Raw genomic sequence first — 109,251 nt, forward strand, 5'->3', positions numbered from 1 at the left:
GATAAACACAGACGGTCTGTACATTATCTGGAAATATTGAAGGATGTGGTAAGGACGACCGACAAGGCCCCTTTTAAATAAAATCAAAATATACTAATAGTCTCTCCTTACGTTCATAAAATTGACCAAGTCTGGAACTAACAAGACCCTGAACAGCTTCTACCCCAAGCCTTAAGACTTCTAAACAAGACGGCTAAATTGCTAATCAAGTGGCTACACAATACTACCTGCATTGACCCTTTCTTAAACTAACTCTCTTGCACTGACTCTACGCACACACACCGGACTCTACCCATACGCTCACACATACTTACACTGACACCCCAACACACACATACACACACACTACATACGCCCACACAATTATAACATGCACACACATGCATAATGACGCCACACATACTCACAAACACACATACACACACACACACTTTCACCACATACGCTGCTAACACTGTCTATTATCTAACCGGTTGCCTAGTCACTTTACCCCTACATTAGCTATATGTAGAGTACATATAGTAGCTACGTCAACTACTTCATACCCCTGCACATTGACTCGGTACTGGTACTCTCTGTATATAACCATGTTATTTCTCCTCCCTATATATAGCCATAATATTTTTTGTCATTATTTTGATTAATTATTCACTGTGTATTTATACCTTGGGTCACCATTAAACATTTTTCTTTAAATGTGTATCTTTAACTCTGCATTGTTGGAAAGGGACTCGTAAGTAAGCATTTCACTGTTAGCCTACAACTGTTCTCTATGACGCATGTGACAAATCAAATTTGACCAGATTTTATTATGAAAATGTTACATGTGTCGGGAAGCTGTGGGACAAAAGGATTATGAGGAACAATTATACCCGTGTGCTGGTTTTTACATTTTTACTCCTCCTTGGATGTATCAGGATTTGATAAAGTTACTAGAACAGATCGTACATCATATACAGTGCATTTGGAAAGCGTTCAGACCCCTTGACATTTTCCACATTTTGTTACGTTACAGCCTTATTCTAAAATAGATAAAATAAAAAATGTTCGTCATCAATCTCCACACAACACCCCATAATGACAAAGCAAAAACAGGTTTTTAGATTTTTTTTGCAAATGTATGAAAACTGAAAACAGATACTCTTTGCTATGAGGCTCGAAATTGAGCTCAGGTGCATCCTGTTTTCACTGATCATCTTTGAGATGTTTCCACAAACATAGTCCCATAGTCCCATAGTTGACAGTGCATGTCACAGCAAAAACCAAGCCATGAGGTCGAAGGAATTGTCCGTAAAGCTCCGAGACAGGATTGTATAGTGGCACAGATTTGGGGAAGGGTACCAAAACATTTCTGTAGCATTGAAGGTCCCCAAAAACACAGTGGCCTCCATCATTCTTAAATGAATTAAGTTAGGAACCACCAAGACTCTTCCTAAAGCTGGCCACCTGGCCAAACTGAGCAATCGGGGGTGAAGGGCCTTGGGAGGTGACGATGCTCACTCTGACAGAGCTCCAGAGTTCCTCTGTGGAGATGGGAGAACCTTCAAGAACGACAACCATCTCTGCAGTTCTCCACCAATCAGGCCTTTATAGTAGAGTTTCCAGACGGAACCTACTCCTCAGTAAAAGGCGCATAACAGTCTGCTTGGAGTTTGCCAAAAGGCACCTAAGGGACAAAATTATCTGGTCCGATGAAACAAAGATTGAACTCTTTGGACTGAATTCCAAGCGTCACATCTGGAGGAAACTCTTTCACCATCCCTAAGGTGAAGGTTGCGAGAAAGATGGCGCCGGAGAGGATGGCTGCCGTTTTATTGGCTCAACCAATCATGCTATTTTGTTTGTTTTTTCGCATTGTTTGTAACTTATTTTGTACATATGTTGCTGCTACCGTCTCTTATGACCGAAAATAACTTCTGGACATCAGAACAGCGATTGCTCACCTCAAATTGGACAAATAATTTTTCTTTACTGAGTTGGACGGGATATAGTCCAAACACCCAAACAGGCCCTCATCATTCGCTGGAGAAAGAAACTGAGATTTTGCGGAAAGAGATCAGGCGAAGAGTGGCTAATCTGCCTTTGCCATTTGTACTGTTAGCTAACGTTCAATTGCTGGAAAATAAATGGGACGTACTGAAAGCACGTATAACATACAGCTGGCAGGTTATACACCCTATCGGTAGGATGGAACAGCAGCCTCTTGTAAGACACGGGGTGGGGGCCAATGTATATTTGTAAACAACAGCTGGTGCACAAAAGCTAAGGAAGTCTCAAGGTTTTGCTCGCCTGAAGTAGAGTATCTCATGATAATCTGTAGATCACATTGTCTACCTAGAGAGTTTTCATCTGTATTTTTCGGAGCTGTCTACATACCACCACAGACCGATGCTGGCACTAAAACTGTACTCAATGAGCTGTATACCGGCATAATAAAACAGGAAACTGCTCATTCAGAGATGGCGCTCCTAGTGGCTGGGGACTTTAATGCAGGGAAACTTAAATCAGTTCTACCTCATTTCTATCAGCATATTAAATGTGCAACCAAAGGGAACAAAACAATCTCGGCCACCTTTACTCCACACACAGAGATAAGTACAAAGCTCTCCCTAGCTCTCCATTTGGCAAATCTGACCATAATTCTATCCTCCTGATTCCTGCTTACAAGCAAAAATTAAAGCAGGAAGCACCAGTGACTCGGTCTATAAAAAAGTGGTCAGATGAAGCAGATGCTAAACTACAGGACTGTTTTGTTGGCACAGACTGGAATATGTTCCGGGATTCTTCCGATGGTATTGAGGAGTACACCACATCAGTCCCTGGCTTCATCAATAAGTGCATCGATGACGTCATCCCCACAGTGACTATACGTGCATACCTCAACCAGAAGCCATGGATTACAGGCAATATTCATACTGAGTGAAAGGGTAGAGCTGACGCTTTCAAGGAGCAGGATTCTAACCCGGAAGCTTATAAGTAATCTCGCTATGCCCTCTTACGAACCATCAAACAGGCAAAGCGTCAATACAGGAATAAGATCAAATCGTACTACACCGGCTCCGACGCTCATCGGATGTGGCAGGGCTTGAAAACTATTACAGACTACAAAGGAATTCAAAGCCGAGAGCTGCCCAATGACACGAGCCAACCAGACGAGCTAAATACATTTTTGCTAAATAACTTCTATGCTCACTTTGAGGCAAGCAACACTGAAACATGCATGAGAGCATCAGCTGTTCCGGACGAATGTGTGATCACACTCTCCGCAGCCGATGTGAGTAAGACCTTTAAACAGGTCAATATTCACAAGACTGCAGGGCCAGACTGATTACCAGGACGTGTTCTCCAAGCACGTGCTGGCCAACTGGCAAGTGTCTTCATTGACATTTTCAATCTCTCCCTGTCTGAGTCTGTAATACCAACATGTTTCAAGCAGACCACCATAGTCCCTGTGTCCAAGAACACTAAGGTAACCTGCCAAATTGACTACCGACCCGTAGCACTCACGTCTGTAGCCATGAAATGCTTTGAAAGGCTGGTCATGGCTCACATTAACATCATTATCCCAAAAACCCGAGGCCCACTCCAATTTCCATACCACCCCAACAGATCCACAGATGATGCAATCTCTATTGCACTCCACACTGCCCTTTCACACCTGGACAAAAGGAACACCTATGTGAGAATGCTTTTCATTGATTACATCTCAGTGTTCAACACCATAGTGCCCTCAAAGCTCATCACTAAGCGAAGGACCCTGGGACTAAACACCTCCCTCTGCAACTGGATCATGGACTTCCTGACGGGCCGCCCTCAGGTGGTAAGGGTAGGTAACAACACATCCGCCGCACTGATCCTCAACACGGGGACCCCTCAGGGGTGCATGCTCAGTCCCCTCCTGTACTCCTTGTTCACTCATGACTGCACGGCCAGGCCAGACTCCAACACTATCATTAAGTTTGCTGATGACACAACAGTGGTAGGCCTGATCACCGACAGCGATGAGACAGCCTATAGGGAGGAGGTCAGAGACCTGACCGTGTGGTGCAAGGACAACAACCTCTCCCTCAACATGATCAAGACAAAGGAGATGATTGTGGACTACAGGAAAAGGAAGACGCCACTATTCTCATTGATGGGGCTGTAGTGGAGCAGGTTGAGAGCTTCAAGTTCCTTGGCGTCCACATCACCAACAAACTAACATGGTTCAAGCACACCAAGACCATCATGAGGAGGGCACGACAAAACCTATTCCCCCTCAGGAGACTGAAAAGATTTGGCATGGGTCCTCAGATCCTCAAAATGTTTTACAGCGGCACCATCGAGAGCATCCTGATGAGTTACGTCACAGCCTGGTATGGTAACTGCTCGGCCTCCGACCGCAAGGCACTACAGAGGATGGTGCGTACGGCCCAGTACATCACTGGGGCCAAGCTGCCTGCCATCCAGGACCTCTATAACAGGCGGTGTCAGAGGAAGGCCCTAAAAATGTTTAAAGACTCCAGCCACCCTAGTCATAGACTGTTCTCTCTGCTACCGCACGGCAAGAGGTACCGGAGTGCCAAGTCTAGGTCCAAGAGACTTCTAAACAGCTTCTACCCGCTAAGTCATAAGACTCCTGAACATCTAATCAAATGAATACCCAGACTATTTGCATTGCCACCACCTCTTCTACGCTGCTGCTGCTCTCTGTTATTATCTATGCATAGTCACTTTAATAACTCTACCTACATGTACATATTACCTCAATTACTTCGACACCGGTGCCGCTGCACATTGACTCTGTACCAGTACCCCCTGTATATAGCCTCCACATTGACTCTGTACCGGTACCCCCTGTATATAGCCTCCACATTGACTCTGTACCGGTACCCCCTGTATATAGCCTCCACATTGACTCTGTACCGGTACCCCCTGTATATAGCCTCCACATTGACTCTGTACCGGTACCCCCTGTATATAGCCTCCACATTGACTCTGTACCGGTACCCCCTGTATATAGCCTCCACATTGACTCTGTACCGGTACCCCTGTATATAGCCTCCACATTGACTCTGTACCGGTACCCCCTGTATATAGCCTCCACATTGACTCTGTACCGGTACCCCCTGTATATAGCCTCCACATTGACTCTGTACCGGTACCCCCTGTATATAGCCTCCACATTGACTCTGTACCGGTACCCCCTGTATAAAGCCTCCACATTGACTCTGTACTGGTACCCCCTGTATATAGCCTCCACATTGACTCTGTACCGGTACCCCCTGTATATAGCCTCCACATTGACTCTGTACCTGTACCCCCTGTATATAGCCTCCACATTGACTCTGTACCGGTACCTCCTGTATATAGCCTCCACATTGACTCTGTACCGGTACACCCTGTATAAAGCCCCGCTATTGTTATTTACTGCTGCTCTTTAATTATGTGTTATTCTTCTCTCTTACATTTTTTAGGTATTATATTAAAACTGCATTGTTGGTTAAGGGCTTGAAAGTAAGCTTTTCACTGTATGGTCTACACCTGTTGTATTCGGCCCATGTGACAAATAAAATTTGATTTGATTTGAATTGAAGCATGGTGGCGGTTGCATCATGCTGTGGGGATGTTTTTCAGCGACAGGGACTGGGAGACTAGTCATGATCAAGGGAAAGATGAACGGAGGAAAGTACAGAGAGATCCTTGATGAAAACCTGCTCTAGAGCGCTCAGGACCTCAGACTGAGGCGAAGGTTCACCTTCCAACAGGACAACAACCCTAAGCACACAGCCAAGACAATGCCAAGAGTGGCTTCGGGACAAGTCTCTGAATGTCCTTGAGTGGCCCACCCAGAGCCTGGACTTGAACCGAACATCTCTATGAATAGCTGTGCAGCAACGCTCCCCATCCAACCTGATAGAGCTTGAGAGGATCTGCAGAGAAGAATGGGAGAAACTCCCCAAATATAAGTGTGCCAAGCTTGTAGCATCATACCCAAGAAGACTTGAGGCTGTAATAGTTGCCAAAAGAGCTTTAACAAAGTACAGAGTAAACGGTCTGAATACTTATTTAACTGTGATATTATTTTTTTACATTTTTTTATCACATTCACAAAATTTCTAAAAATCTATTTTGCTTTGTCATTGTGTTATTGTGTGTAGATTGATACCTTTTAGAATAAGGCTGTACCGTAACAAAATGTGGAAAAAGTCAAGGGGTCTGAATACTTTCCGAATGCACTGTATAATCAGTGTGTATCTGATTGGATGTTGAAGAGAAATAAAAAGATGAATTTGAGGCTGAAAGAACTGACGTCAAAGAGTATTACATTAACTAAAGAGTCCAGACTTAAAACAATTGGCAGCCTATTCAGAGGGGATGTGCTCAGGGTTCCCATACACAGTCTAATCATTTCAGTTTCTATCCTTCTGCATCAGACGAGGTTAATGAATTGTTAGTGACCTATAGCTCTTCTCCAGAGGGATGCTTTGAGTTAAGGTAATTTAGTTATTTTGAGCACAATTATGCTGTGTTCATGACATCTCATAAATTCATAAATACGAGCATATGTGAAAAATCCACTTAACCCCCTCCATCTTGTAATTACTAGTGGGAAACTTGTCTATCATCCCTGTGCGCCGACTTCTCCCACATTGTGAACTCCGACATCACATACTAAGGATATTAACTTGATAACAGCATTTTCAGCAGAAAATATGTTACATGTTACATACAAAATACAAAATACAAATATACAAAGAAAAAATACAAAAATAGCATTCATAAAAACCAATCTATTCCTATGGTTTTTCAACACTATACTGTAACTTATTTACGAGCATTGCACTGTTCTTTTCGTTAATGGCTGATGCAACTTGTTCGCCATTAGCCAATCGACGTTCTCAACGAGTTCACATTCTCTGACTTCTCACGTTAAACTTGGTTACAGATCATTTAGCTAGGCCTAGGATCCCTAGACTTAGCGTAAGCAGCAATATCATTAGGCTAGCTAGATGGTTTCGTAATATATGAAGGCTCATCCAAGATGCTCCGGATTGATACAATGTATATGTTTTTAGTTTTATATGTACAATTAAACACAAAAACGACATTTTAACTGTCATAGTTAGTGTTGACAATACCCCCAAAAAAACAGGATATTCCAAATTTGACCTATGAACATCAATAGCTGTAGCAAGTGTAATAAGCTGAGTTTGCTGTAAAACTTTGGTGCACATTTCTAAATTAGAAATTTCAATACGTGCCAAGTTGGATGTAGAAATTCCTTTATTCAGATGTTTTAATTACACAACCAAAAAGTAATGCTTAAGGCCTTTACTTTGTGCAGTTTTCAGAGACTGAATAGCTCAACTGATGGCAACCGACTCACACATGGTACAGGATGACTTTTAATTCCCATTCAAAGCAAAGTAAAAAATAAATACATATATTTATGACTCATTGACAGTCAATGCTATTGTCACAAAATGAAAATGTGCATCAGAGTTGTATCTTTCTTTAGAATTTGTTGGGCTGTTTCTAGCCTAAAGCACAAATGTCTCAATTCGTTCGGGGCATGGACTCTACGTGTCAAAAGTGTTCCACAGGGATGGTTGCCCATGTTGACTCCAATGCTTCCCACAGTTGTGTCAAGTTGGCTGGATGTCCTTTGGGTGGTGGACAATTCTTGATACACATGCACATTCTTGAAACTGTTGAGTGTGAAAATCCCAACAGCGTTGCAGTTCTTGACACAAACCAGTGAACCTGGCTCCTAGTATCATACCCCGTTCAAAAGCATTTCCATTTTTTGTCAAGCCTATTTGCCCTCTGAATGACAGACGTACACAATCCATGTCTCTACTGTCTCAAGGCCTAAAAATCCTTCTTTAACCTGTCTCCTCCCCTTCAACTACACTTATTGGAGTGGCTTTAACAAGTGACATCAATAAGGGATCATAGCTTTCACCTGGATTTACCTGATCTATGTCATGGAAAGAGCAGGTGTTCTTAATATTTTGGATACTCAATGTACAATAGATATACAATCAACATACGCTGGTTGACTTGAGTGAGGATGTATGTGATACCATTTCTATAAATAATATTTTTCTCCTTCAACAAATATTAAGTAGCTGAATTAGCATTTGACATACAGTATTAGAACTAGCGATACCCAGTAGATTCAGAAAGTAAACAGCATAATGGATCAGTTTCGGTAACTACTAAGAGTGTTCAAGCACTCAACCACTCCTCTGTTTTGGTGCCAAGGCTACCACGTTGGGAACAGTGTGAAGTGAACCCATGCACATGCAGATACTGCGTGTGAAGTATTGCATCTCACTCATCTCAATATCTGAGGTGCTGTTTGTGGCAACGTCATTCCGCTGAGTCTACCTTTAACATGTGCAATTGTAGCTGTCTATCATTTTGAATATAGCAGTCCAAACTAAAAGATTGTTTTTAATCATATCAACACCACATTTCTTAAATATTCAAATGGATGTTGACAACTCTGTTGGATTTCTTCGATGTCTGTTCAGTGGTTCTCTATAGTAGAATGCTAATTTTCGAGGCCTATTGACGTTAAAGAAAATTGCTGAATAGATCGGAGAGCCGCTTGATAAGCCTATAGAGCAGGGTTCCCCTACTGATGGCCCACAGGTGATTTTATTTGACCCACCCCAAAAAAAGTTTTTTATTGTAGGACATATGACTGTAAAAACACCAGCAAATCATCTTCAGGTGATTTTAATTTTGGAAATCTATTCCAAAGTATTCCCACGCATAATAGAGAGAAACACTATATATGCAAAAGTAGTGGAATCGGCTATTTCAGCCACACCCGTTGCTGAAAGGTGTATAAAATTGAGCACACAGCCATGCAATCTCCATAGACAAACATTGGCAATAGAATGGGACTTACTGAAGAGCTGTGACTTTCAATGTGGCACCGTCATAGGATGCTACCTTTTCAAGAAGTCAGTTCTTCAAATGTCTTCCCTGTTAGAGCTGCCTAGTCAACTGTACATGCTGTTATTGTGAATTGGAAACGTCTAGGAGCAACAACGGCTCAGTCGCGGAGTGGTAGGCCACACAAGCTCACAGAGCAGGACCACAGAGTGCTGAGGCGCGTAACGCGTAAAAATCTGTCCTCGATTGCAACACTCACTACCGAGTTCCAAGCTGCCTCTGGAAGCAACGTCAGATCATGAACTGTTAGTTGGGACCTTCATGAAATCTGTTTCAATGGCCGAGCAACAGCACACAAGCATAAGATCACTATGCGCAATGCCAAGCGTCGGCTGGAGTGGTGTAAATCTCGCTGCCATGGGACTCAGGAGAAGTGGAAACGTGTTCTCTGGAGTGATGAATCATGCTTCATCATCTGGTCGTCCAACAGACAAATCTCGATTTGGCAGATGCCAGGAAAATACTACCTGCCCCAATGCATAGTGCCAACTGTAAAGTTTGGTGGAACAGGAACAATGGTCTGGGGCTGTTTTTCATGGTTTGGGCTAAGTCCCTTAGTTCCAGTGAAGGGAAATCTTAACGCTACAGCATACAATGACATTCTGTGCTTCCAACTTTGTGGCAACAGTTTGGGGAAATGTCACACCCTGATCTGTTTCACCTGTCTTTGTGATTGTCTCCACCACCCTCCAAGTGTCGCCCATCTTCCTCATTATCCCCTGTGTATTTATACCTGTGTTCTCTGTTTGTCCGTTGCCAGTTCGTCTTGTTTGTTCAAGTCAACCAATGTTTTTGCTTTTCCCCAGTCTCTCTTTTCTCGTTCTCCTGGTTTTTGACCCTTGCCTGTCCTGACCCTGTACCCGCCCACCTGACCACTCTGCCTGCCCGACCCTGAGCCTGCCTGCCGTCCTGTACCTTTGCCCCCCCTCTGGATTTCCGACCTCTGCCTGACCTGACCCTGCCTGCCATCCTGTACCTTTGCTCCTGTTGCTGTAATAAACATTGTTACTTTGACATGGTCTGCATCTGGGCCTTACCTTGATACCTGATAGGGAAGGCCCTTTCCTGTTTCAGCATGACAATTCCCCCGTGCACAAGGCGAGGTCCATACAGAAAGGGTTAGTGAGGTCGGGCCCAAAATCAGTGCCCGACCTCACTAATGCCCTTGTGGCTGAATGGAAGCAGGTCTCCACAGCAATGTTCCAACATCTAGTGGAAAGCCTTCCCAGAAGAGTGGAGGCTGATATAGCTGCAAAGGGGGGACCAACTCCAAATTAATGCCCATGATCTTGGAATGAGATGTTCGCCGAGCAGGTGTCCACATACTTTTGGTCATGTGGTGTAGATGTAATAGCATACAAATGTAAGCAAGGTTTTAAATTATTATATTTTTGTCAAATATTATATCTGTTTGTGCTTCTTGCAGTGAATTTGCAGTCTACAAACTATTTGTTATAATTTTTGGCACCCCGACCATCCACTCAAGAAAAAAAAATGGCCAGTGGCTGAATCTAGTTGATGATCCCTGCTTTAGAGATTGAAATTCTCTGTGGATGTGCGCAGTTTCATTCGGGAAAAAATACAAGAGGAAAAAGTCTATTTAACATGCATGGTGTAATCAGAACCAAATATAGTAGCAACTATGGTCGCCACTGTAATTAACTTGATCTAGGCTTCTTGCCTGGAGAAATGTGTCCACTGTTATGTAATTAAAACTTTAATTAACTATAATTTAGTTAATTGTATGTAGTGCATAGTATTGACAACTCTGAAGTTGAAATGGGTAGAGATGCTGACAAGTAGAATAACATATACAATTTGTCAAAACGAGAAATGTTTCAATTAGTTATGTTCTGAGTCAGTACAAAGAAATCACAGGGACACACAGGTACAACACCAACACGGCATAGATGTACTTGCATTATGTATAATAAAATGTTTATTCGCATGTATTAAAAAGGTCAGTAATCAAACAAACTTTTTGAAAAGATGACAAAATGTTTTATTCAATGTTGGAACAAACTAATTTATCCCAAAATACAAGTCAGAATGATTAAGTAATTATATCAATCACTTCAAAAAGGATTCTCCTTCATCCCAGTGGAGCATGTAGTTTCACAATCTCCAGAAAAATGGTGCATTCCATAAATGTTTATACAATAGCAAAAGCAGTTGAATTTATTGCATGCGGTCACACATCATGATCAGAAGCCCTCTTTGTCAATACTACAGGGAATGACTCTCTGTAACACTTTATTTGAAAGGTCCGTAATAAACCATTAATAAGGCATTTATAAACTATTTATAATGTGATTACAAACAGTACTCACCATTTATTAATCATTACTCCCACATTCATAAATGGTAGCAAATATCCTGTGTTGTGCGCTTATTATTTTACCAGGTACTGCTGGAATGTCTACCAATGGAAGGCCCATCTTTTTGTGAGAAATTACACTGGTCACTCAAAACATTTATAAGGTATATGTAAAGCTTAAATAGCACTCACTTTAGATTAGAGGCTGCAAAAAGACTTAATAACTAATGATTAGTAAAAGGTTTATAAATGTGGGAGTAATGATTACTAAGTGGTTAACACACTTCATAAATGCCTTATAAATGGTTTATTACGGACACTTAAAATAAAGTGTTGCCTTAATCTCTACCCCGTTCTGTTTTGTCATCCATTTATGTTACAAACAATTAAATGTGTGTCTCAAAGGCTTCCATCTTTACCTTGGTAAGGTTGAAAGAGGTCGCACCACCTTGCCAGGATCCATCTTTTGCAGGGTTAGCTTTCGGCTCCTCAGATTCAGTAATCAGCAGTGAGGAGATTGAGATGTTGTCTTCCTCTTCTGTTGTTGAGTTATTCTCACTGTTCTTCTCTGTGTTCAAGGCCAGGTTGCCAGAGCTTATGCTGCCATCTGCCCCCATCTTTCCCAAAAGTGTGTTATCAAGCTACAGACAAAAAAATCTGATGTTACTGTTGAAAAAGAGATGTCAGTGTCTGTGCCAATGAGAAAATAATTATGAGCTGTGAATTCAGTTACTCTGCACAACTACTGACAATGTTATAATTGATTAGTAACATTCTCGTTACAGTTTAAGTCTGCAGTTGAATGTGTTCCGAATTTTTATCCTCACAACCAGCATCTTAGGACACTGCAATGTGTGGTGGTATTTACTGTCACAGACCTACGGTAATTGACAATCTTAGTCATTGATTGTACAGAGCACCAATTCACCTGTTCTCACAGACACAAATCCATTCCAAATGGAAAAGCATTCACAGAAAATAAACAAGGACTTCCAGAATTGCAGTTTTGTTAGCAAAATGTTGTTTAGACGTTATATAACCATTTCCTCTATTAACTCCAATCTGGGGGTGAGAGCTACTGAAACACTTGTTACAGAGGACTGAAAAATACTTCTGTATTTTTTAAACTTCATGTTTTGAACTTGACGTGTCAATGTATGGTCCATATGGGCATTTCATTCATTCTTATAAGATTGACATGATATACATATTTGATGTTGTAAAATATTTTTGGGAGCCCTCTTGGCTTGAGTGCTATTTTCAAAACTACTGGCTAAAAAGTATGCCCCCGTTCCCTCCCTGTCCCGCCCCCGTTTCCTTCCCTCCCTGTCCCGCCCCCGTTCCCTCCCTGTCCCCCCCCCGTTCCCTCCCTGTCCCGCCCCCGTTCCCTCCCTGTCCCGCCCCCGTTCCCTCCCTGTCCCGCCCCCCTCCCTCCCTGTCCCGGCCCCCTGGAAGGCTCTTTCCCCAGAGCTAAACAGCCGGATCACGTTCTGCGCATGTGTTTACTTAAACTTAACTTTATGCACAGCTTAACTTTATTGCATAGCTGCTGATCACCCTCCCCTCACTTTACGTTTCTCACTTTATCCAACGTGAATGATAATTCTTCACATTTTGCCGGTGATACATCCATTCAGCATCTGCATGCCAACCGTTTAACCTCAATCAGTTTCATTGGAATATGCATTAAGATCTTCTTGAATTATGTACAGGGTCGTTTTGTGAGCAAATTCAGAGCCAAGCGTTCCCGTGACGTGTAGGTGGTAGGCTATGAGCCAGAGTTTGACTAAAACAACATGCCTGTCAATTGAAGTGATCAGTCTGCCGCACATAGGTTACAATGTTTGTGGGCCGTAAATTTGATTTTATTAAAGGTAAACAGAGAAAGGTTGCTTATAGTTACAACAGTTTGTACAACAGACAAAGACATCCGGTCATGTGCAGGGGGAGCATGGGTGTACTGGGACAAGAATTCATTTTATCCACACAAACCCACAGCACTGTGCGTGCCACCAACTCACTGTGACCAAATCATGGTTTCATGACCAAATGTTACGTTTTAAGTGAAGTGACAATGTAGAATGAGCTCTTTCTACATTCATAGGCAACCTTTCCGTTTTTTAAGATCCATGATCTTGGCTGTCTACCTGATGACAGTCAGAGCAGGTCTCTTTACTGATGCCACGTTTTACTTTGAATTTGAGCATGCATGACCTCAGCTCAGCCTATCAGAAAACTGGGGCGGCCCATCTTTGTACGGGGGCTGGCCATTGCCTACTGATCAGCCAAAAGATTTCCTGAAAACCGCTGTCGTGGCAGATTCAGAATTCTTTAGGTAACATTTATAAATAAGATGTTTTATTAATTTTCATAAGCATGCTTATGTGGAGAAAGTTACTTGGGCCCAGAGAGGGGAGGGGTCGGGTTAGTCTTATCTGTGAATGTGTCTGTAAACTATTCCTAAACCATGTGAGGGGATGGTGTGATTAATGGGGAACCAGTTAGGTTGGCTCCACAATGTCTGTGTGCCAGTCACGTCTCTCTGTAAGCTTGTCCAGGAGGGGGTGTATTTGATATATGCCATTGGATGCGGTAATGTTTTTGGTTCTAAGTGGTACCAAGAACGAGGTAAGAACTTAGTTTAGGAGACCAAACTGAACGATAATTTATAGTCAATGCTGTCTGGCTATGTGTGTCTTTGCTATAAAGGATCTCAGTTGCCAATATGTAAGCACTCTCAGAGAATTCATTCATGACACTGAATTGATCTGAGAGTCAAACAGGGTTGTGATGAAGCTCATATAATTAAAGATGGACTTTATGATAACTCTGACTTGTGTGTGGTTTGCTCTCTCCTGATTTGGTAATACAGGAAATTTCCACGACACCGCCCAAGGTGGTGAAGTTAGGCAACATCACCTCCTCGACACTGATCCTCAATATGGGGACTACATTAGGGTGCGTGCTCAGTCCGTTCCTCTACTCCCTGTATACCACGTCTGCATGGTATACACTGACGACACGACAGTAGTAGGCCTGATTACCAACAACGACGAGACAGACTCCAGGGAGGAGGTAGGCACTCTGACGGTGTGGTGCCAAGTAAACAACCTCTCCCTCAATGTCAGCAAAACAAAAAAGCTGATTATGGACTTCAGGAGGAGCACCAGGCAGAGCACGCCCCATCTCAATCAATGGGATCGCCGTGGAGACGGTCAAAAAGTTCAAGTTCCTCTGCGTACACATCTCCGAGGAGCTGAAATGGTGAAACCAAATTGTCATCATGGTGAAGAATGTATGAGAGCAACTCTTTAACCTCAGGAGGCTATTGAAATTGGGCCTGTCCCCGAGGGCCCTCACAGTGTTCTACAGGAGCACCAGTGAGAGCATACTGTCGGACTGCATCACAGCCTGGTACAGCAACTCCAGGCTGTACCAGACACTACAGAGGGTGGTACTCTCAGCTGAACGCACCATTGGGTGCACACTGCCCGCCGTACAGGACACCTAAAACACCAGGTGTCGCAGGAAGGCCAATAAGATCATCAAGGACCTCAGCTACCTGAGCCATGGCCTGTTCTCCCCACTTCAATCACACAGGAGCATCATGGCTAAAACTAACAGACTGGCCAATAGCTTCTACCCCCAGAAACATCAGGCTGCTGAATAGTGAGAACAGGAAAGAGGGAGCAGCAACTACCTACATTTTTCTGCATCAAATAGAGAATCCCTTACATGTACAGAACGTTTGGTTGTTTAGCTATGGGGAAGAGATGTCCAGAGAATTCGGCCAAGCAGCCACTCCGTAAAAGTAAACAAAAACATCTGTAATGCATCTTTAAGTGAGGGAAGAAGCACTTCCAACTTTCATGATGCTATATCCTAGAAACAGTAGGTGACAACTTCAGGAAGCAAACATCAGATGAAAAAAGGAAGTAATGGCAATGCAAAGTCAATGGGGAAAAGGCTGAAGGCCGTTTGTTAAAGTATTAAATAAGGTGTCTGCTAAGTGTCTGGTCAAGTCTGTCTCTGTGAAATAGTCTATTAATTGAATTGCAAGAAAAGTAACCCAAACATCCTTGGTCCTGAGCATACAGCTGGAGAAAGGAGCAATTACTGGACAAAGCACTGACATTAGCAATGCCATTGAATTAGTATAATGCTTTCAATATATTCAGTAGTGCATTATAAATACAAGGCTATTATGTCATAATAATACAAACCATTCAAAAAATGTCAGACTCCCCACTATGATTGCAGAATGGGTTATTTAATACAGCGTCTCAACATAGTCTCACTAGATATTATATGTTACCTTTTTGGACATCAGCGCCTCATTCTCATGGATTGTCACAAACGGGTGAGTAGACTTTCAGTTTGGGCATCCAGAGTAGAACCACGGACCAAGAACAGAACAACAAGATAAAGAAGAAATAATGAATAAGGGGTTCATTCAAATTGAATCTCGAAATATTCAAACACAGTACTCTCTTCATTGTTACCCAACAGAAATAATTAGAATGGTTACAAAGGAAAAAGTAACAAGGTACTCTCAAATATGAAATACATGCTCCATGAGTATGTTGGAAACACCTGTCTGTGACCTATAAATTGGATCCATACCCTTGTTTGCAGCTTGAGTCATACTTGTATTGTCACTGCTGATGTTTCTGCCTTGGGGTGACTAGGACAGTGGACACTACGCAAACTAGAACACCACTACGAATTGGTGAATTCTTAAGAGCACAAATACCCTTCAAGAGACGTTCGCTGAATCAAAACATTGGCCTCCAGTTGACTATTCTGTTTACCTGTGCCTGTACTTAGAGTGGATAATTACCTTAAGAATAGTTAATGTACCTGCAGATTGACTGTAACGGTTTAGTGCTCACTAGTGTAATGAATACGTCGCTATTTTGCCGCATGATGTATAAAACAAGATTTATTCAATAAATTAAAACAAAGGCATGCCACAAATAACAATGAACACAACCCATGGCAAAAAGGATCTCAGTGTGACTGGTCTATAATAAAGACCAAATATATTACCAGACCCAGTGGGAAAAATGTGGAAAACAATACTTGAATTGATATCAAATATGAAAAACCGACTCTTTGTATTTGCATCACTCTGCCTGCTGCTTGATCCAAAGAGACTCACAAATTGTAATTTGTGACAAATGGGAAAACTGTGTGTGTGTGCCATGGAATACTCAAACCCAACTAAACAAAGGGGAGAAAAAATTGTAATGAACGTCAAAACCACAAGTGACTACCTTGAAATGTCAAATCAGAGTGTCATGCCCTGACCTGAGAGAGACTTTTTATGTCTCTATTTTGGTTTAGTCAGGGTGTGATTTGGGTGGGCATTCTATGTTCTGCATTCTATGTTCTTTATTTCTATGTTTTGGCCAGGTATGGTTCTCAATCAGGGACAGCTGTCTACCATTGTCTCTGATTGGGAATCATACTTAGGCAGCCTTTTCCCCTTTGTTATTTGTGGGAAGTTGACTTTGTTAGGGGCAGTATAGCCTGTGTAAGCTTCACGGTTGTTTCTTCATTTCTTGTTTTGTTGGCGTCATTTTATAAATAAAGAAAATGTACGCTCACCACGCTGCCCTTTGGTCCACTAATTCCAGCCATGAAGACGGTCGTGCCACAGAGGAGAGACTTTTGTGACAGCACCCTCTCAATGTCTATATACAGTACATTCAGAAAGTATTCAGACCCCTTAACTTTTTCTAAATGTTGTTACATTACAGCCAATCTACCCACAATACCCCATAATGACAAAGTGAAAACAGGTTTTTATTCAAAATAAAAAACAGAAATACTTTATTTACATAAGAATTCAGACCCTTTGCTATGAGACTCAACATTGAGCTCAGGTGCATCCTGTTTCCATTGATCATCCTTCAGATGTTTCTACAACTATATTGGAGTCCACCTGTGGTAAATTCAATTGATTGGACATGATTTGGAAAGGCATACACCTGTCTATATAAGGTCCCACAGTTGACAGTGCATGTCAGAGCAAAAACCAAGCCATGAGGTCGAAATAATTGTCTGTAGAGTTACAAGACAGGATTGTGTCAGGCACAGATCTGGGGAAGGGTAACAAAACATTTCTGCAACATTGAAGGTCCCCAAGAACACAGTGGCCTCCATCATTCTTAAATGGAAGAAGTTTGGAACGACCAAGACTCGTTATAGAGCTGTTCTCCAGGCCAAACTGAGCAACTGGGGGAGAAGGGCCATGGTGAGGAAGGTGACCAAGAACCCGATGGTCACTCTGACAGAGCTCAAGACTTCATCTGTGGAGATGGGAGAACTTTCCAGAAAGACAACCATCTCTGCAGCACTCCACCAATTAGGCCTTTATGGTAGTGGCCAGACGGAAGACAATCCTAAGTAAAAGGCACACGACAGCCCGCTTTGAGTTGGTCAAAAGGCACCTAAAGTCTCTCAGATGATGAAAAACAAGATTATCTGGTCTGATGGAACCTGAATGCCTGAATGCCAAGATTCACGTCTGGAGGAAACCTGGCACCATCCCTACAGTGAAGCATGGTGGTGGCAGCATCATGCTGTGGGACTGGGAGACTAGTCAGGATCGAGGTAAAGATGAATGGAGCAAAGTACAGAGAGATCCTTTATGAAAACCTGCTCCAGAGCGCTCAGGTCCTCAGACTGGGGACGAAGGTTCACCTTCCAACAGCACAACGACCCTAAGATCACAGCCAAGACAATGCCGGAGTGGCTTCAGAACAATTCTCTTAATGTCCTTGAGTGGCCCAGCCAGAGCTCGGATTTGAACCTGGTCTAACATCTCTGAAGTGACCTGAAAATAGCAGTGCAGCAAAGCACCCCATCCAACCTAACAGAGCTAGAGAGGATCTGAAGAGAATATTAGGCTTTTAGATTTGTGTGTATTAGGTAGTTGTTGGGGAACTGTTAGATTACTTGTCAGATGCTACTCCACTGTCGGGAACCAGAAGCACAAGCATTTCGCTAGACTTGCATTAACATCTGCTGACCATGTGTATGTGACATATACAATAAGATTTGATTTGAAGCATGTGAGAAACTCCCCAATTACAGGTGTACCAAGCTTGTAGCGTCATACCCAAGAAGCCTGTGCTTCAACAAAGTACTGAGTAAAGGGTCTCAAAACTTATGTAAATGTTTCAGTTTTTTTTTTTTTGCTTTGTCATTATTGGTTATTTTGTGTAGATTGATAACAATTTAATAAATTTTAGAATAAGGCTGTAACCTAACAAAATGTGGAAAAGGTCAAGGGGTCTGAATACTTTCCGAAGGGACTGTATATAAACTCCATACTACGTTTCATGTTTTGTGTTAGACTGCATTCTCTGAAATGATCCAGTCTGTTTAGACTTTGTTTGCAGTTGGCATTTCTTGATGTCTTCTACAGTGTTGCTTTGTGTCTGAGCCTCCCAGATTGAAAACAATGTTTATTGTGTCAGTCATTGACATTTCAAAACCATCCCTGATGTTTTCATAGAGACAAAATATACTTGTAAGTGCTCACTGTCATGACATCTCCCTCTGATATTGTGATTGTTTTCTCACTGTCTGGAGGCTGAAAAGATTTGGCATGTGTCCCCAGATCCTCAAAAGGTTTTACTGCACCATCGAGAGTATCCTGACGGGTTACGTCACAGCCTGGTATGGCAACTGCTCGGCTTCCAACCGCAAGGCACTACAGAGGGTAGTTTGTACAGCCCAGTACATCACTGGGGCCAAGCTTCCTGCCATCCAGGGCCTCTATGTCACAGAAAGGCCCTAAAAATTGTCAAAGACTCCAGCCACCCTAGTCATAGAATGTTCTCTTTGCTACCGCATGGCAAGCGGTACCGGAGCGCCAAGTCTAGGTCCAAGAGGCTTCAAAACAGATTCTACCCCTAAGCCATAAGACTCCTGAACAGCTAATCAAATGGCTACACAGGTGGCTATTTGCATTGCCCCCAGACTATTTGCATTGCCCCCCCCACCCCCCACGCTGCCCTTACTCTCTGTTATTATCTATGCATAGCCACTTTAATAACTCTACCTACTTGTACATAATTACCTTAATTACCTCGACACCAGTGCCCCCCGCACATTGATGCATTGACACTGAACTAGTACACCCTGTATATAGCCCCACTATTGTTATTTACTGCTGCTCTTTAATTATTTGTTATTCTTCTGGCTAACTTTTTAATGGATTTTCTTAAAACTGCATTGTTGGTTAAGGGCTTGTAAGTAAGCATTTCACTGTAAGGTCTACTACACCTGTTGTAATAACATTTGATTTGATTTGATTATGTGGGTTTTCATGCTGACTTTGATACCACATTACTCAGATCGAAACAAATATCTGCATCAGACATTTTAGTCAGCGTTATAAAATAGTTGGTTCTATTAGTTTTAACACGATCATTTTAGATATACATGGCAGGAAGACCTAGTTGTACTTGTGACATCCTATATATATTCACAGCTCATAAATAAGAAATTAAATAATTACTCTTAATTGCTAATAACTATAAAGTATGGTCCTTCCTGCATTTATACACTCTAACCTTGTGTTCTGACTTCCATCTTGTTGCTACGCTACCATTTAATGTGAAAAAAAAGTGTAAAATAAGACCATGTTATATGTTAACCTTAACTACGTGTTGAGTGTTTGAAAGCTTTTAGTGCGTTGAATTAGATGGAGATGGGATGGGAGAAGAGATTGGACACACTGGGGATTAGAAATTGAATGTGAGAGAGTGGCTCTGACAGAAGGTCTCAAGGTAACAACAGTGGGTACTGAACATTGGGGGATCAAAATGAAGGAATGCAAAGTTATTAAGATGGACTGATGCAGACTCTGGTTACTCTATTAGGTCTGGTAAACAGCTGACAAGTGTTCCAAAACATTCTTCATGTATGTGCCAAAATGACTGAAGAAGAGATGATGTATACATTTGGTTATGTCATACCAGTAGTTGGTTTCCTTTATATTGCTCAGTTGGCAATCATTCATAGTCAACCGGAAGTATACCGCCCAAACATATACATGTGGTTGCCCCCATGCGTATGCATGAAGGAAAGCCGTGAGGCGAGTGTAAAATTGCTTTTGCCTAGCTACTGCACCCACTTAAGGTCCGGTTTCTGAAGCAATCATCTGTAATTATGGCACTGCCCCTGTTTCAAGTGGTTTGTCTGCCAGCTGCCTACGATTGAGTACATTACAGATGTAAGATCTTAATTTGAGCCAGTCCGCTACAGCAGGAAAATAATCCTGCAGCAATAGGAAATATGAATTGGTATGTGGATTATAGCTAATTGTTAAAAAGGGTAGGGGTTGATACCTTTTCCGTTAGGGAAAATCAAGTCTGCAATTTTAAAATGGAAATTACAAACTTTAGAAGCCTTTTTAATGCTGGACTGCACTACAAGTTTTGATTTCTTAGCAAAAAAATCTAATTAAGATCCTACATCTGTAGGTGCGGTTTTCCCAATGACAGAGATGGATAGCGTTCGGTCCCTATCTCCGTCCACTCACTTCTCCGGTGATAAATCTCTATCCTAATCGTTTGATTTTTTCCCTCTTATAACTTTTATACAAGCTATTTAATAGACTGACACCAACCAAGTTGTCCTGATGACTGAATGAAAAGCTCTCCATTACAAGAGGATGGTTTGACTGGATATGGTTTGATTTAAAGCTGGATAAAGCTCAAAGGTTGTACCATAATGATGCCTGTTGTGCTGTGAATACCTGCTGTGTTGGGAGTTGAGCCAAGAAAGTTTGAGATTCTATAATTTCCCCAAGCAGATACCTATCGTCTCACAGCAGATCTACAGTGTCACCCAATGGGAGTGCTATACATAATTAGACATGAAACAGAACGTTTCCTGACTTTGTTGTCAGTAAGTCTTGACTGGATTAAAGGTTGTGAATAAAGGACATTAATCCATCCATCTTTGATTGGCATTATATATATATATATATATATATATATATATATATATATATATATATATATATATATATAATATAATATAATTAATATATATAAATAATTAATATATATATATATATATATATATATATATATATATATATATATATATATATATATATATATATATATATATATATATATATATATATATATATATATATATATATTATATATATATATATATATATCACACAACGTGTGGGTCTAATCCTGAATGCATCCTAGCCGGTGTCAATTACACAGGTTACCACCGGCTAAATCCATGACATTAAAATGCCTATTTACTCTGTTCCGTCTGACTGCGCAATCCAATATCTCATTAGCCCAGCCAGGCAATTTATGAACTTGATCTCCATTATAAAAAGCATCTAGACATTACGTCACAGTTCTTGTAGACTAACATTAAGTTTACAACAGCGGAGATTTATATAAAGATTACTGTCTGTCTCTCCGACATTTTCCACATTTTTTCAATATTCAAATTCGATCTCCAGCTGTCCCATAGTATGAACGTGTCGGAAGTCGGGATGAGACAGACAGGTAGGCAGCTTTTCTTCATCATTTTTATGTATATTTACAAAGAACTATCGATAGAAAACAAGTCAAATGAAACAAAGCGCAGCTAGTTTTCCAGCTTCAGTTTTGAAGTGATTTTGTTAGCGGTGTTGTTGGCTAGCTCTTGAACAACAGTGTCCTGATGAGAGAGGACATTTCCTATGCCAGGTGAAATCTGCATCATTAGCTCATTGTTATGGATGTATACAAATAAATGTCACTAGAAAACAAATTAAACCAATGCAGCTACTTCGTTTTTATTCTGGCTGCACTGTTTGATGTGACTGTAAGTTAGCCATAGTTGGCTGGCTAGCTAGCAAGCAAGAGATAAGAATGTTGCCAGCCAATATGGCAATGGAACATTTTGAACAAACGACTGGGTCGTGTCAATAGATACAGAACAAAAAGACTGAACGACTGGGTCGCGTCTTTAACAATCTAACCGATAGAACAAACATCCAGCCGGCTTGGGTAGCAACCCTAGATTTGTGTTGGGGCGATATCTTGTGGAAGGATGAAATAGTATGAATAAATTCATCAAAATAAAGCTTTTAATGAAAATATGTAAATCATTATTTGAATATTTTGGTAACCCATTGTATAAAGGTGATAATGCTCTCGAAGCCGGTGTTTGGACCTTGAAGCCGGTGTTTGGACTTTGTCTCGGGCCTAACAACCTCCGTGCCAATATCCTCCAAACACCGGCTTCTCTGGCATTATCACTTACAGTAAATATCAGTCATATCAGTTTATATTCAAAACGCTACATCCCTACATTGTTAAAATCAATTTGCGAGGGCCTCCCGAGTGGCGCAGTGGTCTAAGGCCCTGCATTGCAGTGCCTGAGGTGTCACTACAGACCCGGGTTTTATCCCAGGCTGTGTCACAACTGGCCGTGAATGGGAGACCCATGAGGTGGCGCACAATTGGCCCAGCGTTGTCTGGGTTAGGTGAGGGTTTGGCAAGCCGGGATTTCCTTGTCCCATCGCGCTCTAGCGACTCCTGTGGCGGGCCAGGGGCATGCGCTTACACTATCGCCAGGTGTTCAGTGGTTCCTCTTACACATTGGTGAGGCTGGCTTCTGGGTTAAGCGGGCATTGTGTCAAGAAGCAGTGCAGCTTGGCTGGGTTGTGTTTCGGGGGAAACCCCCTTAGACAAGCACACATACAATCATATACAGTTGAAGTCGGAAGTTTACATTTACTTAGGTTGGAGTCATTAAAACTTGTTTTTCAAACACTCCACAAATTTCTTGTTAACAAACTATAGTTTTGGCAAGTAGGTTAGGACATCTACTTTGTGCATGAGTCATTTTTCCAACAATTGCTTACAGACAGATTATTTCACTTATTACAATTCCAGTGGGTCAGAAGTTTACATACACTAAGTTGACTGTGCCTTTAAAGAGCTTGGAAAATTCCAGAAAATTATGTCATGGCTTTAGAAGCTTCTGATAGGCTAATTGACATCATTTGAGTCAATTGGAGGTGTACCTGTGGATGTATTTCAAGGCCTACCTTCAAACTCAGTGCCTCCTCAGAAAATAAATTGTAGACCTCCACAAGTCTGGTTCATCCTTGGGTGCAATTTCCAAATGCCTGAAGGTACCACATTCATCTGTAAAATCCATAGTACGCAGTATAAACACCATGGGACCACTCAGCCATTATACCGCTCAGGAAGGAGACGTGTTCTGTCTCCTAGAGATGAATGTACTTTGGTCCGAAAAGTGCAGATCAATCCCAGAACAACAGCAAAGGACCTTGTGAAGATGCTGGGGGAAACAGCTACTAAAGTATCTATACCCACAGTGAAACAAGTCCAATATCAACATAACCTGAAAGGCCGCTCAGCAAGGAAGAAGCCACTGCTCCAAAACCGCTATTAAAAAAAGCCAGACTGCAGTTTGCAACTGCACATGGGGACAACGATTGTACTTTTTGGAGAAATGTCCTCCGGTCTGATGAAACAAAAATAGAACTGTTTGGCCATAATGACCATCGTTATGTTTGGAGGAGAAAGGGGGATGCTTGCAAGCCGAAGAACACCATCCCAACCGTGAAGAATGGGGGTGGCAGCATCATGTTGTGGGGGTGCTTTGCTGCAGGAGGCACTGGTGCACTTCACAAAATAGATTGCATCATGAGGACGGAAAATTATGTGGACATCAGTCAGGAAGTTAAAGCTTGGTCACAAATGTGTCTTCCAAATGGACAATGACCCCAAGCATACTTCCAAAATTGTGGCAAAATGGCTTATGGACAACAAAGTCAAGGTTTTGGAGTGGCCATCACAAAGCCCTGACCTCAATCCTATAGAAAATTTGTGGGCAAAACTGAAAAGGTGTGTGCGAGCAAGGAGGCCTACAAACCTGACTCAGTTACACCAGCTCTGTCAGGAGGAATGGGCCAAAATTCATCCAACTTATTGTGGGAAGTGTGTGGGAGGCTACCCGAAACGTTTGACCCAAGTTAAGCAATTTAAAGGCAATGCTACCAAATACTAATTGAGTGTATGTTAACTTCTGACCCACTGGGAATGTGATGAAAGAAATAAAAGCTAAGACATTCTCTCCACTATTATTCTGACATTTCACATTCTTAAAATAAAGTGGTGATCCTAACTGACCTAAGACATGGAATTTTTATTTGGATTAAGTGTCAGGAATTGTGAAAACTGAGTTCAAATGTATTTAGCTAAGGTGTATGTAAACTTCAGACTTCAACTGTACATTGCTGCTACTCTGTTTACCACACGATATATACTGTTGCCTAGTCACCTTAGCCCTATACATATCTATCACTTTAACTCCAGTATCTCTATACATTATAAATATGGAGTTGGAAATGACCCTTTATATAGCTTCTTACTTTCTCGTGTTCTTCTTATTTCTTAATTTAATTTATTGTATGTTTTTGTTCTACCTTGTGTTATTTTTAGTGCTACATTGATATTGATTACTGCACTGTTGGGTTTAGAGCTTGCAAGAAAGGCATTTCACTGTACTTGTGTACGTGACATTAAAACTTGAAAGGTAGACCATCTGCTAAATGACTAAAATGTCAAATGTAAATGTTTTACATACAGATCTCATATTGATGCATTACATATTTTGTGTGACAATTTTTTAAAATGTTGATGTATCATTTGTACAGTTCTTTATTTATTTTGTTACATTTGACTGTGTAAAACCTAGCAGCGCTATTTATCCCTCTGAGAGTAAGGTGGATATATGGCGTTTTGCAACAAAAAAAATGATTACCCCCTCATCAATCTACACACAATAACCCATAATGACAAAGGAAAAACAGTTTTTTATAAATGTTTGCTATTTTATTAATAATAAACAACTGAAATATCACATTTGCTTAAGTATTCAGACCCTTTACTCAGTACTTTGTTGAAGTGCCTTTGGCAGTGATTACAGCCTCGAGTCTTCTTGGGTATGACGCTACAAGCTTGGCACACCTGTATTTGGGGAGTTTCTCCCATTCTTCTCTGCAGATCCTTTCAAGCGCTGTCAGGTTGGATGGGGAGCGTTGCTACACACCTATTTTGAGGTCTCTCCAGAGATATTCAATCGGGTTAAAACCCGGGCTCTGGCTGGGCCACTCAACGACATTCGGAGACTTGTCCGGAAACCACTCGTGCATTATCTTGGCTGTGTGCTTAGGGTCATTGTCCTGTTGGCACTGTATAGTGTTTTGGAAATAAACTCTTCATATGTACTTGATAGGAACATAAAAAGTTTGTCAGTAGGAGCTTACATAATGTGACATTGTATTGGAGAATCACCCACAAACTCACTTTTCTTTTGAGTCAAATTAAAGTACCAGTCAAAGATTTGGACACACCTACTCATTCAAGGGTATTTCATTATTTTTACTATTTTCTACAGGTGTATCTCACTGGTCATCCCCAAAGCCAACACCTCCTTTGGCCGCCTTTCCTACCTGTTCTCTGCTGCCAATGACTGGAACAAATTGCAAAAATCTCTGAAGCTGGAGACTTATATTTCCCTCACTAACTTTAAACATCAGCTATCTGGGCAGCTAACCGATCGCTGCAACAGTACATAGCCCATCTGTAAATAGCCCACCCAATCTACCTACCTCATCCCCATATTATTTTTATTTACTTTTCTGCTCTTTTGCACACCAGTATTTCTACTTGCACATCACCATCTGCTCATCTATCACTCCAGTGTTAATCTGCTAAATTGTAATTACTTCGCTACTATGGCCTATTTATTGCCTTACCTCCTCACGCCATTTGCACACACCGTACTGTATATAGACATTTTTTTTCTATTGTGTTATTGACTGTATGTTTGTTTATTCCATGTGTAACTCTGTGTTGTTGTTTGTGTTGCACTGCTTTTGAATGAACCCTTGAATGAGTAGGCGTGTCCAAACTTTTGTTTCCAGTAACTTTTTTGTTATCCCAAACGGACGTGGCAGTTTCAGTATTAAGGATTCCTACTTTAACATATCGCCTAAAATTGTCTTAAATGATCTCTCCCATCTTTCCCAAAATCATGTTTAAGAGCAAAGGGGAAATCATTTCAGGTCAACAAGGTCAAGATTGAAGTGACTGCAGTGCCTTTCACTCATGGCAAATGTAGCCAATCTACCTTCATGTTCTTGGAAAACTGACAGACCTATATCTACAAACTATGGTTTTACAAAACATCTCTAAACCTAATGAATATAATTCAAATGCTCTTGAATTTAACTAATCCTAGTTCCATTTGACTAAACAGCAAATACAATAACCTCTGCATCTTTGTTATTGCCACGGCGCAAGCTCTCTCGATTCAACAAAACGACTCATTACCAAGCCCTTGATTGGAGTCAGTGTGCTGGAGGCTGGGGTGGGGTTGTGCGCCCCTCAGAGTCCCCGGGACAAGGACTAAGAGGCAATGATATGGGCCAGATGTGTTGGAGCTGCTAATAAAGATCAGTAGTGCTGTTGTATGACCAATCATTACTATTATTGTTACAAAGTATTGCTATTGTTTATGTCTTTGTTTTTCTCAATGTTTTTTTTTTGGTCTACTTTTATTTTTTATTTTCTGATGTCTTGGTATGATGCCTTTGTGGGGAGGGAGGGATGGAGTGGGGGGTGGGAGGGAGGGATGGAAGGGGTGGGTTGGAGGAAGGGAGGGAGGGAGGGACGGAAGCGGTGGGGTGGGCGGGGTTTTAAAGGACTGGGTGTGTTGTACTGTTTCAATGTCTCTGTTCCCATGTCTGAAAATCTACAAATAAAAAAAAGAAGACAAAAAGGAAAGCCTCTGAAGTAAACAGAGACTTATGCAGAAGTTCTACACTATAAACCCACTTTCCCATTTTTGTATGTCAAGTATGCTATTTGGCAACAGTTATGTCTAAGTGCTGGTTAATATGCATACTCTGAATGAATCAGGCAATCCCATAAGATAAACGTAGTTGTTTTCAACACATATGTGTTCTGAGGTAACCTAATACCAAGGTATTGTGGGTTAAACTATGCCTACCTTGTTCTGGTCATTGACAGTCAACTCGTCCAGATATTGTTTGAAGGGGTTTGGATGAAACGCTTCATCATAATTTTCCTCTGGCAATCTTGGGATAATATTGGCAGGTCGAATTACGCCAGGCTTGGTCTGTAAGGTTTGAAAATATGTCTCGATTAATTTGATTTAGTAGATAACGAAAACATAAGATCACAGTAAATATACACTTAATAAAGAAATAGCAAAGCATATGTGATGGCCATTCATTAGCATAACATAGTTTAAACAGGTTTGACATATTTGCAATAGAATAACTACCTTATAGGTGTCTGCCAGTTTTCTCTCAACAGGCCGTTGTAGGTTGAAGGTTGCCTGTAAAAAATTAAATATCAGCACATACTGTATATAATGTTGATGTATTTTGGATTTTTCCTACAAACTTTTTCCTAGGATCTTAATTTGACCCAGTTTGCTACAGCAGAAAAATTATCCTGTAAGAACAGGTGAATTATAATTTTGATTATAATTAAATTTACATTTTAATGTGGGTTAATACATTTTTCGTAAAGGGAAAATAAAGTCTACAATTTCAAAGTGGAAATAAACTTCAGAAGCCATAAAACCTTAAATACACAACAAGCTTTACATTTCCTGTTATCCTGCAACAGGATGATCAAATTAAGATCCCACATACAGTATGTAATCATCCAAGTGTCAACTTGCTGCACAAAGAACTAGTCTTCCTTTGATTAGAAAGAGTCTTTCTTTGGCTTCGATGACAATGGACTCTACTGAAGACAAAATCTTGAAAAGAATGATGTGTCTCTTGATGTCAAATTCGTAAAGTTCAGTGAATATAAATGCAACTTCATGAAACATTCATGACTGGTTTTGTTTTGAATCCTGTCTAATCATGCAGTCTCGTTCCCCAGACAAAGCTGTCATGTTGTTTGTATGCTGAGATACTTCAGTAAGTTGTTGTATTAATCTAAATATTTCCAGATATAGTTTATGAACTATAACAGATTACATTTCCAGCTTGATATCGGAAGACCCATTGAGACTTAGAGGGGTAGAACATCCCCACCGTAATGATATCATGAAAGCCAAAGTCCGCCACAAGTTTTCACTCAGAAAATCCCCTTTTCAAACATACCCACTACTCTAAGAAACAAAATGTTGATGTTCCCTATGCAATGTAACCTGCTTTCATATACAGGGTATCTCTAAATCTCATGAGGACAATCTTTTTCAGGATATTCTATTCATTTATTTTCTTACAAACACATATGAGAAATGAAAACAACACAACAAAGAACACCTCATGGATTGATCAAATAGCACATAGTGTAGTCATTTAATTACAGACACAAAGTTACAGTCATGAAAGTTATTGTGCTTTCCAATGTAGACATCAGATTAATCTTTTTGTAGAGCCTGAAAATGTTTTTTTTCCTTTAGGGAGCAAGTTTGTAGTTCCAGATGCACAAAAACAAGCATTCTCATTTATTTTGGAATGTAATCTTGCTTAGGGGACAAAACAAACATACATATGTATACTCACATATTTCGTTTCACGTCCCAATGACCTTGGCAATGAGGTGTATCGCTACATGTGGGAGAAAGCAAACAGACAAACGCAAATAATGAGAACTTTATGAGAAGACTATTCCTGGTAAAGTCAGTTTATCTACTTGCTGGGCTGTTTGTGGTGGTGATTGTATAAGTAGACTGTTATGATCCTGAATGTCACCTTTATACATCTGGACTGTCTTTTCAATCCACTTTGTGTAACACATTGTGTAGCCCTATGGAAGGGGATATTACCAACATAATTATCAGCCAGTTAGAGGATCATCTCATTTCATATGATCAGTATCTGACCACACGCACACACACAAGCACACACGCACGCACGCACGCACACACGAATGCACACACGAATGCACACACACACACTCCAACATACAAAGACAGTTGGAATAATGGATGTAGAAAGGGATATTATGCTACTGTACCTGTATGCATTGTAATGAGATTACTGTACCTGTATGCATTGTAATGAGATTACTGTACCTGTATGCATTGTAATGAGATTATTTGAGTTTTCACTGAGATTTATAGACATGCATAGTGATACAATGTTTTCCGTTGTGCGTTAGATTGCCAATAAGAATGGATCACATTATTGCTATAAATTATGAGAAACTGAACAAAGTCTGACATAAGAGACGAGCCACCTGCGAGACATTTAAACAGACCGCTCATGTAAGAGGGGTAAAGAAATCATTTTGGATAACACATCCACTGAATAGTAAATATGCAATAGCGCAATCAGGGCGTATACACTTTTAAAACCAAGAGAACCACTAGCAGTTTTTTTTACCAGCGTCAGTACGGTGTTTAAATGAAAAGGTGCAGTATGTTTATCTTGTATATATTATACCTTGTAAGCATTTGTATCAGATGTGTGAATGTTGTTTGTATGTTTACTATATATATATATATATCTTTATCTTGTTTTATTTATTTTACCTTTATTTAACAAGGCAAGTCAGTTAAGAACAAATTCTTATTTTCAATGACGGCCTAGGAACAGTGGATTAACTGCCTGCTCAGGGGCAGAACAACAGATGTGTACCTTGTCAGCTTGGGGGTTTGAACTTGCAACCTTCCGGTTACTAGTCCAACGCTCTAACCACTAGGCTACCCTGCCGCCCGTTATCCAACTTGCCACAACTGAAGTTCCTTCTTGGGGGAAAAAAGTGTTCTATTCTATTCTACATATTGCTGTGAGTGCTTCTTACATTGGAAGTTTTTCTTGGTAAGCCCTTCTCCTGATTTTTGACATTGCTATTGAGCTGCCCTCCTTTCATTTGTTTGCTGAAGCACGAAGGCCCACCTGAACAGCTTCTTACATACCTTTGGTGCACATTTGTCCATTGATTCCCTGGAGTATGCGAGAGCGGGAGATGCTTGGCGCTGAAAGATGCCAAAAGTAATCATAAAAGAGAACACTTCATTTGATCTCTTCTACTTTGGCTCAAGTGAGTGCAGGTCAATACAAAACTCACCATTGGAATGGGGTCCTCTAACACTTCGTCTATGACAGCGTACAGATCTTCTGACTGCTTTCGCAACTGTGCAGGGGAACACATCTGTAGAGAGGATCAGCAGTTAAATAGACATTCTTGCAGCATATAGGCAAGGCTATAGTAGCTGTAATATTCTTAACAAGACCTTTATCATCAAGCTAACAGTCCTGCAATATATGGTTTTAAAATAGAAATTTGCACTTTACTTTTGAACGGACTAAATTGGTTTCCGAACACTTCAGAGAAAGTATTGGACTTTTTTACAGTACAGATGCTCAGCTGCCTCAACGTCAAGAACATCTACATGGAAACGTGTAAAGAAAAGTTGTGGCAAACAAGCATTTACAGAATATATTTACAAAATAATTGATGCTACAAGGTCACAGTGTCTTAGGAATCAGAGGCCACACTGTTCTGCACTATACTCCACTGTACTGTACCTCTGCATGTGTGTCCTCTTTCTTACGTCTGTCCACTGAATCTCCTTCTTTGTGCACTTGATCATCAATTGCCTGTGAAAGCATTATAAATTGAGATGGAAACATCAATGGACACAACGTACAGTACAGTACGTACAGGTGTAGGATCTTAATTTGATCACGCTTTTGTGTGAGAATTTTCCTGATCCGCACATACTGTATGAAATTCTTTCTTTGTAGTATATGTTCTCTTCCTTTCTCATGTGATCTACACAGAACGAATAGAACAACTTTCAAGGTTTTACAAACTTTTTTCTTTCTTTCAATGGAGCATGTTTTAATGTATTTTCTATTGAATCAACATTTGTAAAGCGATTGAGGCTGTCAGGCATTTTGTAAATGTTCCTGTCATCCACTTCTATCCTCAGTCTGAAGCATGTCAACCCTGTCACAGGCACAATCAAAAGTAATTCATTTTCTGTAGTAACAATATAAACTCATTCCAATTCTGTTGACTAAATGAGAACTGTAGTGACTCATTCCAATAAGCATGTTATTATTATAGCATGTTATTCCTCCATTTGACTGAATAAACCACCTAATTTCAGTCACTAAAAAGACTTACATTTTTCATTCCTCAACTTGTTGCCCCAAAATCAGACTGCACTGTTGAACTTAAAGGGGCAGTTACTACTACTATACATATTTGGACTTATAAATGAATGATATTTACCCATTGATTCTTCAAGAATTTAACTTATAAATGCCTCATGAGCTTAGTTCAACTGTCGTACCCCATCAGAACCCAAAATATTAGCTTGTTTAACTCCATTGTTTGTAAACAAAGTAAATGTAAACAAACGCTATATAGCCTCAAAACATGATTGAAACTGTAATTTTTACATCATAGATGGTTAGTCCTTGCATCCCTAACTCTGTCTATAATTTTGAATGGTTACATTTTCTCCAGTCCTATCTGTCAGCTTTTTAACAAAACAGGGGTGGGAAAAACAGTTTATTGTTTCTACTGCCGATTGATCCAGGTCAGGTGTGTCTGTATCAACCATAATTTGGCAGCTGTTTAACTGTAATGTTCCTGGCTGATTGTCAATTAACATTGAGATAGGGATATTGGGTTTTCAACAGAAATATCAGCAGACTGTGCTTACCTGCTGGTCCAACAGAACGATGTTTGTGGGAATTGCAGCGAGGGCTTTATAGCTTAACTTGATCTTGTGTGGCTAGAGTTGAGAGGGATGGGCGGAGGGATATGAAAAATACAAAACAAATCTTATTTATAGTGCTATTCCCAGGCTGGGCTTTGCTAGAAATGTTCAAAATGATTCCATTTCTCAATGTAACAACACAATTCTGTTTAGACATAATGCATTTGAACCCTACAACATTTTAATGAAAAAAAAACTTTCACTAACTGTCTCTGAAAAGCAAATATGACAGTTGGGAACCAAGGACAATATAGTTACTGTTAGAGGTTGTAAGATCATTTTTAGCCGAGCGGCAACTTGCCAGATACGCAATCATTCTTACAGTACTCAATGTCGGTCACAGGACATTAATAGTTTCCTTTGTCCTTGTTTACTTGACTCATGCAGGTGGTGAGCGATTGGACTGCATGCCAGCATGCAGAGTAGCTACCTTTCTTTTTGTATCAATGGAGTCTGACATCTCCCTCCATAGGCATGGAGAGGGCGTAGAGCGCAGGGAGAGAGAGGGAGACGGAGTAAGGTCGCGGGTCGGGGGCGCCGGAGAAGGGGAGAGGGTGAAACGGTCGGGTGTAGAGGGGGGAGTGGGGGGCTTAGGGGATGGACATCCTGGGGGTGTGTAGAGGGTGGGAGTGAGGTGGAAAGCTCTGTGAGCTGGGGAGACACCGAGTTGAAGCATCGAGTGTGGAGGTGTTTTCAGGCCGTTCTGTAATGGGGTTGGTGATATTGTATCTGTGTACCTCTGTGCAGAGGAAACTATGCCACTGGGTGAGTGGGATGAGGCAGAAAGATGGCCCTCTGGGGCACAGCAGGAGAGAGAGAGAGGTTTAGGAGACCTGGAAAGACATGAGTAGGGCAGTGGACTCCAAACTTGGGGCCTTGCGGTCCCTCGTGTGTTAAGGGTCCCCATAGAAATCCCCCGATTGTTCGAGGTTCCCATGGAGGAAACTTCAGGTGTAGACGTATCGAGGGCCTTAAAGGTCTCCTGGTTATTAGCAGGTGCAGAAGACAGAAAGGTGAGCTTTGATTGTAGGTGAGAATTCAGAGCTTGTACAAAGTTCTTGCTAACTGGTTTAGGTTCAGCAGACAGTGTGTCAAGTGTTGAGTTTGAAGAGGTGTTTACTGGTCTGGGAGACAGTGAGTCGAGTGTTGAGTTTGATGAGGAGTTTACTATTCCGGGAGGCGATGAGCTGAGCTTTGAGAAGGATGAGTAAAGAGGTTGACATGCAGAGGTCCCCTGGTTGTGAGCTGGATTAGGAGACAGACATTTAAGTCTTGAGTGTGACGAATACAGGGGTTGATTTGAATCTTGGGGCACAGAAGCCCCCTGGTTCTTAACTGGTTTCGGCTCAGGCGACAGTGAGTTAAGTCTTGAGTTAACTGAGTTGTCGAGTGGCTCAGGAAACAGACGTCTGAATCGTGAGTGTGATGAGTACAGAGGTGGACTTGGAACTTTGGTGTGGTCTACTGGTTTGGGGAGGTTCTGAGGGAACGCTTGAGACAACGGTGGGACTGGTGATGCCACAAGGCTTCGATAAGAGGGGGAGGTGACCCTCTCAGAGATAATTCCATTGTTTGATTTCAGTTTTTCTGAGTGTCTTAATGGTGGGCTGTGAGGGCCAACCATTCTCCATGAGGTGGAAAGCTCCTTAGACTCTATGGACAGGGGTGCATTGACAGATCTAAGGGACTCTAACACACATCCATCCCTGTGATGGTAACTCTGAGCTGGGCTGTGTATGGAGGCTGAGGACTGGGCCCTGGATGAGAATACCTCCAGAGGAATAGAGGCCACACTGGAGGCTGCAGAGCAGGCGTTACAGGAAGTCCCATGGTGAATGGGCCAGCAGGGGGAGTAGGGTCTCTGTAGAGTCAGAGTAGGGGACAGGACTGGCAGGCGGCCCTTTCGGAGGATAGCTGTTAGCAGGGAGAGTCGCGTGGGAGGGGGCCTGTGGCGGGAACGGGGGGACAGGGGACAGGGGGACGAGGAGGGACTTGCACAATAAGTTGGTGAGAGGCAGGTTGGCGGCATGTGGACTAAACTGGAGCCAGGTTCTAGGGAGTGCCTCTTGACTCGCACAACAGAGGGGGTGAACATGCCAGATCTCACTGAGGAGCACGGGGACACCGCGCAAGACGTCTCAGGGGACATTTGCAGTGCTGACCAGCTCCTGTCTTTGTCCCAACTCTCAGAGAGGATGGACTCCTGACTCTGACTCTTGGAAGAAGCAGGAAACAGGTCTGTGGAGTTAGCGGGGCTTAGTCTCTCATCTGAGTCAGACTCTCTATTTAAAAAGAGATCCAAGCTGACCTCAGCACCCACAGGGGTGTTGTGCCACTGCTGCTGAGAAATGCCCTGGTGTTTGTTAACAGCTGTTTCCATAGTAGCGGGCCCGGATACAAAATGGTGGACTGTATTTTCTGGCTGGGTATTTATAGGGGGAGGGGTCTGGGGTGGGGTTGTGTGATCAGGAGGAGATATCAACTGAGAAGGAAAAAAACATGGGATAGGGGTGAAAAGGTTCTATGAATATTAATTAACACATTGTTGACTAATGATAACTGAAGACGACTGTCAATGAGGTAGATTTATTTGATTTGATTTGATTTCAAATTCTGAATTATTGAACCATGATAGATAAACATTTTGCCATTCATTTGCAAAGTAATTAAAGCAGTCTCAGGCAAATATAATTTAGAAAAGGGTAAACAAAACTGGATTTTTACATAATCACTAATACATTGCATATCTGAGACCCAACTTCAAATCAGGATTGTAACCATAGCTTCATATAACCAATTTGTTTGTCTTTTGGTATACTATGTGAAAATGGAATCTCAGAAGGCATGTTCTCTCATTTAAAAGGTACAAGCAAAGGTCACAACAATTGGAACAGTATAGATTATGGCAAGTAGGGTTGGAACCAAAAATTCTGATCTGCCATTTTTGTGTCATTTTTATTACTATGTATAGATTTAATCTCAGAAGCTACAGTACGTAATTAAAATGGTCACATATGGAAGGCAGTCAAGCTGTTAGCCTTAGCAAAACATTGTTATTATCAAATATTTTTGCCCAACTTCCATTAGTTACTATGTCTTGGCCTCAAGCAGAGAAGGTGCGACATATGGACCATGAACACAAAGCTTTAAGATTCACTTTGTGATTAATGTTGTTGTTGGTTCTGCTGTAAATGCCAGTATCACATTGAGGTAGTAAGAGTAGAACATAAGCACTTACCCGAGTATATGTCTCCTGTTGGACCATGTCCCCTGCTCCACGTTTTTCACAGTCACTGATATAGATCACCTCCGCCTTGAAAAGCCCTCCGTCCGACATGGTGTGTTCAGTCGCCTTCTGCTTGGGAACTCCTAAATTCTGACAGAGGATCAGGAAACGTTGATGAGCCACTTAGATGAGTTACTGTAACCTGAGCAATCCTGAAGTGAACCTCGGCAAGTCCCTGTGTATAACTTCCAGCTCCTAAGCGAGAGCGGGATGTGTAATTATGTCTCTCTCCTGGGTTTCCTTTTACCAGAACACATGTCCCACATGAACTGTACACATGCACTACCACATGCCTCACTGGTTGAGTAAGAGCTTAACTGATACTATTTGTTCTTCATAATTATAGTAAGTCATTTCTCTAGGGGAGAAGGGACACCCGTCCTGGATGACTGACTGACGACAGAATTACACAGTATGTTCTCCATACAGTCACAATTCATTTAGAAATCTTTCGTCACTGTCTAAATAAAATGAAACATTCATAAATGTTAGTGTTTTCTTTCAGAGATTCACTAGATTCACTAGATGTTAACTAGATGTGTGATACACTGCATTTAAAATTGAACTATTATGTGGAGAAAACATACTGTATTCTGTCTTTCTTTCAATTGTACTCAAAATGGATGTTCAAAAAGGTAATGCTGGACTTCTACAGTAAGAGAAGCTCTTTTAACAACAGTTGTTGCATAATCCAAACCATTTGGCATACGGTATGATTGACTAGATTGAGACTGATCCATGATAACAAGAACCTTTTTATCCACAATGCCAGTTCATTCTATAAGGCTTAGAAGCTTCGATAAATTCTAATTGAATTGATGAAATACGGTGTAAGACCACTCTTATGACATTTGGAATGTCTGTATGGGTTTGACTTTTTCATACATTTGCTACAATATCTCTTTCAAGAATGTACTCTCAAGTCCCCTTTAGTTTCAGTCTGCTTATCCTGATTATTCTTTGTAGCATTCATTCGTCTTGGCTGAATTGAACATTGTGTATGTGAAAATGGCTTGTATAATATATCTCATTCATTCCATGCGAGCATATAACCTATACCAATGTAAGTTCATAATTGAACATCTGAATGGGAAATGAGGGAACATGAGTAATACTGTCAAATTAATATGTAATATCTCTAAAATCGTATATATTTTAAAATCAGCTGTCTATAAAGGGACTACAGTTATCAAAACTACAGGATATTGCTTAGTAAAGCTGCATTTGAATAGAACAATGTCACAGCAGTTTTCAATGGCAAGTTTAACTCTGAACAGCATTAAGTACCAACAATATTAAGTACTGGAAATGGTTATTGCTAGTAAGCAGTATAGATGTTATTATTGGTCCTAATCATGCTAGGTATAGAGAGAATATTAAGGAGAACATAGCAAAGAACATTGAGATAAGTATCAACTCACATTTACATCTCTCAGCTTTATATCAAATTGAATTGTATTTGTCACATGCGATGAATACAACAGGTAGACCTTACCGTGAAATGCTTACTTACAAACCCTTAACAAACAATGCAGTTCAAGAAATAGTTAAGAAAAAATTTACTAAATAAACTAAAGTAAAACATTTAATAAAAAGTAACACAATAAAATAATAATAACAAGGCTATATACAGGGGGTACCGGTAGCGAGTCAATGTGCGGGGGTACAGGTTAGTCAACGTAATTTGTACAGGTAGGTGTGAAGTAACTATGCATAGATAATAAACAGCAGAGTAGCAGCCGTGGGGGAGGGGGGGTCAATGTAAATAGTCCGGGTGTCCATTTGATTAATTGTTCAGCAGTCATATAGCTTGGGGGTAGAAGCTGATAAGGAGCCTTTGGGACCTAGACTTGTATCCTGATCTATCCTGATTTGTAGTATATATTGTATACTACTTAATGTTTGCTCACAGAGTGCACCTGCAGTTTATATTCACCTATGAAATAACCTCCTTGTGACATCTGCTGGTTTTCTGAACAACAGACTCTTAGATATCCATGTGCATAACTCAGACCTTCATATTCATCACAAAAGGCAACCTAAGATTGACTTTAAATAAATAACTTGCAGATTTGGTTTCTCCTGTGTTCTGTATGTTACCATGGTAAAGAAAAAAGGCCTGGAGTTTTTGAACTCTTCACATTTGTATCTATGGTAACCTATTGAGCCAGTCCCTCTAGATATTATTCACAACCACACCTCATGTACTACAAGCCTGATGCAATTCTGTCCATGTGATAATGCAGTATTTTTCTACACGACATAGCCAACAGACTTGCTTCATGGTTGCCTTAACTAAATGGATTCGCTAACTGAGTGCTTGAATTGAAGTGCATTGAAAATCCCATGGGCGTGGTGTGAAAGATTCGCTCAATGAAAAACTGATTCCCATATCAACAGTGACTACTTGACAACTGATGTTATATAAACATTGTCATTTCATAATCAGGTGCATTGAAAACCAACAAAAGCTACAGCCAAAGTTTGAGACTGTGGAAATGGAAGCAAACATGGATTGGTCAAACATATTTTCAATTTCTTTCTCATTTGATGAGCGTATGACATTTGAAATAGCTGTCAATGAAGAGACATCATCTCATCCTGTTCAGTTGGTGCATTATTAACAATGTTTTGACAGGAATATTATCTGAATGCATGTATTTATGCATACACTGTAAAAAAAAATACAATAAAAAATAATTTTATTCAACATACAATTGTAAGGCAACCAGTTGAAAATGCACAATCCTGATGCAGCTGGTTCCCTTACAATTTTATGTTGAATCAACATATTTTTTCTTTTACAGTGTAAGAATTGAGACCACACAAAAGTGGCTGATTGAAGTTGGTGCCAAGTACCTTATTTGGTTTGCCTGTGAGTAGTCCTGTTTTCACAGCCTCTGTGAGTGTGATTTTAATTGGCAATGTCTTCAGCACCGGCACAAACGTATAAAAAAGAAGCTTGGGATGACACTTCTTCTTCTGAGACCTGTAAATAAGATGGTTACACATCATCTCATGTCTGTGATCTTCACATTAAAAAACTATTCAAATCAAATGATCTGAGTTTGTAATTAAACTCCATTGCTGAAGCACTGTCGCACGCTAGTGATACACATATTGTGAATATTTCTACCTATAAAGTGTGTATTTCTACCATTTAAAAGGATGTTGAAAGAGAGTAAAGAAGCCCTGAGATGTGGTTTACCTTCTGCTTGCTTTAGTTATTCTGGTCAGAGTTGCATGAAATAAGTCCAAAGCTGCTCAAGAGAATAATGCAGTGTTTTTCCAAATTCGTTTTGGGATGTAGTACTCAAAATGGAATGTGTCAGAACAGAAGCTCAATTCAGACTACATTAATATGTACACGTAGGAGGGAGAAATGAGTCCGTCCCTGTTCACATTTGAAGAGCTCACAGTTAATGATTGTTGGCTGACTGAGCAAGAGACAAAGAATACAGGCAGACAAGTGCATTTTTTCTCCTCCTCCATTTGGAAAGAAAACATGTTTTGTATTATCAATATTATCTTACTACTTGAAATAAATGAATATACGTTCTGTATATACTACTGAAATAAATGAATATACGTTCTGTATATACTACTGAAAGAAATTAAGATACATTCTGTGGGTCTCCCTATTAATATTCCAATGTATATGTTAATTTACTTAAACCTTAACTCCACAAAAGTTTACACAATGACGAGGAAGTATGTGACAGGTTAGCATTTTTCATCATTAACCTTGTTTCATGAATTTTTACAATAATAGCCCATTTTGACTTTTCAGCTGGCCCATCTAATGGAAATCGCTCAGTTCTGCCTCATCAACCTGCTCGTATATGTAGACTACAGTATTCATTACAACAACCAAGACTATGAGTGTTCAATATTGAAGCGTCGTGCTTAAATTGGATCATACTTTGTACATAGGATTTAAAAGTCCTGAGGAAATTAACATAAAGTAAATGTTTAGAATCCCTTACTACCAGTTTAGAGAGATGGATCATGCCGGTAAAAATAAATGGCACTGCAATCAACGGTCGTTTCTTTAGCTAGCAGAGTGATGCCATGCCACTAACTTGCTTATTGGGAGTGTCATAATGTTGGTTAAACCAGAACTAAAGGCTTGCGTAATTGATCAACTGCTTGATTAAGTTCTGGGTCCATACGTGTTAAGAGAAGAGATGAATAGATGCTAGAACAAGGAGCGGAACCGGAATGAGTTGTGGAACCTCACTCTTTGCAAGATCCCGGGACGAATTTCCCCTCCCCTTCTGAAATTCGAAAGATGTTAACACCTGCGAAACCGTGATTTGTCCAAATAACAAAAAAAAACACAGTGATGAAAAACCCAAACACCGGAACTACTGCTGCTCGTTGGTCCATGCGTCTCATTCCTTCCCGACATATTCTACTGTACCAGTTATGTTTAGGTAGATCTGTCCACCAGAGAGTAGGAGTGCCATATAGTGACACTTAAAGGCAAATGTCAACATTTTTCTACTTCATATTCAAAATCTCCTGCACAACACCCAACATCAACATATGTGAAAATGGCGCATTTCTGTTTTGTAGTAAAAAGATGAACGTTTCAAATGACATCATCGGTGTGCATCATGTGATTTAAACCAATTATGAGTAGGCATTGCCTACGAATTGGTTGATGAAACACTTCTCTTCTATCTTTTTTACTACAAAACATAGAAACGCGCAATTTGCAATGTTGATGTTGGAGTGGTGCTGGAGATGATGAATATGAAATTGAAAAATGGATAAAAGTCCCTTTAATTGCAGCCTGGTTGCAATTAGTAATTTTTCAGAATCGACACAACTTTGTATTTTACTATGCTATATATAACTGCTGACAAAATACGTTTTTGCAAACTTGCAGTTAACTGCATGAGGTATGTCTTGGGATCACTGGAGTGTTCTCTTGTTGAGCCAACAGCTGAACTGACAGTCACTGTAAATGTAGGCAGGCAGCTCAGGTCTTGTCCTCGATTTAATGTCGCTAGACAGAAATAGCCTTGTTTATTTCATGCTCTCGTAACTTCTCCATTGCGAAGTGATGCTGGGTTTATCATGAGACCAGAGCTAACTTGAGAGAAAAGACTTCAACAAAGATTGTCACTAGTTACCACAGCCACAAAGTCATAAACACTTACAATTTATCTTCTTAAAATGTGATTTTAAACCTAACCATAACCACACTGCTAACGTTATTCATAACCCTAACATTAAATTAAGACTGAAAAGCACATTTTTTTTCCTTCAGAATTTTAAAGATATTATAGCCAACATTTACTTTGTGGCTATGGTAACTAGTGGAAACCCCACAAACACTGAATTTATTTTTTAATTTAATTTTAATTTATCCGTTATTTTACTAGGTAAGTTGACTGAGAACACGTTCTCATTTGCAGCAACGACCTGGGGAATAGTTACAGGGGAGAGGAGGGGGATGAATGAGCCAATTGTAAACTGGGGATTATTAGGTGACCGTGATGGTTTGAGGATCAAATTGGGAATTTAGCCAGGACACTGGGGTTAACACCCCTACTCTTACAATAAGAGCCATGGGATCTTTAATGACCTCAGATAGTCAGGACACCCGTTTAACATCCCATCCGAGAGACAGCACCCTACACAGGGCAGTGTCCCCAATCACTGCCCTGGGGCATTGGGATATTTTTTAGACCAGTGGAAAGAGTGCCTCCTACTGGCCCTCCAACACCACTTCCAGCAGCATCTGGTCTCCCATCCAAGGACTGACCAGGACCAACCCTGCTTAGCTTCAGAAGCAAGCCAGCAGTGGTATTCAGATCGTTCCATTGTTTTCCCTTCTCTGTTGCTCCAAGACATTGAAGTATGTATGAGTGTTTAATTACAGCAACAAAAACACAACTACTAAGGCTACAGGTATTAAATCAATGGTTGATAGTGGGTTTCCAGTTATTGCTTTCAGAATTGTATTTGATCGGCACAGCAGCTACGAAAATCAAACATAATTTGAAAAAGTGATACAGATATAAGATCTTAATTTGATCACCCTGTGTAGAAGAACTTCCCTGAAATGCAGGAAATTTTTAAAAATTGCAGTGTATTTGAAGTTTAAACTGAGGGATTTTGATGGGGATGTTTTTATTATGTCACTTGACGCATCTGAAGTTTCCACTTTAAAATTTCAGACTTGATTTTCCCTTACGAAAAATGTATCAACCCCTACAAAAAATATCCATTAATTATAATAATGAACACTTACTGCTGCTGCAGGACTAATGTCCTGCCTTAGCACACTGGCTCAAATGTAGTGCTCTCAGAATTGTGTTTGATTTTCATTATTATTATTATTATTTTGTATTTAACCTTTAACTAGGCAGGTCAGTTAAAAGCAAATTCTTATTTACAATGACGGCTTACCCCGGCCAAACCCGGACCACGCTGGACCAATTGTGCACCACCCTATGGGACTCCCAATCACAGCCGGATGTGATACAGCCTGGATTCAAACCAGGGTCTGTAGTGACACCTCTTGCTCTGAGATGCAGTGCCTTAGACCGCTGCGCCACAGGGTAGCTAATTGGTACAGCAGCTGTGGAAATTAAACATGCTTTCTGAAAATACACTGGAAATGATTGAATAACAACCTCAGTTAATATCTTGGCAGAGGGCTCAACTTCTTGCCCATTCCCAAGCTTTCATAAGTTCCACAATAAATTCTCCCCAAAACAAAATGCTCTTATAAATCCATTTGAATGAGATTTACTCTGAAAAAATAAACAAGAGTGCAATCAGCAGCCTTTGAAATGTCCACTCTCACCAGCTGTCCTTATAAATAGTGGAAAACAGAGTAGGCTGAAAGCAATTAGTGACACAATATATCATGACTGACAGACCATAACTTTCATATCATGTTACATACAGTAAATGCTTCTAGGTCCTTTTAGATGCGAATTTTGTTAATTACGCACAGCAAGACATTTTATACCTACACCAAAAGTGGATTAGCCAGACACCATGAACAAACAAAGAGCTAATAGCAAAATACGAGAGTTGGAAAAATCGTATTCCTACCCTGAATGATACCCTGAATAATTCATGCAATGTTATAACTGAGAAAAAGGAATCTGCTCCCTTGGAGATAAGAGGAGACGTATTTTCACAGAAGTCAATTGGTATGGGAGACGGGTTGGTTGTCTCAGATGTTGGTTGTCTCAGGGGATGTTTTTCTCAAGGGTTGGTTGTCTCAAGGGTTGGTTGCCTCAAGGGTTGGTTGTCTCAAGAGTTGGTTGTCTCAAGAGTTGGTTGTCTCAAGAGTTGGTAGTCACCGTGCTAATTACTCCCAATCTAGAGGGTGCTGTGTAATAATTTGGTTAAAAGTTTAAATTTGTGAATTCTTTGAAAAAACTCATTCACCTGGTCAATTCATGTCAGCATGTCAAAACATTGGGGTGAGGGGAGTGTGTGTTTTTCATAGTTGGGGGTCTTGTTTGTTGTAATAATAATGATTAACGTGTACTTTATGAATCATTAATTAACAACTATAACTGGTTCAAATTGAGTGCGGTACTGTATTTGCCTATTGCTATTATTGATTATGGTACAGCAACATAAGGTTTGTAGCCATTGAGAGGTCACTGTATACAATACGACAATGCAAGTGGGCATTATTGCTCATTGAAAGTCATCTTAGCCATGGCCGCAGGAAGATGTTTTGGGGTGGGGGTGTTGTCTACGGGGGAGTTTTTCTCCCCCGCTCTGCTGACAAGTATTGTTCTCCGCTCATACAGGAATAATAAAGGGCCTAGTCCACTCATTTATTTGTATTAATTAGTTGTTAATTGTGATTTATCAGGGGGTGCTGCAGCAACCTCAGTACCTCTACTTTTTGTGACTATGATCTTAGCTGTGAACAGGGTGTGAGGAGCATGTGGTAACTGTTGTCTGTTTTCTTGTGATGTGATGGTATAGTATCAGGGCCAGCCCTGGACATAAAGCAACATAAGTGGTCGCTTAGGGCCCTCGGTTGCTAGGGGGACACTGACCTCCTCAAAAAACAGAGTTTATGAACTCGGTTGGGGTCTGGTATAGTATCAGGGCCGGCCCTGGACATAAAACAACATAAGTGGTCGCTTAGGACCCTCGGTTGCTAGGGGGCCACTGACCTCCTCAAAAAACAGAGTTTATGAACTCGGTTGGGGTCTGAACTTACTGTTGAGAGTTAGAACAGTAGAATATACATGGTGAAAATTCGAAATTTGGTTGTGCATTAGTAGTCCCTGACAGTCACTCAATTAGCCCATGTCAGCTAAATCTTTTTAGATTGATAAGTTAGTTTAGTCAGCTATCTAAACTTGTAGTAATCATGATTGAATTATCGACCAGGCATGAAGGGCATGTGCCCAGGGGCCCTGACCTCCAGGGGACCCCCATTGATTTTGTTAGTCACTCTCATTCAGATATCATATTAACATGGCATACAGTATATCATGGTTAAATGTGTAGAATTGGAGAAAATTCGCTTTAAAACTGCAAAGAAAATCTCTCCACCCTATGACAAAATGTGTGGATTAGCAGTAATATTTGTTGTAAAACTGCTACTTTTTCTGTCCACCCCATGGCAACATGAGTAGAATTGCATGAAATTAGTTATAAAATTGCTACATTTTCTCTCCGCCACTTTGCAAAATGTGTAGAATTGCAGCAAACTTGCTTTAAAACTGCAATATTTTCTCAGCACCCCATGGCAAAATGTTTAGAATTTCAGGAAATTCATATTTTTCTTCTCTCTGCGTCAAATAACATTTTGCTTAGGGTCCACCCCCCCAGAAAAAGTTCTCCGCATTGTGTTTACGTTTTGCTGTACGATATATTATGGACTACATATTGAACCTCACTTCAATCATTAGCCTTATATATTTTACCCCAATCTTGTCTCATCGTTGTAACTCCCCAATGTGCTCGGGAGGCGAAGGTTGAGTCATGCATCTTCCAAAACATGACCCGCCAAACCAAGCTTCTTAACACCCGCCCGCACCAATGTGTCGGAGGAGACACTGCTCCACTGATGACTGAGGTCAGCCTGCAGGCGCCCGGCCCACCTCAAGGAGTCGGAAGAGCGCAATGAGCCAAGTAAAGCCCCCCTGCCAAACCCTCCCCAGGCCCGAATGACGCTGGGCCAATTGTGCGCTGCCCTATGGGACTCCCGATCAGGGGCAGTTGTGATACAGCCCAGGATCAAACCCGGGTCTGTAGTGACACCTCTAGCTCTGCGATGCAGTGCCTTAGACCGCTGCGCCACTCGGGAGGCCCAATCATTCCCCTTTTAAAAACAAAGATAAGTTGTTGTGATTGTGAAAAGAAGCTGTGATCTTGATAGTAGCGCTCACGATCATGGTTTTCTACCTCACTTTTATTACAGCAATCTAGATTCTAGAGGCCAGCTACTCCATCAAAAGCCTTCGCTCCACAAATGCACTTAAAACTGAGTGTGAGTGGCAAATACAATGTCAAAAGACATGTTGCTATCATCTCTTAAATGGGGCCATTACTTTGTAGCATTACTTGATGATTACACTTCAGTCACTGTCAGAAAGGGAGCGAAAATTAGGGGTTTAAAGCCACAGTAAGCCATTTCAACCAGCCAGATCACACCAGATCCAATGCAGTATTTAACGTTCATCCAGGTCCCCAAGACGTCGAGAGATGCCTTCAATACCTGCCACTAGGGGCAACGGTGAGCGCTGTCACCATTAAGTAGGCTACCATCAAGAAGGCTCTGCAGGCTCCAAGGATTGTGGGGTTAATCCCCAGTGCTAGGGACCATTTTAACCTTACCCTAAAACCTTACCCTTTAACTTAACCAATCAGAATTAATGCCTAAATTTAACCGTTGAGTTGTTCCACAGGAGGTTGGCACCTTAATTGGGGAGGACGGGCTCGTGGTAATGGTTGGAGGGGAATAAGTGGAATGGTATCAAATACATCAAACATATGGTTTCCATGTGTTTGTTGCCATTCCATTTACTCTGTCCAGCCATTATTGTGAGCCGTCCTCCCTTCAGCAGCCTCCACTGGTTTTAACCCTATCCCAAATCTGTCACGACTTCTACCGAAGTCGAAGCCTCTCCTTGTTCAGGCGGTGCTCGGCGGTCGACGTCACCGGTCTTCTAGCCATCATTGATCCATTTTTCATTTTCCATTGGTTTTGTCTTATCTTCCTACACACCTGGTTTCCATCCCATTCATTACCTGTTGTGTATTTAACCCTCTGTTTCCCCTCATGTCTTTGTCAGAGATTGTTTTATGTTCAGTATTCGACGGGTCCTCGTATCCACTTTGTTTCATTGTAATTTCATGGTTTTGGAGTTTTGTGTTTTAAGTTATTAAACCACTCCATTCCACCAAGTTTTGATTCTCCTGCGCCTGACTTCCCTGCCACCTGTACACACGACTGTGACAACCTTAAAGGAGCAATCAGCAGTAGAAATAATAACAAAGCTCCTCAGAACTCCTGCCACCTATCATTTCAGCCAAATGCCAGCCCCCTAATCTAATGTCTAGCTCTGTGGTAACGGTTTCTTCCTACGTTGTTGGCCAACTGTTCTGAGGGGTGAAAATGATTATTGAATCAAATATATAATGGGGGATTAATTGACAACTGAATTGATAAATTCAGCACCAAATGAATTAAAACAGTGTAAATCATATAAAAGAAGAACCATTCAATGATTCCTTTTGTCTCATGACCTTGGAATATTTAAAGTACATTTTAAATGTTCAGTTACAATTCCCACCATTTTTATCAATTTGAATCACTACAATAACATTTGCCACCACATTCATCAAATCCACTCAACTTTTATCATTGAGGTCCATATGGAGAATGGCTAAATATGTTTTCCTGTCTGGATTCAACCCAACCATTCAGGTCGCATATGGATTTTTACCAGAAGAAGAAAGGTGCATTTGTATTTATTGTGGATCCCCACTAGTAAGGTAGCAGCTACTCTTCCTGTGGTCCAGCAAAATTAAGGCAGTTGTACCATTTTAAAAACATTCACAACAGATTTCACAAGGCACTAAGTGTGTGCCCTCAGGCCACTAGTATACTACCAAATATCGACAACACAAAATCAATGTCAATAGTGTGTATGTTAACGTGTGCATGCATGTGTCTGTTCCGGGGTTTGTGTCTCTTCACATCAAATCAAATAATATGTAAACAGGATATATGCTTGGGCCTAGGAACCTTTCATTTTATTTGAACTGTGTGTTCTCACATGTTAGCCCCTTGCTCTGTATTTCCTCTGTAGTCACAACAGCGGGTAAATAAATGATTTAAAGGTTAAGGCAGGCATTTCCTACTTGCCAGTTAGGGCTCCTCTTGAAGGTTTAATTACTGGGACTATTGCCAAGGTCATACTGTCCTCGCAGATCATATTTCCCCCACTATGGGGCAATACTGCCAGTCATTTCACTGGGCCTGAGCTCACACAGGTATTTCTCCAGAGAATTTGTGGCACATACCCTGACCAATACCAAACACCAACAAGAAACAGTAATAGATCATTCCCAGAAACAGACCACCCCTGTTGGTGTTCGTTATAGGTACAGTCACACATACATCCACTATCGACTGGATGTTCACTTTACTCTAAACATTTCAAGATCAAGACCACAGAGAAAAGTGTACTTACATGGAATTGCTTGGAGATTATTTAACCCAGAATTGTAGATCTACATAATGGACAGCTAAGCAATTTCTAGTTTCAGGGGATTTGGCATCTCCATTGAGGCTAGAACATAAACAAGTGGGTGTGTCACTTCGTCAAGAGCTTAATTACATCCAAACACTGCCCCTCCTTCAAAAGTAAATATACAAATATAACCATCTGCCAGCTGCTCGGTAAATACGCTGCTGAGACCAGTCTGTCTGTCATAACATGGTGGATATAGGGTTTGTACGCACTCAAGACAATCACTTTCTTCGGCAAGAATAAGCTTTCCTATTTTAGAGAAAACGTCTCTGTGATCTCATGTGTAAGGCAGTAGCACACTAGACATTTAGATTAACTCTCAATGCCATGGAGACCGTTGGTTGACTTTCCATTTAGGGTCCCATAAAGTTATAATGTGACATAGTAAGACATTACATGGACCAAACACATTAGAATGCTGAGCTCCCGGCCTCCCGGGTGGCGCAGTGGTTAAGGGCGCTGTACTGCAGCGCTAGCTGTGCCACCAGAGACCCTGGGTTCGCGCCCAGGCTCTGTCGTAACCGGCCGCGACCGGGAGGTCCGTGGGGCGACGCACAATTGGCCAAGCGTCGTCCGGGTTAGGGACGGTTTGGCCGGTAGGGATATCCTTGTCTCATCGCGCACCAGCGACTCCTGTGGTGGGCCGGGCGCAGTACATGCCAACCAAGGTTGCCAGGTGCACAGTGTTTCCTCCGACACATTGGTGCGGCTGGCTTACGGGTTGGATGCGCGCTGTGTTAAGAAGCAGTGTGGCTTGGTTGTGTATCGGAGGACGCATGACTTTCAACCTTCGTCTCTCCCGAGCCCGTACGGGAGTTGTAGCGATGAGACAAGATAGTAGCTACTAAAACAATTGGATACCATGAAATTAGGGAGAAAAGGGGTAAAAAAAAATATATATATATATTTTTAAAGAATGATGAGCTCCCAACACGTGATGCTGACCACAACATAATAGATAAATGACTTTCTATACAGCATCTGTGCCAAGTAGAAAATGGCTGTCCCCAGCATGCAGACTGTGGTATGGGAGGCAAAACTCAATAAAGATCTATTCAATATTCAAGTGAGGCAGAAGTAAAGGAAATCATCTTTTTTGGACTTTTGAGACATGTTTCTCTCAAAGCGCAATTCAGCATCTACTAGTGAACAGGCCTTCACTAAGTATAGTTCTTTACAGCACAAATTGTTCCATCTGGTTTGAATCAATATCTCTTACTGTAGACACATGCTGAAAGGAGTACGAATATTGTTCTACCAATTCTTCCTGACCTGTAGCCTCAAATGTACACAGCTGAGAGAGGAATTCCAACCGTACTACTTTAATTTAAAGCAAAGTAATGAACAACAGTTAGGCTAATGAAATTCACAAGCAATTGAATTCCATTCAATTAAAGAAAAGTAATTAATGTATTTAATTTCTGACACCCAATGAAATGCTCCCTCTTAACATCATCTCCAGCATCAACCCAACATCAACATATGTGAAAATGGCACGTTTCTGTCACGGAACCCTCGGGAACTGTCACTACGCACACCTGGTCCCATTTGATTATTTATTGTATAAGTCTGCCCTTTGTTCACCATTGCCTGTTGGTTGTTGTTCCAATGTCCGTTGGTCGTGTGAGTACCTGTGCTGTGTTGTTTTGGATTTCGTGCCAAGTGTATTGTGCAGTTGATTATGGGTCTCGTCCCGTGTGGTATCATTGTGCTCTTGTGCTATTTACTTGAGGTAGTCATTGCTCTTTTGTTTGGGTTTCAACCCTGTGTTTTGTATACGTGTTTGTTTGGTCTTCGTCCCTGTACCTTTACACGGCACGCTGTAAATTGAATAAAGATTTTTTTTTTTTTACTCACGCATTCCTGCACCTGTTTCCCGATCCCTTCTACCAACGTGAATGTTTTGTAGTTTAAAAAGTTAGCGGTACCAGTAGTAAACCACAGAAGAAGTTGCTAATGTTGTAGCATGATTATTTTTGTTGTGATATGGCGACTAGTTAGTGAAGACTAGATGACATGTATCATAATATACTGTACAACAGTAACCTGTGTGCACGCAGCGTTAGAGCTGTCAAATGCACTGACATTTTCAACCTCTCCTCTGTAATTCCCACATGTTTCAAGCTGACTTCCATCGTTCCTGTCCCAAAAGACTCTATGGCATCCTGCCACAATGACTACCGCCCTGTAGCACTCACATCTGTATTAATGAAGTGCTTTGAAAGGCTGGTCATGGCACATATCATCTTCATTCCAGACACCCTAGACCTACTCTAATTTGTATACCACCCCAACAGATCCACAGAGGACGCAATCTCAATCACACTCTACTCTGCCCTCTTCCACCTAGAAAAGAGGATTACCAATGTGATGATGCTGTTCATCGACCACAGCTGTGTTCAACACCATAGTGCCCTGAAAAAGCTCATCATTAAGCTAAGGACTCTGGGACTAAACACCTCCCTCTGCAACTGGAACCTGGACTTACTGACAGGCCGCCCCCAGGTGGCAAGAGTAGGTAACAACACATCTGCCACGCTGATCCTCAACATGGTTGGCCCCCCAGGGGTGTGTCCTTAGTCACCGCCTGTACTCCGTTTACCCACGACAGTGGCCAAGCATGATTCCAACTCCAAGTTTGCTGACAACACGACGGACGACGGTGGCAAGCCTGATCACCAACAGTGAGACAGCATACAGGGAGGAGATCAGAGACCTGGCAGTGTGCTGCCAGGACAACAACCCCTCCCTCCACGTCAGAGTGGAGAGGGTCAAGCGCTTCAAGTTCCTCGTTGTCCACATCACCTAAAACGTATCATGGTTCTCACACCAGTACAGCCTTCCTTAGGAGGCTAATATGACTGGGCATGTCCCCTGAAATCCTTAAGAACTTTTACAGATGCTCCATCGAGAGCATTCTGACCTGTTGTACAACAGTGCACAGTATGGCAACTGCAGAGGGTGGTGCGGATGGCCCAGCGCGTCACTGGGGGTGAGCTCCCAGCCACCCAGGACGTACATGCTAGGTGGTGTCTGAGAAAGGCCTGAAAAATTGCCAAAGACTCCAGCCACCTGAGACGGGGACAGTTCCTCATGGTCCCGTCCTGCAGACGGTCCTGGTGCATCAAGACTCAGACCGACAGACTCCTAAACAACATTTAACCCCTGGCCATAAGACCGTTAACTGGCTAACAACTACGGCTTCACCTGACACCTACGCTACTTTCTCCTAATCCCTACCTGCATGTACAGTACAGATCTATCATTTGGTATTGGCACTGTAACTGTATATAGCATCCGCTATTTATTGTGTTTCTTTATTTTTATATATTTTTTTGGGGGGGGGAGAAATGTCCTCTGGTCTGATGAAACAAAAATAGAACTGTTCGACCATAATGACCATTATGTTTGGAGGAAAAAGGGGGATGCATGCAAGGCGAAGAACACCATCCCAACTGTGAAGCACAGGGGTGGCAGCATCATGTTGTGGGGGTGCTTTGCTGCAAGAGACTGGTGCACTTCACAAAATAGATGGCAAATTATGTGGATCTATTGAAGCAACATCTCAAGACATCAGTCAGGAAGTTGAAGCTTGCAAATGTGTCTTCCAAATGGACAATGACCCCAAGCATACTTCCAAATTCCAAAGTCGAGGTATTGGAGTGGCCATCACAACGCCCTGACCTCAATCCCATAGAATATTTGTGGGCAAAACTGAAAAAGTGTGTGCGAGCAAGGATACCTACAAACCTGACTCAGTTACACCAGCTCAGTCAGGAGGAATGGGCCAAAATGCACCCAACTTATTGTGGGAAGCTTGTGGTAGGCTACCTGAACCGTTTGACCCAAGTTAAACTATTTAAAGGCAATGCTACCAATTTACTAATTGAGTGTATGTAAACTTCTGACCCACTGGGAATGTGATGAAAGGAATAAAAACTGAAATGTATCATTCTCTCTCCTTTTATTTGGACATTTCACATTCTTAAAATGGTGTTGATCCTATCTGACCTGAAACAGGGAATTTTTACTTGGATTAAATGTCAGGAATTTTGAAACTGAGTTTAAATGTATTTGGCTAAGGTGTATGTAAACTTCTGACTTCAAGTGTTTGTGTGTTGCAGTACCAGGCAAAAGTTTGGACACCTACTCATTCAAGGGTTTTTCTTTATTCTTTCTATTTTATACATCGTAGAATAATAGTGAAGACACCAAAACAATGAAATAACACATGGAAGTAACCAAAAAGTGTTAAACCAATCAAAATATTTTTTAGATCTTCAAAGGAGCCACCCGTTGCCTTGATGACAGCTTTGCACACTCTTGGCTTTCTCTCAACCAGCTTCACCTGGAATGCTTTTCCAACCGTCTTGAAAGAGTTCCCACATATGTTGAGCACTTGTTGGCAGCTTTTGCTTCACTCTGCGGTCCAACTCATCCCAAACAATCTCAATTGGGTTGAAGTCAGGTGATTGTGGAGGCCAGGTCATCTGATGCAGCAATCCATCACTCTACTTGATCAAAAAGCCCTTACACAGCCTGGAGATATGTTGGGTCATTGTCCTGTTGAAAAACAAATGATAGTCCCACTAAGCGCAAACCAGATGGGATGGTGTGTCGCTGCAGATTGATGTGGTAGCCATGCCTTGAATTCTAAATAAATCGGTGTCACCAGCAAAGCACCCCCACACCATCACACGTCTTCCTCCTTGCGTCACAGTGGGAAACAAACATGCAGAGATCATCCGTTCACCTACTCTCACCTATCTGACCAAAGGACAGATTTCCACAAGTCTAATGTCCATTGCTCGTGTTTCTTGACTCAAGCAAGTCTCCTTTTTGGTGTTATTTAGTGGTGGTTTCTTTTCAGCAATTCGACCATGAAAGCTCCTCTGAACAATTAATGTTGACATGTGTCTGTTACTTAAACTCTATGACGCATTTATTTGGGCTGCAATTTCTAAGACTGGTAACTCTAACAAACGTATCCTCTGCAGCAGAGGTAACTCTGGGTCTTTCTTTCCTGTGGCAGTCCTCATGAGAGCCAGTTTCATCATAGCGCTTGATGGTTTTTGCGACAACACTTGAAGAAACTTTCAAAGTTCTTTAAATTTTCCAGATTGACTGACCTTCATTTCTTAAAGTAGTGATGGACTGTATCTCTTTGCATATTTGAGCTGTTCTTGCCATAATATGGACTTGGTCTTTTACCAAATAGGGCTATCTTCTGTATACCCCCCCCTACCTTTTCACAACACAACTGATTGGCTCAAACAAGTTAAGAAATTCCACAAATTAACTTTAACTAGGAACACCTGTTAATGTAAATGCATTCCAGGTGACTACCTCACGAAGCTGGTTGAGAGAATGCCAAGAGTGTCATCAAGGCAAAGGGTGGCTACTTTGAAGAATCTAAAATATTAAATATATTTTGATTTAAGACTTGTGGTTACTACATGATTCCATATGTGTTATTTCATAGTTTTGATGTCTTCACTATTATGCAATGTAGAAAATAGTTTTAAATGAATGATTAAGTGTGTCGCAAATGAGAGTGCATGGGGGGGTCATTGGCAGCACAACCCTTAAGAAAAAAGATTGCAGTCACAATGCAGTTAGAGTGCAATATAACTACAGTATGCTGCAATTACTGCGTCCAAAATAGCACAGTCGATTGCAGTTACTGCACTTTTACTGCGGTTTCAAAACTGCAGTCTTTTTTGTAAGGGAAACACCTTACACACTACTAGGTGTTGCATTCCTGCCATAATATGTATAACGTTCTTTACCAAATTAAAATATTGATTCCCTTCTTACCTTTCCCTGGCTATCCTTTGAGCTGTCACTCTTCTCCACATCTAGGCATTGTTTATGTCCAGGTAAAGATGAAATGCTCTCAGGGTTACAGAGGTCCATTCGGCTACACACTATAATTCAGATTAAGCAACTTTTCCATATGGAGTCCTAACATGTATTACCCTGTGATAAGTGCCAAGCAGCGCTGGCTTCCATTTATAGACACACAAAGCCACAAATAGCTTGCAGACGGCATCCAGCCTGCAGGGCACCGATAACTATAATGATCATGCCATCGCTAGCAACTGTGCTCTGTGCCCCCGGGAATGCATGGCCACAATTGTATTTGCTCTTCTCTCAGTTCAAATTTGTCCAAGGGGGTCCCTGGAGCGGCGGTCTCCGACGGTGTAATGATGACCAAGGACGAGTGTTTTCACCCACTTCCCCACAGTTATTTATATAAGTCTGTTCCCATTAAACAGTTATAGACAATTGCATTAAGAATAGTGTAGAGCAGGGGTACTCAACTCTTACCCTACGAGGTTTTCTGTTCTACCTGATAATTTATAACACACACCAGGTGACCCTGGTCTAAACCGGTCCCTGATTAGAGGGGAACAATGAAAACAACATTGTTTTCAGTGGTGGAACTGACTGAGGTCCAGAGTTGAGTTTGATGGGTGTAGAGGAATGGTCTTAATGTGATAGTCTAATTTGGAGCACGACTTGTTAATTCTTAGTCAACAAAAAACTATAAGAGTTACAATTGTCATTTCAAAGGCAATTGAGTTATTGAAATGACAGGGCGATGCAGTCTCTGAGAAGAGTAATTATTTTATTAAACAAGAGATTTATTAAGAAATAACCAGGACAAAGCAATGAATCTTTATAGGATGAATAAATAGTGAAGATTTTGTTGGCAAAATGGTAGTGTAAACAATTCAGAATAGAAAGGGAATAGGATGAAGGTTAAAAGGTTTTGTCTATTCTACAGCATTTTGATTAAAAGGATAAAAGCAGGACGATTATTTGAAAGTCCTAAAACTAACAAAGGTATTTCTAAGAGAAATAAAAAAGCCTAATAATAGAGTAACGGGTACAGATTTAAACGCTCAGTCAAATCGCTATTTATTTTATGTTCGTATTATTTCTTATTGTAGAGAAGGAACCTGCGAGTAAGTATTTCGTTGGACGGCATATACCATGTGTATCCTGTACATACAGTGCCTTGCGAAAGTATTCGGCCCCCTTGAACTTTGCGACCTTTTGCCACATTTCAGGCTTCAAACATAAAGATATAAAACTGTATTTTTTTTTGTGAAGAATCAACAACAAGTGGGACACAATCATGAAGTGGAACGACATTTATTGGATATTTCAAACTTTTTTAACAAATCAAAAACTGAAAAATTGGGCGTGCAAAATTATTCAGCCCCTTTACTTTCAGTGCAGCAAACTCTCTCCAGAAGTTCAGTGAGGATCTCTGAATGATCCAATGTTGACCTAAATGACTAATGATGATAAATACAATCCACCTGTGTGTAATCAAGTCTCCGTATAAATGCATCTGCACTGTGATAATCTCAGAAGTCCGTTAAAAGCGCAGAGAGCATCATGAAGAACAAGGAACACACCAGGCAGGTCCGAGATACTGTCGTGAAGAAGTTTAAAGCCGGATTTGGATGCAAAAAGATTTCCCAAGCTTTAAACATCCCAAGGAGCACTGTGCAAGCAATAATATTGAAATGGAAGGAGTATCAGACCACTGCAAATCTACCAAGACCTGGCCGTCCCTCTAAACTTTCAGCTCATACAAGGAGAAGACTGATCAGAGATGCAGCCAAGAGGCCCATGATCACTCTGGATGAACTGCAGAGATCTACAGCTGAGGTGGGAGACTCTGTCCATAGGACAACAATCAGTTGTATATTGCACAAATCTGGCCTTTATGGAAGAGTGGCAAGCAAGAAAGCCATTTCTTAAAGATATCCATAAAAAGTGTTGTTTAAAGTTTGCCACAAGCCACCTGGGAGACACACCAAACATGTGGAAGAAGGTGCTCTGGTCAGATGAAACCAAAATTGAACTTTTTGGCAACAATGCAAAAAGTTATGTTTGGCGTAAAAGCAACACAGCTCATCACCCTGAACACACCATCCCCACTGTCAAACATGGTGGTGGCAGCATCATGGTTTGGGCCTGCTTTTCTTCAGCAGGGACAGGGAAGATGGTTAAAATTGATGGGAAGATGGATGGAGCCAAATGCAGGACCATTCTGGAAGAACCTGATGGAGTCTGCAAAAGACCTGAGACTGGGACGGAGATTTGTCTTCCAACAAGACAATGATCCAAAACAAAGCAAAATCTACAATGGAATGGTTCAAAAATAAACATATCCAGGTGTTAGAATGGCCAAGTCAAAGTCCAGACCTGAATCCAATCGAGAATCTGTGGAAAGAACTGAAAACTGCTGTTCACAAATGCTCTCCATCCAACCTCACTGAGCTCGAGCTGTTTTGCAAGGAGGAATGGGGAAAAATTTCAGTCTCTCGATGTGCAAAACTGATAGACATACCCCAAGCGACTTACAGCTGTAATCGCAGCAAAAGGTGGCGCTACAAAGTATTAACTTAAGGGGGCTGAATAATTTTGCACGCCCAATTTTTCAGTTTTTGATTTGTTAAAAAAGTTTGAAATATCCAATAACTGTCATTCCACTTCATGATTGTGTCCCACTTGTTGATTCTTCACAAAAAAATACAGTTTTATATCTTTATGTTTGAAGCCTGAAATGTGGCAAAAGGTCGCAAAGTTCAAGGGGGCCGAATACTTTCGCAATGCACTGTATGACGAATAGAACTTGAGCTCAAGCTGGATACTCTTACGTTTAGTCTGCCTGCACTCAACGGTCTTCAGAGAACTCTCCATGCATGCAGAGTTCAAGATGGAATAGAAAGGTCACAGAAATCTTAGAAGAAACTGAGATCTTTCCTAGCTTCAGTCAGTTTGTGAAGTTTCTCACGAGAGAAGCCAAGATTGCTTGCAATCCTGTAACATCCCTTCATGCTTTGAAACCAAGTGAAGATGGAAAACTTAAGACGCCAAGGATTCAAAGCCCCGGAGCAAGGGTATTCGCAACTAACTCTGATGAGAAAGATACTGTTACTAGTTGTGTCTTCTGTGAGAAGTCAGGTCACAGTCTCCACAAATGCTGAAAGTTCATGGATAAGCCCACCGCAGAGCGACAGAAGTTTGTTCAAGAGAATAAATTGTGCTTTGGCTGTTTAAGGCCTGGGCATCGCTCGAAAGATTGTGATAACAGGAACACCTGCGACACGTGTCAGAGGAGGCATCCATCCTGCCTGCACGAAGATCGTACTAAAGAAAGGTTAAGGGATAGGAAGACAGAGCCCCCACGAGATAAGGGATCAAGAGCGTCAAGTGAGGCCATATCTAACAGAGTCGTAAGGGACATTAACAACACTCACACCTCCACAATCATTCCAGTATGGGTGTCAACCACAAGTGAGCCAGATCGTGAAGTTCTTGTGTATGCACTTCTTGACACCCAGAGCGACACCACCTTTATCCTTGAAGAGACAACAAAGGCTCTCAATACAAAGAAGGAGCCAGTCCAACTGAAACTCTCTACAATGGCTTCAAGGAATACCATTGTGCCCTGCCAGAAGCTGTCTGGTTTGCAGGTTAGAGGGTTTTACTTGGAGAAGAAAAGAGTTTATTCCTGCAAACAGAGATCATATTCCTACTCCAGAGACTGCAAGAGCATGGTCTCATCTTGAACACATTGCAGAGGAGATTGCTCCTCAACAGAGCTGTGATGTCGGTATCTTAATTGGCTACAACTGCTCCCAGGCTCTCCTTCCAAGAGAAATTGTGTCTGGTAAGGGAAATCAGCCTTTTGCTCAGAGAACAGACCTTGGCTGGAACATAGTCGGCTATGGAAATCCATGTATCGACTATGGCGACGCTATTGGAGTGAGTCATTGGGTTATCGTTAGACAGGTGATGCCTTCAATCTTCTTTCAACCTCACAAATCAAGTACACTGTTTGTAGAACACGTGTAAGAGAGGTAGTCACAGCACTGGACATTATCAAGACGCTTGAATCTGACTTCAACGAGAGAGCTGCAGAAGAGGACCTCATATCTCAAGAGGATATCCGGTTCCTGACAAAAATGAGAGGGCATCAGACGTAAGGACAATGGACATTATGAGCTGCCATTCAAGGAAGAAAGACCCAATCTGCCGAACAATAAAACAAGTGCAGTTCACCGACTCAAGTGCCTGGAAAGGAGGCTAAGGAGAGACCAGCAGTACTACAATGACTACACAGCATTCATGGAAGAGACCATAGCTTGTGGAGATGCTGAGAAGGTCTCCAAAGAGGAAGTTAACAAGCATCCAGCATGGTACATCCCGCACCATGGGTTTTATCACCCACAAAAGCCTGGGAAGATACGCGTTGTCGGCGACTGCTCAGCTAAGTTTCGAGACGTCCTTGAATGACCATCTCCTTACTGGTCCAGAGTTGACAAACACATTGCTGGGTGTCCTTTGTCGTTTTTGGAAGGGTCCAGTTGCAATCATGTGTGACGTAGAGCGCATGTTCCACCAGTTTCATGGGAAAGCAGAAGACCAAGATTATCTACGGTTCCTTTGGTGGGAGAACGGAGATCTAGAGTCTCAACCCTCAGTGTATCGTATGAAGATCTACTTGTTCGGCGCAGCTTCATCTCCTGGTTGCGCCAACTATGGTCTCAAACATCTTGCTGCCCGAAGGACGAGGAAGCTTCAGCGAGAAGTCTATCCAGTTCATAGAAAGGAACTTTTATGTTGATGGGTTGACGAGCGTATCGTCTGAAGCTGAAGCGGCCCAGCTGGTGAAAGAAGCAAGAGAGCTTTGCAGCATCGGCAAACTTCGGTTGCACAAGTGTATCTCTAACAGCAAGGAAGTTATAGCCACAATTCCCAAGGAAGAATGTGCAGAGGGTGCCAAAGACCTGGATATGGCTCTGGGTGAACCACACATGGAGAGAGCGCTTGGTGTACTGTGGTGTGTCGCATCAGACGAGTTCCAGTTTAGAGTAGTTGTCATGGAACGCCCACTCACAAGAAGAGTGTTGTCTACAGTAGCCTCTGTATATGATCCGCTTGGGTTTGTGGCACCCTTTGTCCTGGCAGGGAAGCAGATCTTGCAGCGGATGTGTCGTGACAAAATCGACTGGGATGACCCCCTTCCAGATGACCTACGTTCCCAGTGGGAATTCTGGCTCCAAGGTCTACAAAACTTGTCTGAAGTAAGGATCCAACGAGGCTACTTGCCATAAAGTTTCAAGAAGGTGCAGAGTTATGAGCTCCATCACTTCTCCGACACTAGTACCTCAGATTATGGAGAGTGCTCATACCTCAGAACAATCAGCACTGACAGAAATGGAATAAAGACAGAAGAAACGCAAGGATTAATGACATTGTCATCTTGCAGGATGATACTGCACCACGCAACCAGTGGAAATGGGCAAAGGTTACAGAAGTGTACCCGGGACAGGATGGCCGGGTGAGAAGATTCAAGTTACTGATCAGCGACTCAACCCTAGATGAGAGAAGTAAACGCATCACCAAACCCACCTATCTGGAGAGGCCCATCCATAAGACAGTCACCCTCCTGGAAGCCGATCAAGAAACCTGCAGACCCCTTTCACAGAAATCACCGGTGATTGGTGGGAGTGTAACTGACAGTTAGACTTACAGGTTATGTCGTTGTCTTTTGTTTGAATTGTTTACGTGTCTGCTGTGTGGGGGAAATGATAATACAAGCGGAACTACGTAGCTAATACTGTTGTAACGGGGATCCTTATTGTAGCAACACACTTTTGGAGGGAAGGCAATCCTGCGCTGCGTTAGCTAAGTTTTCATGTCATTGGGTGTAGTTCATAAAGGTTGAAGAGTGTATGTTAGGATGAAGTGTGAATTCATGCCAGGAATAATAAGTGTGAAGTTTGATTTCCTCCCTTCTGTAATAAGCAGCCAATGAGGTATTTTTTCCTTTATTCATGTGTTTAATCTGAACCCGTAATAACGCTGGTTAAACTGTTATGTATGTAAGCACTTCAGAGTTATACCAAGCTAAATAAGTCACTAGTAAGAAGGTTGTAAGAGTGTGCTTAACTGTATTTTTCATTTACTTTATAGTTCTCACGGAAGGTGATAATTCTGACTAAAACTACAGAATAAAGCCGCCAGTTAAAATCAAGGAACGGTTGTGCTCGTGGTTACTGAAGGGAGCTACAGTTCAGAAGTCCAGTTTTCCCCGGTAGGTAGCCTAGAATCGTTCTTGATTCTTAATGACCACAACCACGTCTGGTCACTGATCCTGAACACAGGGACTGGTGTTCACACGTTCAGTTTATAGTCCTGGGACAGGAAGAGGTGAGGTCTCCGGGCAGGAGAGCTGCGATTGGTTCAAGTGACGGAAAAGTTCCAGGGGCTGAGTCCTCTACCATTCATCGCCTGCATTGTTCTGTGTCATTCTATAGGGTATCAGTTCATCAATGTTCACATGAATGCGAGAGTACTTTATACACTTTCATAAATTCTTTAAGGGCAGAAAAACATCACAGCACACATTCCAGAACTGTCTTATTACACACATCTCAACACTTTTAACCCTGTCATTTTCAGTCTGTTTACACTGTTTGCTTGAGGGAAAAAAGAGTTTGAGGTACTTTGTGTGCAGTCCATTGATTCCAATAGAGAATCTCCTTGGCTGAGCCGTAGTCATCTTCATCGAGGACCCTGCTGTGTTTGTCTCCTGTCTGACTACCGTTTGGTTCAATAAGGCTGATTGTCCTGAACATTATCTTATGCTGGTAGGTGTGAAATGGGCATAAGGGGGAGAACGACTCCTGCTAGGAACTTGCTGTCCCCCTCTTCCTGTGTTGTCTAGCCAGTGAAGAGGGGTCCTTGCACATTCTCCTTGTGGTTGACATCTGTCTGGCGAAGATGTGTGAAGCATAGAAATAAAAGGAATAGAATTGGAATCTCTAACCCTGGCAATTTGACTGGTAAACACATTTTTTGTAATGTCAGTTGAGTTGACTCAACAAATCACAGCACAGATCAAACGGTACACTTCCTGATTTTCATTCCTGACATTGGTACACTTAAAATGGCTGCCAGTCTACCGTTTATGCCATCATTGACTTGAACGGGGGAGTCCGTTCTATTCATTCTATTTCTATGGTGTGAAGTTGACGTTCCTCTACATCTCCCCCTGTTGGCCATCCTTCGAGGGCTGGACAATTGAAGCTGATGGACCATTGAAGCTGATGGACCATTGAAGCTGATGGACCATTGAAGCTGATGGACCATTGAAGCTGATGGACCATTGAAGCTGATGGACCATTGAAGCTGATGGACCATTGAAGCTGATGGACCATTGAAGCTGATGGACCATTGAAGCTGATGGACCATTGAAGCTGATGGACCATTGAAGCTGATGGACCATTGAAGCTGATGGACAAATATGGCGGTGTTGCTACAACCTTTCTGTAGCCACTTTTGCAGTGCAATTTGTACACACTGAAATCTTATGATCCACTTGGTCCTGTATGTTGAAGGGTGCATTCATTTCTTTCCACTGTGTTATAGTCTGAGCATGTAGAGAACCAAGTTAAATGGAATGGAATGCTAGTAATTCAGATATGATTGACGCTTAAGGTGAGCATCTTAGAAAGCTGAGGTAATATCTTTGTCAGGCTGGCTGGCTTCCAGTTGCATCCTGCCTGTACTTTGTTGAAGCACGTTTGGTAGCAATTACAGCCTTGAGTCTTCTTGGGTATGAAACTACAAGCTTGGCACACCTGTATTTGGGGAGTTTCTCCCATTCTTCTCTGCAGATCCTCTCAAACTCTGTCAGGTTGGATGGGGAACACAGCTATTTTCAGGTCTCTCCAGAGATGTTCGATCAGTTTCAAGTCTGGGCTCTGCCTGGGCCACTCAAGGACATTCAAAGACTTGCCCCAAAGCCAGTGTCTTGTCTGTGTGCTTAGGGTCATTGTCCTGTTGGTAGGAGAACCTTCGCTTCATTCTGAGGTCCTGAGCGCATATCATTTCATCCATTTTAGAAGAAGGCTGTAACGTAAAACAAAATGTGGAAAAAGTCAAGGTGTCTGAATTATTTTCAAAACGCACTGTACAATTTTTGGATGACTAATTAATAAGGGGGTTTTCATTCAACAAATGATTGACTAAATAATGAATGCAGAAGGGAGTCTATTGCTGCAGACTGTATGTATGAGCAGAAGCCTTACCTTATGCCCCCATTTTAAAATACCTGTCTGACTCTGCCCCTCCAGATTTCGGCAGATAGCAGGCCTATTTATCTACCCATGAAGCAAGCCAAATCGCCCTGAAGCTTGACAGTAAATAGAAGCAGCAGACTGGTGCTCCTGACTGAGTATTCTGAATGTGTTAGGCCTCTTAAAACACGTTTATTCTCGGTTTGGGAGTAGGTTAGGTCTGTCTGCCTGTCTTCTCTGTCTGCCTGCGTGTCTGTCTGGGTTACTGTCTGCCTGCTAGTATGTCTGTCTCCCCTGCCCAACCGGCCTGTCTGTCTGACTTCTGACAAGCCAATGAAAGCAGACCTTGGGAGGTCAGTCTAATCCCCTAAGTGTGCCACATTTCTCCTTTATCACAGCTGTCCCTGTCCATCTCTGCTCAACCATCTCCCTGCCTCCTCCTGTATGGGACTGGGACTGCAATACAACTAGCAAGGGAGCTGGTGGCCTGCCACTTATGTCATAATAATTGTGTTTATACAGTATGTGCAATGCCAGATATCTGCAGACAATGTTTAATGCCACACATAGTGTTTTACTTCAAAATCAGTGTTTTTCTTTCAGTTTGATTTTGATCTTTCATCAAATATACATGGTGTAGAGGAGGGGGGAAATCACCAGACAATCACCTAAAGATCAAAGTGAGTAATGTGCCATCCAGGAGACAACATGAACTCTTAATGATTCGTAGCAAAGCTTAATGAATCACAACATAACTTGCCTTTTGATTTTGTAAACAAGACTAAAGAGAGAGCTAGTGAACAGGCTTTGAATAAGCCCACCTCTGAGTCAAATGTGAAGGAACTCTTTTTGTAGCACTTTAAGGGGAAATCTGCTGTTGCTACATCAATTTTCTGACATATAGAATTAATGATAGGTCCCCATTGATTCTTGAGGAATATATAACTTATAAATGCCTCATGAAATTAGTTCAACTGTCATACCCCATCAGAACCCAAAATATAATATTGTTCACTCCCATGTTTGTCAACAAAGTAAAAGTAAACAAACACGTTATAGCCTCAACATGATTAAAACTATCATTGTGATGTCATGGATGGCCAGTCCTCTGTCTATAAATTTGAGTTGTTTCTCCAGGCCCATCCCTCAGCTTTTTAGAGAAAGTGGTGGGGAAAATGCTTTGTTATTGTTTCAACTGCTGATTGCCACTTTAAAATAATATTTTAATGGTCCCAGCTACTCAGAATCCTTGGAACGTCCCCCTGTTGAAGTTGAAAAGTAAAATGTTTAGGGTTAGGTAAGGGTTAAGGTTAGGGTTTAGGGTATGGCATGGCTGTCCCAAGGATCCTGGGTAGCACTGGATTAACCAAATGTATTGCCTAAATCAAACAGAATGGTCATTTTTGGGAACATGCTGACAGAATAACATAGGCCGACTAAATTATTTTCATCCAAGAAAGTTGGTTAAAAGTAATTTAAGTAACTTGTATCTGCTCATGCGTGTTGCCAAAAGGGTCTGATTAAATATCTTGCTTTAAGCAAAAGTAGACATTATTTATTCATTGAATCTTAACCGTATCTTTCTCTTATAGCACGTGCCCACATTCCTCAATTGGTGACATATGCTGCAGCCTTATATTCCTCATGACTGTCATGTCTGGCTGAAGGTCCTGTGGGCTCAGGGAAATGTTTAAAAAAAAAAGTTAATCTATTTTTAAGCGCTGCTGTAATTAAAGTAATCAACATGTTATAAAAAGAAAGGGGTTCCTAGTTTGTGAATTAATTAGTGAGTAGGTAGGTACCATAAATCAATGGCTTCTTGGCAATAATTGTGTATATTACAGATTTTGGGTCTATGATTGATGTATTTCACTGGGCTGAGGTCATTTCTAATCCTACCTGAATGTATTCCCATGTGTATCAGGGTCAAACCCTGCCTGTATTCCCTCAAACACGTATGGTTATGCTGCAAGAAAACAATGTCATGTGTATGCTGCAAGAAAAAAGAAAGAATTGTGTGTACTCAACAAAACCAGTGTGAGCAAACAAACCACTATACTGAATTATTAACATGCTCTCTCGCTCTCCAGGACGGCTGTTTCCAGGAAACCAGTTGTTGGTTGCCTTCTTCTCTTGAGCCGCATGCAGACATTTTCTTTTTCATTATTTGCACACAAGAAAAGACAAAACAATGCCAGTTTAAAAGACAAGTGCAGGAGAGGTAAAAAAAATAAACCAAGCATCTTGTAAAGGAACCTTTTAAAAATATTGAAAAATGAAAATGTATATCCTGATTATTAAAACACAGGATTTACACCAATACAAATAAAATATTTAGGTCAAATGCTTAATCAACAGTGACAGATACTGTAGGCAGACAATTATTGGGATGAGTCATCATGAATGTCCAGTTGATATTTGTTTTATTTTGTATTTGAAGGACTTGACGTTTCAGTTCGAGGTGGTCTGGGAGAAAGTTCCAAAAAAAGACATCTTTAAGTGATTCAAAATTGACCCAGTCTTGTACGGGGAAAAAGTGGTGTCTGGAGTGATGTTCCCTCAATTGTCACGGCACTGAGCAAATTTCAGGTCTGCTGAGCGTAAACTTGAATTCTCTGCAACTTCCAGAGCGCGTTTACTGTGAACACCAAGGCTGTAAACACAAGCACCTTTGGAAGTGATGACAGCATTGTCTTCTTGTGTATGACGCTACAAGTTTGGCACACCTGTATTTGGGGCGTTTCTCCCATTCTTCTCTACTGATCTTCTCAAAGTCTGTCAGGTTGGATGGGGAGCGTTGCTGTACAGCTATTTTCAGGTCTCTCCAGAGATGTTAGATCAGGTTCAAGTCAGGGCTCTGACTGGGCCACTCAAGTACATTCATAGACTTGTCCCGAAGCCACTCCTGCGTTGTCTTGGCTGTGTGCTTAGGGTCATTGTCCTGTGGGAAGGTTAACCTTTGCCCCAGTCTGAGAACCTGCTCAAGAGCACTCAGGACTTCATCAAGGATCTCTTTACTTTGCTCTGTTCATCTTTGCCTCAATCCTGAATAGTCTCCCAGGCCCTGCCCCTGAAAATCATCCCCACAGCACGATGCTGCCACAACAATGCTTCACCGTAGGGATGGTGCCAGGTTTCCTCTAGACGTGACGCTTGGCATTCAGGCCAAAGAGTTCAATCTTGTTTCATCAGAATCGTGTTTCTCATGGTCTGACAGTGTGTAGGTCCCTTTAGGCAAACCTCAAGCAAGCTGTCATGTGCCTTTTACTGAGGAGCGGCTTCTGTCTGTTCACTCTACCATAAAGACCTGATTGGTGGAGTGCTGCAGAGATGGTTGTCCTTCTGGAAGGTTCTCCCATCTCCACAGAGAAACTCTAGAGCTCTGTCAGTGACCATCAGGTTTTTGGCCACCTGACACAATCCTGTCTTGGAGCTCTATGGACAATTCCTTCAACTGTGGGACTTTATATAGACAGCTGTATGCCTTTTTCAAATCATGTCGAATCAATTGAATTTACCACAGGTGGACTCCAAGTTGTAGAAAGATCTCAAGGATAATCAATGGAAACAGGATGCACATGAGACTCATAGCAAAGAGTCTGAACTTACAGTACCAGTCAAACGTTTGGACACATCTACTCATTCAAGGGTTTTCTTAATTGTAGAATAATAGTGAAGTAATAAAAACTATGACATAACAGATCATGTAGTAACCAAAAAAGTTAGTTTGGGATGAGTTGGAATGCAGAGTGAAGGAAAAGCAGCCAACGTGCTCAGCATAATGTGGGAACTCCTTCAAGACTATCAAAATATATTTTATCTTTTAGATTCTTCAATGTAGCCACCCTTTGCCTTGATGTTAGCTTTGCACACTCTAGGCATTCTCTCAACCAGTTTCATCTGGAATGCTTTTCCAATAGTCTTGAAGGAGTTCCCACATTATGCTGAGCACTTGTTGGCTGCTTTTCCTTCACTCTGCATTCCAACTCATCCCAAACTATTTCGAATTGGGTTGAAATCTGATGATTTGTTGAGGCCAGGTCATCTGATGCAGCACTCCATCACTCTACTTATTGGTCAAATAGCCCTTACACAGCCTGGAGGTGTGTTGGGTCATTGTCCTGTTGAAAAACAAATGATAGTGGGACTAAGCACAAACCAGATGGGATGGTGCATCGCTGCAGAATGCTGTGGTAGCCATGCTGGTTTAGTGCGCCTTGAATTCTAAATAAATCAGTGTTACCAGCAAAGCACCCCCACACCATCACACCTCCTCCATGCTTCACGGTGGGAACCACACATGCGGCAATAATCCGTTCACCTACTCTGCGTCTAACAAAGACACAGCGGCTGGAACCAAAACTCTCGATTTCCCACCGGTCTAATGTCCATTGCTCGTGTTGACACAAGCAAGTCTTCTTATTGATGTCCCTTAGTAGTGGTTTCTATGCAGAAATTCAACCATGAAGGCCTGATTCACGTCTCCTCTGAACAGTTGATGTCTGTTACTTGAACTCTGAAGCATTTATTTGGGCTGCATTTTCTAAGGTTTGTAACTAATGAACTTATCCTCTGCAGCAGAGTTAACTCTGGGTCTTCCTTTCCTGTGGCGGTCCTTATGAGAGCCAGTTTCACCATAGCGCTTGATGGTTTTTGCAACTGCACTTAAAAACGTTCATAGTTCTTGAACTTTTCCGTATTAATTTCTTAAAGTCTTGATGTCTTTTCTCTTTGCATATTTGAACTGTTCTTGCCATAATATGGACTTGGTATTTTTCCAAATAGGGCTGTCTTCTGTATATCCTCCTCTCCTACATTGTCACAACACAACTGATGGGCTCAAACGCATTAAGAAGGACAGAATACCAAAAATTTACTTAAAAAGGCACACCTGTAAATTGAAATGCATTCCAAGTGACTACCTCATTAAGCTGGTTGAGAGAATGCCAAGCGTGTGCAAAGCTGTCAAATGCAAAGGGTAGCTACTTTGAAGAATGTCAAATATATATATTTTTGTGTGTTATTTCATAGGTTTGATGTCTTCACTTTTATTATACAATGTAGAAAATAGTAATAAATTATGCAAAATCCTTGAATGAGTAGGTTTCCAAACATTTGACTGGTACTGTAAATAAGGTATGTTTTTTTGGTTGTAAATATGCAAACATTTCTTAACCTGTTTTCGCTTTGTCATTATGGGGTATTGTGTGTAAATTGCTGGGGGAAAAAACATTTTTGAATAAGGCTGTATGGTAACTAAATGTGGAAAAAGTCAAGGGGTCTGAACTTTCCAAAGGCACTGTAATCCTACCAGAGTGGCTTACCCTAAAAAACGCATCCCATAACAATATAACATGGAAATAGCTGTTCTATCATTCAGGCTACAGTAGCAGCCAATGTGTGGTGTTTAATGTAAGCCAACATTCCGTGAGACTTTTGAAAAAACATGCATGGCTTGACATTAACCTGTTTATCCACCTGGCCTTCAGACACGGACGTGACAGAGAATTATGTTGTGTTTGATGAACGAAACCACTTAAAAAAAAATCAAATGTATAATTTTTCCCTGTCACGTTCATGACCAAGATGCAGGAATGGTATGTTTTCATCCTTTATTTTGGAATGGAAAACTTTAAAGAACAAAACAAATGAAACGTGACGTTACTATAATGCTCACAGGCATAGACAAGACCCCACAATGCACAATGGCTACCCGACCAATCTGATTCCACACTCCAAGACTGCTTCCATCACGTGGACTGGGATATGTTTTTCAAATTGCGTCAAACAACAACATTGACAAATACGCTGATTCGGTGAGCGAGTTCGGTGAGCGAGTTCATTGGAATGTGCGTTGAAGATGTCGTTCCCATAGCAACGATTAAAACATTCCCAAACCAGAAACCGTGGATTGATGGCAGCATTCGCGTGAAACTGAAAGCGCGAACCACTGCTTTTAATCAGGGCAAGGTGACCGGAAACATGACCGACTACAAACAGTGTAGCTATTCCCTCCGCAAGGCAATCAAACAAGCTAAGCGTCAATATAGTGACAAAGTAGAATCGCAATTCAACGGCTCAGACACAAGGTATGTGGCAGGGTCTACAGTCAATCACGGATTACAAAAAGAAAACCAGCCCAGTCACGGACCAGGATGCCTTGCTCCCAGGCAGACTAAATAACTTTTTTGCCCGCTTTGAGGACAATACAGTGCCACTGACACGGCCCACAACCAAAACATGCGGACTCTCCTTCACTGCAGCCGAGGTGAGTAAAACATTGAAATGAAACGTGTTAACCCTCGCAAGGCTGCAGGCCCAGACGGCATCACCAGCCGCGCCCTCAGAGCATGCGCAGACCAGCTGGCTGGTGTGTTTACGGACATATTCAATCAATCCCTATCCCAGTCTGCTGTTCCCATATGCTTCAAGAGGGCCACCATTGTTCCTGTTCCCAAGAAAGCTAAGGTAACTGAGCTAAACGACTACCGCCCCGTAGCACTCCGTCATCATGAAGTGCTTTGAGAGACTAGTCACCTCCACCCTACCTGACACCCTAGACCCACTCCAATTTGCTTACCACCCAAATAGGTCCACAGACGATGCAATCTCAACCACACTGCACACTGCCCTAACCCATCTGGACAAGAGGAATACCTATGTGAGAATGCTGTTCATCGACTACAGCTCAGCATTTAACACCATAGTACCCTCCCTCATCAAGCTCGAGACCCTGGGTCTCGACCCCGCCCTGTGCAACTGGGTACTGGACTTCCTGACGGGCTGCCCCCCAGGTGGTGAGGGTAGGTAACAACATCTCCACCCTGCTGATCCTCAACACTGGGGCCCCACAAGGGTGCGTTCTGAGCCCTCTCTTGTACTCCCTGTTCACCCACGACTGCGTGGCCACGCACGCCTCCAACTCAATCATCAAGTTTGCGGACGACACAACAGTGGTAGGCTTGATTACCAACAACGACGAGATGGCCTACAGGGAGGAGGTGAGGGCCCTCGGAGTGTGTTGTCAGGAATATAACCTCACACTCAACGTCAACAAAACTAAGGAGATGATTGTGGACTTCAGGAAACAGCAGAGGGAACACCCCCCTATCCACATCGATGGAACAGCAGTGGAGAGGGTAGTAAGTTTTAAGTTCCTCGGCGTACACATCACTGACAAACTGAATTGGTCCACCCACACAGACAGCATCGTGAAGAAGGCGCAGCAGCGCCTCTTCAACCTCAGGAGGCTGAAGAAATTCGGCTTGTCACCAAAAGCACTAACAAACATCTACAGATGCACAATTGAGAGCATCCTGTCGGGCTGTATCACCGCCTGGTACGGCAACTGCTCCGCCCACAACCGTAAGGCTCTCCAGAGGGTAGTGAGGTCCGCACAACGCATCACCGGGGGCAAACTACCTGCCCTCCAGGACACCTACACCACCCAATGTCACAGGAAGGCCATAAAGATCATCAAGGACAACAACCACCCGAGCCAATGCCTGTTCACCCCGCTATCATCCAGAAGGCGAGGTCAGTACAGGTGCATCAAAGCTGGGACCGAGAGACTGAAAAACAGCTTCTATCTCAAGGCCATCAGACTGCCAACACACTGACTCAACTCCAGCCACTTTAATAATGGGAATTGATGTAAAATATATCACTAGCCACTTTAAACAATGCTACTTATTATAATGTTTACATACCCTACATTATTCATCATGTCTACGTATATACTGTACTCTATATCATCTACTGCATCTTTATGTAATACATGTATCACTAGCCACTTTAAACTATGCCACTTTGTTTACATACTCATCTCATATGTATATACTGTACTCGATACCATCTACTGCATCTTGCCTATGCCGTTCTGTACCATCACTCATTCACATATCTTTATGTACATATTCTTTATCCCTTTACACTTGTGTATAAGGTAGTAGTTTTGGAATTGTTAGTTAGATTACTCGTTGGTTATTACTGCATTGTCGGAACTAGAAGTACAAGCATTTCCCTACACTCGCATTAACATCTGCATGTGACAAATAAAATTTGATTTGATTTTGAATTTCTTTCCTTTTTAATGTGTTTGAGCCAATCTGCAAGAACAGCTCAAATATGCAAAGAGAAACGATAGTTCATTACTTTAAGATCAGTCAATACAGAAAATGTCAATAACTTTGAAAGTTTCTTCAAGTGCAGTCGCAAAAATCATCAAGCGCTATGATGAAACTGCCTCTCATGAGGACCACCACAGGAAAGGAAGACCCAGAGTTACCTCTGCTGCAGAGGGTAAGTTTATTAGAGTTACCAGACTCAGAAATTGCAGCCCAAATAAATGCTTCCGAGTTGGAGTAACAGACCTATCTCAAAATCGACTGTTCACGGGAGACTGTATGAATCAGGCCTTTCATAGTCGAATTGTGCAAAAAAAACACTACTAAAGGACACTAATGAGAAGAAGAGACTTGCCTGGGCCAAGAAACACGAGCAATGGACATTAGACTGGTGGAAGTTTGTTGTTTGGTCTGGAGTCCAAACTGGAGAAAGCACAAACCACTAAGCGCAAACCCATCTGTTTGAGCTTAGTGGGACTATCATTTGTTTTTCAACAGGACAATGACCCAACACACCTCCAGGTTGTGTAAGCGCTATTTTACCAAGAAGGAGAGTGGAGTACTGCATCAAATGACCTGGCCTCCACAATCCACCGACCTCAACCAAATTGAGATGGTTTGGGATGAGTCGGACCGCAGAGGGAAGGAAAAGCAGCCAACAAGTGCTCAGCATATGTGGGAACTCCTTCAAGACTGTTGGAAAAGGATTCCATGTGAAGCTGATTGAGAGAATGCCAAGAGCGTGCCTAGCAGTCATCAAGGTAAAGGGCTATTTGAAGAATCTCAAGTATTATATTTGTTTTTAATAGTTTTTTGGTTACTACATGATTCCATGTGTTATTTCATAGTTTTGATGTCTTCACCATCATTCTACAATGTAGAAAATAGTAAAAATAAAGAAACCCTTGAATGAATAGGTGTTCTAAAACTTTTGATGGGTATATTATATTGTATCGGCGTCAGCCTATTAGAAGACTTGGATGCATGGCTGGTTAGGGGTGTGACAGATTGTCATGCCAGTTACTGTGTTATGTTGTGTTCTGTGTTGTACACTTCCAGTTCTTCAGTCTTAATGAGACTGACATTAGTGCATGTGATACCATAGAATCTACTAAATGGTCATTAAGACAGTCACCATTTCGTTGCAATATTATTTCGCTTTTTTGTTATTTTTTTAATTGAAATGTATGTATCTTATAAAGACGTACAGTTAAATGCATGTTGGAATACGTTATACAACACATTTCCAAATAAATGTTATAATATATTTACCATATTTAGAGAAACGTGAAAATATATTCTAAAATACATTCGTTAATGTATTTCAGAATGAATTTGAAAGGCATTAAATACTTTTTCCGATTTATTTGACATATATTTTGATTTAGTATAATTTCCAGATTTTCCAGATAATTTCACTTCAACAAATGTAATTGCATAACATCTAAATCCTATACAAAAGCACACAATCTACAGCAATAGATAGGCATGCATATGACAGCTTTCTTTGAATAAATGTAAATCTTACATTTTAAGTCAGGTGTACCACTTTTACAAGTTTGTTTTATGTACAGCTTTGTAGAAATCCAGCTCAACCCTCACACATTTCTTGAAAACAATTGTGTAAAGCATAGGTGGAAGACGAGATGAAAATACGGACGGGAGTAAGCCAGAGAATGCGACCTTGCTCCTCAAACACTCCAGCTATAGAGCAGAATTGAGCATCCTGCATACTAGCTGTGAATAACAAGTTGTTGTGGCAGGTGGGATATGAGAAGTGCACCGCAGGAACTCACTTTGTTAGTCAGGCGAAGAATAGTTAAACTAAAGGGTCCCTTTCAAACTTGGAACATACATTTGTGGTTGTACAGCTTATACTTGGGCCTGTACACCTTGAGTTGCAATTATCTCTCATTTTGCCAAACACAGGAGGTTTCACAGAGCCTTGACTTTTCAACAAGATTCACAAAACAAAGCTTTCCGATAAATGTTTGAGAAATGTAATAATTGGCAATATAAGAATAGTGAAAGAATGAATCTCAAAATGAAATATCATACTGGGCAAGTAAAGTCTAAAGTGTTGCACATTCTAATACAGAAGCAGGATTTTCTTAATGGATTAAAGGTCAAATGCAGATGTTTTTATCTTAACATAAAATCATTTCTGGGTAACAATTAAGCACCTTACTGTTTTTGAGGTTTTTTTTTTACTAACAAAAATAGTTTCTCAGCAAAAAGCAATTCCTCAAGTGAGAATTTTGCTAGGACTGTCGAAGTGGTCTGCGAGAGGGGCCTTATTGGACAAGCCTAATGGGAGGGATAATGTATGTAACATGAGAAATGGCAGTTATTAGAAGGACTGTTTGAAAACACCACCTGAAATGTCAGCCTGATTTGGTGGGATGGATTTTGGGCCTTCCATGGTGACATCACCATGCGGTAAATTAGTTAATAGACCAAAATAAAGAATGTCAAACCTCTCTGCCAATAACAGCTCATTTTTAGTGTTCCCCTCCCCACTCAGCTCTAACCTAACGTAGCAGGCGTAAAAGAAAAGCCTGAAACTAGATCCCCTACATCCTGGTCTTGACGAGAAGAAAAAAACTGTAGGGGTAAGTTCTCTTCTGTACTGTTCAACCAATCCAGTACATGTGGAGGAGGAGTTAAGATGGAGTGTCACCTTGTTAACGTTCAAAAGCGGAAGTCACGTCGCAGGCTCTCTTTCCATTTCCCATGAAAATCTGGTTGTTGGGGACTCGGCAGAGGCTACTCAGACTACTCCCTGACAGTCATAGCAAAATTCTTGCTTGAGAAATTGCTCTTTACTAAGAATACATTTTTGTTTGTTTTTGACCATTTTAATTACAAAGACCTGTAAAGATATTAGGTTTTATGTTATTCAGACTCTTTGGCTTTTCACACTTAAGAAATATTTCCGCAAGGTGAAAAGACTATGTAGCATTGGGCTGCAGGTGTTAGGAGAAGTGAGGTTTCAGACTGAGCCTCTGCAGAGACTGTCACTCACAATGCCTGGAGTGACTAAACAGTGGATCTAAGCTCCTACTGGTGAGAGTAAAAAGGGCATCTCACTCTCTCGTGGCTAGGGGGGAATACCAATAACCACTTGTCAAACCATCCGGTGGCTCAGTGGTTCATTGGTAGAGGTAGCTAGAAGAATAACACTTTGATCAACTGAACATAAACTTTCTTAATTGGAAGAGCATAACATATTTTAAGTGCTTTTAACAGATATTTTTCATCTCCGTTTTGTGAGTCTTCCTTTCAGAATGAGAGGCTGGAGTGTAACAATACTCTTTGTGTCATTGTGGTTGGACTCCTACATGGATGGAACAAGTCTATTGTTCTGCCCAAACAAAGACTCCCGTTGTTCAATGAGTTAGTTCTTGCCATGGTCTTACCATGTACTGTAGCAGTCATTAACATCAATGAACAGTGTTGTAAATTCTCCCAAAATAGCAATGTAATGACAACTGCCAATTTTACTAGTTTTTTACTTACATGAACATATCTTTAGTTGGAATATCTTACCTTTTTTTACAAGTCAATACAAAGGTAAGGAGAGACAGTTGTGTGCAACAAGTCAGTTGTTGTCAAATTTTTTTGCATGCAAACCCTAAGGCATGTGGTCAGGGAGGATAGTAAGCACTGTTAGAGTGGATGTGGCCGTCTGGATCCTGTGGCGGTCTAATGCCTCCCTGTCAGCGTTCTGTGTCAAGGGCTCCATATCATTGTCAGGAGGGGGGTGAGGATAATCTGAGGTATCTAGCAGTGGATGCCCAGGAATTGAACATGATTGGGTGGGAAATAAAATGGATGATCGGTAAATCATCTAGTTTGACAGCATACTGGCATTTCACAACTAGAACTTCACAATTGTCAAGACAAGTCCATGTCTCACTTCATCTGTTGTCTAGATCCAGATTTACACCGTAATTTATTTAATTTTAAATTGTACCTTTATTCAACCAGGCAAGTCAGTTAAGTACAAATTCTTAATACAATAACGGCCTACACCGGGCCAATTGTGCGCCACCCTATGAGACTCCCAATCACAGCCGGATGTGATGCAGCCTGGATTCGAACCAGGGATGCCTCGCCTTAGATCGCTGTGCCACTCGGGAGCCCTAATCCCAAAATTAATGGGAAAGAGGCACTGAAAAAAAAATGGAAATTTGACAGTAGGTATCTTTTTGATTAATCTGGGGTTGAAGGATACTATTGCTGCATCTAAACAACAGATGGGGAGGGTCATGGCTTCAACTTGGCATTACACCACTTCTGAGCATGGAACACTTCTGACAAACTTTTGAATTGAACAATCCAGTTAAGGTCATTTGATAAGGGGCCAACAAGAGCATATAGATGCAGGATCTTAATTTGAGCCAGTTTGCTACAGCAGGAGAATAATCCTTCAGCAACTGGAAATGTGAATTACAGTATTATGTGGATTATATCTAATGGATGTTGTAAGGGTTGATACATTTTTCATAAGTGAAAATCAAGTCTGAAATTTCAAACTGGAAATTACAAACTTCAGAAGCCTTATTAAACCTAAAATACAATACAACTTTTACACTTCCTGCATTGCAGGACAGTTATCCTGCAACAGGGTGATCGAATGAAGATCCTACATCTGTATGGGACACTATGCGATGACCCTGACAAGTTTCAAAGATTGCATCAGAAACTCTTTCAAGGCTCTTTCAAAAACTGTGATTGGTCTGTCCTCCCTTCGCCTCCTTATCTCGACTGATTGGAAAAGACTTGACCAGGTGAAAACCAGCCTAATGATGAGCTTCCACCAGCTGGATTTTCCCAGGTCAGTTTGTCAGACAGTGCTGATAAAGGAGAGGGGGGTGAAGAAAGGGCGTGTTTTTTAGACCCCTGGGAAAGCATCTTGCTTCATCATGCTATTTTTCACCACTTGAAGTGCATGGCTTTTAAACGAGGTCTCCGGTTCTTGTTCAAAAAAATGACCAATTAAGGACAGTCTCCAGATCAGGCTGAGAAGAACCAAAGACATTAACAATCATGAAGACTATAACGCAGGGTTTCCCAAACTCGGTTCTTGGGACCCCAAGGGGTGCACGTTTAGTTTTTTTGCACTAGCACTACACATCTGATTTGAATAATCCACTAATCATCCATCTTTGAATCCGCTTGTAGTGTTAGGGCAAAAACCAAAATGTGCACCCTTTGGGGTGCCGAGGACCGAGTTTGGGAAACGCTGCCATAACCTATAGATGGAGAGAATGTTCTGATAAAACAAGACATAATATTGGAGTCATTTTAAAAAGACAATACCCAACCTAGGATTCTATTCTGCCTCACTTTTATTTTGCCAACACAATTATACCTTGAGCCATTGGAGTGGCAAACTCCACCCACCACTCTGTTGCCTTTAGAGACCACAGTCTCAATCCTTTTGGACAGGCTACAGTTCACAGCGTGCGCCGGACCTGGCTGCTGGGCTTTGGGTTGCTGGCGTCCTTCCTCCTGGTCAACAAGCTGCCAGCTCATGAGAATGTCTGTCTCCGTGGTGACAGCAACAGCGCTTTCCTGCTGGGCCCGGCAGGCATGGAGGCACGGGATGGCCTTCTCCCTCATGACTTTCATTTTGATGCAGCTCCCAGTATTCCTCAGGGCAGTGACAGCTTCGTGGTGGCTGACCACTTGCATGTCCAGGCCGTTGACCTGGATGGACAAGTGACACATTATACAGTTGGACACCAGCAAAAGTAGAAGCAGGGGTCGGGGTGGGAAATAAACGCTATCGCCTCAAAGTATTTATTCACTGAAAAAAAAACAGGTGTATTTGTAGGCCCGCATTAGATTATTCAGAGCCACATTTGGTCAAAGAGTTTGAGATTTCATTTTCAGTGTAGTGCAAATGATGAAAGGACAACTCTTTGACCAATATCACTCATATTGATATTTACCATAGATATAGATATTTTTGAATACTTGTCTTTAAGAGAGAAATATTTGTTTCAACTGACCAGCATAACTCCTTTGTAGCTGTAACCTCTGCAGACCACAGTTTATACATTTGTGTCTGTCTAATGCCGCTCCCCTCTGGCCAGGAGGTGAATTGCAATGGGCTTGGTATAGGGGGAATGTACACTGTTGATTTATAATCTGGTGGTCATTGAAGCTACATGGAAATAAACAGGCTGAAACTACAGGGCCTACAACATGGGAGGATATTTGGGTCCAACCTCCAGCAATGTGGACCCCCGCCTTTTCCGATGGCGCTCCTCTCGACACATTGGAAATAAAGATGCTTTGAAAAGGGAATACACTATAGTAAAAGTGGGCTACAATAACTGGAAGGTAATGGCAAACTCGACCAAGGGAATTGTTTTAATCAGCTGTGGTTTCTCTTCACAGCCAATACTCTGATCTGAATTTGAATCTGTCTGCATCTGAAATATGTCAGCTGAGCACTAACACTGAACTGAAATATCAACTGCCTAGGTAAATATTTAGCTATATTACTGCTGGCAACATTCCTGCCATTTATAAATGCCACTCCACAGATATGATTATTATTAGCTACCCTTATCATGCAAGAGGTGTGGTGCTCCGATTGGGGTTGCAACAGTGCTGCATCAATTCTGACAGCTCTGCTGCTCCTGAGATGAGGCTCACCTGGTCATGCTCCTTGTAAGGCAAAAAGCCCACCCCTCCTGCAATGCTGATTCCTAGCCCCTTTGGGGGCAGTCTAGGAAGTGGGTATAAACACACAGCGCAAATGAGGCTATTTCTCAGCAGAGCTATCTACAGAAAGAACTTGACCTGCATACAGAAAGAAAAGTCTATCTCTACCACAGAGAGCAGAATGCTTCTATTCTATGCGACTTCCATTGTAGCACTAATAGGAATTGACGTTGTTGACATGAATATACAGTGCATTAGGAAAGTATTCAGACCCCTTGACTTTTCCACATTTTGTTACGTTAAAGCCATATTTGAAATGTTTTTTTGTAAATGTGATATTTCCGTTTTGTAAAATAAATTTGCTAACATTTCTAAGAACATGTTTTTGCTTTGTCATTATGGGGTATTGTGTGAAAACTATTTAATACATTTTAGAATAAGGCTGTAATGTAACAAAATGTGGAAAAAGTCAAGGTGTCTGAATACTTCCCGAATGCACTGTATTATAAGGTGTGCAGATTTACTATTAAGGGCACTTTGGAGATGACCGATTCGTGTGAGGAGGTCCTGTCAGCAACCCCAGCTTGGACCAGTTTCCCGTAGGTAGCGAGGCTTTCAGGGCTATGTGGGGCGACTGGACCCTGCATGCTGAGCTCTGCAGTTTCCTGTCCTCCCGGATGTCTCCTTTGTGGTGACAGAACCTACAGGGCATCCCCTCTCAGAGAGAGAGAGAGAGACTTTCAGCACCTTCAGTGCACTTTTTTCTTTTTAAAATCTTGCCTTACTAAAAACAGAAAGAAAAATACTTCCTCATTTACTTCCAAGAGGAGGTTTAGAGCTCAGCTGAAGGAAGTTGAAACCCTTCTTGCTACAGCACATTCCATTAAAGGCAAAATCTCCTATATCTATAGACTCCTTTCTGAGAAAGGAGGCTCCTCCTTTACTCCTTTGAAAATAATCTGGGGAAAGGACCTTGGTCTGACTATCAGTGATGAGTTCTGGGCGGAGGTTTGCGACAGGGTATACTGCTCCTCTACCAATGTAAAACATGAAAGAATCTAATTACACCCCAATGAGACTCCATAGAATGAAGAGACATTTCTCGTAACTGTAAAACATGTACCTCTGAAAGTGGAACCTATATGCATGTATTTTGGAGTTGTAGAGAGATTGCCGGATTTTGCAAATCTAAACATACTGCTGCACAGAAAATACTAGATGTATAGTTTGATATGACCCTGTGTGTCTATCTTCTTAATGCCCAGCAGGACTTTGTTCTTGATCCTGGCAGAGAAAATCTTTTTATGACTATCACATATTTTGCTAAGAAATGTATTATTTTATTGTGGGCTTCTAATACTTCTCCTACATTTAAAATGTGGATTGACCAGATTGTTGACTTTCTTCCTCTTGAAAAGCTCACTTATGACCTCCGCAAGAGACAGCCCAAGTTTGATAGACTCTGGTCTCCACTGCTCAACTATATTTCAAATTGGACAGAGTGAATGGGGTGATTAGGGAAATGAGCACATGTTGTGTAAGGTGCTGTAAAAATAAATTAGCTGAGACAACAAGCAAATAAGGCTGGAAAAAGCTACTAAGAACCTTGATAGTGCTGCTGCAAGGTTCTTTTTTTACATTTATTTTAAATTATTTTTATTTTTAAGTCTGTCACATCAGTGAAAGTGGAATGTGCTTTGTTGGTTGATTGAAAAATAAAGAAAAACACCCAATACATGGGACATAGTAAAAGTGAGACATCAATGCTAAGTAAAGCAAGACAGATAAGTTAAACAGAAGAGCAGGCTCACGTCTTCAAGCTGTTCCTCCATCTGCTCAGCATCCTTCTCTGGACTGGAGTCCCCTCACACTGTCGTAGACAGGGAACAGGTTGAGGCCCCCATGCAGGAGCTTCTTGGAGGCTGCCACCCAGCGCAGGCCAGAGATGGGCCAGTTGTGGCTACTGCTGCGACTGGAGGACGCGTTAGCCTGAGCATTTCTACACCCCTGGAGTCAGAAAAGATCCCGCACAGCTACCGACGTTATGATTACTCAAGTCTACAATGTTTGCCGATTGCAGTCCAATTGTGAATCAGAGCTGAATTTGCTGATTGATATTACACTTCATGGTTAAATCGAGAAATTCATCTCCTTTTAAATTGTATCTCTTTTTTTTTGTCATCTCATTTTAAATCGACTAGTGCACAGTTCTAGACTAGGGAAGGCACCTTAACAAATGAAACATTTGTACATACCTGTCAGCAACAATTCGCTCTGAGAGCATGCTTAAAAGCTGCGTTTTCTTATATTATCTTATTCTTAAGTTCATAAGCAGAAATGTGTGTGGGCCAAAAATCTGTTTCATATTGTGCATTCCAAATGCTCTTCAAAAATATATAAACCCACCAGTTATTGCACAATAAGAATACAAAGCCAGGGTGAATCTTGATGCACATTACCTAAACAACAATTTAACCCAGAAAAGTGAATTGTTAGATTATGTATTGTTAAGCAACAATAATTTACATTGGATTGTGATCTACATCAAATGTACCACTACAGCATTGTCCCTTATAATTCTCCAATCAAATATGTCTTTCTGAAGGATTAAAGTGGTCCATGGAACCTCAGTACCATGAACTCAGTATGTACGCACTAATGGCTGAAGAGGAATGTGATGTCATTTAGCAGTACAGTATATCGGTCTTGTTTTCAGAGATAATTACTATGAGATCTTGTGAAATGATCTGCAGATGCTAAACCCATCTTAATACCAGACGGTATACTGTTTCCCAGTCCCAATTAATTTATGCATTCTTGTTAAGTCCACCTGATAACTGCATGCTCATGCAATTTAGTGCTAGTCACGACAGCCCCAAGCCTTCACATATTTATCAGAAATTATTGTATTTAATTTCCGAGAGGTTTCAGAGGCAAAGCAACACGTCCACCATTGCCAATGTTCTGCCCAAGGAGATAGTGGAGCAGTCTAAAGGACTGAATAAATTAGAAGTCTACTGGCACGGCAGGAAATGGTGAGGAGCACCGCCTTTCCAGGAATGAAGATATCAGAGAGAAAGTTCCTTTGGGAGATGTACACACTTCCTTTACAAAATGGATGAGAAGGAAAAGTAGTAAGCTACACAATTCCATTGGTTATCTACAAAGGACCAGACCACTTCAGAACCAGGGTGACATAATTGAAAATCATTCAAACAGTACCAGGGATGTACAGTCGTGGCCAGAAGTTTTGAGAATAACACAAATATTCATTCTCACAAAGTCTGCTGCCTCAGTTTGTATGATGTCAACTTGTAGGGATTGGACTGCTGAGGACTGGGGTAAAGTCATTTTCTCTGATGAATCCCCTTTCCGATTGTTTGGGGCATCTGGAAAAAAAGCTTGTCCGGAGAAGACAAGGTGAGCGCTACCATCAGTCCTGTGTCATGCCAACAGTAAAGCATCCTGAGACCATTCATGTTTGGGGTTGCTTCTCTGCCAAGGGAGTGGGCTCACTCACAATTTTGCCTAAGAGCACAGCCATGAATAAAGAATGGTACCAACACATCCTCCGAGAGCAACTTCTCCCAACCATCCAGGAATAGTTTGGTGACGAACAATGCCTTTTCCAGCATGATGGAGCACCTTGCCATAAAGCAAAAGTGATGCCTAAGTGGCTTGGGGAACAAAACATCGATATTTTGAGTATTTGGCCAGGAAACGCCCCAGACCTTTAATCCCATTGAGAAGTTGTGGTCAATCCTCAAGAGGCGGGTAGACAAACAAAACCCCACAAATTCTGACAAACTCCAAGCATTGATTATGCAATAATGGGCTGCCATCAGTCAGGATGTGGCCCAGAAGTTAATTGACAGCATGCTAGGGCAGATTGCAGAGGTCTTGAAAAAGAAGGGTCAACACTGCAAATATTGACACTGTGCATCAACTTCATGTCATTGTCAATAAAAGCCCTTGTAATTACACATCAGTATTCCATAGTAACATCTGACAAAAATATCTAAAGACACTGAGGCAGTAGACTTTGTGAAAATGTATATTTGTCATTCTCAAAACTTTTGGCCACGACTGTTCAGTTGAAGTCGGAGGTTTACATTCACTTAGGTTGGAGTCATTAAAACTCGTTTTCCAACCCCTCCACAAATTTCTTGTTAACAAACTATAGTTTTGGCAAGTCGGTTAGGACATCTACTTTGTGAATGACAAGTAATTTTTCAAACAATAGTTTACAGATTATTTCACTTAATTCACTGTATCACAATTCCAGTGGGTCAGAAGTTTACATACACTAAGTTGACTGTGCCTATAAACAGCTTGGAAAATTCCAGAAAATTATGTATTGGCTTTAGAAGCTTCTGATAGGCTAATTGACATAATTTGAGTCAATTGGAGATATACCTGTGGATGTATGTCAAGGCCTACCTTCAAACTCAGTGCCTCTTTGCTTGACGTCATAGGAAAATCAAAAGAAATCAGCCAAGACCTCAGAAAAATATTTGTAGACCACAAGGTTCATCCTTGGGAGTAATTTCCAAATGCCTGAATGTACCACGTTCATCTGTACAAACAATAGTACGCAAGTATAAACACCACGGGACCACGCAGCCGTCATACCGCTCAGGAAGGAGACGCGTTCTGTCTCCTAGAGATGATGGTGTGAAAGATGCAAATCAATCTCAGAACAAGAGCAAAGGACCTTGTGAAGATGCTGGGGTAAACAGGTACAAAAGTATCTATATGCACAGTAAATTGAGTCCTATAGCGACATAACCTGAAAGGCCGCTCAGCAAGGAAGAAGCCACTGCTCCAAAACCCCCATAAAAAATCTAGACTACGGTGTGCAACTGCTCATGGGGACAAAGATGGTAGCGCTCACCTTGTCTTCTCCGGACAAGCTTTTTTTCTGGATGCCCCAAACAATCGAAAAAGGGATTCATCAGAGAAAATGACTTTACCCCAGTCCTCAGCAGTCCTCAGCAGTCCTCAGCAGTCCTCAGCAGTCCTCAGCAGTCCTCAGCTGTCCTCAGCTGTCCTCAGCAGTCCTCAGCAGTCCTCAGCTGTCCTCAGCAGTCCTCAGCAGTCCTCAGCAGTCCTCAGCAGTCCTCAGCAGTCCTCAGCAGTCCTCAGCAGTCCTCAGCAGTCCTCAGCAGTCCTCAGCTGTCCTCAGCTGTCCTCAGCAGTCCTCAGCAGTCCAATCTCTGTAACTTTTGCAGAATAACATCTGTCCCTGATGTTTTTCCTGGAGAGAAGTGCCTTCTTTGCTGCCCTTCTTGACACTAGGCCATCCTCCAAAAGTCTTTGCCTCACTTTGCGTGCAGATGCACTCACACCTGCCTGCTGCCATTCCTGAGCAAGCTCTGTACTGGTGGTGCCCCGATCCCGCAGCTGAATCAACTTTAGGATACGGTTGTGGCGCTTGCTGGACTTTCTTGGGCGCCCTGAAGCTTTCTTCACAACAATTGAACCGCTCTCCTTGAAGTTCTTGATGATCCGATAAATTATTGATTTAGGTGCAATCTTACTGTCAGCAATATCCTTGACTGTAAGAACAATGACTCCAAGCCCCACCCTCCTTCTGAAGCTTCCAGTCGGTTATTCGAACTCAATCAGCATGACATAGTGATCTCCAGCCTTGTCCTCGTCAACACTCACGCCTGTGTTATTGAGAGAATGGTGGAAATGTTTTTTGGGGATTCAGGTCATTTGCATGGCAAAGAGGGACTTTGTAACTAATCTGATCACTCTTCATAACATTCTGTATATGCCAATTGCCATCATACAAACTGAGGCAGCAGACTTTGAAAATGAATATTTGTGTCATTCTCAAAACTTTTGGCCAGGACTGTATTTGGCTAAGGTGTATGTAAACTTCCAACTGCAACTGTATACTTTGGTTGCACAAGCCCAAATTAAATCAGTGTTGGGTAAGCTACACTGATGCTCAATTGCATTGTATTAACACAATATAAAACACTTGAGATAAGCCCATGGAATTGAAACTCAGAATATAACATTGATTAAAGTGCATACCTATCCTCTCCATTCAAGACAGGTGGGGTGTTTTATACTACAGTGCATTTGGAAAGAATTTAGACCCCGTGACTTTCTCCACAATTTGTTACATTACAGCCTTATTCTAAAATTGATTAAATTGTTTTTTCTCAATCTACACACAATACCCCATAATTACGAAGCAAAAACAGTAAAAAAATGAATTGTGCACAGCTATTTCAGGTCTCTCCAGAGATGTTTGAACGTATTCACGTCTGGGCTCCAGCTGGGTCACACAAGGACATACAGAGACTTGTCCCGAAACCACTCCTGCATTGTCGTGGCTGTGCGCTTAGTCGTTGCCCTGTTGGAAAGTTAACCTTTTCCCCAATCTGAGGTCCTGAGCGCTCTGGAACAGGTTTTCATCAAGGATCTCTCCCTACTTTGCTTTGTTCATCTTTCACTCGATCCTGACTAGTCTCCCCATCCCTGCTGCTGAAAAACATCCCCACAACATGATGCTGCCACCACCATGCTTCACATAGGGATGGTGCCAGATTTATACCAGACGTGACGCTTGGCATTCAGGCCAAGTAGTTCAATTTTGCTTTCATCAGACCAGAGAATAATGTTTCTCATGGTCTGAGTCCTTTAGGTGCCTTTTGGCGAACTCCAAGCGGGCTGTCATGTGCCTTTTACTGAGGAATGGCTTCTGCCTGGCCACCCTATCATAAAGGACTGATTGGTTGAGTGCTGCAGAGATGGTTGTCCTTCTGGAAGGTACTCCCATCTCCACAGAGGAACTCTGTCAGAGAGCCCATCGGGTTCTTGGTCACCTCCCTGACCAAGGCCCTTATCCCACGATTGCCCAGTTTGGCCGGGCGGCCAGCGCTAGGAGGAGTCTTGGTGGTTCCAAACTTCTTCCACTTAAGAATGATGGAGGCCACTGTGTTCTTGGGGACCTTCAATGCTGCAAACATTTTTTGGTACACTTCCCCGGATCTGTGTCTAGACACAATCCTGTCTCGGAGCTCTATGGACAATTCCTTCAACTTCACGGCTTGGTTTTTGCGCTGACATGCACTGTCAACTGTGGGACCTTATATTGACAGGTGTGCGCCTTTCCAAAACATTTCCAATCAATTGAATTTACCACAAGTAGATGGAAACAGGATGCACCAGAGCTCAATTTCAAGTCTCATAGCAAAGGGTCTGAATATTTATGTAAATAAGGTTTCTGTTCTACATTTGCAAACATTTCTAAAAACCTGTTTTCGCAGTCATTGAGGGGAAAAAATTGTTTAATACATTTTTGAATAAGGCTGTAACGTAACAAAATGTGGAAAAAGTCAAGGGCTCAGAATGCATTCCAAATGCATTGTATACACACACACACACGTCATGCAATAAAAGTCTGGATAGACAGAACAGGAGAATAATGGGTGAGGGGAAAGTACTGATGTTATCAATGACCACCCTGATGAGTACTTGGCAAATTATCAAATGGGCGATGACAAAACAAAGTAGGAGACATTTCCTTTAAAGTAATCTAATCCAATTAACGGCAAATACACATTTTATTGTGTATTTTATTCAACTGTTCTGCCTTATTATTGGACCATGCTGGTCATTTATGAACATTTGAACATCTTGGCCATGTTCTGTTATAATCTCCACCCGGCACAGCCAGAAGAGGACTGGCCACCCCACATAGCCTGGTTCCTCTCTAGGTTTCTTCCTAGGTTTTGGCCTTTCTAGGGATAGCACACATACACAATCAAAAGTCTTTCTAGCCACCGTGCTTCTACACCTGCATTGCTTGCTGTTTGGGGTTTTAGGCTGGGTTTCTGTACAGCACTTTGAGATATCAGCTGATGTACGAAGGGCTATATAAATACATTTCATTTGATTTTGATTGCATGGCGTTTATGATTTGACGTGGTGAAAACTTAAAGGTCTAAAGGCTGAAACATTAAAGACCTAACGGACAACAAAAACTAAAAACGTGTTTAAGAAATAACGAATCATGTTTCGTTTTAAACCCCTTTAATTTTATCAGTGGGTAAAAGGCATCCAAATCTGTAGGCTCAGTGTCCGTGCCTATTTGAGATTGTGTTTATGTGCAGCTTGATAACTGAAGAAAATAATTTAAAATAAAGATAAAACAAATGTATATGTTCCTCCTGGTAATACAAACAAAAAAACTAAAATCATTGTTATCGTATACCATTTGAACAACAAATTGTTTTTATTAAGACACAAAAAAACTAAGTATGAGTTCATGCTTAAACTGCATTTTCCGAACGGTTCCAACATGGTCCTCATTTCCTTTTGCGTGGAATGAAATTGGCCAATGAAAGTCCAATGCACATGTGTTAAAAGAGAAATAGACATTGAAAAATTCTGCAGTTTCTGATAAAGTATTTACATTTTAGTCATTGAGCAGATGCTCTTATCCAGAGTGACTTAGAGGACCAATTAGGTTTAAGCGCCTTGCTCAAGGTCACCGATTTTTTTTTGTTTGTTTGTTTGTTCCTTAGTCGGCTCAGGGATTCAAAATCAGCAACCCTTCGGTTACTGGCCCAACACTTAACCGCTACGCTACCTGCCGCCCAGTATCTACTTAAGAAAACATTTCAAAGCAGTGAAGCGCAATAAAAGAAAGTAAGACAGCCCTGTCACTTCCACTCAATCTGTTGTGGTTAAGGTACACGTTGCTCACTGCATTAGCCCTTAATTACAAAACATGTCTATATCAAAATTTGTTTAGGATTTGATTAAGAAGTTAAACAATGGCATAGAAGAGTCGAGGCCGTCTATTCACCCAAAGACAATTACGATAAGACATGAGCAACTGCATTTTTGTTCATTTCTTTACTTAAAAGGAAATACGTACAAAGTAATAACGTTTAGAACAATTCTGCCATAGATTAAGAAACTTGCTATACATTGTTTTAATTTACACCATCTGAGCTGCCAAAAAGTATAAAATTATCAATATTCACAAAATGACTATACAGTAATCCTTAAATCAGTTGGTCAAGTATCCCGAAATTAAAAAAAAAAAAAATGTTCACCCAGTGTTCTAAAAAATAAAAACAAATATAATATTTATGAAGATGTCAACAATATTTAATATACTAAAGACTTACAGTAGTGCAACTACCTATTGTCCATTTAAAAAGAAATGTAGAAATAAATCTTTAAAAAGCAACATTTTTCAAATGTCTTTGAAAAGGACCACACCTGTGCAGATTATTGCCATGTTAAAAAATATAGCACAACAGTTTGAAAAGAAGGCACATGGGCCCTGGTAGTCTGAGCCAGATACCATGGTGTGTATTAGAGATGAAGTAAGGTACTGGACAAAAGGATCACAGCAGAGTCCCAGGGTTGAGCCGCAGGAGGGCTAGGTAGGGAGGCTGCAGGAAGGGTTTGTGGGATTAAAGTAGGTTCTGGTGGTGGTGCAGAAGAACATGGCGAGAGACACAGGAGATCAGAATGTTTCTGAGGTAGGAGTCACACAGACGTGGTGACTGTAGTGTTATTGACCTCGTTTTTGTTGGAATCCAGAGCTTTGGCAGCGTTCAGGTCGTTGCGGAGGTTCTCCACCGCTTTCTTCATAGTCTTTAACTCACCTGGGTGAGGAGTGGCTTGTCGCATCAGCCTTCCCTGTAGGGAGGAGACAGAGGAACAGTGAAGAGAAACAGAAAGACGGCCAGATTCTACAACAGGTATCTCATTATGCCGTGCATTACAGTGCATTTGGAAAGTATTCAGACCCCTTGATTTTTTCCACATTTTGTAAGGTTACAGCCTTATTCTAAAATGGATTACATAAAAATAAATCCTCAATCTACACACACACACACACACACACACACACACACACAATACCCCATAATGACAAAGTGAACACAGGTTTTTAGAAATGTTTGCAAATTTAATAAAAAATAATGCATCATATTGCCTTAATAGCAACATACAGTGCATTCGGAAAGTATTCAGACCCATCGAGTTGGGGGAACAAACCTTTAATTCATCGACACTTGCGCAACTGGGCCAGGGGAGCTTTAATTAGGTCAGGTGGAAATGTCCGACAGATCTCAACTCCATAAAAAGGAAGAAAACACCATCGCTAGATCTCGCTGCTTTCTCTTCCTTAACTTCATCTAATCCAGAAGTTCTGTGCGTACATTAATCCACGTAAATCCACCGAATCTGTTACCTTTCATCTGAACTATCTGTTGCGATCGGGAGAGTGGGCCATCAGTTATTGTTTATAGTCATGAGTGCAAGCTTCAAACCTATTGTGTAATGTGAATGGTCAATGATCACGGCCCTACGGATCATCACAGGCCAATTATGCCATCGATATATGGTTTCATATGTAATGAAATTACATGTACACATGAAGACACCTGAAAAGGGTGAAATATGAAACGTCATTGTTTGCTGAACTGATCAATTCTGATAAACTAATGGGGATTATAGATTGAATCACTATTATTCTTCTCATGATTATGATAAATAGTTAAGCTTAAATGACTCAAGGATGATTCATATTGACTTAATGAACTGGATTGCTGAATCCCCTAATTATGTTAATAATGAATGATTGTTATGTGTGATTATGGATTTGATTGGATACCTGTTATTCTGTTTCCTTTGTTATGTAGCACAGACTACTCAGTAAATATACCACTTTATGTTTAAAGGAATTCCTGCCTCAGGCTCATCCATTCCTCTGTCACCTGACCACCTGTTCACCTTTACTGTCAGTCATCCTACCTGTCCAGCTACACACACAGATTCCACTAATCTTTCGAGCCGAATGATGACTGAACCAAAGACCGGTGAAAAGGAAATGGAGGAGGAGAAGGAAGAATTGTCTCCACTGGAAGGAAGGAGAGAGGAGGAAAGAGCAGCTGAAGGAAAGGTCTTGGAACAAAGAAAAAAATCTAGGAGCTAAGCCTAAAGCAACAAAGGCTTCATCCTCAACCACCAGGAGCACCAGAAGAACCAGGCAAGCAACTTGGTTTTCTTAAGGATTATGTGGTTGAGTTTCCCACACCAAAGGGCAAACCCACCAGAGCTCAAATTGGGGATGGATCAACTGTACGTTTCAGCCATCAACCATCCCCTCTGTGCCAAGGACCGGAAACTGCTTTGGGACGGAAAAGGGGTCTACAGGAAGAACGACAGGCTGATGAACGATGTCACCTATTGGATGTGCAGGACCGTAGAGCTCTACAGGAACGGGAATTCATTGCCAAGGACCTGGCACAGCAGCCACGGTACTGTCAAGCAAGAAGGGAATTGGCCGGACGTCCAGCTCTAGGAAGAGTCTTGGTGATTCCAAACTTATTCCACTTAAGGATGAGGCCACTGATCTTGAGGAACTTCAATGCTGCAGAAATGTTTTGCCACCCTTCCCTAGATCTGTGCTTCGACACAATCCTGTATCTGAGCTCTACGGACAATTCCTTTGATTTCATGGCTTGGTTTTTTCTCTGACATGCACTGTCAACTGTGGGACCATATAGACAGGTGTGTTTCTTCCCAAATCATGTCCAATCAATTGAATTTACCACAGGTGGACTCTAATCAAGTTGTAGAAACATCTGAAGGATGATCAATGGAAACAGGTTGCACCTGAGCTCAATTTCGAGTCATGGCAAAGGGTCTGAATGGTTTTGATTTTAAATACATTTGCAAAAATTTCTGAAAACCTGTTTCTTTGTCATGATGGGGTAATATGTGTAGATTTGAGGATTTGTATTTATTTATTCATTTTTTAGAATAAGGCTGTAACGCAACAAAATGTGGAATAAGTCTAGCAGTCTGAGTACTTTCCGAAGGCACTATATATAATGTTATTTTTTGCCATCAATTTTTAGGGGCATGGACTCTACAAGGTGTCTAAAGCGTTCCACAGGGATGCTGCCCATGTTGACTATTGCTTCCCAAAGTTGTGTCAAGTTGGCTGGATGTCCTTTGGATGGCAGCCCATTCTTGATACACACGGGAAATTGTTGAGCGTGAATAACCCAGGAGCATTGCAGTTCTTGACACAAACCAGCGCGCCTGGCACCTACTACCGTACCCCGTTCAAAGCCCCTTAAATATTTTTGTCTTGACCTTTCACCCTCTGAATAGCACACATACACAATCAAAAGTCTCAAATCGTTATTTAACCTGTCTCCTCACCTTCAGCTACACTGATTTTAAGTGGATTTAACAAGTGACATCAATAAGGAATAATAGCCTGACCTGGTGAATCCAAATAAAAGCTGTCTTGGAAAGAGCAGCTGTTCTTAATGTTTTGTATACTCAGTGTACACTTGGACATAATTCAAAAGATCTAAAAGATGAAACGTAGTTTTCAACCAGTTAAGGGACTCGATGACTATAGCTTTATATTAGTTGAACATTAATTCAAGTGGCATCTCTTTCTTTGTTTAGTGATTGGCGCCCCGCCAGTTTTGACATTTCAAACGACCCGTGAGTGGTGACAGTTTTGAATTTTCAAACGACCCTTGTGACGTTTCAAACGACCTGTCTTTTCTACCCCATCGCCTCCTGTCATTCCCCTTCACACGCTCCTCTCCACACACACACACACTTCTCGTCCTTCCTCTCACCTTTTCATCATCCTCGTCATCGTCATCATCCAGGAAGTGGATGGCACTGATCCTCTTCATGGCCTTGTCGCCCCAGGTGTCATCCACCATGTCATTCACCAGGCTCTCCAGAGCACCACAGCGAGCAAGGTTGTCTGAGCCTAAAACAGGATACATTAGATATGTTGTGAAAGGAAATTAATAATTTACATCTTAAGGAATAATTTGCTTTTCAAAATTATTCTTAAATGCATGCATGAAAGGCCTGTGAAAACTACCACATACGGACAATGGTAGCCTTAATTCAACAGATTCAAATGTATACGTTTAGTATGACGAGAGTTTGTGCAGCTTGTGACACAATGCTCATAAATGAGAGCTTGGAACCGGGTAGATCAGTTTCAAATCCCAGTTTAGTCACAAGCTGAAAGCTAAACACCCCCCCAACTCAAGCTCACAGACTTGACCTTCAAAGTCTTAGATCCTCATCTGCTGCTCAGCAAATGAACAAAGGGTTACAGAAATGAACATAAACACTTAGTCCTCTCATTCCGAGAGAAATCAGGGATTACTAAAGGAGGATGGTCATAACAAGGAGCACACGCTGTAGTCATTCAATGAATCAAATCAGACATGACATATGGGTTCTGCAACCAGGTTGTGGAGTTTGAGATTTTATTTTTTATCCAATCAACAATTGGATCAGGCCTAGATTATTCCAGGACTCAGCTGAGTGAGCGAGCAAGCCTCTCCTTGCTTCACCTCACCCAGCAGGCTTTTAATGGCTGCAGGCCAGTCAGGAGTTAAGCCTCTTTAGCTATCCAATCCACTGGAGTAAAAAAAAAACACAAAAAACAGCAAAGGAGCAGGCCTGGCCCTCGGGTGGGGTCGGGAGGGGGTTAGAGCATATGCCCAGATCCAGAACAGTTACAGGTAGAGCTCAGTTACAGAGACTCTGGGTTGGCGCCCAGGCTGTGTCGCAGCCGGCCATGACCGGGAGGTCCGTGGGGTGACGCACAATTGGCCTAGCGTCGTCCGGGTTAGGGAGGGTTTTGCCTGTAGGGATATCCTTGTCTCATCGCGCACCAGCGACTCCTGTGGCGGGCCGGGCGCAGTACATGCCAACCAAGGTTGCCAGGTGCACTGTGTTTCCTCCGACACATTGGTGCGGCTGCATTACGGGTTGGAGGCGCGCTGTGTTAAGAAGCAGTGCGGCTTGGTTGGGTTGTGTTTCTGAGGACGCATGGCTTTCGACCTTCGTCTCTCCCGAGCCCGTACGGGAGTTGTAGCGATGAGACAAGATAGTAAATAGTAACAATTGGATACCACGAAATTTGGGAGAAAAAGCGCCACCAGAACCTACTTTAATCCCCCAAAAAGTATAACTTAATAATTAAATTGGATGTAATAAATGTATCACAAGTCACTTTAAACAATGACACTAATGTTTATATACCCTACATTACTCATCTCACATGTATATACTGTACTCTATACCATCTACTGCATCTTGCCTATGCCGCACGGCCATCGCTGATCCAGATATTTGGACCACACAGTAAACATATACTACTGGACCACACAGTACTGGACCACACAGTAAACATATACTACTGGACCACACAGTAAACATATACTACTGGACCACACAGTAAACATATACTAATGGACCACACAGTAAACATATACTACTGGACCACACAGGTAACATACACTACTGGACCACACAGTAAACATATACTACTGACCACACAGTACTGGACCACACAGTAAATATATACTACTGGACCACACAGTAAACATATACTACTGGACCAGTAAACATATACTACTGACCACAGTAAACATATATTACTGGACCACACAGTAAACGCATTAGGAGGTCTCCACACAGTAAGCCTGCATTAGGGAGGCTCCACACAGTAAGCCTGCATTAGGAGGCCACCACACAGTAAACCTGCATTAGAGGCCTCCCACACAGTAAACCTGCATTAGAGGCCTCCACACAGTAAACCTGCATTAGGAGGCCACCACACAGTAAACCTGCATTAGGAGGCTACCACACAGTAAACCTGCATTAGGAGGCCACCACACAGTAAACCTGCATTAGGAGGCCACCACACAGTAAACCTGCATTAGGAGGCCACCACACAGTAAACCTGCATTAGAGGCCACCACACAAACCTGGAGTAGAGGCCACTACACAGTAAACCTGCATAGGAGGCCACCACACAGTAAAACCTGCATTAGGAGGCCTCCACACAGTAAACCTGGGCATTAGAGGCCTCCACACAGTAAACCTGGCATTAGGAGGCCTACCACACAGTAAACCTGCATTAGGAGGCCACCACACAGTAAACCTGCATTAGGGAGGCCATCCACACAGTAAAGCCTCAAACAGGAGCCTGCATTAGAGGAGGCCTCCACACATTAAACCTGCATTAGGAGGCCACCACACAGTAAACCTGCATTAGGGAGGCCTCACACAGTAAGCCTGCATTAGGAGGCCTCCACACAGTAAACCTGCATTAGAGGCCTCCACACAGTAAACCTGCATTAGGAGGCCACCACACAGTAAACCTGGGCATTAGGAGGCCACCACACAGTAAATCCCAGGCATTAGGAGGCCACCACACAGTAAACCTGCATTAGGAGGCCTCCACACAGTAAACTCAAAGCATTAGGAGGCCTCCACACAGTAAACCTGCATTAGGAGGCTCCACACAGTAAACTCTGCATTAGGAGGCCACCACACAGTAAACCTGCATTAGGAGGCCTCCACACAGTAAGCCTGGGGATTAGAGGCCTCCACACATTAAACCTGCATTAGAGGCCACTCACACAGTAAACCTGCATTAGAGGCCTCCACACAGTAAGTTCTGCATTAGGAGGCCTCCACACAGTAAACCTGCATTAGAGGCTCTGACAGTAAACCTGCATTAGAGGCCACCACGCAGTAAACCTGCATTAGGAGGCCTCCATTGACAGTAAGCCTGCATTAGGAGGCTTACCACACAGTAAACCTGCATTAGGAGGCCTCCACACAGTAAGCCTGCATTAGGAGGCCACCACACAGTAAACCTGCATTAGGAGGCTCACCACACAGTAAGCCTGCATTAGGAGGCCACCACACAGTAAAGCCTGCATTAGGAGGCATCACACAGTAAGCCTGCATTAGGGAGGCATCACACAGTAAACCTGCATTAGAGGCATCACACAGTAAACCTGCATTAGAGGCATCACACAGTAAACCTGCATTAGGAGGCCTCCACACAGTAAACCTGCATTAGGAGGCATCACACAGTAAACCTGCATTAGGAGGCATCACACAGGAAACCTGGACATTAGAGGCCTCTACACAGTAAACCTGCATTAGAGGAGTAAGGAGGAGGAGCCTGTGTGACTGTCTCTCCAGGGGCTGTCTGAGAGGGAGGTGTGGAGGCTTGCTGAGGTCAGCGGGAGGCAGTCTAATGGTTCTCAGAGTGTCTCACTGTCCTCACGTCCTGACTGACCGCTCCCTGTGGCTGGCCAGCCACTGTAGGAACCACAACACCTCACATACAGGTAACCTACAACACCTCACATACAGGTAACCTACAACACCTCACATACAGGTAACTACAACACCTCACATACAGGTAAACTACAACACCTCACATACAGGTAAACTACAACACCTCACATACAGGTAACCTACAACACTCACATACAGGTAACTACAACACCTCACATACAGGTAACATACAACACCTCACATACAGGTAACCTGCCATACAACACTCACATACAGGTAACCTACAACACTCACATACAGGTAACATACAACACTCACATACAGGTAACATACAACACTCACATACAGGTAACATACAACACCTCACATACAGGTAACATACAACACCTCACATACAGGTAACCTACAACACCTCACATACAGGTACAAACACATACAGGTAACATACAACACCTCACATACAGGTAACCTACACAACACCTCACATACAGGTAACCTACAACACTACCTCACATACAGGTAACATACAACACCTCACATACAGGTAACCTACAACACCTCACATACAGGTAACCTACAACACAGGTAAACTACAACACCTCACATACAGGTAACCTACAACACCTCACATACAGGTAACCTACAACACCTCACATACAGGTAAACTACAACACCTCACATACAGGTAAACTACAACACCTCACATACAGGTAAACTACAACACCTCACATACAGGTAACTACAACACCTCACATACAGGTAACTACAACACCTCACACAGGTAACCTACAACACCTCACATACAGGTAACCTACAACACCTCACATACAGGTAACCTACAACACCTCACATACAGGTAACATACAGGTAACAACACACCTCACATACAGGTAACCTACAACACCTCACCTCACATACAGGTAACCTACAACACCTCACATACAGGTAACCTACAACACCTCACATACAGGTAACCTACAACACCTCACATACAGGTACACAGGTAACATACAACACCTCACATACAGGTAACCTACAACACCTCACATACAGGTAACCTACAACACCTCACATACAGGTAACCATACAACACCTCACATACAGGTAACCTACAACACCTCACATACAGGTAAACTACAACACCTCACATACAGGTAACTACAACACCTCACATACAGGTAAACTACAACACCTCACATACAGGTAACCAACAACACCTCACATACAGGTAACCTACAACACCTCACATACAGGTCACATACAACACCTCACATACAGGTAAACTACAACAACACCTCACATACAGGTAACCTACAACACTCACATACAGGTACAACACCTCACATACAGGTAACCTACAACACCTCACATACAGGTAACCTACAACACCTCACATACAGGTAACATACAACACCTCACATACAGGTAACCTACAACACCTCACATACAGGTAACCTACAACACCTCACATACAGGTAACCTACAACACCTCACATACAGGTAACTACAACACCTCACATACAGGTAACCTACAACACCTCACATACAGGTAAACTACAACACTCACATACAGGTAACCTACAACACCTCACATACAGGTACAACACCTCACAACAGGTAACTACAACACCTCACATACAGGTAAACTACAACACCTCACAAACAGGTAACCTACAACACCTCACATACAGGTAAACTACAACACCTCACATACAGGTACAAACCTACAACACCTCACATACAGGTAACCTACAACACTCACATACAGGTAACCTACAACACCTCACACAGGTAACCTACAGGTAACCTACAACACCTCACATACAGGTAACCTACAACACCTCACATACAGGTAACCTACAACACCTCACATACAGGTAACCTCAACACACATACAGGTAACCTACAACACCTCACATACAGGTAACCTACAACACCTCACATACAGGTAACCTACAACACCTCACATACAGGTAACCTACAACACCTCACATACAGGTAACATACAACACCTCACATACAGGTAACATACAACACCTCACATACAGGTAACCTACAACACCTCACATACAGGTAACCTACAACACCTCACATACAGGTAACCTACAACACCTCACATACAGGTAACCTACAACACCTCACACAGGTAACCTACAACACCTCACATACAGGTAACCTACAACACCTCACATACAGGTAACTACAAACACCTCACATACAACACCTCACATACAGGTAACCTACAACACCTCACATACAGGTAACCTACAACACACATACTCACATACAGGTAACCTACAACACCTCACATACAGGTAACCTACAACACCTCACATACAGGTAACCTACAACACCTCACATACAGGTAACTACAACACCTCACATACAGGTAAACTACAACACCTCACATACAGGTAACCTACAACACCTCACATACAGGTAACCTACAATCATACCATACAGGTAACATACAACACCTCACATACAGGTAACATACAACACCTCACATACAGGTAACCTACAACACCTCACATACAGGTAACCTACAACACCTCATACAGGTAACTACAACACCTCACATACAGGTAACTACAACACCTCACATACAGGTAACCTACAACACCTCACATACAGGTAACCTACAACACCTCACATACAGGTAACCTACAACACCTCACATACAGGTAACCTACAACACCTCACATACAGGTAACCTACAACACCTCACATACAGGTAACCTACAACACCTCACAACAGGTACAACATACAACAGGTAACCTACAACATACAGGTAACCTACAACACCTCACATACAGGTAACCTACAACACCTCACATACAGGTAACCTACAACACCTACAGGTAACCTACAACACACCTCACATACAGGTAACCTACAACACCTCACATACAGGTAACCTACAACACCTCACATACAGGTAACCTACAACACCTCACATACAGGTAACCTACAACACCTCACATACAGGTAACCTACAACACCTCACATACAACACCTCACATACAGGTAAACTACAACACCTCACATACAGGTAACCTACAACACCTCACATACAGGTAACCTACAACACCTCACATACAGGTAACCTACAACACCTCACATACAGGTAACCTACAACACCTCACATACAGGTAACCTACAACACCTCACATACAGGTAACCTACAACACCTCACATACAGGTAACCTCACATACAGGTAAACTACAACACCTCACATACAGGTAACATACAACACCTCACATACAGGTAACCTACAACACCTCACATACAGGTAACCTACAACACCTCACATAACAGGTAACCTCACATACAGGTAAACACCTCACATACAGGTAACCTACAACACCTCACATACAGGTAACCTACAACACCTCACATACAGGTAACCTACAACACCTCACATACAGGTAACCTACAACACCTCACATACAGGTAACACTACAACACCTCACATACAGGTAACCTACAACACCTCACATACAGGTAACCTACAACACCTCACATACAGGTAACCTACAACACCTCACATACAGGTAACCTACAACACCTCACATACAGGTAACCTACAACACCTCACATACAGGTAACCTACAACACCTCACATACAGGTAAACTACAACACCTCACATACAGGTAACCTACAACAACACCAGGTCACATACAGGTAACCTACAACACCTCACATACAGGTAACCTACAACACCTCACATACAGGTAAACTACAACACCTCACATACAGGTAACCTACAACACCTCACATACAGGTAACCTACAACACCTCACATACAGGTAAACTACAACACCTCACATACATACAACACCTCACATACAGGTAAACTACAACAACACATACAGGTAAACTACAACACCTCACATACAGGTAACCTACAACACCTCACATACAGGTAACCTACAACACCTCACATACAGGTAACCTACAACACCTCACATACAGGTAACCTACAACACCTCACATACAGGTAACCTACAACACCTCACATACAGGTAACCTACAACACCTCACATACAGGTAACCTACAACACCTCACATACAGGTAAACTACAACACCTCACATACAGGTAACCTACAACACCTCACATACAGGTAACCTACAACACCTCACAACACCTCAACACCTCACATACAGGTAACCTACAACACCTCACATACAGGTAACACTACAACACCTCACATACAGGTAACTACAACACCTCACATACAGGTAACCTACAACACCTCACATACAGGTAAACTACAACACCTCACATACAGGTAACCTACAACACCTCACATACAGGTAAACCTACAACACCTCACATACAGGTAACCTACAACACCTCACATACAGGTAACCTACAACACCTCACATACAGGTAACCTACAACACCTCACATACAGGTAAACTACAACACCTCACATACAGGTAAACTACAACACCTCACATACAGGTAACCTACAACACCTCACATACAGGTAACCTACAACACCTCACATACAGGTAAACTACAAACCTACAACACCTCACATACAGGTAACTACAACACCTCACATACAGGTAACCTACAACACCTCACATACAGGTAACCTACAACACCTCACATACAGGTAACCTACAACACCTCACATACAGGTAACCTACAACACCTCACATACAGGTAACCTACAACACCTCACATACAGGTAACCTACAACACCTCACATACAGGTAACCTACAACACCTCACATACAGGTAACACCTCACATACAACACCTCACATACAGGTAACCTACAACACCTCACATACAGGTAAACTACAACACCTCACATACAGGTAAACTACAACACCTCACATACAGGTAACCTACAACACCTCACATACACATACAGGTAACCTACAACACCTCACATACAGGTAAACTACAACACCTCACATACAGGTAACCTACAACACCTCACATACAGGTAAACCTACAACACCTCACATACAGGTAACATACAACACCTCACATACAGGTAACCTACAACACCTCACATACAGGTAACCTACAACACCTCAACACCTCACATACAGGTAACCTACAACACCTCACATACAGGTAACCTACAACACCTCACATACAGGTAACCTACAACACCTCACATACAGGTAACCTACAACACCTCACATACAGGTAACCTACAACACCTCACATACAGGTAACCTACAACACCTCACATACAGGTAACCTACAACACCTCACATACAGGTAACCTACAACACCTCACATACAGGTAACCTACAACACCTCACATACAGGTAAACTACAACACCTCACATACAGGTAACCTACAACACCTCACATACAGGTAACCTACAACACCTCACATACAGGTAACCTACAACACCTCACATACAGGTAACCTACAACACCTCACATACAGGTAACCTACAACACCTCACATACAGGGTAACACATACAACACCTCACATACAGGTAACCTACAACACCTCACATACAGGTAACCTACAACACCTCACATACAGGTAACCTACAACACCTCACATACAGGTAACCTACAACACCTCACATACAGGTAACTACAACACCTCACATACAGGTAACCTACAACACCTCACATACAGGTAACCTACAACACCTCACATACAGGTAACCTACAACACCTCACATACAGGTAACCTACAACACACATACAGGTAACCTACAACACCTCACATACAGGTAACCTACAACACCTCACATACAGGTAACCTACAACACCTCACATACAGGTAACCTACAACACCTCACATACAGGTAACCTACAACACCTCACATACAGGTAACCTACAAACACCTAAACTACAACACCTCACATACAGGTAACCTACAACACCTCACATACAGGTAACCTACAACACCTCACATACAGGTAACCTACAACACCTCACATACAGGTAACACTACAACACCTCACATACAGGTAACCTACAACACCTCACATACAGGTAACCTACAACACCTCACATACAGGTAACCTACAACACCTCACATACAGGTAACCTACAACACCTCACATACAGGTAAACTACAACACCTCACATACAGGTAACTACAACACCTCACATACAGGTAAACTACAACACCTCACATACAGGTAAACAACTACAACACCTCACATACAGGTAACATACAACACCTCACATACTACAACACATACAGGTAACATACAACACCTCACATACAGGTAACCTACAACACCTCACATACAGGTAACCTACAACACCTCACATACAGGTAACCTACAACACCTCACATACAGGTAACCTACAACACCTCACATACAGGTAACCTACAACACCTCACATACAGGTAACCTACAACACCTCACATACAGGTAACCTACAACACCTCACATACAGGTAAACTACAACACCTCACATACAGGTAAACTACAACACCTCACATACAGGTAACCTACAACACCTCACATACAGGTAAACTACAACACCTCACATACAGGTAACCTACAACACCTCACATACAGGTAACCTCACATACAACACCTCACATACAGGTAACCTACAACACCTCACATACAGGTAACCTACAACACCTCACATACAGGTAACCTACAACACCTCACATACAGGTAACCTACAACACCTCACATACAGGTAACCTACAACACCTCACATACAGGTAACCTCACAACACCTCACATACAGGTAACCTACAACACCTCACATACAGGTAAACTACAACACCTCACATACAGGTAACCTACAACACCTCACATACAGGTAACCTACAACACCTCACATACAGGTAACCTACAACACCTCACATACAGGTAACTACAACACCTCACATACAGGTAACCTACAACACCTCACATACAGGTAACCTACAACACCTCACATACAGGTAACCTACAACACCTCACATACAGGTAACCTACAACAACACTCACATACAGGTAACCTACAACACCTCACATACAGGTAACCTACAACACCTCACATACAGGTAACCTACAACACCTCACATACAGGTAAACTACAACACCTCACATACAGGTAAACTACAACACCTCACATACAGGTAACCTACAACACCTCACATACAGGTAAACCTACAACACCTCACATACAGGTAACCTACAACACCTCACATACAGGTAACCTACAACACCTCACATACAGGTAACCTACAACACCTCACATACAGGTAACCTACAACACCTCACATACAGGTAACCTACAACACCTCACATACAGGTAACCTACAACACCTCACATACAGGTAAACATACAACACCTCACATACAGGTAACCTACAACACCTCACATACAGGTAACCTACAACACCTCACATACAGGTAAACTACAACACCTCACATACAGGTAAACTACAACACCTCACATACAGGTAAACTACAACACCTCACATACAGGTAACCTACAACACCTCACATACAGGTAACCTACAACACCTCACATACAGGTAACCTACAACACCTCACATACAGGTAACCTACAACACCTCACATACAGGTAACCTACAACACCTCACATACAGGTAACTACAACACCTCACATACAGGTAACCTACAACACCTCACATACAGGTAAACTACAACACCTCACATACAGGTAACACCTCACATACAACACCTCACATACAGGTAACCTACAACACCTCACATACAGGTAAACTACAACACCTCACATACAGGTAACCTACAACACCTCACATACAGGTAACCTACAACACCTCACATACAGGTAACCTACAACACCTCACATACAGGTAACCTACAACACCTCACATACAGGTAAACCAACACCTCACATACAGGTAACCTACAACACCTCACATACAGGTAACCTACAACACCTCACATACAGGTAACCTACAACACCTCACATACAGGTAACTACAACACCTCACATACAGGTAACCTACAACACCTCACATACAGGTAACCTACAACACCTCACATACAGGTAAACTACAACACCTCACATACAGGTAAACTACAACACCTCACATACAGGTAACCTACAACACCTCACATACAGGTAACCTACAACACCTCACATACAGGTAACCTACAACACCTCACACAGGTAACCTACAACACCTCACATACAGGTAACCTACAACACCTCACATACAGGTAACCTACAACACCTCACATACAGGTAAACTACAACACCTCACATACAGGTAAACTACAACACCTCACATACAGGTAACCTACAACACCTCACATACAGGTAACCTACAACACCTCACATACAGGTAACCTACAACACCTCACATACAGGTAAACTACAACACCTCACATACAGGTAACCTACAACACCTCACATACAGGTAACCTACAACACCTCACATACAGGTAAACTACAACACCTCACATACAGGTAACCTACAACACCTCACATACAGGTAAACTACAACACCTCACATACAGGTAACCTACAACACCTCACATACAGGTAACCTACAACACCTCACATACAGGTAACCTACAACACCTCACATACAGGTAACCTACAACACCTCACATACAGGTAACCTACAACACCTCACATACAGGTAACCTACAACACCTCACATACAGGTAACCTACAACACCTCACATACAGGGTACAAACCTACAGGTAACCTACAACACCTCACATACAGGTAACCTACAACACCTCACATACAGGTAAACTACAACACCTCACATACAGGTAACCTACAACACCTCACATACAGGTAACCTACAACACCTCACATACAGGTAACCTACAACACCTCACATACAGGTAACCTACAACACCTCACATACAGGTAAATACAACACCTCACATACAGGTAACCTACAACACCTCACATACAGGTAACCTACAACACCTCACATACAGGTAAACTACAACACCTCACATACAGGTAACCTACAACACCTCACATACAGGTAACCTACAACACCTCACATACAGGTAACCTACAACACCTCACATACAGGTAACCTACAACACCTCACATACAGGTAACCTACAACACCTCACATACAGGTAAACTACAACACCTCACATACAGGTAACCTACAACACCTCACATACAGGTACAGGTAACCTACAACACCTCACATACAGGTAACCTACAACACCTCACATACAGGTAAACCTACAACACCTCACATACAGGTAACTACAACACCTCACATACAGGTAACCTACAACACCTCACATACAGGTAACTACAACACCACATACAGGTAACCTACAACACCTCACATACAGGTAACCTACAACACCTCACATACAGGTAACCTACAACACCTCACATACAGGTAACCTACAACACCTCACATACAGGTAACCTACAACACCTCACATACAGGTAACCTACAACACCTCACATACAGGTAACCTACAACACCTCACATACAGGTAACTACAACACCTCACATACAGGTAACTACAACACCTCACATACAGGTAAACTACAACACCTCACATACAGGTAACCTACAACACCTCACATACAGGTAACCTACAACACCTCACATACAGGTAACTACAACACCTCACATACAGGTAAACTACAACACCTCACATACAGGTAACCTACAACACCTCACATACAGGTAAACTACAACACCTCACACAGGTAAACAACACCTCACATACAGGTAACCTACAACACCTCACATACAGGTAAACCTACAACACCTCACATACAGGTAACCTACAACACCTCACATACAGGTAACCTACAACACCTCACATACAGGTAACCTACAACACCTCACATACAGGTAACCTACAACACCTCACATACAGGTAAACTACAACACCTCACATACAGGTAACCTACAACACCTCACATACAGGTAACCTACAACACCTCACATACAGGTAACCTACAACACCTCACATACAGGTAACCTACAACACCTCACATACAGGTAACCTACAACACCTCACATACAGGTAACCTACAACACCTCACATACAGGTAACCTACAACACCTCACATACAGGTAACCTACAACACCTCACATACAGGTAACCTACAACACCTCACATACAGGTAAACCTACAACACCTCACATACAGGTAACCTACAACACCTCACATACAGGTAACCTACAACACCTCACATACAGGTAACCTACAACACCTCACATACAGGTAACCTACAACACCTCACATACAGGTAACTACAACACCTCACATACAGGTAACATACAACACCTCACATACAGGTAAACTACAACACCTCACATACAGGTAATACAACACCTCACATACAGGTAACCTACAACACCTCACATACAGGTAACAGGTAACTACAACACCTCACATACAGGTAAACTACAACACCTCACATACAGGTAAACTACAACACCTCACATACAGGTAACCTACAACACCTCACATACAGGTAACCTACAACACCTCACATACAGGTAACCTACAACACCTCACATACAGGTAACCTACAACACCTCACATACAGGTAACCTACAACACCTCACATACAGGTAACCTACAACACCTCACATACAGGTAACATACAACACCTCACATACAGGTAACCTACAACACCTCACATACAGGTAACCTACAACACCTCACATACAGGTAACCTACAACACCTCACATACAGGTAACCTACAACACTCACATACAGGTAACCTACAACACCTCACATACAGGTAACCTACAACACCTCACATACAGGTAACCTACAACACCTCACATACAGGTAACTACAACACCTCACATACAGGTAACCTACAACACCTCACATACAGGTAACCTACAACACCTCACATACAGGTAACCTACAACACCTCACATACAGGTAAACTACAACACCTCACATACAGGTAACCTACAACACCTCACATACAGGTAAACTACAACACCTCACATACAGGTAAACTACAACACCTCACATACAGGTAACCTACAACACCTCACATACAGGTAACTACAACACCTCACATACAGGTAACCTACAACACCTCACATACAGGTAACCTACAACACCTCACATACAGGTAACCTACAACACCTCACATACAGGTAACCTACAACACCTCACATACAGGTAAACTACAACACCTCACATACAGGTAAACTACAACACCTCACATACAGGTAAACTACAACACCTCACATACAGGTAAACTACAACACCTCACATACCTCACATACAGGTAACCTACAACACCTCACATACAGGTAACCTACAACACCTCACATACAGGTAACCTACAACACCTCACATACAGGTAAACTACAACACCTCACATACAGGTAACCTACAACACCTCACATACAGGTAACCTACAACACCTCACATACAGGTAACCTACAACACCTCACATACAGGTAAACTACAACACCTCACATACAGGTAACATACAACACCTCACATACAGGTAAACTACAACACCTCACATACAGGTAAACTACAACACCTCACATACAGGTAACCTACAACACCTCACATACAGGTAACCTACAACACCTCACATACAGGTAACCTACAACACCTCACATACAGGTAACTACAACACCTCACATACAGGTAACCTACAACACCTCACATACAGGTAAACTACAACACCTCACATACAGGTAACCTACAACACCTCACATACAGGTAACCTACAACACCTCACATACAGGTAACTACAACACCTCACATACAGGTAACCTACAACACCTCACATACAGGTAACCTACAACACCTCACATACAGGTAACCTACAACACCTCACATACAGGTAACCTACAACACCTCACATACAGGTAACCTACAACACCTCACATACAGGTAACCTACAACACCTCACATACAGGTAACCTACAACACCTACAACACATACAGGTAACCTACAACACCTCACATACAGGTAACCTACAACACCTCACATACAGGTAACCTACAACACCTCACATACAGGTAACCTACAACACCTCACATACAGGTAACCTACAACACCTCACATACAGGTAACATACAACACCTCACATACAGGTAACCTACAACACCTCACATACAGGTAACTACAACACCTCACATACAGGTAACCTACAACACCTCACATACAGGTAACCTACAACACCTCACATACAGGTAAAACAACAACACCTCACATACAGGTAACTACAACACCTCACATACAGGTAAACTACAACACCTCACATACAGGTAACCTACAACACCTCACATACAGGTAAACCTACAACACCTCACATACAGGTAACATACAACACCTCACATACAGGTAACCTACAACACCTCACATACAGGTAAACTACAACACCTCACATACAGGTAACCTACAACACCTCACATACAGGTAACCTACAACACCTCACATACAGGTAACTACAACACCTCACATACAGGTAACCTACAACACCTCACATACAGGTAACCTACAACACCTCACATACAGGTAACCTACAACACCTCACATACAGGTAACCTACAACACCTCACATACAGGTAACCTACAACACCTCACATACAGGTAACCTACAACAACATACAGGTAACATACAACACCTCACATACAGGTAAACTACAACACCTCACATACAGGTAACCTACAACACCTCACATACAGGTAAACTACAACACCTCACATACAGGTAACCTACAACACCTCACATACAGGTAACCTACAACACCTCACATACAGGTAACTACAACACCTCACATACAGGTAACCTACAACACCTCACATACAGGTAACCTACAACACCTCACATACAGGTAACCTACAACACCTCACATACAGGTAACCTACAACACCTCACATACAGGTAACCTACAACACCTCACATACAGGTAACCTACAACACCTCACATACAGGTAACCTACAACACCTCACATACAGGTAACCTACAACACCTCACATACAGGTAACCTACAACACCTCACATACAGGTAAACCTACAACACCTCACATACAGGTAACTACAACACCTCACATACAGGTAACCTACAACACCTCACATACAGGTAACCTACAACACCTCACATACAGGTAACCTACAACACCTCACATACAGGTAACCTACAACACCTCACATACAGGTAACCTACAACACCTCACATACAGGTAAACTACAACCTCACATACAGGTAACCTACAACACCTCACATACAGGTAACCTACAACACCTCACATACAGGTAAACTACAACACCTCACATACAGGTAACCTACAACACCTCACATACAGGTAACCTACAACACCTCACATACAGGTAACCTACAACACCTCACATACAGGTAACTACAACACCTCACATACAGGTAACCTACAACACCTCACATACAGGTAAACTACAACACCTCACATACAGGTAACTACAACACCTCACATACAGGTAACCTACAACACCTCACATACAGGTAACCTACAACACCTCACATACAGGTAACCTACAACACCTCACATACAGGTAACCTACAACACCTCACATACAGGTAAACTACAACACCTCACATACAGGTAAACTACAACACCTCACATACAGGTAACCTACAACACCTCACATACAGGTAACCTACAACACCTCACATACAGGTAAACTACAACACCTCACATACAGGTAAACTACAACACCTCACATACAGGTAACTACAACACCTCACATACAGGTAACACATACAACACCTCACATACAGGTAACCTACAACACCTCACATACAGGTAACTACAACACCTCACATACAGGTAACCTACAACACCTCACATACAGGTAAACTACAACACCTCACATACAGGTAACCTACAACACCTCACATACAGGTAACCTACAACACCTCACATACAGGTAACCTACAACACCTCACATACAGGTAACCTACAACACCTCACATACAGGTAACCTACAACACCTCACATACAGGTAAACTACAACAACACCTCACATACAGGTAACCTACAACACCTCACATACAGGTAACCTACAACACCTCACATACAGGTAACTACAACACCTCACATACAGGTAACTACAACACCTCACATACAGGTAACCTACAACACCTCACATACAGGTAAACTACAACACCTCACATACAGGTAAACTACAACACCTCACATACAGGTAACCTACAACACCTCACATACAGGTACAAACCTCACATACAACACACCTCACATACAGGTAACCTACAACACCTCACATACAGGTAAACTACAACACCTCACATACAGGTAAACTACAACACCTCACATACAGGTAACCTACAACACCTCACATACAGGTAACCTACAACACCTCACATACAGGTAAACTACAACACCTCACATACAGGTAAACTACAACACACACTACAACACACATACAGGTAAACTACAACACCTCACATACAGGTAACACTACAACACCTCACATACAGGTAAACTACAACACCTCACATACAGGTAACCTACAACACCTCACATACAGGTAACCTACAACACCTCACATACAGGTAAACTACAACACCTCACATACAGGTAAACTACAACACCTCACATACAGGTAACCTACAACACCTCACATACAGGTAACCTACAACACCTCACATACAGGTAACCTACAACACCTCACATACAGGTAACCTACAACACCTCACATACAGGTAACCTACAACACCTCACATACAGGTAAACTACAACACCTCACATACAGGTAACCTACAAACACCTCACATACAGGTAACCTACAACACCTCACATACAGGTAACCTACAACACCTCACATACAGGTAACCTACAACACCTCACATACAGGTAACCTACAACACCTCACATACAGGTAACCTACAACACCTCACATACAGGTAAACTACAACACCTCACATACAGGTAACCTACAACACCTCACATACAGGTAAACTACAACACCTCACATACAACACCTCACATACAGGTAAACTACAACACCTCACATACAGGTAAACTACAACACCTCACATACAGGTAAACTACAACACCTCACATACAGGTAAACTACAACACCTCACATACAGGTAAACTACAACACCTCACATACAGGTAAACTACAACACCTCACATACAGGTAACCTACAACACCTCACATACAGGTACAACACCTCACATACAACACCTCACATACAGGTAACCTACAACACCTCACATACAGGTAAACTACAACACCTCACATACAGGTAACCTACAACACCTCACATACAGGTAACCTACAACACCTCACATACAGGTACAACAACATACAACACCTCACATACAGGTAACCTACAACACCTCACAGGTAACCTACAACACCTCACATACAGGTAACCTACAACACCTCACATACAGGTAACTACAACACCTCACATACAGGTAACCTACAACACCTCACATACAGGTAAACTACAACACCTCACATACAGGTAACCTACAACACCTCACATACAGGTAACCTACAACACCTCACATACAGGTAACCTACAACACCTCACATACAGGTAACCTACAACACCTCACATACAGGTACACCTACAACACCTCACATACAGGTAACCTACAACACCTCACATACAGGTAAACTACAACACCTCACATACAGGTAAACTACAACACCTCACATACAGGTAAACTACAACACCTCACATACAGGTAACCTACAACACCTCACATACAGGTACAAAACATACAACACCTCACATACAGGTAAACATACAACACCTCACATACAGGTAAACTACAACACCTCACATACAGGTAACCTACAACACCTCACATACAGGTAAACTACAACACCTCACATACAGGTAAACTACAACACCTCACATACAGGTAACCTACAACACCTCACATACAGGTAACCTACAACAACACCTCACATACAGGTAACCTACAACACCTCACATACAGGTAACCAACAACACCTCACATACAGGTAACCTACAACACCTCACATACAGGTAACATACAACACCTCACATACAGGTAACCTACAACACCTCACATACAGGTAACCTACAACACCTCACATACAGGTAACCTACAACACCTCACATACTAACCTACAACACCTCACATACAGGTAAACACAACACCTCACATACAGGTAACCTACAACACCTCACATACAGGTAAACTACAAACCTCACATACAGGTAACCTACAACACCCTCACATACAGGTAAACTACAAACCTCACAACAGGTAACCTACAACACCACATACAGGTAACCTACAACACCTCACATACAGGTAACATACAGGTAAACAACACCTCACATACAGGTAAACTACAACACCTCACATACAGGTAACATACAAACACCTCACATACAGGTAAACTACAACACCTCACATACAGGTAACCTACAACACCTCACATACAGGTAACCTACAACACCTCACATACAGGTAACCTACAACACCTCACATACAGGTAACCTACAACACTGCCAGGTAAACTACAACACCTCACATACAGGTAACCTACAACACCTCACATACAGGTAAAATACAACACCTCACATACAGGTAACCTACAACACTCACATACAGGTAAACTACAACACCTCACATACAGGTAACCTAATAACACCACATACAGGTAACCATAACACCTCACATACAGGTAACCTACAACACCTCACATACAGGTAACCTACAACACCTCACACAGGTAAACTACATAACACCTCACATACAGGTAACCCATAACACCTCACATACAGGTAACTACAACACCTCACATACAGATTGACCTACAAACACCTCACATACAGATTGACCTACTGACACCTCACATGCAGATTGACCTACAACACCTCACATGCAGATGACCTACAACACCTCACATGCAGATGACCTACAACACCTCACATACAGATTGACCTACAACACCTCACATGCAGATTGACCTCTGACACCTCACATACAGATTGACCTACAACACCTCACATGCAGATGACCTACAACACCTCACATACAGATGACCTACGACACCTCACATGCAGATTGACCTACGACACCTCACATGCAGATGACCTACAGACACCTCACATCA

At 42.0% G+C, this 109,251-nt stretch overlaps 2 protein-coding genes across 8 annotated transcripts in view; both read right to left on the reverse strand.

Moving 5' to 3' along the window:
• Positions 1 to 10,873: 10,873 nt before the first annotated feature.
• Positions 10,874 to 53,124, reverse strand: mlip (muscular LMNA-interacting protein). 6 transcript variants are annotated; one of them, XM_024388304.2, is made up of 13 exons: positions 52,946 to 53,100; positions 38,226 to 38,355; positions 35,319 to 35,456; positions 32,511 to 34,562; positions 32,024 to 32,095; positions 30,876 to 30,947; positions 30,415 to 30,498; positions 30,263 to 30,322; positions 28,905 to 28,949; positions 27,659 to 27,712; positions 27,362 to 27,490; positions 15,585 to 15,638; positions 10,874 to 11,910 (listed from the first exon to the last, which is right to left on the reverse strand). In XM_024388304.2, exons 1-13 carry the CDS (start codon positions 52,984 to 52,986, stop codon positions 11,656 to 11,658), a joined length of 3,186 nt encoding a protein of 1,061 aa, XP_024244072.1. In that variant the 5' UTR covers positions 52,987 to 53,100; the 3' UTR covers positions 10,874 to 11,655. The 6 variants fall into 6 exon arrangements, 5 of the variants coding, with proteins under 5 accessions (XP_024244072.1, XP_024244073.1, XP_024244075.1 ...); XM_024388305.2 differs by lacking the exon at positions 52,946 to 53,100 and adding an exon at positions 47,069 to 47,176; XM_024388307.2 differs by lacking the exon at positions 52,946 to 53,100 and adding an exon at positions 38,575 to 38,696.
• A 30,963-nt stretch (positions 53,125 to 84,087) lies between these two features.
• The window catches only part of lrrc1 (leucine rich repeat containing 1), a 66,116-nt gene continuing 40,952 nt past the window's right edge, over positions 84,088 to 109,251 (reverse strand). For both annotated transcript variants that reach the window (XM_024388310.2, XM_024388309.2), the window contains exons 13-14: positions 88,703 to 88,842; positions 84,088 to 85,730 (exon numbers count right to left, since the gene is read on the reverse strand). In XM_024388310.2, the coding sequence (XP_024244078.1) occupies positions 85,578 to 85,730; positions 88,703 to 88,842 (293 nt within the window). In that variant the 3' untranslated portion in view covers positions 84,088 to 85,577. The remainder of the gene's footprint in view (positions 85,731 to 88,702; positions 88,843 to 109,251) is intronic.

The sequence above is a fragment of the Oncorhynchus tshawytscha genome, linkage group LG25 (assembly GCF_018296145.1).
Source record: "Oncorhynchus tshawytscha isolate Ot180627B linkage group LG25, Otsh_v2.0, whole genome shotgun sequence".
Classification (NCBI taxonomy): domain Eukaryota; kingdom Metazoa; phylum Chordata; class Actinopteri; order Salmoniformes; family Salmonidae; genus Oncorhynchus; species Oncorhynchus tshawytscha.

Excerpts from the sequence above, each read along its gene's own strand:
- mlip (XM_024388304.2), bottom strand. The coding sequence starts at position 52,986 with ATGTGGAGAAGAGTGACAGCTCAAAGGATAGCCAGGGAAAG. Across the intron at positions 30,499-30,875 it reads AAGAGGACACACATGCAGAG|ATGTGTTCCCCTGCACAGTT; the intron begins GTACAGTACAGT and ends TCCTCTCTACAG. Across the intron at positions 27,491-27,658 it reads AACTGGCAGACACCTATAAG|ACCAAGCCTGGCGTAATTCG; the intron begins GTAGTTATTCTA and ends CAAACCTTACAG.